The sequence below is a fragment of the Mauremys reevesii genome, linkage group 2 (genome assembly GCF_016161935.1).
Source record: "Mauremys reevesii isolate NIE-2019 linkage group 2, ASM1616193v1, whole genome shotgun sequence".
NCBI lineage: Eukaryota > Metazoa > Chordata > Testudines > Geoemydidae > Mauremys > Mauremys reevesii.
In genome coordinates, this window is record NC_052624.1 from 172,261,117 (window position 1) to 172,383,012 (window position 121,896).

General features: G+C 43.7%; 1 protein-coding gene and 1 long non-coding RNA gene across 2 annotated transcripts; one reads left to right on the forward strand and one right to left on the reverse strand.

The window, feature by feature from the left end:
• Positions 1 to 70,597: 70,597 nt before the first annotated feature.
• Positions 70,598 to 80,120, reverse strand: NRN1 (neuritin 1). The gene is made up of 3 exons (XM_039521801.1): positions 79,923 to 80,120; positions 75,249 to 75,393; positions 70,598 to 71,732 (listed from the first exon to the last, which is right to left on the reverse strand). The coding sequence occupies exons 1-3, from the start codon at positions 79,975 to 79,977 to the stop codon at positions 71,501 to 71,503; spliced, it is 432 nt and encodes a 143-aa protein (XP_039377735.1). The 5' UTR covers positions 79,978 to 80,120; the 3' UTR covers positions 70,598 to 71,500.
• Positions 80,121 to 83,799: 3,679 nt separating this feature from the next.
• LOC120398954 lies at positions 83,800 to 110,443 on the forward strand. The gene is made up of 3 exons (XR_005594846.1): positions 83,800 to 83,896; positions 101,030 to 101,175; positions 109,689 to 110,443. It is a non-coding gene; the product is annotated as an uncharacterized LOC120398954 (long non-coding RNA).
• The last annotated feature ends 11,453 nt before the right edge of the window (positions 110,444 to 121,896 follow it).

The window sequence follows — 121,896 nt, forward strand, 5'->3', positions numbered from 1 at the left end:
ACGCTGTTGTGCAAAATGGTCTACTTTGACAACAAAGAAAATCATTCACTAGTGACTGAAGACTACCATAGTGCCATTTGTATGATCTGGCATCAGTGGAGAGTGTAGCTTACCAAAAAAAAGAACTGACCCCTAACCTTGAAAATAGTTTTACTTTATTTCTTGATTGCTGTAACTAGTAAAAGGAACTGGACATCAGATCCCATAAACTTTATAATCACCAGAGATATACACGGACTGTGAGCTCTTACACCTGGTTTCTCCACATCTCCTGGACATCTTTTCTGTCTCCCTCTGGGTTTTCCCCCTCTCCCTTTTCCCAGTCATCTTCTTCCTACTTTTTTTCTTTCTGAAAACAATTATTATTAGTTATTATTTGTATTATCATAGGGGCTAGAAGCCCTAGTCATGGACTAGGACCTGTCCTGTTTAAACACAGAATAAAAGTCAGTCCCTGCCCCCAACAAGTTTATAGACTAAGTATAAGATAAGTGGATACAGGGATACAGACAGATGGGGGAGAACAAGGAAACAATAAGACAATATTGGTCAGCATGACAGGCTGCGCTCTCAGCAGACCAGCAGCTGAATGATTGTCAAGTTTTTGTTGGCCTCATGGCAAAGGATAGTTTTAAGGATCAGAGGGGTAGCCGTGTTAGTCTGGATCTGTAAAAAAGACAAAGAGTGGCATATACCTTATAACACAGTTTTTTTGCATGAGAGCTGAGCGTGGGTGAATACCCACTTCTTCAGTTTTAAGGAGGGATTTGAAGGAGAACAGTTAAATGGCTTTGTGGGGGGCTCCTCCCAAGCATGAAGGCAGCATGGGAGAAAGCACAACATTTGTTTGAAAATTTGATAGGTGGGTGATGGAGGCTGGTTTCATGGGCCAATTGGAGGCAAGAGTTGACCTTTTGATTCTGAATGAGAGATGATAAGTAGGGAGGAGTATGGGGTGAAAGGCCTTGAAAGTGAAAACAAGTAACTCATGTTTGATGGAACAGCGAAGAGGGAGCCAGTGAAGAGATGCAAAGAGAGGGTCACATAGCATGGATAATTACACAATGCATAAGTTGTCATATGCCATGGGTTCTCAGACTGGGGGTCGGGATCTGCAAGGGGATTGTCAGGGCAGAGGTCAGGAAGGTGCATTTCTCATGTTGCTCATTGGGAGGGGATTCCAGTTAGTTGGGAGCAAGATGTTAATACTAGGGCTGTCAAGTAATCACAGTTAACTCATGTGATTAACTCAAAAAAATTAATTGTGATTAAAAATATTAATCACAATTAATCACAGCTATGACAATAGAATACCGATTGAAATGTAATAAATATTTTTGGATGTTTTTCTACATTTTCAATATTGATTTAAATTACAACACAGAATACAAAGTGCACAGTGCTCACTTTATATTATTATTTATATTATAAATATTTGCACTGTAAAAATTATAAACAAAAGAAATAATATTTTTCAGTTCACCTCATACACATACTAAAGTGCAATGTCTTTATCGTGAAAGTGTAACTTACAAATGCAGATTTTTTTGGTTACATAACTGCACTCAAAAACAAAACAGTGTCAAACTTTAGTGCCTACAAGTCCACTCAGTCCTACTTCTTATTCTGCCAATCACTAAGACAAACAAATTTGTTTACATTGACGGGAGATACTGCTGCCTGCTTCTTATTTACAATGTCACCAGAAAGTTAGAACATTTGCATGGCACTTTTGTAGCCAGCGTTGCAAGCTATTTACATGCCAGATATGTTAAACATTCGTATGCCCCTTCATGTTCCGGCCACCATTCCAGAGGACATGCTTCCATGCTGATGATGCTAATTAAAAAAATAATGCGTCAATTACATTTGTGACTGTACTCCTTGGGGGTGAGGGCAGGTGTCTCCTGCTCTGTTTTACCCGCATTCTGCATATATTTCATGTTCCTTTTAAGAACACTTTTACAGCAGATTTGACCAAATGCAAAGAAGGTACTGATGTGAGACTTCTAAAAATAGCTATAGCACTCGACCAAGGTTTAAGAATCTGAAGCGCCGTCCAAAATCTGAGAGGGACGAGGTGTGAAGCATGCTTACAGAAGTCTTAAAAGAGCAACATTCTGATGCGGAAACTACAGAACCCAAACCATCAAAAAAGAAAATCAATCTTCTGTTGGTGGCATCTGACTCAGATGATGAAAATGAACATGTGTCAGCTCTCATTGCTTTGGATTGTTATCAAGCAAAACCCATCATCAGCATGGAAGCATGTCTTCTGGATGGTGGTTGAAGCATGAAGCAACATATGAATCTTTAGTGTATCTTCCAATGCCAGCTACAACAGTGCCATATGAACATCTGTTCTCACTTTCAGGTGACACTGTGGACAAGAAGCAGGCAGTTTTATCTCCTGCAAATTGTAACCAACCTTGTTTATCTGAGTGATTGGATGACCAAGAAGTAGGACTGAGTGAACTTGTAGGCTCTAAAATTTTACATTGTTTTATTTTTGAATGCAGTTATTTTTGTACATAATTCTACATTTGTACGTTCAACTTTCATGATGAAGAGATTGCACTAGAGTTCTTGTCTGAGGTGAATTGAAAAATACCATTTTTTTGTTTTTTTTACAGTGCAAATTATTGTAATAAAAATAAATATAAAATGAGCACTGTACACTTTGTATTCTGTGTTGTAACTGAAGTTAATTAATTTGAAAATGTAGTAAACATCCAAAAATATTTAAAATAAATGGTATTCTCTTGTTGTTTAACAGTGCGATTAATCGTGATTAATTTTTTTAATCGCTTGACAGCCCTAGTTAATACACCAAAGGCTGAGAACCACTAGGTTTTGGAACAAGAGTAACCATGATTTAAAAGGATACCATTTTCTAAAGTTGTGGTTCAAAATGCTTTAGTTAGCCAGACTTTTAGTTAGCAAACAGCTTTTGCATTGTTTGTGTGATTACTGTGGTATAAAGGAAAGTAATATGTACAGAGGCTACCCAGACAACAATAAGGAACTTTTATATTGCTGGAATGTTTGGCTGGTGTTATCAATGCAGATTGAATTTTGAAAGTTATGAACAGCTGTGTTACAATATGAGAAATATAATAAGATTTTCTGGTGAAAATATTTGAGTCCAGGCGTTCTCAGTAACTAGGACAATGCTGCTTTTAAACATTATGTTGTCTGCTGATCTGTATGCATTGTGGTGAATGGTTACAGCCTTCGCTCTGCAGATGCTGAACCTGGAAGCAGCTATAAAAAAGCACAAGGCCTAGAATGTTGTTCTTTTAATTTAGTTAATACCTAATTGTGCAGAAGAGCTATCTTATTAGAGAGATGGTTTTAAGGTGTGGATGCTGTCAGCATTCACTTGAGTGCCATGGGGAAAAAAAGGTTAAGACCAACAAGAGGGCGTAACAACAGCTGGGTACCTGGGCTGTGGGAATATTGGAAATCTTCCTGCTACTTTTGCTTTCTGCCTGTAGATTCACAGATTAAATTGAACGTTATAATTCGAACAGTTAAATCCCTAACTGGTGTTGGGTCTCATGTTTTCACTGAGCTGTTACCATCCTGCATACCATTTTGCCCTACTAGGTCTGAAAGAACAGGGCTGGCTACTAGTTCCAGAGGCACAAAAATGATACCCATATTTTTCCAATGGCTTTTGGGGTGCCCATTCTTGTTGACTCAGAAGCGTCATACATTTAGAACATTTGCTTAGCTTGTAAACTCTTTTGGGCAGAGGCTGTCTTTTTACGACATGTGTCTATAGCACATCGCATGATGGCGTCCTGATTCTTGGTTGGGAGCTCGGATTACAATGCAAATTAACAATAATTAATATGTGTATTAAGAAATATTTTTGTTTGTTAAAACATAGATTTTTTTTTTATTGCAGTGCAGGTAGTGCTAATCTAGCACCATAGAATGGTTGCAGCACAGACAGCAGCAGTGCAAACTTCCTGAGCTGAGGGAGTCACCTCTAGGGTCCAGAGGGTCATTTAGTCCCACACCCAATTCTACCTTTCACTTGTCAATCAAGACTTCCAGCAAAGACACCGGTTGTGAAGGTGGCTCTTATGCATGGCCACTGGAAACTGAACAGAGACTGCACATGTATTTCTAGTTGCATATTTAACAGCCATCTGCGGTTCAATATTGAGAGCTACCTAGAGAGGTGCTATACACTACCAACCCTCTGAGCCACTGAGTCCTCAGTCCTTGATATACGATTATACTTTATATATGTTTTATAAGGCACCATGTAATTGAAACGTACTGTTATTTTTTTGTCACATTTTATAGAGAAAAGAAGAAATTTCTCAGGGCAGGGACTGTCTTTGCTGGTGTCTTCTACAGCATCATGCACATCACAGGGAGTTAACTACTGATAATTAATTAATTAATTGATAAATAATATGAAGCAGACAGTACCCAGAAAGTGATTAACTTCTTCATGCTTATGGAAAAGTCCTATAAAATTTTATAGTGATTAAAGGCTCATTGACTACAATGGCAAAGCTCCCATTAACTTCAACAGTGCAGGTCTTAAATCCATAAGGTTCTACAGAAATGTATAATAAAAATCACTCTAAAAACCTGTAGAAATTCTAAACTTTTTATGGGTTCTATTTTTAACCATCCCATACAATTACACAGCAGGAATGGGTTAATTTTCTATTCAATTCTGAAGGATAGTCCAAACAAAGAAGAGACAAATTATGATAGAACTTTTCTATAGGCAGGCAATTTTTACCCTAGAGGAAGAAGAGCATAGAGCTTTCAGGCCATGAGTGTTGAAGTTGGCAAACACTTGTGTATCAGACTCTATCTCTTCAAAAATTAAGCCATACTTAGAACTCTTCTTTGAAGTAAGGTGGTTGGTGGAGAATTTCTCTGAATGTCTTTCAACCAGCTGCTGTTGCATGAATGCTGTCCAGCATGACAACATATAGTCGGCATTAGAAATATGTGATCACATTATGAATATAGCCAAAACACATATTGCTTTATAGATACCACTGCCAATAATAGATCTCTCACAAATGCTAATATGTAATAATGCATGCTATATCAAAGATATATTCTTTTAAAGTATCTCTAATTACACAATTAATCAAGTAAACTCGAGCCTTCTAATATTTAAAAGTGACTCAGAAAGAAAAAAAAAGTAGTGCCCTTTTTTACTTGTGTATGATGTATTAAAAACCCCTTGAATTTTTTAAAATGTTTTTTCTGCTTGATTTTTTACCTAAGAAACATCTGGACTATTAACTCCCTGTTTTGGCTGGAAGATTATTTGTATGGCATATAGATGTGAACTGCTGGTTTTCTCTGCCATTAGTTTTTTTAAAGGGACAAAAGTGTGGGATCCTTAATGAAAAATAGCCTTTCTCCTAAGTGTTTTGAGTTAAACAGGTGTGAGCAAAAATAAAAGAATTTTGAACTGTCTAAATGATAATCAGGTAGAATTTCCATGGTATTTTTGAGGTCAGAAACCTACTAGTTCTCCAATGCTTAAAAGGCAGCAGGGCTGTTAGCTAAATCCTGTTCCTTGCTACATTTTGTTTCTGAGGAATGAGCTCACTGCTGTAAATTCTGGACATCAAGTCTGTCAGGCATTTCTCATGAGATGTAAACACTTTTGTTATTTTTAAATAAAACAAGAGATGGCTCCAAAGTGACCATACCAGGTCAATGTTGTGCCCTATAATTGACATGTTTCTATATGACATAAATACATGTTATGTTCTATTGTTCCTCTCAGGCCATATCTACACAATGGGTGCTACAGTGAATAGCTATGGCACTGCTGTAACCCCACAGTGTAGATGCAGATTACAGCAACGGAAGGGGTTTTTCCATCTCTGTAGGAACTCCACCTCCCTGGGTGATGGCAGGTAGGTCGACGGAAGCATTCTTTCATCGACCTAGTTGTGTCTAAGCTGGGGTTAGGTCAGCATAGCTAAGGCACTCAGGGGTGTGGATCTTTCACAACCCTGAGTGCCGTAGCTATGTTGACCTAAGTTTTAAGTGTTTTGAGTTGTGTCAGCAACTCCTATGAGGCCTAACAAACTCACTGCTTTGAACACATTGCTGTCATAGGATTTTTCTGTAAAGAAGGTCGTGTGAGGTATCAAATGAAAGCTTATATTATACTGGTCATCATAAGTAAGGCTAAGATTTTATCACATATATTTTTAGAAAAAATCACAGACAGGTCACGGGCAATAAAGAAAAATTCACAGAAGCCTGTGACCTATCCATGACTTTTACTAAAAATATGCATGACAAAATGGGGAGCTGCAGGGTCCTCACACCATGCCTGGGGCCCCCAGCTGGGAGCTGCAGGTCATCCCTGCCACCCATGGCTCCCAGCTGCAGGGTGGCCCATGATGGCCAAGAGCTCCAGAGCACCCCGGCTGCCCACGGTGGCTCTAAGCTCCAGGGGTGTCCCAGCTGCCCATTGTGGCTCTGAGCTGAGTGATTGCTGGGAGCTCGGGGCCCTGCAGTTCCCAGCCACCACAGGTGATGGGGGAACCCTTCAGCTCCCAGGTGCTGCAGGCTCAAGTCACGGAAGTCTCTGGAAGTCACAGATTCCATGACCTCTGTGACAAAATCATAGCCCTAATCATAAGCATTGTGTGTGATGTATGTACAGGTGATCATTAAGAAGTTGTTTGTATGTACTAAAAATACATTTAAACCATGTAACCAGTCCGCGTTGATAAAGTAGTTTGTCCTAGACAAAGGAGTGTTGATTTACCTGCCTGCCTAGATCTCTGAGGTAAATCAAGCAGTGTAAAAGCCAAAACACATGTAAAACAACAGGAAAAGCCAGGTTGCCAGAGGGAAAGTGAAATCAGCATGGGAAGACACCAGAGGCTAAAACCACAGGGGTTTGGCATGTCTCTGGGGTCAAAACAATGAGTATGGGGAAAATATAAGGAGAAGCAAAAGAACATTTTGTTATCTATTTCACTGAGGAACACTCTTGGCAGAGGGGAGCAATTCATGTCCATTATGGATCCTGGGTTTGACTGAAAATCAGCAGGCTCTGCAGACAGACTGGAGGGTGAAGAAACTGCTTTAACCAAAGAAGTGAGGCCTGATAAAGTTACGATTAGTCTCTTAGAAGCATGTTTTTCTTTTGTAACCAATTCTGTTTCCACTATCCTTACTCAATATCACCTAAACCTCTGTTCTTTATTAATAAACTTATTCTTGCTTTTATTATAAATTCATCTCAGTGCTGAAATAGTAAGTAAAGTGTGATCCCTCAGCTGAACCTAATAGGCTAACATGCACACTGTTGCTTTGGAGACAGCGAGCTTGGTGATTTCTGTGAGTATCCAGTTGTGAGGCTGGATACGACAGGGGAACGCTCTTCAAGGTGGTTTGGTGATTGGGGTGCACATAAAGTTAACCTGCAAGGCAAAGTAAAGGCTGGCAGAGCTTCTGAGGAGATGGTTTGAGTGGCTAACAGACTGGAGTGACAGGGAGCTGATACCCAGTTTAGCACCAGCAAGTCTCTCTTGCTGAGTCATGGTGGGTAACAAGGTGACTCAATCATGGGTCTCCCAAGATAATGATATGGTGTATTCTCTTGGTCCACTGATTCACAGCTTGAGACTGCTGCAACACACCAGACCACATTACTGCTTAATAGAAATCCTGCTTCCCTCCCCTAGCCCAGCCACAGCACTTTGCTCCATCTCTGTCAGAAATGTATTAATGGACCAAATAAATAAATTCCCAAGGGTGCCCTAATGCTATTTTAATATGGCTTTTTAATTTTAAATTTCATTCTACCCAGTACGGTGTAAATTCTAAGTTTATAAAAATTCCCCTTTGCAGAATTATAATGCTAGCCAGGAAACAGCTCTCCTTGGAAATGCATTGTGGTACGTTTATCCAGGCTGAGAGAAATGGAAAATGTTTGAAAAGTTAAGCACATACACCACCGACAAGAACATTCAGAACAGTGATTCCAACTCCTGTCTGTTTAACATTCTCGACTGATGTTATAGCAGGGGTATTTAACGTGTATTTTAATGAACATATTTCCATTTGGCAAGTGAACATCAACACTCAATAGATGTTAATTACAATTATGTAAAGTGTGACCTTGTGAAGATTAATTGATGTTAGTGAAAGCTGAGCTTTCTTTCTTTCTCTTTTTTTTATTGTGACTTGCCTAAGTCCACAAAAGGATGCCGTAGCTTTTAAAGAAACTTTTAAAGGACAGCTCATTAAATGTCAGGTTTTCTCTAAGTCAGCATTTTACTTTTGTAAATAAAGAACTTGACCCTAGAAAGTGAGTTGTTTGAATAGTAAAATAAAAATAGGGTGGGATTTTTCAAAAGCACCAAAATGACTTAGGAGCACAAGTCCCATTGAAAGTCAAGAAGACTTGTGCTCCTAAGTCACTTACCTACCAGGATTGTCCAAGTTTGCCTGGCTAGCCTGCACCTTCACTGGTGCCGCAACGTCCATACTGCTATTTTCAGTGTGCTGCCTTGAGCAGAGCTAGTGCGTGTCTGACTATCTGTGCTGGGCTGGGCAGCTTGTTCTGAGCTGCATCATCAACTTTTATCCTGAGACCTTGTGACAGGATTCCTGGGGTGCATCCTGGAACCGCTGTGCCCCCTTACCTCTCCAGCCTGGGCTGTTTTCTCACACTGCTTTGCTAGTGACAAGCAGCAAACCCCTCCAGGCACTGCTATCACTCAGTACAACAGCATGTGGCACCCCACACCCAGCTAAATTGCATGAATGCTACCTGATCCACTCACAAATCACACAGAGGAAGGCACCAGCAAATCTCCCAAGCCACCAGCCTTGCACTCCCAGAACATACCGTCTTGCCCTGGTCAGAAGCCTGGCCAGTGTAAGTTTATTACCTGGTCCTCCTCTCCCTCAATATGGAGAGTACACAAACTAGCCTTTGTAAACTGAGCTGAGATTTCCCAAGCTCTTCAACAAAAATGCACTGTTTTATGTAAAATATAAAACAGATTTATTAACTATAGAAAGATAGATTTTAAGTGATTATAAGTGGCAGGCACAAAAGGTCAGAGATAGTTACCAAAGAAAATAGATAAGCACACAGTCTAAATCTTAAACCTTATTAGACTGGGCAGTATTTGGACAAGCACTAGATGGTACAGTTTTTAATACACCTCTACCCCGATATAACGTGACCCGATATAACATGAATTCGGATATAACGCGGTAAAGCAGTGCACGGGGGAGGGGGGGCTGGGCACTCCAGTGGATCAAAGCAAGTTCGATATAAGGCGGTTTCACCTATCATGCAGTAAGATTTTTTGGCTCCTGAGGACAGCGTTATATCGGGGTAGAGGTGTATATAGGCTTCCCCCTTAAGCCTGGGACCAGTCTCCTCAGTTCAAGTCTTTGTCTTTCCAGCATTCTTATTGCTTCCAGTGTATGTGGGGGAGGATAAGGGCCAAAGCATGATGCCACTGTCCCCCTTTTATAGCCTCAGTCCATGTGGCTAGAAAACAAATCCATTGTTTACAACTCCCCTGCTGATTAAGGGTCACTTAACACACTCCTGGGAGTGGATCACCACCCTTGTTGTCCCTGGGGAACCAGCAGTAGAGCCTCTCAAACCTACAACCTATTTCAGTAATAACCATATCGCAAAATCTTATAACTTCAGACACACTAACAAGATACACATTTGGACAGAACAATGGGTTTTAGCAGATCATGACTTTTCATATGATATCTTACATGGCATATGTTGTATGAAATATATCATAATTATACAACGGGGTGAATATATGGGGGTTTCAGGGTGTTGCTTTGAGGTACAGAGTTGCAAAGTCCCACAGACATACAGGAGGATCAGGGCTTTGCTGAGAGAATGTAAGGTGGTTCTGTTCTGTTCCTGTAATTTAAGATGAAAGCCTATCTAATTTAGCTTATAGCAAAGCATAAGATTAGGCAAGACTATGTATGCATGGAAAATGTCTGGTGTTTTAAAATCCTTTTTTTCCTCCAATACTTTGTTCCAACTACTAAATAAAAATGCTTTGTTTTAAGAAGGCTGTTGGTCAGTATCACTGGCCACAGCTTCTAGAATGGAGGAAATGCAGGTGTCTGAAATCCCAGAAGACCTGCTGGGTGACACACAGTTGCTGTACCTGGGTCCTAGTTTAGGAGTGGAAGAATCTCAAGAATCCGCCCTCAGGCAGGTATGGGCAAGAGGCTGAACAGATGAGCGGGTGCACCCAGAGATACCACAAAGGGGACAGAGGTGAAGCTAGCCCTGCAACTGAGAATTAGGCACTTAAATCAAAGTCCCATCATGCACCATTGAAGACGATGGGAGCAGGACTGGGGTGCGAGTGCACCAATTTTCAGAGGTGCTGCGCACCCACAGCTCCCAGCTATGTCAATGAGAGTTGTGCCTGGCTGATCAATACCTTTAACAATCAGTAGTCTGTTAAGCTCCTGATCTTGCAAACATGATTAACCACAAGCTTAGTCCTACGGAGTTCAGAGGGACTGCTCACCTATTTAAGGTTATTCTCATGTGCAAGAGTCTGCAGAATCGGGGTCTGGATTTGGATTTGTGCCTAATTTAAGCACCTATGTTTTAAATTATTTTTTCACCTATACATTTATTTTACCACTTTAAATTGTCTTTTGCTCCAGTGGTGTTGTAGCTTCAGTTCTTCTCTGCTGAGATCTTTGTTTAACTCTGTAGGGTCATGTGTCCCTCTAGGCCTGTGGTTCCCAAACTTTTTAATACTGTGGCTCCCTTAAAACTTGATGGCTCCATATAACCAAATACCACTTCTTTAACCAACTCAGGACACTAGCTTGAAGAGAGACTGTTTTATGCTTCTCTGTTTCCATCTGGGGCACATTGACTTGCTCTTCTGATACTTTTTAGGTTTCTCAGCTGCACTGTTGACAAAGGAAATAAAAATAACGTAAGAACAAAACGAAGCCAAAACAATTTAAGAACACTCCAGTGGGTTTATCTAATAATGTCCAACCTCAGAACAAAACATTGAAATAAATATTAGCGACAGGAACTAAAAGCAGGTGCAGTATTTCTCTTACACTACTTATAGGATAGCCGCTGTTATCGCTTCTGGAGCCTTCCAGTTTTCTAAACTAAGTGGAACAAGTCATCAAGCCCACCACCCCTACAGTCACAGGAAGCTCATAAAATGAGCTTTGCTCATCTGAATGGATGATCTTGTCCAATGCTTAATTCACCAAGAGTGAGACCCTCACTCCCACTCCTTTATGTGGTGTAAAAGGGCCAGAGTGATGTAAAAGAGGCCTGAAAACCCCCATGTCCACCCCAGGAAGTATTTCCTGGCAGACAGGTACTCATAGATTCCAAGGCCAGAGAGGACCGTCGTGATCATCCAGTCTGACCTCCTGTTTAGCACAGGCAAGAGAACTGCCCCAACATCATTCCTAGAGCTGATCTTAGAAAAACATCCAATCCTGATTTAAAACTTGTCAGTGATGGAAAATCCACCACAATCCTTGGTAAATTGTTCCAGTGGTTAATTACCCCCACATGTTAAAAATTTACGCTTTATTTTCAGTCTGATTTTGTCTAGCTTCAACTTCCGGCCAGTGGATCGTGTCATACCTTTCTCTGCTAGACTGAGGAGCCAATATTTGCTCCCCATGTTGGTACTTATAGAGTGTAATCAAGTCACTCCTTTGTTAAGCTAAATAGATCAAGCTCCTTGAGTCTATCACTGTACGGCATGTTGTGTCATCCTTGAACCTATGCCTCTTGAGCAGGGGCGGCTCTACAAAGTAGGCTGCCCCAAGCAGCACGGAGCGCTGCGCCGCCCTTCCCCAGTCCCGCGGCGGGTCCCCTCTTCCCGCGGCTCCGGCATCCTGGGGAGGGCGGCATTTGGCTCCGGTGGAGCTCCCGCCGGCATGCCTGCGGCAGGTCCACGGGTGACCGGGCGTCGCGTACCTGCCGCAGTCATGCCTGCGGTAGCTCACCCGTAGCCGCATGAAGACGGGACCCGCCGCAGGCATGACTGCGGCAGGTCCGCTCGTCCCGGGCTCCGGTGGACCTGCCGCCGGCATGCCGGCGGGAGTTCCACCGGAGCCAAATGCCGCCCTCCCCAGGATGCCGCCCCAAGCGGGCGCTTGGCCCGCTGGTGCCTAGAGCCACCCCTGCTCTTGAGGACTCCTTTCCAGGACCACATGTATTACTGGGGAGGTCAGCAGCACAGAATTTCAGTCCCAGTTCCATTATAATATTGTATGGAGGAAAAAATAATGATCCCATTGCTCAGGGCCTTATTATGTAGTGAGCAAAAATTCTGGGCTAAATACAGAATAAGGGCCAGGTTAATGGGACTATTCACTGTGTGTGAAGTTAAGCACTCTCCTAAATCTTTGTAGGATCAGGTCCTAATCATTAATATCTCAAGTATAGAGTCTTTTGCCATAAATTTGCTGCAGCACCAGATTTACCCTGTGCAAAAATTGTTCTGTTTTAGTTCACAGTGTCATGGGACCTATTCCCAGGCATTTGCTGGCCCATTAATTGTTTAAAAATACAACAGTCCAGCAGATAGGGCAGCAGTAGGAAATTATTTTAGACCTTATGAGTCTGAATCAGCAAAATGCGTTGGGTCAGACAATCTAAAGCTGTAATAAAATCCTTTCTTACATATATATATATATATAGATAGATAGATATATCAACTCACTATGTACAATTCTTCATACTTTTCTATGATCATTGCTATACTGTCTAAAGCAGGGGTGGGTAAAGTTTTTGGCTCAAAGGCCACATCTGGGTATGGAAATTGTATGGTGGGCCAGGAATGCTCATGAAATTGGGGTAGGGGTGTAGGAGGGGGTTAGGGCTGCGGCTGGGGATATGGGCTCCGGCGTGGGGCCAGAAATGAGGAGTTCAGGGTGTGGGACGGGACTCCAGGCTGGGAAAGGGAGGGTGGAGTGCGGGGAGAGGGAGTAAGGGCTCCGGCTGGGGATGTGGGCTCTTGAGTGGGGCTGGGGATGAGGGGTTTGGGGTTTAGGAGGGGGCTCTGGGCTGGGATCGAGGGGTTTGGAGGGCAGGAGGGGGATCAGGGCTGGGGTGGGAGTTGGGGCACAGGGGATTGAAGGATCCGGCTGGGGGTGCAGGCTCTTGGGTGGGGCTGGGGATGAAGAGTTTGGGGTGTAAGAGGGTGCTCCAGGCTAGGACTGAGGGGTTCAGAGGGTGGGAGGGGGATCAGGGCTGAGGCAGAGGGTTGGAGGCTGGAGGGGCTCAGGGGTGCAGGCTCCAGGTAGCATTTACCTCAAGCATCTCTTGGAAGCAGTGGCATGCCCCCCTCCGGCTCCTACACAGAAGCGCAACCAGGCGGCTTTGCACGCTGCCTTGTCTGCAGATGCCACCCCTGCAGCTCCCATTGGCCATGGTTCCTGGCCAATGAGAGCTGCGTGGGCAGCACTTGGGGTGGGGACAGTGTATGGAGTGGAGCCCCCTGGCTGCCCCTATGCATAGGAGCCAGAGGGGGGACATGCCACTGCTTCTGGGATCCGTGCAGAGCTGCCCCCAACCCTGCTCCCCGGCTGGAGTGCCAGAGCAGGGCAAGCCCCAGATCCCACTCTGCAGTGGGAGCTCGAGAGCTGGATTAAAATGGCTCTCGGGCCAGATGCGGCCCACGGGCCATAGTTTGCCCACCCCGGCTCTAAAGAAGGGGGCACAGAAATGGACCCACACCTCAGAGAAAAGAGAAATATGTAAGAAGCATTAAAAATGTACATAGATTTAGGGGGTTATTGTGTGGGGTTTTCATCCAGTGTATTCAGTACAGTGCTGCATTTCAGCAGACTGATCTAAAGTTCAGTATATCATATTGTAGCTCCAAAGGCTAACTTGAACATTTCCCCAAGGCAGAGTTTTCTTTTCCTCGGAATTCACACACCACCTGACAGAATACAGTTATCAAGAATGTGGAGACTCACTTATGATAGGATCATTCACTATCCTATACATCTTACAGGCTACACCTGGCAGGTTTAGAGAGGGAAGAGAGGGAATTCTGCATTACAGAATTTCCAGCCGAGTAATGGACTCAGGGGAGAGTCTTTTACAATCAAAGATGGGCCCAAACCAAAACCCCAGATCCAGACAAGCCTAATCTTGGTAGAAGCTCAGATTTGATCCAACATTTGCAGTTTGGACCTATCTCTAATTCTAACAGACTCCTGAATTTGAGGTCCTCTCTCACAAACTTGAAAATCGAATGATTAAAATAATTAATAATATTTTACATTTATATACAGCCTTTCAGTCAGGAAACTCCCTACCTGCATTACCCAACCAGTTAGGAATTGTCTTCCTGCCACTCCTGAAATACAGACACTGCAGAGGAATGTGCACAGAAAATGTGCAGTCCTGTGTAGCTGGACTGTATCCTTCAAAACAGTTCAGGAAAAGTGAGGATAAATATTCAATCCATTCTGAAAGCACTGGGAGACTCTAGAAAGACAGAGGGGAGCTTCCTCATTTTCTCCCCCTAGATTTTTTTTCATGGGAGTAGGCAATCTGTGCCTAGTTTTGGAGCCTTACACTTCAAACTCTCATTTGCTGATTTACCCAGAGATCATGAGACTTCTTGTATTAATTTAGATGGAATATATGGGCCAAAGATGTTAACATAACCCAGTCACTGTAGCCCAGGAATTCTTAAGCTAGAGGTCACAAACAAATACCAGGGGGTCAATGACCATCCTGCCCTTCCCATATTGCTAAATGGGAAGGAAGTGGTGTGAGTGAGATCCTGGCTACCTGGGTGGGAGGTCCTGGTATGAAAAATGTCAAGAACTGCTGCTCCGTCACTTTGTTTGTCACCATTCCCAATTCCCCAGCCCTTATCTGTAAATTATAACTTTTATACTGATCCTGCAAGCTACTAAGTACCACTGAAGACAATAGCCATAGCAGACTCTTGGTGCTACAGAAACAAATTATTCTTATTACTTATAATAAAACAAGGTGGGCCTGGTTTAAATTAATTAGGTTCAGCTTCTCCAGTATGATGGGTGGTCTGCAGTAGACACAGCAGTTGACTTTATACTTGTGTGCCGGAGCTGTTTTTTATTCTGTCTATATGCACACACATAACTCCTATTAGCAGTGCCTGAACTGGGACGGGAAGCTAGAGGGCAAAGTGATGACACTCTCCTTAGAAGTGGTGGCCTGACAACTTTTTCTCGGCTTCCTTTTTCCTTTCATCAGCTGAGAGCCATGAAAATGGTGGCATGGCACAGCCGCCTATTAGTACTCCAGCCCCAAATTCAAGCACTTGATGCTTATTAAGTTAGACCCCTTTTATTTTCTAACCAGAGATATGAAAAATATACAATATATCCATCATAAACATTTACAATATACCTGTCATAAGCATTTAAAATGCACTGCAGCATCACATTTTCCAGGTAGTACAATAGCATTCATTTTATTGTTTCTGTAGAAGTAAGCCTGGAAGTGAATGGTTTTTTATGGAGATTCTAGTCTTTTAAGAAAGTTGATTGATTCTATTCATCCTCCAACAGACTCCTCAGCAAAACAATTTCCCCTTAATTAAGCAATATGATGTAAATTACATGGTGAATGATTTAATAAGGGAGGAGACGTGCCAACCAACAGCAACAAAAATCTTTTAAGAATAGTGGCATGATTCTCCGGGAAAGAACAGGTAAGGGGAGAGTTCCTTACAACATGGTGTTAGCTGGCACTATGCTGCTGGAAGAGGCTTTTTGGGGGTGGGGGGAGGGGAGAGACTTAAAACAGAGGTCTTAACCAATTGAGACCATTAATAACCCCACTGTTATCAGGAATCAATATGTTAATTGGATGTGGTCAACATTTTTTTTTTTACGAAAATGACCTTTAAAAAAAATTATGGACTTTTTTATTTTTTCTTCTGAAATGGTCCTTTTATCTGTTAAAAAACTGGAAAATTTCCATGAGAATGTTTGAAAGAAAACCCTCCCCGCCAAAAAAAAATGTTTCTTTTTGATACTTTTGCAGAAAATATGAAGTCACGAGCACAAGCTGCAATTCACAAAAACCCCAAACCCATTCATTCTATTCATTATTTTGGAAATGGAAAGGTCCAAAATCTCTTTTCCTGGACAGAAGGATGTGTTCGCCTTTTCACCCATCAGTATGCTGACGACAGTGGGAGTTACATCCTCAAATAGAAGGTAAGTCTGATCAGGTAGAAAGTTTAAAATGTTTACAAAGCAACCTTTTTGTCTTGTAGTCAGTAAAATACTAATATATGATCCTTATCATTTTCATTCTCCATTAAAAACCTCAGGACATTTGAACAAAGTTATTTAAAACCATTTAGATTTCCTGTAAGCTCATGGCCAAAAATGCATCATGTTGTGGTGGAAAAATTAACCACGCGTTGTGTTTGGATCAGAACAGCCTGAGGCCCACTTTATTACAAGCATGCAGGGAGACACAGCCAGCCTAGCTGGTCTATCTAACTCATAGACTCATAGACTTTAAGGTCAGAAGGGACCATTATGATCATCTAGTCTGACCTCCTGCACAACGCAGGCCACAGAATCCCACCCATCCACTTCTATACCAAACCCCTAGCCTATGTCTGAGTTAATGAAGTCCCCAAATTGCGGTTTGAAGACCTCAAGCTGCAGAGAATCCTCCAGCAAGTGACCCGTGCCCCATGCTGCAGAGGAAGGCGAAAAACCTCCAGGGCCTCTGCCAATCTACCCTGGAGGAAAATTCCTTCCTGACCCCAAATATGGCGATCAGTTAAACCCTGAGCATGTGGGCAAGACTCACCAGACAGCACCCAGGAAAGAATTCTCTGTAGTAACTCAGATCCCAACCCATCTAACATCCCATCACAGACCACTGGGCATACTTACCTGCTGATAATCAAAGATCAATTGCCAAATTAATTGCCAAAATTAGGCTATCCCATCATACCATCCCCTCCATAAATTTATCAAGCTTAGTCTTAAAGCCAGATATGTCTTTTGCCCCCACTACTCCCCTTGGAAGGCTGTTCCAGAACTTCACTCCTCTAGTGGTTAGAAACCTTCGTCTAATTTCAAGTCTAAACTTCCTAGTGTCCAGTTTATATCCATTTGTTCTTGTGTCCACATTGTTACTAAGCTTAAATAATTCCTCTCCCTCCCTAATATTAATCCCTCTGATATATTTATAAAGAGCAATCATATCCCCCCTCAACCTTCTTTTGGTTAGGCTAAACAAGCCAAGCTCTTTCAGTCTCCTTTCATAAGACAGGTTTTCCATTCCTCGGATCATCCTAGTAGCCTGTCTCTGAACCTGTTCCAGTTTGAATTCATCCTTCTTAAACATGGGAGACCAGAACTGCACACAGTATTCCAGATGAGATCTCACCAGTGCCTTAGATAACGGTACTAACACCTCCTTATCTTTGCTGGAAATTCCTCGCCTGATGCATCCTAAAACCGCATTAGCTTTTTTAACGGCCATATCACATTGGCGGCTCATAGTCATCCTGTGATCAACCAATACTCCGAGGTCCTTCTCCTCCTCTGTTACTTCCAATTGATGTGTCCCCAATTTATAACTAAAATTCTTGTTATTAATCCCTAAATGCATGACCTTGCACTTTTCACTATTAAATTTCATTCTATTACTATTACTCCAGTTTACAAGGTCATCCAGATCTTCTTGTATGATATCCCGGTCCTTCTCTGTGTTAGCAATACCTCCCAGCTTTGTGTCATCTGCAAACTTTATTAGCACATTCCCGCTTTTTGTGCCAAGGTCAGTAATAAAAAGGTTAAATAAAATTGGTCCCAAAACTGATCCCTGAGGAACTCCACTAGTAACCTCCTTCCAGCCTGACAGTTCACCTTTCAGTATGACCTGTTGTAGTCTCCCCTTTAACCACTTCCTTATCCACCTTTCAATTTTCATATTTATCCCCATCTTTTCCAATTTAACTAATAATTCCCCATGTGGAACCGTGTCAAATGCCTTACTGAAATTGAGGTAAATTAGATCCACTGCATTTCCTTTGTCTAAAAAATCTGTTACTTTCTCAAAGAAGGAGATCAGGTTGGTTTGGCACGATCTACCTTTTGTGAAACCATGTTGTATTTTGTCCCAATTACCATTGACCTCAATGTCCTTAACTATCCTCTCCTTCAAATTTTTTTCCAAGACCTTACATACTACAGATGTCAAACTGACAGGCCTATAGTTACTCGGATCACTTTTTTTTCCTTTCTTAAAAATAGGAACTATGTTAGCAATTCTCCAGTCGTACGGTACAACCCGAGTTTACCGATTCATTAAAAATTCTTGCTAATGGGCTTGCAATTTCATGTGCCAGTTCCTTTAATATTCTTGGATGAAGATTATCTGGGCCCTCCGATTTAGTCCCATTAAGCTGTTCGAGTTTGGCTTCTACCTCGGATGTGGTAATATCTACCTTCATATCCTCATTCCCAATTGTCATCCTTCCATTATCCCTAAGCGCCTCATTATCCTTATTAAAGACCGAGGCAAAGTATTTATTTAGATATTGGGCCATCCCTAGATTATCTTTAACCTCCACTCCATCCTCAGTGTTTAGCGGTCCCACTTCTTCTTTCTTTGTTTTCTTCTTATTTATATGGCTATAGAACCTTTTACTATTGGTTTTAATTCCCTTTGCAAGGTCCAACTCTACATGGCTTTTAGCCTTTCTCACTTCATCCCTACATGTTCTGACCTCAATAAGGTAGCTTTCCTTGCTAATCCCGCCCATCTTCCACTCCCTGTAGGCTTTTTGCTTTTTCTTAATCACCTCTCTGAGATGCTTGCTCATCCAGCTTGGTCTACAACTCCTGCCTATGATTTCTTTCCCCTTTCTTGGGATGCAGGCTTCTGATAGTTTCTGCAACTTTCACTTGAAATAATTCCAGGCCTCCTCTGCCTTTAGATCCACAAGTTCTTTAGTCCAATCCACTTGCCTAACTAATTTCCTTAATTCTTTAAAGTTAGCCCTTTTGAAATAAAAAACCCTAGTCCCAGATGTGTTTTTGTTTATCCTTCCATCTAGTTTGAACTGAATTAACTCATGATCACTCGAACCAAGGTTGTCCCCTACAACCATTTCTTTTATGAGGTCCTCACTACTCACCAAAACCAAATCTAAAATGGCATCCCCCCCTTGTTGGCTCTTCAACTACTTGATGAAGAAATCCATCAGCTATCACATCCAGAAAAATCTGAGCCCTATTACTACTAGCACTTGTCCTCCAGTCTATATCTGGGAAGTTAAAGTCTCCCATGATCACACAATTCCCATTAGTGTTTACTTCATTAAAAACATTAAAGAGGTCTCTATCCATCTCCAAATCAGATCCAGGCGGTCTGTAGCACACCCCAAGCACTATCTCAGGGGAGGCTCTAGTAGCTTTCTTTCCCAATGTGATTTTTGCCCAGACAGACTCTGTGTTATCCATTCCATCCCTTCTTATTTCTTTACAGATAACCTCATCATTGATATACAATGCTACTCCACCACCTTTGCCTTTATTTCTGTCTTTCCTAAACAGCACATAGCCTTCAATACCTGTACTCCAGTCATGACTACTATTCCACCATGTTTCTGTTATCCCTATAATATCCGGTTTCACTTCCTGCACCAGTAGCTCTAGTTCCTCCATTTTGTTTCCTAGGCTCCTCGCATTAGTGTACAGACAGCTTAATTTTTGCCGTTTGGCTTCACTGACATTCTTTATCTAACAAAGGAACACAGAAGCTTATATAGCTTAAAACCACATTTAGTCAAACACACTTTTCATTCGTAATATCCTTTTAAACAGAAAAACAGCTCCTTATTAGGAATACAAAAGCAACAAGCTTGCCTGTTTATTATCAGGTTGTACTTTTGCGGTTAAGGCTTCTAGCGATTACAGTTACATTTCATTTCTCAAGACTGGCATTTTTCATTCTTTCTCTTCTCCTGCCCCTTGTACACAGTTATTTTAATTAAAGTTATCTTGGTCAAAGCTTGGGCCTACTCAATTTTCCCTTCCAATATTCATGACACATTCAATCTACCTTTGTCATTAGTTGGTACTGCCTTACCAACAAAAGTCCTTTTTAAAACACACACAATTTATATGCAAGACATGTTGCTTACATTAAGTAACACCTGCACTAGACTTCTGTTCTCATCTATGGGTATGTCTACACTACCAGAAAAAAAAATCTCTGACAAAAACCCCACAACAGCAAGTCTTAGAACCCAGGTTGGGGGGCTGACGCTATGGTGGTAAAAATAGCCATGTAGACAGTCCTGCTTTGGCTCTGAAACCCAGTGGGAGGCATGTGGTTCAGACCCTGAGCTCCAGCATGAAGGAGAATGTCCACACTGTTATTTTTAGCACCGAAGTGTGAGCCTGAGTCTGTAGACCCAGCTTCTGAGACTTGTCGCTGTGGGTTTTTTAAATTATTTTTGCAGTGCAGATGTACCTCAAATGTCCAAGAGACTTTCATCTCTAGTGGCAAAGAGACTAGAGGCTCTTCTTGTTTCATCCACACCTTTGTAACCTGTGCGCTAGACTACTGCTACAAACTCTACCTGGACTATCAGTGAAAGCTGGGAAGACGTTAACAGGATGGAGCCACTTGCTTAATGAGTGGGCTGAGCTACTGTGAGGCTTAATATATTTTATTTATTTTACAGTTTTATATTGACTTGTGAAATGGGGTGGAGGGGCGGTAAACATACCAAACATTTAACAAGGATACATTTTATTTCTGTACTGAAAGTTGAGAGACATATATTATATTCTCAGCTCTGCCACAGACCTCCTGTGTGATCTTGGGCAAGTAATTTAATCTCTGTGTCTGGGTTCCCAATCGTCTGCTTTGTATGTTGAATCCCTTTCTGCCACTATTTGTTCTTTTAGCCTATCTAGATTGTAGGTGCTCTTCAGAGCTGGGACTGGTTCAAATTCCATGTGTTTGTGCATATCTAGTGCAGTGGGGCCTGATCTCAGTTGTAGCCACTGTAATACAGATAATAATACAAATAATAATGACAATGAAGAGGTGAGACAAGTCAGCTTATTTATTGTATATTTGTACATCTGTAATCCTGTAGAGGCTTAGGGTGAAATCCTGGCCCCAATGAAGTCAGTAGGAGATTTGCAATTCAGCTAGGGCAGTATTTCACCCATAAACACCTTTAGTACCTTTACTCCCGTGAGTAGTCCTTCTGAGTTCAATAGTGTAGCTTATCTGAGTAAAATTATTTCCCTGCCTAATACTTGCAGGATTGGGCCCCATGTTATTATTGATTATGTGATTCCAAGCCTTTTATCTTTAAGATTTTATTTTAATTTTATGCTTGATTAGCACCCAGAGGCCTTAAAGCAGAGGGTATTGTAGCAATAAAGAATTGTTATTGCTGTTGAATTAGATTTGGTTGTCCTTCCAGTTAATAATAGCACATGTACAACCATAATTTCATCAATTATCTCTTCTTCTGCATTTATTTTTTCGAATAAGTGTTTTTTTCCCTAGTTCACTTCCCAGTAGGTTATCCTGCTACTTTATATACTGTACTAGGGGCCTTATCCTGCCAATATTACTCAGGCGAAACTACTACTGGACCAGCACATGAATAAACTTAAAGTGGGAACACAGGTAGCAGTTCTTCCAGCCAGGGGTGAAAGTAGAAATAGGGACTTACCAGTAAGGAGCTGGGTTGGGGCTGTTTCTAGCCTCTGGAAGGGGCGGGACCTTGGGCAGAAGGGGCGGGGGATCAGAGCCAGCCCCGGCCTGCCCTGTACCGGTAAGTGCCCTCCCTCTCCCCCACCGGGGTAGCAGTGGCAGCCAGGGGCTCCAGCAGCAGTTTAAAGGGCCCAGGTCTCGGCCGCCGCTACCGCCCTGGGCCCTTTAAACCGCTGCCAGAGCCCCTGGTTGCCACTGCTACCCCAGGGCTCTGGCAGCAGGGCTCTGGTGGCTATTTAAAGGGCCGGGGCCGTAGAGGCAGCGGGAATCCCGGGCCCTTTAAATAGCCCCAGAGCCCCGCCGCTACTCCAAGCCCTTTAAATAGTCCCCAGAGCCCTGGGGTAGCGGCGGCGGGACTCTGGTGGCTATTTAAAGGGCCCAGGGCAGTAGAGGCAGCAGGAGCCCCGGCCCTATAAATAATCCCCGGAGCCTTGCCGCTACTCCAGAGCTCTGGCAGCAGGGCTCTGGTGGCAATTTAAAGGACCTGGGGCTACCAGCAGCGAGCCCCAGGCCCTTTAAATTGCCGTCTGGGGAAGCTGGGCTGCCCCGGTACAGCGAACTGGCTCTTGCTGATACACCGTACCGGGGCGTACCATCTTACTTTCACCTCTGCTTCCAGCATAACCTCTGTAGTTTTGGGATGAGATTCGCTTTTGGTGAATGTTAAGATCGCCTGAATAAAATCTGCAGGATTGTGCCCTGTACCTGACTATGACCCAGGAACCTCATTGTGTCAACTGGCAGAGTGCTTAGAGTTAGATATATGCATAATAATTCACTAAAGAGTGAGAGCTCTACTTATAGCCAGTCATCATAATCACTGTGAAATGAATGTACAGGTAACATTTCAGGAGTTATATGTCTGTACTGAAAATTATGTTGTTAAGGGAGGTAACCAGGAGGTGAGCTGTCTTGGACAGGTTCCTTTCCAGCAAAGGGTAATAGATGTGTATCTCGCTGGCTGGTCATGAGTGCATCATGTGTCTCACAATGTAAATCTGTTTGCATATTGAGCCTGATGCTAATAAAAAGATTGCAAAACTGACAAGAGAGGAAACCAATAAGCAGGGTGTGTCCAGATTATGAAAAAGAACAAAGGACTGTCCTGGTATATCTAAGGCTACCAAGAGACACGTTGAATCTTTCACCAAGGAAGCAAGCTGACAGTGTGACCTGTCTCATAAATGGAAGATCACAGCCAAACCTGGCTGTAAAACACTGGAAGGATTTTCGGCGAGTATTGCTCTATTAGACAGAAAAGTATCTAGTTAAGTAAAGTCTAGGTATGGGTATTATTTTATATGTAGCCGTTTGTTTCCAACACTTCTACTTTCTATTGCTTGAATCTCTAATGAATAAAAAATAAACTTTTATTTGTTTTCACTATAAACATATCTCTGTGTAAAGCAGAGCAGTGACTAGAGGTGGGAGTGGTAAGCTGGGGTGTACTGCTTCTTTGGAAGCGGTGAATCTGTGAATCCATCAGTGTCCAGTGGAACAGGGACTGCACACTCTGGGAGCCACTTGGAGGGCTTGGGGTTGGAGTGTGCCTGCCGCTAACCTGGACAGAGAGCGTGGCCTGCTTAGGTCTAGAGGGGAGTGCTTGTGTTGCCTGTAGTTGGCAAGCACAGACAAGGCTTCCTCACACTAAGGGCAGGTGATAGCAAAGTCCCTCACACCCCTGGTTATCCCCTGGGGAAATGTGACAGGGATACACAAATTGGCTTTTTGTTGTCAACAGATTAGTTTCTGTCTGCTTACAGCTGACAATGTAGTAGCATTTTACACCCACATTGCCCACTAGTTTAAATAGCGGGAAAAGATGCTTGGCAATAGGACCCCTTGGGTGCCATATTCGTGATCCATTTTGGTCCCTGGTTACTGGGAATGCATAAGGAACCAGCATGAGGCTAATGAAGAAATTGCTCCTGCATGGTCTCTTTAGAAAAAAAGAAGATTTTATAGCTTTTTTTTTTCTTTGCATCTTTACTAAAAGATGCCCTTGGCGATGTCTGTAAAAAAAATACTGCTTTTATTATTAGTAGCATTACAGTAGCATTCAACTAATCATTTCTACTAAATGGTTACACACATTTATGTGTGTGTGTGTGTGAGAGAGAAATATGACACACATAAAATGTCCTGTCCAGAGCTGTATCCAATTAGTGTTTGAAGATTGTTAATAGATTCAGTTGTACTCTTTTTTGGTGCTCTGATTTCTTAGCTGAATTATTTTGCAATAGGATAAACCCACTAATTGTACACCTAAATGAAACCGAATGCTAACAAATTGAATAACTTTTATTCTACCTTGGATGATAATTTATTGCTGCAAATAAAAATCCTTAATTAAATTTGGCATAGCCAGGTCTGTTGATGCTATACATTAAACCGTTGAGCCACATGGCTTTAATGATTATTTTTCATTTCATAACAACGTTTTGATATTTTTAGATTAAATTGTGTTTACTAAGGACTGTAGAGCCAGTGAGTTATTTCAATTCTGGAGTTCTTTAGGATCCCACAGAGATTTTGAATAGAGTTTCTCTGAAGAAGTACTGTTTATTTATAATTCCTCATTAAATAATCGGAGATTGAAACCCATTGTTGTTGTCCTGGAAATTGATGCCTCCATTCAGGAGTATCCACACCAGAATCTGAAAAATGGAAGGAGAGTGAGGAGGACAGCAGTACATTTATCACTATCACTCAGAGTTTGGATCCTGATCAAGCTGAAAGTGGATTCTTTTTAAACGAAAAATAGCTACAGTGCTGTTATCACTCTCAGGGGAAAGTGAGCGCTGAGGGGCTCAGTTATGGCTCCCAAGAGGCTGAGCTGAGCTAAGGGAGAAGGCAGGGAAATGCTCCTTCTGCATTACTTCTGCAACAAAGGAAGCCAGTTTGTCTTCCAAGCTCAGCCATCGTGGTGATTAGGATGTATCAGGGCCATGGCCCCATTGTGACACCGTTAGGACACCCCTTTCTAGGATACTAGTTTTTGTACTGGCACTGTTGTGCTGAGGGGAGAGAAGTTTCCTTGTGCCCTCTCACCACTCTAGTATGCCCATCTTATAAATGTACCTTAAGGACGCAACATATCTAACCAGTAAAACCAAAGCAAGTGTCTTGAAAGGCCGTAAGTGTGTCTATGGAGTTATATTATTCTCTTGATATACACATGCCATTCCCACTAATTATAGGCTTGTTGCAGAAGAAAATATCCCAGGGTATGTTGTCATATGTAAGGACTGGAAACAGGAGTTGACTCCTTTAGCTGTTTATTTTGAAGAACAAATTTCTGCATTGTGATATCAAGATATAAATCTCATTCAGAGGAAGGACATGGCTCCTCCACAGACTTCCTGTGGGACCTTGGGAAAGTCACTTAATCAGTCTGTGCTTTAAGTGCTGCTGTAGCACAAATCTTTATTGTACAGTGACCCAAAGTGCACTGGGGGCCTTACAGTGCTGATCAATTTCGCATGGTCCTTGCTTTGAAGAACTTGCATTCTGATTTCACAGATGATGTAGTGAAGGAGCAACAAATGGGAGGAGGAGAGGCAGGGCCCCCCAGAAATAAGATCACATGGTTACCCAGCATAGATGTGTTTACAGTGTGCTTGACCAAACAAGCAAACATTCCTCATTTTTACATATAATAAATACATGTCTTGTAAAATGAAAATGTGTGGGTGGGCTTATTTCTTGTGAGTGTTGTGTCATGACACCGGAACATCTTTCTGTGTCTCATGTGGTCACTGGAAAATAGGTCTCCCTCAGAAAATTTCAATGAAAATGGAGGAGGGGGCAGTTTGTCAATTTTGCACAGAAAATTTTGACTTTTTAAAAGACATTTTTCACCAAAAAGAAATCAATTTTTTCTGCAGACAACAAACTCTGTGAAAGTTTCCGTTGAGTTCAAAACCCAATTTTCAGTCAAAGAAACAAAAAGTTTTGATGGAAATTTTTGACTAGCTGCAAATGCAGCCCCAGTGTGTCACAGGGTGACTGGCCCCTTTAGGAAGGAGTAGAAGGGTCCAGTGTAGGTGAGTCTCAGAGTTAGTCAGTAGCAGGTGAAAGCTGCCTGAGGTTAAAGGGCTGCAGGAGACCTGAAGGAGAGCAGTGACTGGTGACAAATTCTGAGGAAAGGTGTTAGGAGGACTGGCTAGAGCTGGGGTTCCCTGTGGAGTTTGGCTTGGGTGGAGGCCTCTCAGAACGAGGGGAAAAAATCAGCTTGCTCAATATAAGCTGGGCCCAGAAGCAAAGGGCTAACTCTGGGGGGAGGTGTAGTATGCCCTGTCAAAGAGGCCTAGGGAGTGTAACGCTGCAGGGAGTTCTTTGGCAGAAGAGCTGATGATGAGTGCTGCAGGAGGAGCCCAGGAACAAGGGCTTGGTGCCGGAGGGAGGTTCTCCTGAGTAGGGGCAGGACTCACAGGTGAGGAGTCCTGGTGAGTGGAACACTGAGGGGAGCCCTCTGGTGGGAGACCTGATTGGGGCTGCAGGAGATGAGTTGCAGGAGAGCAGGGTCTCAGGTAGATAGTCTTGAGAACGGGGGCCTGGAACTGCAGTTAAAGGACCTGGGGACAGAAAAGTTAATGACTCTCAGGTGGGTGACCACGGAATGGTGACCATTGAATGGGATTGGAGAGCTGCTGCACTGTATTCTTATTTTACTTTGGAAGGAATTTTTTTTACTGTGATGGATCTGGACTGTGGAACTTTCTATGAATAAAAAGGGGTTGAATTTGCCACTGACAGATAAAATATGCCTTTGCATGGGTGGAAGAAGGAGAAACTGAGGTAGGTCACACACGTGTTGCCAAAGTTAGCCACAGGAGGTGTTGAGGTTTCCTAATAACACAATGCAATGCTGCATCATAGTGACAACATATGGGTCCAGAAAGTTATTTTAGAGTCCTTTAAAATCTTGCAAGTTGATCTACAGTTCATGGTACCAAATATCAGAGGGGTAGCCGTGTTAGCCATACATCTGAAGAAGTGGGTTTTTTAACCCACGAAAGCATAAACCCAAATAAATGTTAGTCTTTAAGGTGCCACCAGACTCCTCATTGTTTTTACAGTTCATGAGTTCACCCTGTATAAAATGGGACAATGCAGGAATAATGTGGATTGGGGCCAACCAAGTTTTCCTCCCATTTCCCCCCAGGTATTAATAATACTTTGTGCACATTCGATCCTAGGAATTCAAAGAATTTAATGAACACTAATGAAGTCAGCCTCACAACCTCCCTCTGAAATAGGTAGGTAGGTATTATTATCCCTATTTTCTAACACAGTAAGAGACAAATTAGAACCCATGTTTTCTGACTCTCAGCCCAGTGTGCTTTACCATGAAGGCAAAGCTGCTACCCCTTCATACTTGTGAGTGCAGTACCTTTCTCTTTCTCATGCACTCCTGCTCTGATTCCTGTTTAAAGCTGTGTGACTAATTGATTTGTCAGGTCACTAACTGTTTTGAAAATGAAAAAGAAAAATCATTTTGGGTCAACCTGAAACAAAAATGTTTAATTTTTTTTTGAGAACTGATGTGGGGGGAGGGCGGGTAAGGAGGAGGGAAAATCTTTGTATGACCTGAAATGAAAAGTTTTGTTTCATTTTTGAGCTTTTAAAAGCCATTTATTTATTTTTTGAAAATGAATTTGAAATACATTTTGAAACAGTCATTTCAAATTGAAAAACTGAAACGTTTTGTTTAGATTTTTTCTATTTTTTTTCTTTTTTTGAACAAAAATGATGATGTGAATTCAACACAAATTCATGAAATGTTTCAGTTGACAGAATTCATTTTTAGTGAAAAAAAGCTTCTGACAAAAAATTTCACCCAGCTGTCTTCCTATTTTCATTCCTGTTCCTTCTCATTCACTCAGTTATTCACTCACACGTGTTCAGTCATTCACTATCAGTCACCATCTCATTTGCTTACCTCAGGAGAGCAGGAAGTGATGATTCAGCATTCAGGGCTAAGTGGTTCCTGTCAGTAGGCACAGCAGGACAGGAAGGCAGCTGTTCAGGTCTGTGGAACTCCTGCTAAGTGGCATTAAAGTTCTGCATGGTGTCTGACTGCCTGTATGTGGCCATGCATATACACTAGAGATGACAGGTGGCATCAATACCTGCCTAGCCTCTCTCTCATGTTTCACCCTGTCACTCTTCCAATATCCTTCACTCAGGTCCAGATCCTGCAAGATGCTGAGGGAATCTCAACTGTCTTTGAAGTTAATGAGCCTTGAAAGTGCTCAGTGCTCCCCAGGAGACACTCTGGAACTTGCAGGATCAGGTCCTCACTCAGTCATTCATGCCTGAGATGTTAGGAGGGTGTCTCGCTTCCAGGGTTGTCTCTCAAACTCTTTGGCTTCTCAGCTGTGAATACTGTAGTTGCCATTGCTGAAAGTACTGTAATCGTGAAAATGATGTTGAATAGAGTAGGTGAGGAGTAGAGACACATGTCCTGCAAAGGCAGGCTGCAAGGAAGACAGTTATTGAATTCTAATTCTGTTGTCCTGATTCACCTACAGTGGTACCATCTATCTATCTATCTATCTATCTATCTATCTATCTATCTATCTATCTATCTATCTATCTATCTATCTATCTATCTATCTATCTATCTATCTATCTCTGTGTGTTATGTGGGCTGCATCCACACAATATATATATCGGCTCTATGGCTCTGAGGATGTTACATGGGCTGCAGCTGTATGCTGATTGTTCTGCAAATGGCTCGCAGGTTGAGAACTACTGATTATATATATGCACATGCGGAATGTACAACATGTAGTTGCCCAACAAAGAAATATTGTATCCAGATTAATCCAACCAAATGGAACAATGTAACTAGTCAAAAAAGGTACAAGAAGCACCAAAGAAGCAAGGTAAAGAAACTTTTTTCAGTTTAGTTTAAAGGGCACTGTGTGAAACCATCAGATTTGTAAAAACTACATAGTGTGTAATTTATCATGTATCTGAGTCAAAATAATCAAGAATTTTGTATCAGCTGAGAGGAAAACCTCTGGCTTATAGATTTCCCACTGTAAGAAATCCTGCCCAGAAGGTATGGGAAGATAATTTTGTTTAGCCAAGAGGCAGTCTTACTATGGAAGCATATAAGAAATCACAAAAATCCCAAGAATTCTGCAGGTATTCTGCTGTGATACACTACACTTCATTTCCAGATCCTTCAAACACTTTTCTCTTCCATCACTTGTAGCTGTGAAGCAAAAATTTGGTTTGAAACACTCCTCTGTGTGTTTGGGGGAGGTGGGCCTGCTGGATTTTGGACAATTATCAGATGGATGAGTTTTATTTGCTGTAAAATAGTTGGTATTCATTGCTGATTACTGCTCTTGTTTCTAAACTCTTTTGACCCTGTATGCCCCCTTTACTTTTCCCTGGCTGACAGCTCCATTTTGTAGTCAGTCACGCTAAAATTCTTCATTTCATCCATTGGCCTCCACCTCCCCATCAATACCATAGGAAGCAGAAACCAAGGAATAGTTCAAAGCACTCTTCTTTGACCTCCAGAATAAAGCTATTAACCAAGAAAGGGCACAACACTTTCAGGCCAGGATTCTCTTTAGGGTATGTCTACAGTACCCGCCGGATCAGCTGGCAGTGATCGATCCAGCAGGGGGGCAATTTATCATGTCTAGTCTAGACACGATAAATTGATCCCCGAGTGCTCTTCCATAGACTCCTGTACTCCAGCTCGGCGCAGGTGAAGTTGACAGGAGAGCAGCAGCAGTCGACTCACTGCGGTGAAGACCCCACACTAAGTTGATCTAACTTAGTTGCGTAACTTAGATCGATCCCCCCTCCCAGTGTAGACCAGGCCTTAGTCTTTTTTCCTAACTGGCTGGTATCAGTCAGACATGGCCAAACGTGCTACTGTATAATAAGATGTTGGGGCTCTAAGAAAGTGTCACCCTTTGTCCAAAAGGAAATCTTAAATGTCTTATGGAGAATGGGTATAATTTTTTGTGTTTGTTTTGAAATGGGATATCTAATTACATTTGGCAGTAGGAAGGAGTTAAGAATAGGACTGAAGCCATAAGCTGGGCTGCCCAAGACAACAACTTGTTGTGAGCTTATTGCTTTGACATCCTCTCTCTCTCTCTTATTTTTTCAGACTACAACACATTGAATTTGATTGCTTTGGCCACTCTCACTCTTTGTTGCTGGCTCCTTGCCTAGCTTCTGGAATACACAGCCCTGCTTGTGTACGTGCCAAGTTCACGGTCACAGACCAGTGGAACTCACCAGTATCATCCACACGATGTGAAAATCTGTATCCTCTGCTAGGTAAGTGATGCCTGAAGAGGGCCTAATATGGAAAGACAGGACCACAAAATCCAAACGTGAGTTAAAGGAGCTTAGTTTTATCAAATCGGTATTAAAAGCCAACAAACATGGTAAATGCCTTATTTCTCCGCCATCCCCTACCCCCACCCCCAAAAAAACCCTAAAAGGAAAAGATTTCACATGAAGAAAAAGAGACCAACAAAAATCTCATGTTTCCAAAAATGATTGTTATAGGAAGTTTATATTGAAACATCACAGGGGCTCCCTCACTTACCATGCCTCGCTCTGGATTTTTAAAAAGCAGCCAGTGGACACCCAATGGGTGAGTGTCAGCTGCTCTCAGCCTGTTGACACCTGCTTCAGGCACTATTGGTTCAAGCTGTCCACAGGTATGTAAACTGATCTGATTTTCTTAATAGAGTTGATTCTGAAACCTAGAGTCATCCCTGCTCTTTCATTAATGATCATATTTACAGAATCCTCTAGCTAGTAGGGTTGTCCACCACTTTGTGAAGAGGTGAGTAGTGGGGCATGAGCAGCTGGGTACTTGCAAGGACTGATGAAGAGATAAAGGAGGAGTTCAAAATGTAAAGGAACCTCTGCCCCTCACCTCTGGGGGGGAGAATGGTCACAACCTCCTGACATCTGTTTGTGACACTCCCAGATGTCATGACCCTCCAGGCTGAGGACCCCTGTTCTAGGGGGGAAGCAAGTTTTGTTTAGAGATTAAATGTTTCTTTATATGATGGTCAGTTTTGAATGCCTTGATTTGTTTTCGGTGTGAAAGGGAGGGGGATGAATTTGATTCTATGTTTCTCAAGTTCTAGTCTAATGCCCTAATTACTGGGTTGTCCCACAACTGCTAACCTCTATCCTTTGACGGTTTTCATCTCTTGTTATGCTAGGTCTAATTTTAGGGCCAAATCCGTCTTATCCCCATAAGTAATGAATCAGTGGGACTACTGGCATAAAAGGAGCAAGCTTTGGCCCCAATTCCACAAGCTTTTGTGCATGTACTTGACTTTATGCACATGAATAGTCAGATGAATGTCAATGATGTAGTTGTATTGCTATCAATTGCTACTCATGCATGTAAACGTAAGCACATGAGCAAGGATTTGCAGGATCAGGGCTTTGATTGTAAAGTCCTTAGGGCAGGGATCTGCCATTTTTCATTTGTCTGTAAAACATAATGCAGAGCTATGGCACTGTATCAGTAATACATAATATGCATAATAATATTTTGTGTGTCCCTCCCCACAAAAGAAAAATGTGTTCCTGATCATTAAAACTCACTGAAATCTTCAATTACTGAAATAAATAGGTGATACAATGTAGGAGCTGAGAATCAGCAGGATTCTGTGTGGCTTCATTTTTCCATGTATGCACCTACAACAAATTGATTTGCTACAACCCAGTTCCAGACATCACCTTATTTCAAGTACAGTTACCTAGGAAACCACAGTATACTGCTGGGACAAGCTGCCCACTTCTGTTCCTGTTTAAGCTATTAAAACACATCAACTCTCTGTCCAAGAAGAGCAGCACACTGATTATTTCAGCTTCTAGCAATTTTATAATTTATTTTATATCGATACAGTCTAATTATATATATACCTGTGTGTATATACACACACACACACACACACAAATATGCCTATGGATAGCTATCTATATTATATAATATAGGTCAGGGGTCAGCAGCCTTTCAGAAGTGGTGTGCCGAGTCTTCATTTATTCACTCTAATTTAAGGTTTTGCGTGCCAGTAATACATTTAAATGTTTTTAGAAGGTCTCTTTCTAGAAGTCTAATATATAACTAAGCTATTGTTGTAAGTGAAGAAAATAAGGTTTTTAAAATGTTTAAGAAGCTTCATTTAAAATTAAATTAAAATGCAGAGCCCCCTGGACCAGTGGCCAGGACCCGGGCAGTGTGAGCGCCACTGAAAATCAGCTCACATGCTGCCTTTGGCACGCGTGCCATAGGTTGCCTACCCCTGATATAGGTTGCACCATTGACTCTGGGACTACTGATATTGTGTGTATACATATTTATTATATGTACACCCCTCCCACACACATGCACTAGCTCATATACCTATGTACATGTGTATATATACATATAGATAGGCATTGTGTGTGTATATACTCATGCGTGCAGTCAGTGAGACCACTCACACGAACTGCTACAACACACAAAGTCACGGCAGCAAGTAACTAACTGATCTTCTTAGCCTGTTGTTTGAAGAGTATTCTTCCAGGCCCCTCCTTCAGCTACCAGAAAGTGTTCAGAGTCAGTGGATGGACTTAATGCTTCCTTTTACAGAGAAGAGAGAATGAACGGACATGCCACAGATGGGAAGACAAACCCTGCAATGTAAATCTCTCAGACTATTTTGCTCTGCACTATAACTTGTGTTGCCACGTGCAGGTGTTGGCTGGACTTTTCTCCCTGTCTTTCAGCAACAAAAAATATTTTGATTTTTCAGCAGAAAAAAACAAAACAGAACAAAACAAAAGTCCAACCATTTATTTTGAGGAGATGGAAATAGGCTAAGAAGCTGCCCTCAGTCAACAAAGTGGGAGACCTCTAGCATGATGTGAAGTGATGCTTGTGGAGATAGCTCAATGTCTCCTCTGAAGATTACTTGTTGGAAAAGATCATAAGTATCTAATCCTTTTACACCCTAGTTAGAAGCCAAATAAGTATGTAGGCTAAAATGCAGGGAAATAGGAGCAGGACGGGAGTGAAATCTACTCCTATAATCCAGCTGCAGCCTGCAGAGCTGTAATGCAGCTCCCCTGCAGCTGGAATAATGGCTACAATTCCTCCGCACTTTCATAGGGTGTTGGGAGTCACTGCACCAGTATAAGCATGGATCCCACAGCTGTTCCCCTACCCTGACCTGCACCCATCACCAGGCTCTGTGCCGGCTTACGTAGGGCTAATTTGTAGACTCAGTCTGTGGCAGATATGGTGTGCAAAGAAACTCACAGTTGTGACTGATCCACTGTTGCCTACCTCTCCCCCAGCCCCAGGAAGCTGTCTAATGAGGCTTAAGGGGTGAAGAGAGTCTCATGTGGCCCTTTGCATCAAGGTGAATTTGACCCCAAATGAAAAATAAAAGGCACAGAATGGCAGTTAAGTGCTCTTAAAGCTGCAGCCGATTTTGACATTCTTACTCTCACAGCCTGCTCTTCGAATTGCACATCCACCAGGAATATTTACAATCACTGTGGAAGGTTTAATTGAGACATGATCTCGCTGCCTTGACTTAGTAATTTGCTGCCTGAAATGGCTCCTGGATGGTTACTAAGTTCTCACTGAGATGCCATTGTGAAGTACATCTGCCTTGCCAATTACATGTAACATCACATATTAATTGAATGTTTCTTTTTCTCTGCTTCAGCAGCTTCTTTAGCATATAAACGGGCAATTCCACCAGGTGGCATTCTCCTGTTTCATTTTATGTTATGGTAGGTCACTGGACAGCAGCAGGTGTTGAAAGATTTTTGTGTGTGCAATCAGCCCCACCCCCCACCATTGCTTTTTCAGGACATCACTTAAGCATGTACATAAGTTCTGTTGTGAATTTGGGCCTGATCCCACATAATGCTGAGCTCTCTCAACTCCTTCTGAGATGCACAGGAATGAGAACAATGAGGATCAGGACTTAAACACATGTATATTGTTTTGTCCACAAACAGTTGTCATGCAGCAAGTCACTGCCAAGAAAGCTGGATTTGTACGTGAAACACACAACATGGCAATAGCCCCGCCATTTTTTGTAAAGCTTTCACTAGATTGGCCCTTTTCATGTCCTGGGATGCAGTCCAGACCAGTGAAGGGTTGTGTCATCACCTGCCCAATAACCCTGCTGGGATAATGCTCTGCGGCTGCATCTTCCTTGTCTGGATGCTCCCAGCCAGCGTATGAGCATGCACAGGGTGTCTGTGTGACAAGCAACACTGGGCCAGCAACTCTGACTCCGGCAGCCTGGTTGTCATACCACAGCCATACTCTGGCCTCAGACTTGGTTACACCAGGCAAAATGACCCCAACACCCCCTACTCCAAAATTTGCAATGTCCAGCCCTCTCCTGGACCACTCAGAGGAATAAGGTTTGTTTGTGTCTCAAGAAACAACCTGAACAGCTTATCATTTTAGCTGGCCTTACCTATCACTTCAATTCAAACACAGCACTGGGTTGGTTTAGATTAAAAATGAAACAGGTTTATTAACCAAAGGAGATGGGATTTTAGATGAATTCAAGGATAAACGATGGAGTGAAATGGTTACATGCAAATAAAAGTGAAAAATGATTTCTAGAAACCAAAATGTAACAAAACTACAGTCTTGGGTCAAGGTAAGATTCTTATCACACTTCCTTCCAGCAAGAGGATTGACTACCCCTCTGGTCAGGATCTTCCACAAAGCCCAAAGTACTTTGTTTCTTTGTCTCCTTAGGTGAAAGATCACTTGGGGTTCTTTGCCCCCCTCCCTCATAGTCCAGTGAATCTTTGAAATGGATTCTTCTGAATGCTCAGAGTAAAGCGCATTCAAGCTGTGAGAAAGGAGACATGGAATCTGGTGGTGAAGGAAGTTCCATGCTAGTTTCTTCCCCCGCTGGTGTTTGCAAAAATAAAAACTGATCTGTTTCCTGCAATCTCCTCCCACCCTCTTCCCCCTGCCACGATGCTGAGTGGTTATCTCCTCCCTTTGTTGGCTCAATGGTTTTGTTTACCTTTTATGGAAATTGCATTCCCATTGTCTCTTAATGCACGTTGGAAATACCTTCATGGCGGCAGAACCATATTCCTTTGTCTAGGGTGGGGTAACTTCAGCCCTGTCTGGCAGGCACATTTTAAGAACATAATTCCCAGTATGTTTGTAATTTTGAATTTGTCCTCTATACGTACACCACGCAATAATACTAATGATCAGTGTATTATTAGATGTCTATTGATACCTTAACTGACACTTTTAGATACAGGCTATGACTGTAGTGAGTTGGTGTTGTACAATGACCTGAAACTCACTACCAGATGAGCCCCTTGCCCTCTTGCATTGGGATTCTGTTGAGGTCACAGCCCTATTATTCAATTCACATGGGGATTAAGCTGCATGGCTCCCATTAAAATTAATGAAAACCATGCAGCTAAATCTCAGAATCCCTTGCTGGAAAGTTATCCCTTTGAATCCTGGAGAAAGATACTTATGGGTGAGTCACTGAACTGCTACTTTAACTGCTCCAAATATTAGCTTCCCTTGCTGCCGTGTTGGCTTTCCTATGTGATGCAGAGTTCTGCCTGTACTGTGAATAGGGTAGTGGAGTTTGCAGTGCCACTCAGCTCTGGTGATACGTGAAACTATTCCTAGCCAGTAGTGCTGCTCATGCTGTCAGTGACTCAGACTACAGGCCCACATCAGTGGAGAAAAGTATAAATAAATACATATATGAAGTCATATGAATCATATAACATCTTTCATCTCAAAGGAGTTCCCAAATGTTTTAAACCAAAGCAAACCAATATGCAGGCTATATACATGCGTCCTTTCACTCATCACCTGTAGGATGAAACATGGCATTTTTTAACAGCTCACAGCAGTTTAGTACAGTGGTTCTCAAAGCCGGTCCGCCGCTTGTTCAGGGAAAGCCCCTGGTGGCAGGGAAACAAAAGCCCCTTTTGTTTACCTGCCGCGTCCGCAGGTTCAGCCGATCTCGGCTCCCACTGGCTGTGGTTTGCCGCTCCAGGCCGATGGGGGCTGCGGGAAGTGGCGCGGGCCGAGGGATGTGCTGGCCGCTCTTCCCACAGCCTCCATTGGCTTGGAGCGGTGAACCAAGGCCAGCGAGAGCCGCGATCAGCCGAACCTGCAGATGCGGCAGGTAAACAAACCGGCCCACCCTGCCAGGAGCTTTCCCTGAACAAGCGGCAGCCCTAGTTTGAAAACCTCTGCAATGCATTCCTCATTTGTTGGGACAAAGATTCATTCAAGCTGAGGGATTTTCTTTTATGAAGGATGTCCCTAGAAAGAATTGCTAAATCCTGGCTGTAGTAACTGCATCAATTCCTGGGACTAGTCAATGGAAATGGATGTAGCACACATTCAAATAGAATTTTCGAATGGCTCTGTGCATTGCTTTCCTGGCTAATAATACTTGGAAGGCTGTTTTGATTTTTCCATACATGTGTCTTGGAGGATAATATGTTTACTCTGATGGATTTCTCATTCAAAATATTGTAAGTGATTGAAAAAAGGGCCTTGGCAATAGCTAAACTTCTGACAGTTCTCTGAGATGTAAAAGCAACTGATGGCTGAGAGAAATATTGATGATAGCTGCATTTGTGCCTGTGCTACTCTGCTGCTTCAACATCGTTAAAGCTTGATTGCTTTTTTGGCACAATTATAAAATTAGTGGAGGAAGGGAAAGTGGTAGGTGTCAAACACTTATATTTCAGTAAAACATTTACTTCATTGATAAGTTGATCCAACACTGCTTTGATATGAACAGCGTCAAGTGGCTTGAAGACTGGTCAAAAGGAGTAACATCTTTGAATACGTTTGTTTTCTCGGTTGCTGACATTGTGTAGGTCACAAAAAAATAAAATAAAATGAAAACCCACCCTGCACATTGCCACATGTGGAAACCACTTTGTTCAAGGGTGGGATTTTTGAGCCTTTCCCCTTGAAATGAGCATAGAGTTTGGCTCCCTGAACTAATAGGTGTCTTGATTTCTGTGGGAACCCTTCATCTCTAAGCAGATCTCAGCATGAGTAAAAGTCCAAGCTCTTTAAACGGTGTATAATTACCTGTATTATAGGCAAAATTGATAGCACTGCATTTTTTCACCCTGTTTTCAGATGTTTATAACTTTACTAAACTTTGTTTGGTCTGAAATTTTCCATGCCAATGTCTTCCTCAAGCTGAATCCTTTCAGAAAGTGTCAGAAAAAATGGTTCAGCCATTTCTGATAGGAGATTAGAGGAAAATAGCATGTTTTGCCCCTGTTAAAAAATATTCTTACATCATTTAATTGAGAGGCTCTAGCCACTACATGCTTTGAAGGAGGGACCTGAAATTTGTTTTTTGATTTTTTTTTACATTAGGAAATTACATTGAAAAACTCTGTTAAAAGAACATTAAGGTTGAAAAGTGATGCTTGGGCAAGTCATTTAAACCAGACTTTTCCAGGTGGTCACTAATTGTGCATTCCTCATTTTCTGGGTGCCCAACATGAGACATCTGGGGCCAGATTTGCAGAAGTGCTGAGCGCTCACAGCAGCAAATGAAGTTGACTGGAGCTGGGCTTTGAACACAAGCATTAAGTACTCTGAAGAATCAGATCATACATGCCTCAAGTTGGAGATCCAAAATTATTGAAGATTTGACAGTTTGGCCTTAGTCTCTCTGTACCTCACTTCCTTATCTATAAAGTGGGAATAATAATCTCACCTATTCTCACAGGAGCATCGTGAAGCTAAATGTTTGTGAAGCACCCATACTCTAGTGATGAGTAGCATAGAAACACCCATGAAAAAGTTAATAATTTTGTGATCTGTACAGGATTTGAGTGATGTACATTAATTAAGGCCTAGGGCCTTATTTATTTTCATTCAAAGAAATGTTGATTAATGGCCCTTTCACTGAATGAGGAGGAGGTCCTGGGGAAAAAAATAGTATGTGATCATGTAATTAAACATTATTGTAATTACAGCTGGGTAAATAATGGATTTTTGGGTTTGGCAATTAAAAAAAAAAGTTTTGGGTTCACTCAAGAATGAAGTTATTTCAAATGTTTTGTTGAATCAAAGTTTTCTTTAAAAAATTGCTTTGGATTGAATGAAATGTTTCATTTTATCCCTACTTTGTCTGACGCAATGAATTTCATTTTAATTTTGAGCATTTTTAAAAATGTTTTAAAAAAATAAATAAATTCAAAGGAAATTTCTAAATGAAGTTTCATATCCAAAAGTTTCATTTTGAAAATGGTGAAACAAAACATTTTAATTTTTCAGATTTTTTTTAACCAAAATACCTTGGTGAAATCGACATTAATTCACAAAATGCTGTGGCATAGCTAAATCTGCCCTTTTTGCCTAAAAAAGTTTCAGTTAAATAATTTTGCACCCATTTCTAATCGGAATACATATATACAAGATAGCCAGATTAATTCTGACATCACCTAACATTTGAGCACTTGACTTTGTAATCTTAACTTTCTTTTAATGTAGGTTTATTGGTTTTAAAAATACCTAGGTGCATTGAGGCCTTCAAGAATGCTTAATCAAAATCACCATTTCACCTACCCTGCTGTTCCCTCCAAGATAATTAAAAGCTACTACAGGAGCAGGTAGAAAAATTAGCTAGCAGGTATACTGACCAAAATTAAGCGATGCATAGCATTAGTTATACTTTATAATATCTATCTGCATGTGCTGATGCCACTAAGTAGTTTGGGAATTTAATCATTAATAACTTTCTCATTCCTAAACCAGCACTTTTCAAATCCATGTCACATGCACTTGTCCTCACTGAAAATTAACTATACGGCATGTGTGAATTTTTAAAAGAAAGCTAGTTTTGAGGTTATAAGAGAGCAGAGGAAAAAGAAGAGAACAGTTTTTACAAAACAAAAACGTGCAGATTTTTCCTCAGCCTCATAATTCAAAACCCTCTTGCCAGATGTTTTTAAAGACTCTGCCCGTGTCTCCCCCCCTCCACTCCCAAACATTACCCCTGGATTGGGTCAGGGAGAATATTTCAAATCAGTAATTTGTTATATGACATTTTGCCTCATTTTCTGTTAATAATTTGTGAACTGTGAGTTGTTTGTGAGCAATTAATTATATTTGCAATTTGAGCTGTTTTGACTGGATACAGGCTACATGGTATATCTCTGTTCCTTGATTGTGTGAGGGTAGAACCAATTAGCAGGCCTTTGGTGTGAATCCTCACAATTACTAATTCCAAATTCAATTTCTGCAAATAGCCACAAATATTAATTTAACAATAATTGTTTCAGCAGACAATCTTGGGAGTAAACTTATACCCCAGAGTACATACAGAAAGTGAAATCCTCCCTTGTGCACCTCCTAAGTCCCTCTTAAACCCTATTTTAATGGATCATAGACCTTCTGCTGGCTCTCCACACAGGGATGAATTTCATTCAGAAAGCAAACACAAAAGGGATGAAATAGCAATCAGTACATTCATTTAAAAACAATCATTTGAATATTTGTGTAAGTTTGTTGCAGTATTTGTCTATCCATAGGCTGGATTAAAACTAAGCATTAGAATTTTCAGCCTGAATAAAGCTTCTTTATGCAAGTTTGTTACTATAATTCTGTAATGATATGATTTGTTGCAGTTACAAACTCTTCAGCTACCAGGATTTGTGCCACCAGGAAGTCAATCTCCTTTGCTGTCCACTAACATGATATAGCCAGGGCCGGTGCAACCTATTAGGTGACCTAGGTGGTCGCCTAGGACGCTAACATTTGGGGGACGGCGACCACGGTGGCTGGACCTTCCACTGCCTCTGTCAGGGGTGGCATTTCAGGGGCGGGACCTTCCGCCACCTCTGTTGGGGGCGGCATTTTGGGGGCGGGATCTTCTGCCACCTAGGGTGGCAAAAAAGCTGGTGGCGCTCCTGGATATAGCCACTCCTAAATTCTTAATGATGAAAAATCAAATTCATCAATACATACACAAATCCAGTTTATATAGGAGGGCAATTACCTTTTCATGGCAATTTGGGATTTGTACAATTTCTATTTGTGATTGTACACTTCAGTTTTTACAGATTCTGGGTTCAAGATTCAAGCTGCCTTTTGCCCATGAAAACCTATGTCCAGGGTCCTTGGATCAGAAGGTTGCTTCTGGTGCCTGGGAAGCAAGTTGAAGGTTTTGGAATTGAAGGGCTGGGATATATAACCCTGGTGGATTGCAGGATGGTGTTGGAGAACTCTCCACATCCAAGTCTGGTGACCTGGACTTGAGCTGCATCCACATTGGAAAATGCCTGTGCTCTGACTCACGTCTCAGAGAAACTCAGTCTCTGAACCATCCCACTAACAGGGTCTGCAGGCCTGAGTGAAGGTGGGGTGCTGGCCTAGGTCAGACTAATTTCTATATGGATGGAAGGGGGACTCAAGCTTAAACCTGATTTAGAGACCATGCTTAATGTGCTGTGTAGACATACCCCGAGGCAGTTGCTCAAAATGAGCTGACATCCAAAAGGGTGCCCTTTTTTACTGAAAAAAGTAGAATCATAGAATCATAGAATTCAAGATCAGAAGGGACCATTATGATCATCTAGTCTGACCTCCTGCAAGATGCAGGCCACATAAGCCGCTCCACCCACTCCTTTAGCAAGCGACCCCTGCCCCATGCTTCGGAGGAAGGCGAAAAACCTCCAGGGCCACTGCCAATCTTCCCTGGAGGAAAATTCCTTCCCGACCCCAAATATGGCGGTCAGCTGAACCCCGAGCATGCGGGCAAGACTCTCCAGCCATACCCTCTTGAAAAAGGTTATATCATATCATTGACCCATTGTACTATTTACCAGTGTGGCACTTAATTGACCTATTGACTAAGCCCGTTATCCTATCATACCATCTCCTCCATAAACTTATCTAGCTTAATCTTAAAGTCATGGAGGTCCTTCGCCCCCACTGTTTCCCTCGGTAGGCTGTTCCAGTATTGCACTCCCCTGATGGTTAGAAACCTTCATCTAATTTCAAGCTTGAATTTCCTGACTGACAATTTATATCCGTTTGTCCTCGTGTCCACATTAGCACTGAGCTGAAATAATTCCTCTCCTTCCCTGGTATTTATCCCTCTGATATATTTAAAGAGTGCAATCATATCTCCCCTTATCCTTCTTTTGGTTAAGGAAAACAAACCGAGCTCCTCAAGTCTCCTTTCATACGACAGGCCTTCCATTCCTCGGATCATTCTAGTGGCCCTTCTTTGTACCCGTTCCAGTTTGAATTCATCCTTCTTAAACATGGGAGACCAAAACTGCACACAATACTCCAAATGAGGTCTCACCAACGCCTTATATAACAGGACTAGCACCTTCTTATCCCTACTAGAAATACCTCGCCTAATGCATCCCAAGACCGCATTAGCTTTTTTAACGGCCACATCACATTGCCTACTCATAGTCATCCTACGATCAACCAGGACTCCTAGGTCCTTCTCCTCCTCCGTTACTTGCAACTGGTGCGTCCCCAGCTCATAACTAAAATTCTTGTTAGTCATCCCTAAATGCATAACCTTACACTTCTCACTATTGAATTTCATCCTGTTACTAATACTCCAGTTTACAAGGTCATCCAAATCTCCCTGGAGGATATCCCGATCCTTTTCCGAATTGGCAATACCTCCCAACTTGGTGTCATCCGCAAACTTTATCAGTCCACTCCTACTCTTGGTTCCCAGGTCAGCAATAAATAGATTGAATAAAATCGGACCCAAAACCGAACCTTGAGGAACTCCACTGGTAACCCCCCTCCAACCTGACAGTTCCCCCTTCAATACGACCCTCTGCAGTCTCCCCTTTAACCAGCTCCTTATCCACCTCTGGATTTTCATTTCGATCCCCATCTTTTCCAATTTAAGCAGTAATTCTTCATGCGGTACCGTATCAAACGCCTTACTGAAATCCAGATATATTAGATCCACCGCATTTCCCTTGTCTAAAAAAATCTGTTACTTTCTCAAAGAAGGAGATCAGGTTGGTTTGGCATGATCTACCTTTCGTAAATCCATGCTGTAATCTATCCCAGTTGCCATCGGCCTCATGCTCCGGAACCACTCTCTCTTTTAAGATTTTTTCCATGACTTTGCATACTACAGATGTTAAACTAACAGGCCTGTAGTTACCCGGGTCACTTTTTTTCCCCTTCTTGAATATAGGAACTACATTTGCTAATCTCCCCCGATTTACTTCCGTTAAGCTGTTCAAGTTTGGCTTCTACCTCAGATACCGTAATGTCTACCCCCATATCTTCATTCCCATCGGTCCCTCTATCACTATTCCTTAGCCCTTCATTAGCCTCATTAAAGACCGAGGCAAAATATTCGTTCAGATATTGTGCCATTCCAAGATTATCCCTAATCTCCACTCCGTTTAAAGTTTTAAGCGGTCCCACTTCTTCTTTCTTGGTTTTCTTCCTATTTATATGGCTAAAAAACCGTTTGCTATTGGTTTTAATCCCCTTCGCTAGGTCCATCTCCACCCGTCGCTTTGCCTTTCTCACTGCTTCCCTACACCCTCTGACCTCAATAAGGTAGGTTTCTTTGCTGATCCCTCCCATTTTCCACTCCTGGTACGCTTTCTGTTTTTTCTTAATGACCCCTCTAAGACGCTTGCTCATCCAGCTCGGTCTAAAACTGCTACCTACGAGCCGTTTTCCCCTTCTCGGGATACATGCCTCTGACAACTCCTGCAACTTCAACCTGAAGTAACCCCAGGCGTCATCTGCCTTTAGATCCCTAAATATGTTAGTCCAGTCCACTTCCCGAACTAGTCGCCTTAATTTAGTAAAGTTAGCCCTTTTGAAATCGTAAACCCTAGTCTCAGATGCACTATTGATTATCCTCCCATTTATTTTGAAACGAATTAGCTCATGATCACTCGAGCCAAGGTTGTCCCCTACAACAATTTCCTCAACAAGGTCCTCATTACTCACCAAAATCAAATCTAAAATGGCATCCCCCCTCGTCGGTTCAGCAACCACTTGATGAAGGAATTCATTAGCTATCACGTCTAGGAAAAGCTGAGCCCTATTATTATTACTAGCATTTGTTTCCCAATCTATATCCGGGAAGTTAAAGTCCCCCATGATCAAGCAGTTCCTATTAGTATTCACCTCCTTAAAAACATTAAAGAGCTCTCTATCTGTCTCCAAGCTAGATCCCGGCGGTCTATAGCACACCCCAATCACTATCCCGGGTGAGGCTCTGGTAGTTTTCTTCCCCAATGTGACCATTGCCCAGACAGACTCCGTATTATCCATTGCATTGCTAGTTATTTCATTACATTTCACCTCATTATTGATATACAATGCTACTCCCCCACCTTTACCTTTGCATCGGTCCTTCCTAAACAGCACATACCCTTCCATACCTGTACTCCAGTCATGGCTACCATTCCACCATGTTTCGGTTATTCCTACGATATCCGGTTTCAATTCTCGGACTGGTGGTCAGTTTTCTTTTTTTTGTTTTTAAACTGATTGTCAGTAAAAGTTTGCTGATGATTAGTACGCCAGCCAAAAATACACATCAGCCTTGGCTGGCAACCCAGCCTGAGACGTCTTTGCCTTATACATGAAAAGTATTAATGTATTTGCTTTAATACTCAGTTTAGTTTTTTTAAACCATACATGTTTGTGCCCAAGACATCATTTCTTCCTGATAGAAATTCAGCATCTCCTGAGTTAACATCATCCTTCCCTGCTCCTCCCTTGCTCTGGCAGGAGGAGGGCCAGTCATATGCTACTGGCAACAGATTACGCCCATAAACGTCACCCCCATAACCCTGCCCCTGCTCAGCTGTGCTGGTCAGTCTGTTGGGAAGTTGGAGCCAAGACCCTGTCCACTCCCTCTCCCTTTCCACCTACTCCTAGACCCAGGGATTAGGGAGGTGGCTATGCAGGGATATGGGCTGGGGTGCCTTGCTCCCACTTATGCTCCTTCACAGCCATGATCTGGCCCTAAACCATCTCCTTCTCCCATTTCTGAGACTTCCCATTCTCGCTCCATTTCCACTTGCTTCCCCCTTCTTCATATTTTGCCACCTTCCTCTGGCTGATACTGCTTTTTCCATTGTAGAAATATACCTCTTGTGAGCCCACATTATGCTGCGTGTACGAGCCTGCTGCTAACGCTTGGCAGTCACTTCACGGTGAGAGCTGTAGGGAACCTCCATCGCTGTGCAGCCATCTGAACCTCATTTTAAGGATCCCCAAGGCCCTTGCAAGGCTTGTTTCTTATTAGCCCCATTTCTCTCTCTCTTGTGGCTGATTTTGAAGATAAAGGAAGTGGAGCCTATTTAAAATTCACATGTTACTGTCTGGGACACAAAGTCTAGTGTGTAGTAACACAAATATTTCTTTGTCACACTCTCAAACAACAAGAATTCGTTTTACTTTACACCAACGCGATAAGCAGAGCTGAACTAAATTTTAACATGTGGCGGAGGGTAGACATCTGTTACATTAAAGAAGTCATATGTGGGTCTAGGATATTTTACTAAAAAGATTAGCAGTGCTGTTTCTGGCATCACACATTACCCTGATGTTCATGCTGTGGAAGTGCATCTTGTTCCCAGTGTAGCTGCTCCACCTACCACTGTAACATGAGCGCAGAGCAACAGCCCTACAACAGTGGGGGAAACAGTAACTGTCACAGAAATCTTTCCAGAATTTCTGTTTGCAGTGTCAGTCCCAGGATATTAGCGAGACAAGGTGGGTGAGGTAATATCTTTTATTGGACCAACTAATCTTGATGAGGAGAAATGGGGCTCCTTCACCAACATTAGCTGGTACAATAAAAGATATTAACTCACTCACCTTGTCTCTCAGAATTTCTGTGGCATTGGGGGTGTATTTGGAAGCTGTGCGTGCACTTGAATGTCTTGTAACACAGTATCCGGAAATGGAATATAAATGGCACCTGAACTCATCTGCCTGGCAGCCACATGCCACACAGACCACTTTCTACAGTGGAGGGATAGAGTGTCTTTGTCATCTTCTACTCTCCAGCAACCCAAGAGAGAAGATGGCAAAGTTCTAAAGATCAGGGACCATATTATGTCATCACATTTTAAACAGAATGATTAAAAACTAAATCTTATTAGAGCCACACGCAAAAAAACAGGATTAAAAAATAGTGGCACAATGTGGCCCCTGATATGCTTCTCATCCATCAGGTCTGATTGTTTGTGGGCAATACACTTTGCTCCTATTTCCTCAGCATTGAAAACCCCCTGAGAAGTATAATATTGACTTGATTAATTGGACTTGTCCCTTTTCCCTCCTTGTCAGTTGGCCCGGATCAGCTAACTTGTTTGGCCTGACCAACATAATTGGGCCTATAGCAAGGTGTTTTTCAAACGGTGGGTCGTGACTTAGTACTGGGTCATGGCACCTAAGGCACTGGGTGGCCTTGCTCTGCTCAGGCCATTAAAAGTCCCATCAGTGGTGCTGCCCGGCTAAGGCAGGCTAGTGCCTTCTTTTTCTGACACCATGCTACGCCCCAGAAGCGGTCAGCAGCGTGTCTGGCGTCTAGGCAGGGGGGGCACAGGGCTCTGCACTCTGCCCCTGCCCCGAGCAATGGCTCTGCACTCCCATTGGCCGGTTGCGGGTGGGGGGCGGTGCCTGCGGGTGAGAGTTGTGTGAAGCCTCTTGCGCACCTCCATCTAGGAGCTGGACCTGTTGCTGGCCGCTTCTGGGGCACAGTGTGGTCCATGGTGCCAGGACAAGTGGGAAGCCTGCGTCTGCACCCTGGCTGCACCGCTGACCAGGAGCTGCCAGAGGTAAGTCCGCGCCTTAACCCCTGTGCCCCAATCCCCTGTCCCAGCCCTGAGCTCTCCCCAAAGCCAGAGCCCCTCCTGCACCCCAAACCCCTCATTCCCAGCCCCACCCCAGAGCCTTGACCCCCACCCTCCTCCCCCTGCCCAGAGCCCCCTCCCACACCCAGAACCCCTCATTCCTGGCCCAACCCGCAGCCCTCACCCCCGCACCCTAACCCTGTGCCCCAGCCCTGTGCCCCTCCCACACCCCAAGCCCCTCATCCCCAGCTCCGTTGGGTTGCGGGCAACAAAAATTTTCTTACACCGGGTCTCCAGAAAAGAAGTTTGAAAACCACTGCTATAGCATGTTCATGAAGTGTTTGTAGTGAGTGTTCTTTTAAATATTCAGTATTTGGAATTCGGTGATTGAATTATAAGAATGGTCACCTAAGTTACATTGTGTGGTTTCAGTTCCCTGGTTGGGTATCCTGACTTTTTTAAGCAGCAGTAGTGCCTGATGAAATAATTGGGGCATTGAATCTCTCAGAGTGAGTGTGTGAACTGTAACTGTGGGTGTTCATTAAAGATTTCAGGCTACATAATAAGCATGGAGATAGTTGAAGGAGAAATCTTTGGCAGCACAATATCCCTCTGGGATGAGAAAACAGTGAAAGGACATAAGGAAGTTCGTTACCTGGGAACATAGAATGTACCATGCAGAATTACACTTAGGCCTGGTCTACACTAGAAAAATAGGTCAAAGGAAGGTGCCTTAAGTTGACCTGTTAATGTACATGTCTACAATACCGGGTCCTTTACGCTGACCTAAGTCTCCTCTAATGTCGACTTCTATCATCCACCTCTGTGAGAGGCGTAGTGCTTAATTCAATTTTCATGGGTCAACTGCAAGGTAGTGCAGATGCAGCATTGTGTAATTCGACTTAATTGGCCTCCAGGTGGTGTCCCACAATGCTCATCTGTGACCGCTCTGGAGATCATTCTCAACTCTGCTGCACTGCAGCCAGGTACACAGGTAAACAGCCCCTCCCCTGCTAAAGCCCCAGGAATTTTTGATTTCCCATTTCCTGTTTGATCAGCATTGGGAACATGCCAGCTTGAGCACAGCTGATCATGGAGACTACATGCCCCAAATGCGCTCCAGCCTGGTCTGCACAGGATGGAGGTGGTGGATCTCATCACTGTGTGGGCAGAAGAATCTGTGAAGGCAGACCTCTGATCCAGCAGAAGAAACACTGACATCTATGCAAAGATTGCTCGTGGAATGGAGGAAAAGGGCTACACGAGGGGGACACAGCAGTGCTGCGTGAAAATAAAAGAACTTTGCCAAGCATACCAGAAGGCAAGGGAGGAGAACAGTCATTCTGGTGCTGAGCCCCACACATGCCAGTTCTACAACAAGCTGCATGCGGTTCTTGGGGGGTGACCCTACCAGCACCCCTACAAGCAATGTGGACACCTCACAGGTATGTGAGTCTAGGGACAAGGAGGACGATATGGTGGATGAGAAAGAGGAGGAGGAGGAGGAGAATGGGAGACAGGTGAGCGGTGGATCCATTCTCCCCGAGAGCCAGGAAATATTCTTAACCCTGGAGCCCTGTGGGTCACAGGATAACATGGTGGTCAACCGTGATGCCAGGGAAGGCACCTCTGGTGAGTATATAGTTACACTGAAAGTCCAGTTAAACTTTAGCAGAGACACACATTCGGTGGTATTGCATGTTTACTGTGAAGAAAAAACTAGGTGCTGTGGTTCTCTGTTTGCAAAAGGCTGCTCCAGCGATGCAGAGGGTGGCCCCTGGAAAAGAGTGTTTATGTGGACTGGGCTAGCCTGGGAATCCTCCATGGATATCTCTAGGAACTTTCATGGAGGTACTCTGCAATCCTTTGCCAGACCGTTTCTGGGCAGGGCAGTCTTATTTCTTCCACCATGGTAGGACACTTTCCTATGCAACTCCTGAATTAATTCTGCTGGCATCATTGTGGTACACAGCATAACTGCACAAGGATTGGGTCTATACCCAGACGCTTGCAGCATCTCCTCCCTTTCCACCTCTGTTACCCTCAGGAGACTGATATCACATAGGGTCGCCTAGGGGAAACAGGGAATGTTCTCATTAAAAGTGCTTTTACAAGAAAAAAAAGGGCATATAGACCCACCCAACCCCCTCACTTTCTGGATCGCCAAACCATGCGGCTGCTAATGTGCCTTTTCTGTGCTCAGCATGGGTTGGCAAGTAGTTTAAAGTAGCTGATAGGGACCTGGGACATTAGAGATTCTGCAATTTGGGAGTGAAAACTTCCCCCCCCCCACAAACCCCGTTTGTAAACAACTTCCTGTGGTGCTATGGGGAAGGGCCATTGTTCGATTAGCTACCTCTGCTCCTGACATGAGCCTGCCATAAACGACATTAAAAGTCGAGGTCGAATTAGATAAAATTGACTTAATTTTGTAGTGTAGACAAGCCCTTAGAGTGGAAAGGTATTTTTGAACATGACTCATCCCTCAAAAAACAGCTATAGCAATTCACATTTATATACAGTAACTTCTCACTTAACATTGTAGTTATGTTCCTGAAAAATTCAACTTTAAGCAAAACGATGTTAAGTGAATCCAATTTCCCCATAAGAATTAATGTAAATGAGGGGGTTAGGTTCCAGGGAAATTTTTTTCACCAGACAAAAGACATTATGTGTGTATGTATATATATACACACACACACACATATATATACACACACAGTATAAGTTTTAAACAAACAATTTAATACTGGTACACAGTGATGATGATTGTGAAGCTTGGTTGAGGTGGAGGAGTCAGAGGGTGGGATATTTCCCTTACTGCTAAATGATGAACTAGCAATTGGCTGAGCCCTCAAGGGTTAACTCTCTCTCTACTCAAGGCAGCAGGAATGGAGGGAGATATGCACATTTCCCTTAAGTACACTGCCTTGTTAATTAGATCAGCTTGCTGAGAGGGCAGCTGTGGTCTTGAGCCCTGGTGTGTCCCCCCTGCTCTATGGAAGATGGGGTAAGCGGGGTGCAGGAGCAGGAGGGAGGGGGACACCCTGACATTAGCCCCCCCTCTTCCTTCTCTTCCCCCCCTCCCCACCCCGCACAGCAAGCAGGAGTCCCAGGGAGCAGCTCCAAGGCAGAGGACAGGAGCAGCACATGGCAGTGCGGGGAGGGACACAGCTGAACTGCAGGCAGCTGCTGCACAGGGAACTTAGGGGAGCAGGGAGCTGATAGGGGGAGCTGATGGGGGGCTGCCGGTCCACCCTGGTTCCAAGCCCCCACCAGCTAGCTGCAACAGGCTGCTCTTCCTGCAAGCACTAGACACAGAATGTTAAAAGGGAGCATAGCAGAACTTTAAACAAGCATGTTCCCTAATTGATCAGCAACATAACAATATAACAACTAAACAACGTTAACCTGGACGACTTTAAGTGAGGAGTTACTGTAATGTAAAGAAAGCAAACAGCAGTCCATGTGTGAACAAAAAAGATGCAGAGGGGAACAAATTACTGCAACAAACTCCCTGGCTCCCTTGAAACTGTGGCATTGGCACATTTTCCTTATCCTAGTCCTCAAGGGAGGAAGGCCAAAAAAAAAAAAGGCAGTGGAGGCCAAAAAGCTATGGGGATTCACGTCCAGAGATTCTGGCCAGTATCTGCCACTTAGTTCTCCACTGCAGCACACCCTAGCCACTGCAGAACCAGTAGCCATGTTGCTGGTGGCTTCTCTGTTCTGTGACTGTGAAAGGAGGACAGAGAAAGAGACAGAGAGAGAATAGCAATGACTTATGTTGTGGACGCATTAATTGTGTGACTTCTCTGTGGTTTTGAGGGGTGCTGATTGCTTAGTGGAGATCCTGCCCCTCTGCCAGCCTACTTCTTCCATGTGGCCTGAGCCACACAGATATTTTGCAGAGGGCTCCTTTCCTCTTCCCAATGGCCACTCCCCCCCCCCAAAGCTTTCTCTGGATATTTGCTCCTCTGTATGGTGCAGGTTTGAAAGTGTGAGGGATGGAAAGTAGAAATAAAGGACATGGGGCCCAGCCGGAGTTACTTCATTGTTTGTGTGACAAAGTTCCTCCTCTACCTTGGTGGGTCCTGCGCTTATTGGCGGATTTGCTCACCTCAGTGATCTTCCCCTCTGGTGGAACCCACAGTCTGGGTCAACTCCTCCTGTGTTTGACCAGGAGTTGGGAGATTTGGGGGGAACCCGGGCCCACCCTCTACTCCGGGTTCCAGACCAGGGCCCTGTGGATTGCAGCTGTCTATAGTGCCTCCTGTAACAGCTGCATGACAGCTACAACTCCCTGGGCTACTTCCCCATGGCCTCCTCCCAACACCTTCTTTATCCTCACCACAGGACCTTCCTCCTGGTGTCTGATAATGCTTGTATTCCTCAATCGTCCAGCAGTACACTCTTTCACTCTCAGCTCCTTGCACCTCTTGCTCCCAGCTCCTCACACACGAATCTCACTGACTAACTGGGAGGCTTTTAACTAGTTCGAGCCAGCCCTTGATTGGCGTCAGGTGGCCCAATCAATGTAGCTATCTCCACTGCCTTCTAGAAAGATCTTAATTGGCCCCAGGTGTCTTGATTAACCTGGAGCAACTGCCATTTGGTTACCATGGTACTAGGGATTTGTTTAGCCTGGGGCTAACATACCTGTTTCTTACTACTTTACTGTAGCCTTCTGGCCTTGCCCCATCACACTTGTGGGTAGCCTGTCTTCAATCTCACTGATGGATCTATAACCTGGTAATCGCTCTTTCTCATTCATTAATCTGAATGATATCTACTGTAGACATACACATGCACATTTATAGCTATCTCTGCATATCACACAAACACATAGAGCACTGGGCTGTTTATATTACTGGGCCCTTCGTTTGTCCCTTTTGGTCTCCTTTCACTTTTCCCCCTTTAAAATGCAATGTTCCTGTAGAAACTGATGCCAGTAGGATGGCGCAGAGCTTTACAACAATCCATCTATAGAAACAATGATGTAAACAGGTGTTTTCCCCAACCTCCTCCCACAAATACAATCTACACAGTATATAAACCCCCAATGTACCCCTTGCCTTTGGTTTCATTAACAAAATTAATAAATAATTCGGCACAAACAGTCTCCCCTGGTTTGACTGTGCGGAAGGTTCCTCCCTTAGGAATGCTCAGCCCACACCTTAAATCCTGTTTCCCACAGTGAGCCACTCCCATATATGTAAGCTAGGGTAATGAGTGTCCTACCTCAGGGCTTGTCTACACTTGAAGGTTAATGAAGATGGAGATAGGATGTGAATTTAAAGTGCAATTGCTATTTCTGAATAATTCCATGGAGGGACACTCTTATTTTGGATATGAGTGTCTACATATGGAGTCAGTCAGGAAGAACTCTGTGTCACTGACGCTCAGTGAATCAGCAGAAGCCACATAACCTTTTCTCAAAAGGATCAACTCCTGCTGATAGCAGTAGGGTATTTCGGGCAAATAATGGCAACATATTACAAATGGTTTGAAATTTACAGATTAAGAACATAAGAATGGACATACTGGCTCAGACCAAAGGTCCATCTATCCCAGTATCCTGTCTTCCGACCAGGGACAGCTCCAGGCACCAGCTCAGCAAGCAGGTGCTTGGGCCAGCCAAGGGGAAGGGGCGGCATGTCGGGCTCTTCGGCGGCAATTCAACGGTGGGTCCCTCGGTCCCTCTCGGAGGGAAGGACCTGCCGCCGAATTGCTGCCGAAGAAGAAAGTGGTGCGGTGGAGCTGCTGCCGATTGCGATTGCGGCTTTCTTTATTTTCTGCCACTTGGAGTGGCAAAAACTCTAGGGCCGACCCTGCTTCCAACAGCGGTCAATGTCAGGTGCCCCAGAGGGAATGAACAGAACAGGCAATCACCAAGTGATCCATCCCCTGTCACCCATTCCCAGCCTCTGGCAAACAGAGGTTAGGGACAACATCCATGCCCATCTTGGCTAATAGCCATTGATGGACCTATCCACCATGAATTTATCTAGTTCTTTTTTCAACCCTGTTGTAGTCTTGGCCTTCGCAACATCCACTGGCAAAGAGTTACACAGGTTGAATGTGCGTTGTGTGAAGAAATACTTCCTTTTGTTCGTTTAAACCAGCTGCCTCTTAATTTCATTTGGTGACTCCTAGTTCTTGTGTTATGAGATGGAGTAAATAACACTTCCTTATTTACTTTCTCCACACCAGGCATGATTTTATAGACCTCAATCATATTCCACCTTTGTTGTCTCTTTTCCAAGCTGAAAAGGCCCTTTCTAATCTTTCCTCATATGGAAGCCGTGCCATACCCGTAATAATTTTTGTTGCCCTTTTCTGTACCTTTTCCAATTCCAATATATCTTTTTTGAGATGGGGCGCAATATTCAAGATGTGGGTATACCATGGGTTTATATAGAGGCAATATGATATTTTCAGTCATACACCTCTACCTCGATATAATGCTGTCCTTGGGAGCCAAAAAATCTTACCGCGTTATAGGTGAAACCGTGTTATATTGAACTTGATCCACCAGAGTGCGCAGCCCCGCCCCCCCGGAGCACTGCTTTCCCGTGTTATATCCAAATTCGTGTTATATCAGGTGGTGTTATATCGAGGTAGCGGTGTATTATTCTTAATGATTCCGAACATTCTTTTTGCTTTTTTTTTGACTGCCACTGCACATTGAGTGGATGTTTTTAGAGAACTATCTACAATGACTCCAAGATCTCTCTCTTGAGTGGTAACAGCTAATTTAGACCCCATCATTTTATATGTATAGTTGAAGTTATGTTTTCCAATGTGCATTACTTTGCAATTATCAATGGTAAATTTCATCTGCATCTGACGAAGTGGGTATTCACCCACGAAAGCTCATGCTCCAATACTTCTGTTAGTCTATAAGGTGCCACAGGACTCTTTGTTGCCATCTGCCATTTTGTTGCCCAGTCACTCAGTTTTGTGAGATCCTTTTGTAGCTCTTCGCAGTCTGCTTTGGACTTAACTATCTTGAGTAGTTTTATGTCATCTGCAAATTTTGCCACCTCACTGTATACCCCTTTTTTCCAGATAATTTATGAATATGTTGAATAGCACTGGTCCCAGTACAGACCTGGGGAGACACCACGATTAACCTCTCTTCATTCTGAAAACTGACCATTTATTCCCCTATCTTTTTTTGAATTTCTGCCATGATTTGAGAAATGTTAAGTAATGGTTATGATGATCAGATTATTGGTAAAAATATATTTGTACCACACCAGTGCTGGATAACATCTAGAAATAAATCCTAGTATGTTTTGAGAGAAAGTCAGCAAATTAAAATGTATCTGACATACCACTTCTGCTGCAAATGAAAAGATGAAAACAAAAAGCTAGTTCAGACTTGTCCATAATCTCACGTGACCAGTAATTATATTGCTGCTTGTCCAAGTTGTTAGGCAACATAGATACAAAAGAACACCTATCAGGTTGGAAATCCTCATCTTATTTATTTTTTGGTTTCTTAAATGATATGCAGGATAAAATTCCCTTATTCTGCAATTACCACCAATAAATGCACATATTCAACAATCCATCCAGGAGTGTCCTTCATTTCATAGCCTCACACTTGACTGGCAAAGCAGTTTGCCTCTTTTGATTTTTGTCTACTCATAACGCATCAAAGGGTAGTACTTATGATTCACAGATGCATTTGAGCATGGCACTCTTAGAAAAGAATAGAATTTGGCTTTTCTATAACTGTCATGCTCTAGGTATATCCCAAAGCAGTTAAAAATAATGGGTATCTTAACAAGGAAAGAAGTGAGCAGAAATAGGTCTCTGATCTTTTGTTCAAACACTGCAAGAAAAATGTCTCACCAGGTTTAGTAGTGACTATTTTACACTCGATCCTATCAGCTGGCTTAATGAAAGACAAAGCAAGCTCCTCTGTCTACTAAGCAGTTATGTCCACATTTGGCTGAAGTTGCAAAGGAGAGATAACTACCAACAGGAGTCTGGCTAGGACAATAGCTAATGAAGAGCAACAGGTTTTTTAGAATACAGCTACCTGCTGCCTGAAAAATCAAATAATATTTGATATAACTAAGCATATCTTCATATCAAAGAGAAGGGAAATGTACATCAGTGTTTATTCATCTTCACAACATTTGGAAAGAGCATTAAAGCCCCAGTTCTTCCTCCCAGAATGGTCTAATATAATATCCCACAGGTTTTTTTCCCTGTGCAGTCAATACACTCTTACACTCATTCTGCTTCAAAAATAGCCATGCGTTCTCCACAAATCTAAACATCGCCATATTTTGAAAAAATTCAGAGGTGCGTGAGGTTCTGTGGCCTGCAAGATGCAGGAGGTCAGACTAGAGGATCACAATGGTCCCTTCTGACCTTGAACACTATGAGTCTGGGTCTAAAATTTGCAGTTAACTTCTATCTGCACAATGGGCCAACCCCAGAATGATCACTATTAACTTATGTTCAGAATTTATTCCCCACAGGTGTATTTCTCTGGTGTTATAGCCTGACATACACTACCATACGGTTGTATTTTTATGATCCTAAGTACTTTCGTTCACACTACTTGCCTAAACAGGTGGCTCTTGAGACTGACTCTATTTTGGGACAGTATCATAGCACAGGGCCACCCGGGTGGGGTGGGGGGCAAGTGGGGCAATTTGCCCCAGGCTCTGGGCCCCACAGGGGCCCCCACAAGAGTTTTTTGGGGTCCCTGGAGCGGGGTCCTTCACTTGCTCTGGGGGCCCCAGAACCGGAGCTTCTTCCGCTCCGGGTCTTTGGCGGTAATTTGGCGGTGGGGGGTCCTTCCGCCCCAGGACCCGCCGCCGAAGAGCTGGGTCTTTGTCAGTAATTCGGCAGCAGGGACCCCCACCACGAGTCTTCAGGGTACTTCGGTGGCGGGTCCTGGAGTGGAAGGACCCCACCACCACCGAATTACCGCTGAAGAGAGGGCCCCCTGCTGCCGAGGACCCCAGGCCCCCTGAATCCTCTGGGCAGCCCTGTCATAGCAATGGCACTGAAATGTGCTACAGAAATGGTTGCCAGGTGCTTAAATAACTAAATGATGCCACATTTCAGCGTTCCACAGAGTGGACCCAAGGACTTTATTCTCTGAATGTCCAATATATAGTGTGGCTAAATCAATTTTGCCCACAGCTTCAGTGGGTGAGTTGCTGAATCAACATTTAAAACCAAATTCTGTTTACACTGGTGTAACCCCTTTGGGGTTTAGAGATCATGACCACTTTAAATCTTTTTCCTAGGGGGGAGGGGGAGAGTGAGGAAAAAAAGAGGGAAACTCCAGGGGGTGGCTCTGGAGCTCAGAGGGAGGGAGAGGCAGCAGCCCGCAGGCCCTTGCAAATGAAGCAGCAGAGAACCTGCCTGAGGCCTGGGAAGGACAGGGTGGCCGATCAGGGACAGCCCAGGACAGGAGCCAGGAGGAGCCTGGAGCCAGGGAAGGACAGGCCGGAGCTGGACCCAGTATCACGGCTGCCCAGAGCTGCATGGGGCTGTGAGCACTGGGGCTTGTGACTCTGCATTGGGAGGTGGTTGCTCTGTGTGGCTTTGCAGAGAGCGGCAGAAGAGGGCACCGGAGGGGTCTGTTGGGGGAGAGTTCACTGGCGCCGAAGATGACCAGGAGCACCCAAGACTCATCACTAGACTGGAACTTTGCTCAGGACTCCTGAACTCTGTGTGCAGACACATTGCTTAGTGTCTGCCCTTCTAGACTGTGCTACCACTGGGCCCATGGGGCCTTGGCTTGGATGCAGCCCTGTTTTACTGCTCCCCCTATATTTCCCCTTGTTGTTTTTCTCCTCTCATCCCTCTGTAAATTAATACCTCCCTTTTTTATATCCATTGTACTTTCCTGTGGGTGGGTGTGTTCACTCTGGGGGGTTTGGAACAGGTGCCCCTGGGGTGGAAGGGATTTCTCCTGCTGCATTCCTGTGCCCCCTTTGTCTTGGCCAAAGCTGCCTGCAGAGCAGACTCCATCTTGGCCAGGAGGGCGCTAAAGTTACACTGGAAATTGTGGCCGATCTCTGTATGCCACTAGATGGCTTTACCGTACAGTGGATGGAAACATTCTGCATAAGCAATTGCCCTTCTCTTGTGTTCCCTCACACATGGGTTTCTGAAGCAGTTACCATAAGTAATCTGAGAAATATAGGATTAAGATTATATACCTGTCAGAGGTGAAAATACTACAGCTACACAGCACTGTAATCGTCTCTTTGTGGATTCCCAAGTCCTGCAGGAAGCGTTGCCAGGCTGCAGGATGGCCCCAAGTGCTGGATTTTTACATTGGGATCTTTGAGTCAACTGAAAATTGTTTTATAAACACATGTACCTGAGTGTAATTTACAAATCAAAAGGAGATAGAAGAAGGGAACTTTTGGGAGAGGAGCCTGATTGTCAAGGGATTGGAGACTGTTCTGGTGCAGCACGAAGCCAAGAAGGAACTCACCCTTCACTTAGAATGGGGAAGGCACTGCCTCCTCTGTCATTCCACAGCGTCTAGCTGCCATGTAGAGTAGTCAGGGGTCAGATCCTTGCATCCCATTTTAAGGGAGGGAGTGGTTGTGCAGCTGGCAGACAGGGCCAGTTTTTCTCTGGTGATGCCCTCATTTCTGCAGAATTTGAGCTTTCATTTTAAAAAAATGAAAATCCTAAAGCCTCATTTGAGATAAACTTTGCAATAAGCCCTTAATGCAGGGCTGTTGGTAGAATCAATGAGTCTGATTCTCCCCTGTGATATGTGGCTCCTTTTCTGTAAAGCCAGTGGATCCAGCCAGCTGGGGATTCACTGGAGGTAGAGGAGTCCCCATGTTATGCCAGCTCTCTGTTTCACTTCCTTCTTGGCTTCTACTGTGGGAACTGTGGCCATGAGAAAGGAGGATGGTGTGCCACTCTGCTCTTGCAATCCCCAACTGGCATAATGTCCCCTTGGGGCCCCAGCCAGACATTGTAGTTCAGAATTGACCTTAGGCTGCTCTAAACTATATCAGAGACCAGCCTCAGGATTGGCTTCTTTGGTGCACACCCTCTGCCCCATGGCTGTGCCTAGGATATATTGGCTACAGCTGAGAATTTAGCGCAATAAGTCTGAGAAGTGTACATCTCTCCCATTCATGTCAGTGGGGTGTGGACTCTGAAGCCTAACCATGGTAAGTTAAATGACAACATTAACTATTTCAGTACTGATCATGTCAGCTGAAATGTCCAGCTGTCCCGATTTTTTGAGCAGTGTCTGGCTTGTGGGCAGAATACTATTTTTTTTCATCATTCCATCCCCTACTTAATGTTCATAGTATCCTCAAAACAGGCACACACATATTTAGTTTGTACAAATCTTTGCTCCAATCCATGATAAAAATCTGCTGACTCTTCACTGGCCACGTAGCATTTAGACATTTATCTCAAGCCTCCAATGTGAATAATGAACGACTCAAGGGACATATTTGTTATTGTTCAAAGAACTTTTACTTAAGTAAACTCTATTATCTGTTCATATACCAGTAATATCATTGGCAACTAATTTGAGAACATTTATATTCATAAGTAATAATTCTGCTTCTGCCCCACTTAAAGTTGGAGAAATCTGGTTAAATTTGATAGGTAACCCTGGGGCTATAGCCAAGTTGGTTAGACCTGGGTCCCACATTATATCCGCTTCAACTCTTAGGGCTTGTCTTCACTACTGGGGTAAGTCGACCTAAGTTACACTACTCCAACTATGCGAATAACGTAACTGGAGTCAAGGTAGCTTAGGTCGATTTACCCCGGCATCTTCACTGTGCTGCATTGATGGGAGGCGCTCTCCAGTCGACTTTTCTTATGCTTCTTGGAGAGCTGAAGTACCGGGGTCGACTGGAGAGCACTCTGCCATCAATTTAGCGAAATGAAGACCTGCTAAATTGGCCCCTGTTGCGTCAATTGCAGCAGCGACTGTAGTGAAAACAAGCCCTTAGACAGTGCATGGCACAATGGGTGCCTCGGTGCTGCTACTGCAATACAAATACATTTATAATAATTAATCATGGAACATAGAAATGATTGTGAAGGCAACTACCTTAACAATATAACTCCTAATACTGTGAAAGCTTATTTGAAAATGCCACAACCATTTCTGATTCATGGCCTGATTTTGTTTTCCTTGTGAACATTAAAGTTCCTATAGACATGATTGTTGCCCTCCAGGGAGTTTGAGTCTGCAAGGAATGCAGGTCTGAGCCCTCAGTGAGGAAAATATTTGCCTTTTGCTTTGAAGTGGGACTCTGAAAGGAAGTTCTGGACATTATTTTTTTTAAATGAAAGTGCTCAGAGTTCACAATAAAATCTGAACAGCCCCATCAACTGAAATGATTGACCTGTCCTGAAACCTGTTACCTTTCTTCCTTACTTTGCCATTGTGCATTCCACGGTGTCTCTCATACCTGGCTGATTTCTAGTCACTTTTTATTATAAAGGAAACTCAGCCATCTTTCACTTAGTGCTCTGCTTTTCAGATGGTCCTGGCTATTAAAGCTGACCAGATACATTGTAACATCCAGGTTGTGGTGAATCCAAACATATTATGTAAAAACAACAGGAAAAAATAAATATTGACCTTGTAATTCAGTAGAGGGAAATACAAGTGGCTGGTTTACTTGCTGCATGCCATTCATTATTTTATATCTAGCTGTCACCTCCCATTATTCATCTCTATACATTAAACAATTGTCCTATACTTCGCAATCTCTCCTCACATGGAAGTCCCTCACTGGAATTTTGTCTGAGTACAGACGTTAGGATAGAACTTCAGCTGTGGAGAATGTAAACATAATCAGAGGGAAATTACTCTCTTCATTCCTGCACATGACAGTCTTATGCCTTTAAATGGGATGGTGAGTTTTCCTGTATAATTTTTGGTACTATTAATAACTGTAGGAATCTTTTTTTCTTTAGGTTACTCTTATTTTATTAATATGGAATTATTTTGACTCCTCAGTGAAGGGTCTTTTTCTGTTATTTTTTTGCTTTTCCTCCACTACAGTATTTCTGTGGAAGCCCTTAACTCCTTGATCTTCACTCCAAACAAGTGCACATGATAAAAAGGACTTGATTTTCGATACATCAGAAACCAGAGGCTCTCTGCAAAAAAATGGGTGTGCAATTGTGAGCTTAATTTCTGCCCACAGTTACTGTGCTACATCATCAGCTGGTGTAAATTGAGCTGCACCATTTATACCATGTGGGGATTGGGTCTACTCAGTCTGAGTATATGAATGGCCAGATGCCTAATTGGTCAATTGTACATCCAAGTATGAGATTTGCATGCACAGTCAGGGTTTGTCTACCCAAGAACATTAAGCCAATTTAACTTAAGGTACAGGTTTTAAACCAATTTAGTTAAACAGGTGCAAAAGGCTGTGTTGGACACTCTTATTTCAGTTTAAACCAGGCTAATTTTGGTTTACTTGAAATCCTTTAGGAGCAGCTTTAAAGCTAAACTGATAGAAACCTCTCTACAACCAAACTGCGAGTATCTATGTGGGGGTTTATACCAGTTTAATTAAACCATTGCAAGTTTGTGTGTAGACAATGCCTCAGCATCTGCTCACAGAAATTAGGCATTCAGTTACCCATAAATTTCTGTACATGTCTCTGAGCTTCTGATACTTTGAAAATCAAGTCCCAAGCATCCTAAAAATGAAACAGTAAAATCAAGCAGCTTTTGAATTGATCCTGCATTCCTTGTACACCCAGCGTTTCAAGGCAGTGAACGTTTTGGCCCTCTTTTTCTTATCTGCAATATGCATTAATTTAATGGGGGGAAAGGATGAGTGAAGAATAAATGACAGTAATTGTATCAGGTGTAAAAGTACAATTAGTGACATTACATTATTGATACTAACTAGCAGTTTTAAATAATATCTACTATAATACTTTTGACAGTAGTAAACATTATGAGATATAAAATAACACAGGAAGGCAAATATTGAACTTGTAAAGCAGTGGTATTAAAATCACTAAAGTTTGCTTAAGGGATTTTATAATATAAAATTAAAGAGCAGAGAGTTTTGAGAAACACCGAGGACCAAAAGAGCCCCAATGCAGCCATGAATACATTGTTGGGTATTCAAGTACATACCAACTCTTCTAAAAATACACCACAGTAGTACACAAAGTAATAGCTTCAAGCTCTACTGTAGCACTATCATAAACCGTAGCAGGCATTACTGGAGAATCCATATGGGGGAGAGTGGTGACACATGCAGCACTGTTCTCAGTGAATTCCTGGGGTCCCTACTAACTTTTGTGTGAGGGCTTGCTATCTTCTAGGAATTGTTTTTCTCAGCAAGCTTTGTGGGGCAGGCTCTCTAAACTGGGCAGAGCCCAGGCTCTGCAGCCTTAAAGTGGCCATTTTGTAACAGGTAATTCCATCTTTCTCTCTGCCAACTGGTAAATTAACCCCTGCCCCAGTTTTCCAATTCTTGTTCCTGAAGTGATGGCACCGTAGTATATTTCAATAAGAGAAATGAGTTTAATGCCCTTTCTATATAGCAAAATTAGAGCTAGTTACTAGTTCTCACAAATGGATGTGTCCACTGTCACCTCTGTGCTCATGGAGAGAGCCCTTGATTTAACTGGGACTCTATGTGGGTGCTGACTCCATTTGCAGCATCTAGACCAGCTGCAGGGTCTAGCTGTGAATTGGTGTAGCTCCACTGTAGTCAAGAGTCAATGTACACCACCTGAAGCATTTTTGCTCTGGTTTCTTAGGCTTTGTCTACATTACACTTACTACTTATCTTTCGGCATGCGTTAATGCAATTGTAAATTGTAGCATGGATAAGGAACAAACATAGGGTGAATCCAGTGCATGGGCTGGTCCTTGGCTATTCTTGCTGTAACTGCTTAACAAAATGAATTGTTCAGCTGTCTAAGGACCCCGAACAATGGCTTCCTTGTTAACACTAGAAGTAGAGACATTGTTATGCACGTGAGAGAGATTGCAATCCCACATTAAGTTGATGTATCACTGTGGGCTAGAGATTGTATGCAACTCCAGGAAGGGAGGGTTGCCATGACTGCTCCAGGAACCAAAAAGAAAGTGTGTCTGTGTGTGTATGAGAGAGAGAGAGAGATTAAGGTGAATCCCTTATGTTATAAGCACCTCCAGAGAGGTACCACCCCTTAGAGAGGCTTGTATCTAGTGGTTCAGACTGGGTTTTCAGAGAACAGACAGACAAAGGAAAGGCTTTTGGCACTAAAAAGGCTGTGTTTGAACTGACCCAGAGCCATCTTTCTAATCCAGCAAATGGACAAGACCTTCTTTCCAAGGGGGTCCCAACCCTCAGAGAAGGGCACATGAGTGATGCCTGGTATGTTCTTATGTTTTCTCTGTGGTACCTGTACTGTAAGAATTAACATGCTTGCTTAGAAAGAGCTGGGTGGTAACTGCTGGCCATACACTGATCATAGCATCTCCAAGAGAAAGGAAAGTACAGGTATTGGCCTTTTGGCAAACTGGCTTGCTGGGAATATCACAGTGCAGATAGCTGTGCAGCCTTAAAAACCCAGATCACAAGAGAGTTGGACAAAGGTTCCTGCCCAGAGACAGTTGCTGGCTGGAGACCTGACTGAGAACTCCTGGAGTGGACTGCAGGGGTGTATGTGGAAGAATACAGGTGTAGTTACCCTGAAACTGTGACCATGCACCCAAGCCACCGGCTTTAAATATTTAATATCAGGCACCCTGATCCCTATTTAGATACCTAAATGAGTGGCTGGATTTTTAGAAATTCTGAGCACTTGCAACTCCTACTGAAGTCAGCAACAGCAGTGGATACTCAGCACTTCTTAAAATCAGGTCACTCTAATAGGTGTCTAAATGTGACTTTATGTGTCTAGTGTAAGGCACCCAAGTTTGAAAAAACAATTGACCCCAGCTGAAATGAAGAAAGGAAACAGGCATACCAGTTATGTTTCTGCACTGTGTAATATTGGTGCATGTCTTCTTTTTTCCCCTTTCCAAGTCACTGAATTGGCTGGAGACAGCACAAATCACTGGCACTTTAAAAAATAAAGTAACCTTTGATACACAACCAAGTAAAGAGCTCACCAATAGTGAAATGAAATTTCTGAAGATGGATTGAGTCTCTGTAAGAACATGCCACAATATGTCTCTTGTAAGCAAATCAATAACATAAGGTGAAATTGGCCCCTGAGCTGAAGGCCAGCACCACACCTATGTCTCACTTAATTTCAAAATAAGACTTTGGTGAGATACAAATGGTATATGGCCCTTGTGCTGGTCTTCTGCACAGGGGTGAATAGCATTCAAATTGCCTTGTATTGTTTTCTGTTTTGTACCAAGTAGGATTAAAAAACTCTATGAAGAGGCATTCTTCACCTTTTGTTTCTTGGTGCCCCTTCAGCATCAGAAAGAAACTGGAGTTCAAGTCTTGAAGCAGAATTAACAATAATAACTATATCTAGCTTCTTAAATAGGGCTTTTCATCCATAGATCTCAAAGTACTTTACAAAAGAGATAAGTACCATCATCCCCATTTCACAGATGGGGAAATTGAGCACGGGAGCTGAAGTCAAAAATGGAACAAGAATCATCCTTCTACCATTGCCCTGCTACCTGGTAAGGAAATTGAGGAACATAAGCATCAATGAAAAGCAGAATTTGCTTTGCATTATTTGCAACCAGGACACTGTCTGGTAAGTTAGATCCTAAAATTAAGTTTTGTTAAAGAAACAAAAGTTTTACAAAACTCATGATTCATAGACATATATTCATGACTAAATCTTTTTTCAGCTAAATCTAACCTAGCTTGGGGTGGGGTGGGGTGTTGGAATGGGAGAATTGTTATTGTTTTGCTTAAACATTCCCTTGCAGTGCAGCAGCTAGTGCAGGAGAACCAACAAATGAAGCTGACCTAAAGCCACAGTGCAATGGACTACTAGACTCTTTTTAGTGGCCAATCTGAATGAAGTGCAAAAAGAGTATAAATACAGAAAAGTCAATTCTATTTTTTTTCACTTTTAATAATCTCAGGGGTTACTAATATCACAGATGAGGACAGGTGTTGTATTATAAACATACGTGATATGACGATGCCCTTTTAAGAAAAAAAATGTGGTGGGGCTAGATATTGTACCTACCAGATGTGGAAGAAAAGCCTGTTGGTGGATACTATACTGAAGAGATGGTTCAAGGACAGTTAACTGTGATGAAAAAATGACTGCCAAGGTTAGTGTCTGTCTTTGTGGTGGTGGTGGCGGTGCTTAGCCCTGCCTAGCAGAGTGGTGACTTTGCATATCCAACATTTTCCAAAGTGTTCTGAGCTTGATATTGCTGAAGGACTGTCACTTCTCCTCACATGCTGATTCTACGTCAGAGTCTCTCATTTCCTGGCAAGAAACCCGTCCTGATGAATACAAAATTGACCTTCATTACATAAGTAAGTGCCTCTTTGTACATTTTTCATGTTACCTAATGGAGCGGTAACATAACTTATGAGGGAATTAAATCCTAGAGATCAAATATCACAGAAAAGGTACAAAGGACCGACAGACATTTAAAACATTGAGGTTCCTGATCCTGGAGTCTTTGCTTGGGTAAAATTCCCACACCTCAAATTCTAAATGCTTACATAGGCAAAACTCACATTGGCTTCATGGGAAGTTTTGCCTGAGGAAGGGCTTGGTAAGGACATAAGGATTTGCCCCTTAATCGCTGCAGCGGTTCTGAGTCCCTTTCTGCCTCAAGAGACAGCACCTGTGGGCAGTAATCTCTATTGTCTGATGCAGCAGGCAGTCAATCTTCTCAAATTAATAGTCTCAGATTGACATCAGAAACTGTTGACAATGACTTCCCTTATCTTGCTTTTGTCTCAGGAGGAGGCACAGACCCTTATCATTTAAATAAAACACTTTTTAACAACATTCTCTGTATCACAATGGAGGTGAAATTCATCCCAGTGTGTCCAGCCCATACAAAGGCCCTATGCACCACTTATTAAATGCTTCACGTGGATGCACGGGGCCTTGTGTGGGCCTTCTGCTTTGGTGGGTAAAATTAATTCCTGTGCAGAATGGACGAGATACCTATGCAGCACTTATGTCTCACTTAGCACCTCCCAATAGAATTTCATTGGGTTGAGTGGTGTGTAGGCCTCTGCACAGGGGTGAATTTCACCCTGAGGTAAATTTTGCTCTGAATGAACAACTCCAACTACCTTTTCTTTATTAGGCTTCAGGGAATTGAAGGATGTCTACCAATTTAGTAGAGCAACCACTATCCAACAGTTAAAACATATTCCATTTTTGTCTTGCTGACATACTCCCTTTGCTTTGCTGTTCCCTCACTCTCTCTGCCAGCTGTCTGGCTGTTATAGTGATCTGGAGTGGTCCATTTTATCCATTCATGCCATGCAAATGAGTTCTTCTATTTTCCAAAACAAAATATTGAGTATGAAATGTCCCAGACATTAAAAATCTGTCCAATAAGTGATATATCCAGGTGATGATTCAGGCAGCTGGTATTAGTCTAAGTAATTTATCATCAGGGTGACAACATGCTGATGACATAATATTAATACAACACCAGACCAATTGATTCAGATGCCAATGATGCACTTTTCAATCTAAGTCCTGTGAATTAGAACTTCTGAAACCTGGTACATTCCCAATGCATTCAACAGATGGAAAACAGGCAATCTGTCCATTGGAGCAGTGAGGGTAGAAAATACAAGTTGACATAGAAATGTTTCACAACTTATCCCCTGCTCAGTGCCTTGGTACTTGTTCTTTAGTATCCTGGTTTGGGGACTGTTATGGGTCTATTTCTAATGCTGCTTGTCTCTAAGCAAGGATGTAAACAGGCTTTAGCTTCATTAGGGCGCACCTGTATCTCTCTCCGTCTCACATAGACACACACATGCCGTCTTGTAATTTTATTGGGTCAGATAACACTGCAAATCATGATGTTACAGGTTTTTTATTCAATCATGTTGTAATATCATAGCCACAAAATCTGGTGTCTTACACATGGTTTACAAGACAGGTCACTGAAGTACTCTATTTTCAGGTGTAGGGCTGTATCCCTACAAGGTGGAATTCATCCCTGTACAGAGGTGCAGCACAAGGCCCATGCACCACTGAAGTCCCAGAGCTTAAGTGGGATTTCAGTGGGAGCATCGGTCCTGTGTAGGCCCTCTGCACAGGACGGAATTGCACACATCATAACTGTTGGTTTGTTTCCCTTGGTTGCCTCCTTTTTTTTTCCAGCGCAGATACATGTCAATCACACTCTGTCATCAGAGGCTTACTTCCTGTTAAGCCAAAGGCACCAGCTGAGCAGGAGAAGGACACCTGACCCAAGATAATACAGCACTGCTTGCTGGAAAACCACTCCAAGGGCCAGGTGTGACCATCACTCAGGTGGTCACTGACTCCAGCTGAGGTGCTTATGGCACACTCAGTTACCAAACCCTGATGGCGAAACATAGCCCACTTCCTCACCTCAAATTGCTCTGGATTCGTATAGTGTAAATAGACTGGGTTACCCAAGACTAATGACTCCTCATCCCCATCAAAATGTGTTTTCACCCTACACCTCACTGGGAAGAAGACGACAACTTGATGCCTCCTGGTGCTATTACCTCTAGAGTGTCCCTACACAGGCCTCTCCCCAGCCTCCTGCAAGCTGTGCTTAATTTGTAATGAAAGAGGTGCTGGGGCTCTCAAGCAATTAGGTGCTCGGGCTCAAGCAATTTTTTGACTTTCATAACTGACATGGCAAGTCAAGAGATGCTGGAGCTATGAACTGCCAAGCCTAGAGGTGCCAGGGCTCAGCCCTAGCAAGCCCTGGCACAAAATAAGCACTGCCTGCAAATAGGAAGAGCAGCTAAAGCAGGAGAGCTGCAGATAACAAGGGAGAAAAGGAAGAGCCAGAGGCAAAAAGAGGTTGCATATTTGGAAAGCTTGGCTGGACTCATCACTGTTTTACTCCAGCTTTACACCTTTGTAGCTCCATTAAAACTCGAGACTTTATATTAACATAAGACTGGAGTAACACGGTAGTGAATCAGGCCCTTTAACTTAAAATCTTCAGTTCCCTTCAGTGGGGACCTCTAGGCCCCACTGGCATACAAATAATAATATGAATTAATTAGTAAATACAGGCCTGATTTTGCCACTCCTACTCAGGCTGCTTAGTACCTTCCTCTGCTTGTAGCGCCACTGATTTCACTAGGGCTGCTCTCAGAGCACGACAACAGTTCATTGGTTTAAACAGGGCTAAGTGGGAAGTAAGGTAAGTAAGAGGGGGCACAATCCAGACCTTAATTATTAATAATACTGTGTACATACAGGTTAATGTACCCTACACTCAGACGCCTTGCATTCAAATGTTGTTGATGATTACCTGGTCTGTTCATTCTCTCTGAAGCACCTGGCATTGGCTACTGTCAGAAGACAGGATTCTGGTCTAGAATGGACCTTTGGTCTGACCCAGCATGGCCATTCTTATGTTCTAATTCTGAGGAATGGACATATACCACATTTCCCTATTCGTTCCCCATGTGCTAGCAATGTTTTGCAATGTTGCACATCCATCTTTCTCTCTGTCTTTGCATCATGCGACCAGGCTTTGTTGCCGACCAGTAAAAAATTATGCTCATTTCACTGCACGGGATTTGAAGTGGAGCAGATGGAGAGGTAACCAATGCATTTTTTAACTTGGCTCAATCTTCCATCTTTCAAAGGCGATCCGAGGCAAATCTGAATAGGAAGCAATGTGCGGCCTTCACTTCCAGTGCTCAGGTGGCTGGTTAAAAGGCAGACGTTGGCAAGGATTATTCAGTGAGAGCAGCCTGTTACTAAATACGAGTTTATCCAGAATTCATAAGGAAGGAGACAAGCGTCAGTGAGTCTCAGGGGACAGCAGCCTGCAGGTCTGATGTTGCTCACAGACTGAACTAGGACAAGGATTAGGACCTGCAGATCTGCTCTGACAATGAAAATAGTGGCCCCAGCTTCTGCTAACTTCTTTTACCTTCCAATTTAACAAAGAAGGGCACTTGTTGGGTTATTTCTGTCCCTTTCAGTTTTGAATGAGCATTTGAACGCCTTTGTTAAATTTTCCACCTCCTGTTTGCCTAGGGGCTGGAAACTGGTGTGAGGTTTCTGGAGAATTGGACACCTGCAGCTTTGAAAACAATCTGCTTATTGGGAAGTGGGACCAGTGCAGCAGAGAGCATGGCTTGTTTCTTCTTGGCCTCTCCTGTCTTCTCTTTTTATCACTTCTATTCTCATAAACATAAAGCTTTCCCGAGCTGGTGGACACAGTAAGTTTGTGGTGGACACAAACAACCCTGGTTTGCTTAGTCCTTTTCACCAGGTTTGGGTCAGTTATTTTCCTGTGCTATTTGGACACAGCTGAGGAGAAAAACTCTGGAAACACATGTCAGTATAGTCATTTCTGGATTAAAAATCAAAGAGAAAATAGAAGAATAACATCCAGGAGGTTCAAGACCCTTTACACTTTCATAACCTTAAACACTGAGAAGGCTTTAGTCCTGCCACTATAATTTGAGACTATATTGTGCTGTTTGAAGCTCCATAGAGCAGGGTTTTGATTAGCAATCAGTAATTAAATGAAGCCAGAGATCATTTGTTAACACATTATGTAAAATATTTATATTTTAAAGTGTCAAATAAATTCAGTTCTCACCTCCTAATTTTTAGTTTGTTCTGTAAGAAACTAACAAATATTTGTGGAGCAAAAGACTGGTGCAAATGCAGGTGCTACAGCAATACAAATAATAAATAGCTACAATAAGAATATTAAGAGATTGAAATCCAGTTCTGCAGTTCCTCCCCTATCTTCAAGACAGTTACAGAGATGGAAGCTTAAGTATTTCTCTCTATAACAAGGCCTGCTGCTAGTTCATTTACAAACTCCTTGACTCCTCATTTACTCACCTTAACTGACATCAGCTATGTCTAGTACAGTAATTCCCAGCTACATCCCTGGAAAATCAGAGGGGGAGTTCCTCATTTTGCACCTGGACTTTTCTTTACTTTTAAGTGGAAAACAAATGAAACCGTCTAGACTGTGAAGTTACAGGCTGATCTTGCTCCCACTGAAATCAGTGTCAAAAACTCCCAGTGGCTTCAGCAGGGGGAAGATCCCATTTTGAAAGAATAGTTACATGGTCATTAAAATCCATTCCTTATTCTATGCTACTTCGGTGGATGCCTTTGGTGGTTCTTTATTAGCTTATTTTGCAGTCTCCTCTCTCTGATTTGGGTTGTTGTTTCTTCTCTCTGTCAGAAGGTTGTGTGGGTGGCTTATACATTTATAGAAAAGAAAGCTGGGTAAGTCATTATTTATAACCCGCTTGCTTTGTATAAAAAATAAATATAGGCGATGCAATTTAGATTTATGTATAACATATGCATCCTTGTTCATCTTATTGCCTGGAATTACCCTGTCATTAGACAGTGATTTCTGAAAGCAGGCGTTTGTCAATTAGAAAGGCACATCTGCATGCTGGTGCATTTGGAATAACACCGGAATGGGAGATTTCCCGTGAGATTTTGCTTCTATTGAACGAATCCTTTCCCTTCTAAAATTCTAAGAAGATTGATATTAAAATCGAAACAATTTGCAATACCCCAGGAGGAAAAAAATTCAAATAAAATAACCCAGCATCCTAGTCTCTCACTGGCTCACTAATCACTAACTTCAAAAACCATGCTTATTATTTCACCAGCCCTCTGTCTGCTGTTTCGTCGCCATATAGAACTACTTTGTGTATTTGCTAAATATAGAGAGATGATTTATTATTCATTCATTCTAATTCGAAAATCTCTTGAACGCACTACTGAGATGGAAACCGGTCCCCCTTACCAAAGAGTTTGAGATTTCTTTATATAGTTAAGCCACTATTGTTTAAAAAAATCTGGAAATATAAAGAAATAAGTAGCCATTTTAATCCAGATTCAATTTGTATTTCTGTAATAGAATGGCACATCTTTGGCGTTTGGTCCTGCAGTCCTTATACAGGCAAAATCTCTCTCTCTCTCTCTCTCTCTCTCTCTCAATGGAATCCAATCTATTTATTTCAGTGGAAGTTTTATCGAGTAAGAACTACAGGATTGGGGATTTAAAACTAGAATCACATGACCAGATCCTGCTTAGGATAGAAAGTCAGTGGGTTTGCTACAGCTAACAGGATTTGACCGCATGTAAAGTCAGAGGGATTTAGCTCCTGACGGAAATGGATTTAACTACTAGCAGTAAAAAAAAGACCCATCCTCCTTACAGGGGCAAAATTTCAGTGGGAGTTTGGCCCGAAGAAGGACCCGATTTCACTCCCACTGCAATCAATGAGAGTTTTGCTGTTCGCTTCAGTGGGAACTCTAGCGGGTGCTAAAGCAGTGCAGGGTTTGCCTGAACTCTCCCATTTCCTTCCCCCCTCTCTTGCAGCTGTCAGTTTGTGCTAAAAAAAAATAGCAACGTGTGATGTCATGATTATTTTTAATAGCGATCTACATTTTGATCAACTGGGAAAAGCCATTCGCAGAAAGCCCACGGTTCCCTGGCAGTGCCAATGTGGGAAAGAATGGAAGGGAACAGTGGAAAAATGCCCACGAAATGAGACTGAGCTTTGCATAGATTGGTGTTTTCCTCTCTCTCCCCCCCATCCCCCATAATGTATTTTATCATTAAAAATCAACATCGCTTCCAGTGCTAAAGGCGGCTGGCTCCAGTTCTGGGGCCCATTTGTTGCTGGGATTCAATACGTTTGGGAAATGCAGATTGGATTGCAACCCACTGTTTGATTTATGAACTGTTACGTTTGCTATTGCTTACCCATTACATTTCAGACTTTACAGACCTTTGGGGAGAGAGAGAGAGAATAATGATATATTGGAGAAGGGGGATTATTACATTCCCCTCCCGCACCAGAATAAATAATATGTATGACTAGAATTGCAGAATCAAAATTAAACTCTGACCCCCTCCTCCCCTTCCCCTCAGCTTCCTCCCTCTCAGCAGGACTCTAGTCTTATAGGTAGAAAGGATGTGTTTACTCCTTGATGTTTACCTCTCCATAAAGGCATCAAAATCCTATAAATAGACAAGGTTATAGCAGTTTCTGCTGCTAAATCAATAGGGCCCAGTCTCCTGGCTATTTCAGCTGAGCTGTCTTATTAATTATGAAAGGACTCATCTGATCTCAGGCAGCAGCTTTCTGTCCCTCCTTTGCAGCATCTTAATGGTGGTTGCGTTCTCTCCCTTCCATAGCTATAAACGGTCCCCTTTTCAGCAAAATAGGTTTATTTTTTTTAAAGAAATCACTAAATACGCATGTAAAGAATATAGCTGTAAATCGTCTGCCTATAACGCCGCCAGCAATTGCTGTGCCAGCAAAACCCGCGCATGTGAAGAGGGGAAGGATAACCGGGGTGGATTTTTGACAAACTGCTGCAAATGCAAAAGTGCTAGAGCTGGGAGCCCGTCCTGCATTGCCCTGGCACCCAGGGTTCCCACTGAAATCTGGCACTCATTCTAGCTGGCTTGGGCTGGTTCCCTCTGTCAGCAGTCACAGCAGATGAGCCCCACGGTTTAGAAAAGGAGTATTGTGTCCTTTTTTAGGGGAGAGTTTTATAGCATGAGTTTTTAAGGGCTATGTTAATTAGTTTAGCAATTCTATATTTCTTTGCACCAAGATGACGATGTTAATTAATTTAGCAGCTCTGCATTTAGCGGTATTACATTAAAAGCCTGTCCAGTTAAATAGATATATACCATGCATATTTTACAAATAAAACGACACCCTCATTTCAAACAATAATTTTTATTTTATACTTCTTTCTATACTTGTAGCAAATTTTTTTTGCTGAATTGGCTTTATAATAAACTCTTTTTAAATTACATCTTTTCTTTTAAAATCAAGGTTCTTTTTTGTCAAAATCAATATGCTGTATTTTTAGGTTTACATTTAAGCCCCCTTTTTGTGATCTATACTGTTGGATATTCAGGTATTTTACTGTATGTGTAACATCTAAAACAAGAGAGGAGGAGGGAAATTAAAGGCAGTGAACTCGGAAAGATGCTTTGACAACACCAAGTAAAGCTAAACTCTCAGCAATCTTAGCAGCATTCAATCCTTCAGTCATTAGATACAATCTCTTTCCTGCCTTCCTTTTTTTTTTAACTGTCCATTTCTTTCTTTTTTTCCCCTCGAGGAAAAAACATTTTTTTTTGCAGTGGAATGACCAAAAAACAAGCGACTGTGGAGGAAAGATGATAGATTGTGAGTTATTCACCATATGCTTCACACGTGGATATCAATCTTGGATTCATTTCCAGTGCCTTTTTTCTCAACTCATCGTTTTCGTTCATATTATAAGAGGAGCCCATCTTTTGTTGTTGTTGTTGTTGTTATTATTATTATTTATTAAGATTATTAATATTAGGTGGCCCAAAGCCGTTCCTGAGATTCTTTTGCACAAAGGGCTCGGGTTTGCTATTTTTATTTGAAGAGACACTAAAGCTGAGGTCCGATTTTGGCTGTTTGTTGCTCATTGTTTGGTAACATTTGGCAAATAAAACACAAAATAAAGAGAGAACGTTTCCACAATCCTATATGGATGTTTCATCATCACAGATAATCACAACGGTCCCCAAAAAACGGATGGACACTTCCGCTATAAATCCAGTATATGGAGAGTGTGTGGGGGGGTGGGTATGTGTGTTCTACCAGGAGAGACCTCCTAGAAGGAGAACCAGGTCGCTAACGCTGCCGAGAGAGCCAGCAGGAGCAGGGGGAAGGCAGGGAGGAGTAAGGAAGGAGCTGACCCGTTGCTTCCTCCGCATAGTTCAAATAAGCTGCCTTGAAAATCGAGGTTTTTGGATTCCTTTTTCAGTTTTTCCCAAAGATCTGTCGCGCCTTCCTGGCAATCCGTGAGGGCTGTGAGGGTGCAGGAATGGAAATCATCCCAGTACCTGGGGAAGGAACAAACACAGGGGACAAGCGCCAGGTCACTCGCTGCACAAGAGGGCCCAACAACATACCAGCCCCACGCCGGATTCCCTCCACCCGCACGCTCCCCTTCCAGCCCCGCTCCTGATTCCGCCCCTCCCAGCAGCTTCAAAGGTGTGTAGCGATGACGGGTGCCTTGATGTTTGGGTGCCCAACCCCCCAGTTATACAAATCAGGCCCCCTTCAAGAAGTTTCCCCCTTTGGGCGCTGCAAAATGGAGGCACCTAAAATCAATAGTGGCTTTTTGAAAACCTTGGCCCTTGTTGCCTTCAGAATTGCAACCTTAGAAGCAGCAGCCCCGCGCACAAGCGGCTCGTTTTGCAGTGAGGCTCTGCTCCTACTCCCAGTTAAAACCAGTGGGTGTGGGGCCGTTGATTTCTATGAGAGCAGGATCAAGCCTTCAGGCAACAGCTCTGTTTCAGGATTTCCTCCAGCGTGACTGCGATCTCAATTCCGCCCAGTCCCAACCGCCCACTAAGCAGGTGGCTTGCTTCCCTTCTGAACGAGCAAGGAGGCTGCACCCGGCTTATTTTGTATTTACTCGGTAACGTTCTGTTTTAGGCTTTTGCAAGGAGTCAGAAATCGAAATCTCTGCCTTTGAAGGGAGAGCGGCTGGGGTCCAGCGCATAGCTCCATAATTCATCGGCGGGGGCAGGAGGTGTGCCTTTTGCATGCACAGAATAGATGGACATCTTCGGGGGGGGGGGGGGAATAGCCACAAAAAGCAAGGGGCCTGTTATTAACCTCTCTTAACTGTCGGACTTTATTAAGGAGCGTGTTTCTCAGCTGTAATGATTATGATGAGGTTTATTTATTGCCTAGCATGATTATTGTTGGAGAGTGTTCTTTCTTTTTGATGCTGACGAACTGTATTATTGTGCGGTGAGCTTTGATTTTACTCTTCCAGAGCGATGGAATCGGCCAAAGTTTAAATATGCTAAAGCAAAGTTCCGTCACAGAAAAGCACCGCGTTCGCTGGTGATCCCGTCTAGAAAAACCTTCCACCCACTTCAGAGGGCTTTAGATCGAGCCTTCACTGCACAGCAAACCAGCCGCCTCTCTGCAGACTGGCTCTGGAGCAGGCGCCAGGTCAGTGATTCTGAAATGACAGGGAAAGTATGCCTGGAATTTCAGAATCCTGACCTGATTCCACTGGAGACAAAGGGGAAGTCTGTCCAGTGATTTAAGTGAGCCCAGGATCCTACCGTGTTTAGACTAAGAAATGACTCAGCCCCTTGGAAAATTTTCCAATATTCCTGCACTGCTTTCCCATTTTCTCACTCAAACCAAAATCAGATTTCGAGGCTAAATCTAAACTCCAAGCAGGATTGTCTCATTTCAGAGGAGACTGGCAGATCTCTGTGTAGTGGTCTCGGTTATCTAAAATCAGTGTGGCCTCTGTGATTGTTCTCTGGTCTGTTTGGTTTTTTTCCAGGCAGGCGCTCGGTTTTCGGTAATTTTTTAAAGCAGTCCTGCAGACTCTAATTTATGAGCACTCTACACTGGTTGTAGACTCCAGTGTTTGCTACATTTGTAATAAATAATGAGATATTGAGATGCCAAGAAGGCTGAGAGTGTGCCTCTCCTGCAGTATTTCTGCTATAATTGCATCTCCCAAAGGAAAATTAAATCTTCCCTGATCTTCTTTCAATGCACATACTGGCACAGAGAAAGGGGGAGATAAACCTTTACAGAAATCAGGAGCAGGCCGGTGGCACTGGACAAGAAGCTAACTCCTGAACAGGACAAAGACTTCCCATTAGAACGCTACGGCCCTTTATATATTTATTCTACATGCAGCACAGCAGGTACATCGCAGCTGGCCACTAAAGCCACGTACCGGCATTGTAGACGCTGCAGATAGCAACCTACTGTCGCTCAGAAATATATAGACAGAAAGAGAAGCCACAGGGGTTTCACAACATTGTCTTTTGGGTTAACATGTCTTGGATTTTAAAAAAAATGTTTCCGTTTAATGTACATTGTTTTCTGACTCCTTTATTTAATGTTTCAAGAAAGACTTTACACGCCAATGACACCGCATTGGCTTCTAAATATGGCTATTTTGCCGGATATTTCAGGATTATGCAGGAAAACAGCAATTAGGAAAATCCTATAAACGGATTTCTTTTTTTATTAAATTAAAATGCAAACGGTGCGTTACTATCGTCAAACAAAGAACCCTTTAATGGACATTAGCATTAGCTCTTCTCCTCCTAGTCTCACCAACAACCTTCATGTGTCCCCAGTAAAGAGTCAGCAATGGGAGACAACGCCTTTTTAATGTGGGCGAAATAAATCAAGATTCACATTTCCTTACGCAATGGACCCCTACCCAGGGGCTAGTGTGGAGTCTAAGCAAAACTCTGCAATGACTTCAATGGAAACTTGTGCTTAAGAACTCCCTGCCCGGTCTGGCCTAGTGTTCCTTCCACAAGGACTGAAAGTTTGGCAGCGAAACCATCCCCGTGTCTCAGCCTGCAGAGCTCATTTCAGTGCCAGTCCCTCTTCAGACACGAGTATTTCTTCTACAAGCCCAAATCATTATTCACCCCTTATTAAGCAATCATGTGATTAACTCTAAAAATGAAACTAGATAGATCTGAAGGATCGTGGAGAAATCACTCTCTCTAATACGGCAGCAAGGTGTCATTTATTATTATTATTTCTCTGTATATTCGATTGCGTTGTTGTCATCTTAATTTATTTGGTTTAATTCCGGGGGCAGATTCTGATCTCTTTACTCGTGTTGCTTAGCAGTTGACTTAAAAAACAGTCCCACATTTCTAGAGTAAGGACATCAGAACGCGACCCGCAAGAAATAAAGAATCAGGGGAGTCAACGAAGAACAAACGTAGCCCTAGAATTTCGCTGCTTAGGTGGTTTGCAGAAACGATCCTGTTTTAGGCAATTCGTTAGCAACAAAAGCGGCCTTTAAGAAGAGCCAGTACCAGCCAAACGTTGCCAACCCCGTGCTGGATTTCCGACCTCCATTTTTATCAGCACCGGCACCACCCATGTCAATGACTATTTGCATTGACAACGCTGGATGTCACACTTGGGGGGCCTTGAACAGATCAACTGGGAAGGAACCATCGGCGTTACAAAAAAATGCAGAGGGCAAGAAAAAGGGAAGCGAAGCCGAAATAATACACAGTCAGCTGGGAAACGAACGGAATGGCCCAGCTAGAGCGCAGGTTAAATCTTTCCTCGCAGTACATTTTTGCTCTGACTGGCGCTTCAGACTGCGGGGAAATAAGGACGGAGGTCAGGCCAACTCAGGGCAGGGACAACTGAAAATAGGGCAGCGCCTTGCAGCGCCGTAAAACCACTTTCTTTTTACGCAGAGAGGCACACGCACAGCAGCCATCAGAGCGGGATTTTCAGGCCGGCCAGTGATATTTTCTTTTCAAATAACCACCCCGAATGTAACCCCGGCGATCCGGGACGAGGAATAACAACGAAAGAGGAAGACCTACGAGCAGATCGTTTGGAGATTTCTCTTGTCGTCCAGGTCCTGCGGGTAGTTGGCCATGTTATCGCCCAGCCTGAGCAAACAGTCCGAGAAGCCCCTAAAGACCGCATCGCACTTCCCCGCTGCTTTCACCGCCTGCACCAGGTACGCTGGGGAACAGATCAGCACCACATCAGCCCGGACAGATCCCAACACAGTAACACTGTACAGCACCCAACCCCCACATGTCTGTGAGCTACATTCAACCCCTCCCCAACCTCCCCTCCCCACCATCATACACGAGGAATCAAAGTCGTGACCGTGACAGGAAGATCTGCCATTCTTGTGCACCCACCAGGTTGCAAACCGCCTTGCTTCCTTCTCAGCACACAAAGCCACCTTTCCTGTTTGGGCACTTTCACCAGCAGACGGGATTAATTTTGAATGAGGGCAAGTGTGCTGAGAACAACAGGGTTAGAGTCAAAGGCATTCAGGGAGGGGGTTTGTGCCTTTGATTTGTGGGTGTGCGCGCGTCATTTCTTATTCCATCTCTCGCGCTCCCGTTGGATGTTTGAATCTAGTTTGCAGCAGCGATGCCCGCTACAGTCCGGATTACCGTTAGGTTGTTTATTAAACGCAATTTTCAATTTAATTCTTTCCTTTCCCGGGAAGCGTTTTATTGTTCTAACATTCTGCTTCCGAACGTTTATACACACACGGACACTCTTGTTAAGGGCACTTCATTATTTCAGTGTCAATTGGGTAAATAGCTGCGGAAAATGAAACCTCTCTGAGAGGAAAACATTCACAAAACACGCAAAGGGCTACGGCTCACATATATTTCTCCCTCCGATGTGCAACAGCGTGGGGTGGGAACGAAAAGTGTGTGGGTTGCAGTCGCTAGTAAGATAAATGAATTCTTCCACGGTTAAAGTCTTTTCCTGGTTATATGTCCCATGTTGCACCTTTCGGATTTTGCTATTCACTGGCACACACTGAGATGCTCCCACTGTTTGAAAAAAAAAAAGAAAATGCCCTCCTGTGTAATCCGCCGATGGAGTGAGTGCTAGAGTCACAGACTAGGGTGTGTGTGTGTGTGTGAAATTACTTCTCACCTATGTCGTAGTTTTGCAGCTAGATTGGTGCCAGAGAGACGCCTGTGGTTTATATGTCAGACTGTGTGTCTCTGGACATGTCCATAGCCAGATGGATCGACGTGGAGACACAAGAGCATCATTTACCTCACTTCACCTCAGCTCCTCTATGTACCACTCTGCCTAGAGGGCTAGAAGTTTCTGAAAACTGTCTAGCTACAGCTGAATCCATCAACCAGGCGCTCTGTCTCTAGCCACACACAAAACTGACCCTGCTGGGAAGAAGGTGCTCCCTCTCGATCTCTTCCCCTTGCAATGAAATCCACACAGTGCTGAGGGATAGAGTGGATTTTCATGCAAGGGGAAGCCAGTCTGTCTTGCTGGGAAGATTTTTTGTAAATACCTTTAAAATGATGTTAGCTCTAAAATCCCTCCCAGACACACTAGCCTCTCTCTCCTGGTGCAGTGGTGCTGAGGGAAGTAGGGGTGTCACTGTGGTTTGGTCTCTCTCTCTCTCTCGCTTTCTGCTTGCCTGCATGGTCAGGACTCGCTCAATTGATTTGTCTGTTTGAAAAAACACTACCACCAGATACAATTTCTGGCTGACTGGCTGGGATTCGCTAGCATACGGGCTATTTATCCCTATCAATCCCGCTGCAAATGAAAGGGAATTAGAGGCTTGTTGGTTTAATTGATCACTGGCTTGATCCTGAACAACAGAGCTCAGGGCTCTCAGCTGCTCCCTCTCCCCCCCCCATGCAGTGCATTTTAGCCACCTACAGTAATCGGGTTAAGGGAGTTGCCATTTTCACATGCTGCTTTCAGGGGTCTGCCCCAAGCGCTGGGGGCACACACTGGGTTGGGAGCCTGGGATTGCAACCGTAAGAAACTCTACCCTAGAGATTCCCCTGGGGAGCGTGGCTGCTTATTTTTAAGGCGCTCAAATTACCAAGTAAACGGCTGGCTCCAAAGGGCTCCGTTTCAACTCAGAAACCCCGTCACCCCTCCCCGTTTGATTCATCATTAACCTGATTTAGTAACCACACCCCTCACCACCACCGCCCACCCGCACGTCAAAACACGCGGGGAGGGGCGGGGGGTGCAGACATTGGCTACGGTACAAAACATGCAAACAAATAGCAGAGCCGAGAACATCCCGAGAGAGAGAGAGAGAGAGAGAGAAAGTCCTATAAAAGCCATCGCGATTAATGCTCAGGCAAGCGAACGAGGAGGGTGAAAACGCCACTTCCCAGCGGAAAAATGCTACAAGTCACTCTTAAAAATACAGGCTCCCAAATGATCTGCCCCATGAATCGACTCCTCCCGGGCGCCAAGATGCGATGGCAACAATAATCATTCGTAAGTGCCATTGTCCTGCCTGCGGGCTCGGCAGGAGAGGCCTGCTTGCAGCACACGCGGGCGCGTGAGCGAAATGACGTACAGCTAATTGCGGTGTTAGCATGCTGGCGCTGTCCGCGGCTTGGGGGGCCACTGTGCTGTAAGAAACGAGGCAGGGTTTCTCCCGAGTTACACAACAATGGGGTGGCTCTTGAACTAGGTCGTTTGAAAGAGAAAGGGGACAGTTCAGCCCGTCTGCAACGCATAAGGGCGAAAGGATCCATCCATCATTGATCCTTTTTTTTGGCATTCCTTAATTTTGCTGCTTATTCTCCACATTTAACACGCTCTTTAGCGCCGTCTACTCCCCGCATCATCTGTCTTTCTGTCTCACCTTCCTTCCAAGCTCCTGCAACCCCCGCTTCCCTCCCTCAGCCACCTTTCTTGTCAAAATGTCAGTGGGTTCGGGGAGCTTCCGGCCATTCATAAGGACCAAGGCATTGGTGCAAAGATGGACACACATTTGTGGGGCACCAAACTAATGCGACAAACTTCCATTTCATACGAACCCTTTAGTAATTCACCAGAAGAGGTAAATACACGTCTACACTGGATGTGGCATTTATTCTCTTTACAAAACAGAGGTGGCACCTCATTTCAAAACAGTAATAAATACTTCGGAGTAAAATAAAACCAAACTGCTCTCCGAAGAGACTATAAGATCCGAAAATGCATCCCTTTCCTCACTACCCCCAAAATATCTACACTTTAATAATATTTGAGGTCTGCAGCACTGGTTTTAGCTGAACTTTCGAAATTCCTGCACGCTTTCGAACGATATAGTGCACATAAAGTGCCAAAAACATGTAAAATTCAGGGCGAATAAATGCCTCTCTTGGTAAAATTTCCTATCCTCACATCCTCCTCCAATCTCCAAATAAACAAATAAATACATTAAAAAAGATGTAGTTTTTAGAAGGCCATGTGTCCTGAAAAGCGTTCAGCATCCTTTGAAATTATTCTGATTGTTTGAAATAATGACATGAATTTTGAGGTTTGCAAATTCTAGCCACATTTTCCCGAGTTCAATGTTTCGTCTCAAGGGTTTCCTCCCCCCCTCCCCATCGATGCGAAATTTATTTTCATCGCGTTTTGCCTTTTCTCCACGGTCCCCCCGCCCCAATGCTGCAGAGATCGGCTAGCGAGGAAAGCGACAGAGCAAAATGATTTTAAGCAGCAAATCTGAGCATTTTTATTATGACAGAATTCCTTTGCAGAAAATCTTTTCAAGGGTTTCTCTTGTAATCTGCCAATGTATCGATATGTTTTAATTATTTTCTAATCCAAGATCATTTTTGTATAATGCTAGGGAATTTCTTTTTGATTTTTTTTGGTTATTAGTTCCTTGTGCAGAATGAAAGTAGTTGCTTTAACTTTAAAGCTGTTTTAATATTTGTAACTGTGAAAATATTTTAGTCGGAAATATTGAACAAAATTTATCTAATAAGCAAACAAACCTAGCAACAACAAAATCCCAAACAGCAAGAAGAAATACACAAACACGTATATATATACACACACACACACAAACCAGGGTGGAGGGAAACCTGTGCTATTTTAAGTAACTCTCAAAGAAGAGGCATTTTGCACCTGTGCTTTAGTGTTTACACAAAATTAATGCTCAGGCAATAAGATTTAGATTTTGTTTTTGTTTACTTTCACGGCAGCTGGGAGAGCCCTAACATCCCAAAAGACAGCATTGCGACCCCTTTGCACATCCCTGGTTGCCTGCAAATAAACTTTCCAGTTAGACCTCTCTCTAGCCATTTTGTTCCATTTCTCATCCCTCTCTGCCCCTCTAGGGAAGAAATAAACGTCCTAGCATTGGAACCACTGAATTGTCGATGGCATATATCTAGAAAGAAATACGCATGTAATCGTTCCCGGGGAGGAGGGAAGGAAAAGGAAAGCAACCTAACCATTAACGAGCATTTCATCCGTCTGGTTTGCAATAAGGAAGAGCAAAGGTGGTTCAAGAGGAATAAGAATTCGTTCCCTTTCCTGCGGAAAAGCTGTTCTTTCAGCACCTGGCATCCTGAATAAACACGAAAATGCCATTAAAAAGAGCGGGCGAGGAGAGTGCACAGCCTGGTCCCTTCGCCACGAATCATGCCAATCATTTCAGGTTATTTAGACATCCCGTTTCTGCATGCATCAAATGGGGTTTGGTGCAGACAACCTGAGACACAATTTGGCGGTCCACTTACCTATCTGTACAGCAAGGATCAGAGAAATATATCTGCCGTTCAACTTAAGTCCCATCCTACATTTAGTAAAACCATTTGCGACTGCAGATCTTTAAATAGTTACTTTGGAAAACGTGGGGGAAAGCTGAAAAACAGGCATTGCCAACAAGTTCCCAGCAGCGGAGACTTTGCAGACGAGGGGGAGATGGAGAAAGAGGGAGAAGGGAGAGCTGGGAATGGTTCACTCCATTAGCAGGGGGCGGAGGAAGTACAGCCTCACGCCCACCACCAGCCCTGACGTGGGGGAATGACACTGACGGATTCTTTTTTTTAATGTGCACCTTGGAAGGAGAAACGCCATTTATAGGCATCCCAGCCTGGATTTAGCCCGCTCTCTGCCATTAATCGCCACGAAATCTCCTCCCCCAGGTGAAATTCCCCCGGGCTGCTGGTGTGACCCCGCAGGACTTTAGGGGAGCCCTGGATTCTCCACGCGCCTGCAACAGCGCCGACAACAAACCAAAGCCCCCCCAGAAGGAGCCGGCCCGCGAGGAACTCAACTCCTGCCATCTTTAGTAACACGTCCCCATGGCCAAACGCTGCAGCAAGCGCCCGACAAGCAGGGCAGCTGCTGCTAAGCCTGGCGTGTGCGTGTCTCCCCCCCCCCCCCTCCATCTCTCCCCCACTAAACAGCTGCGTCCAGCTTCCCGCCGCACACTCTGTGTGTGTGACACGCACCGACCTCTAGCTGCGAGCCTCGCGGGCTTGTCCTCACCCTGCAGGGCTGGCCGGCTCCTCCAGCGCAACAGGCGACAGCGTGGGGGCCAAAGCTGGGCCTTGAACAGGCTGCCAGCAGGCTGGCCTGGCTCTTTTGTGCTGAGCCTAAGCTAAGTCAGAACAAATAGCCCTGGTATACAAACAGCCCCAAATCGCTTGCATTGCTCTGCCCAGGGCATTGTTTTCACTTAGGCATTGCTGAGGAGTGGGCTGCAAAATTGCCGCGCTCTTCCCCCCCCCCCCTCTTTTTATTTTGGAATAATCACTCCACATGATTTTAACGCGCTCTCCAGCCCTCTGGGTTTTTTTTTTTAACGTATTATGAAATACCTGCCCCTTGTGCTGCCTGAATCGATGCCGCTGCATTGCTGCTTTGTTACATAATGGACGGGGCTGCTACTGGCAAAGAGATCGGGAAAGGAGAAGTAGTTAGACCCCAGCATTAAATCTGATCTCTGTCCAGGACAGTTGGGGCTTTCTGGGGATGCAGGCTGCTAGCACAAAGCGTCCAATATTATTTTAGCTGGGAGGGGCATGACGTGTGTTTCCTCTTTTTATCCAGGAGATGCAAAAATAATACTTTCAAAGGCATGCAAATCCAATGAGGGAGGTGTTTGCAAACAGCGAACCTGTCTATCCATCGATCCCTCTCTCCTGCAGAGCAACAGGAGCGGCTAGTGAGAGATCTAGCCATCGATTTGTTACCAGGTGGGGATATTGAAGGGGCCCGAAAGGCTGTGGGGAGGTTTGCAGAGCTCCAGGAGACAGAAGGGAGGGGGGGAAAGTAGGAGTATATTCTACTGTGGAAGAGTCTCTCTCCCTCCCTGCGTGGGTGGGGATAGCACTGAAGAAACCCCCCTCCTCGCCTTCCCCCTCTCTGCAGCAGCGGGGGTGGGAGACTGGCTTTTGCTGGGTCTGTCCGGGTTGGCCCCTGCAGTGAGGAGTGGGCGGAGGATTCAGGAGTCTCCCCCCATCCCTCCCCTATCACGTCACCTGGATGCGGATGGGAGGGGCTGCTGAGCTGGTTAATCTCTGCCAGGCTGCCTGCCCTGAATTCTAAGGGAGACCAGGGCCTGCCTGCCAGATCTGCCTTTTTCTTTCCTACTGTGTGTATTAGGGCGGTGGCTGGGGCCTCAGGCAGATCAGAGCAAGGGGCTGCACAAACAGAAGTGGATGCTGCGGGTCCTGTTCTGACCAGCTCTTTATTCCATCTTCAGGGGGCTGGGGCTTTCCTGTCAGGCAGAGAGATGCCCCCACCAGACAATAAGGCAAACCAGTGCCCTTGCAGTGCCATCCTTTCCTCCCCATCCCACCCTCTCCTGGGGCCCTGTATACAGTGCTGCCCTCACCACCCCAGGTGTGAGGCTCAAGGCAGGAGGCCAAGGGAGAGGGCACATTTGGTGGGAATCTGTCAGCACCCCTGCCTAGGCAAGGGTTTGAGCCCTGGCTCAGCTCAGTAGAGCGTCCATGTTGCTATCTTGGCTAACATACTGAGGACTGAACCCAGGAGCTGAAAACACCAAGCTCCACAGCTTGACCTAAAAAGCCCCTTGGTGGACTAGGCCCAAAATGGGGTATGTATAACACACACTTGATCCTGGGGGATTACACAGGTATCTTCCCCTAAGGGAGAGGGGGACCTGCTGCCAGCACTGGGGTAGGCTACATAGGTACCTGCCTAGGGCATTTAATTGTTAGGTGATGCTCCCACCTGGCCACCTTCCCACCAGCTGGGGCAGCTTCTCTAGGGGGAGTGTTTCCCTTTTAAATGTGGCCTACTTACCCTCAGGTAGCAGTAGCACTAGGGTGCCAAAAGAGCTAGTGCTGGCTCTGGCTAATGCAAACTGAAAGCCTGTGTCTGCTGAGGGAGAAAACACAAGCAGCTCATCGAGATGTTCTGCTGCATTGCGCCTTGTGTAGCCACACTGAACACAGCGGCCCTAACGGTTTCACTTGCTTGTAGTTACCAGCTCCCACCTAGCTTCTCCCCACCACAAAGTAGCCACTCAGGTGCTACACCACAAAATTACCAACCCCTTGTCATGTCTTCCTACTACCCCTTCACTCAGGGGTTCTCTGCTCAGTGTCCCCTTCTGGGTCCCTAGTTTTGGCCCTTTGCCCCCCACACCTGTTCCCTTTATTGCCTTTGTTGTCCCCCAAACTTGGTTGGGTTCTGGGTTCAGTAGCTCCTCCCTAGGCTGGGGGAGGGGCTTTTAGTAGTGGGCGAGCTAGTGCCCGCCCACATCCCGGCACTCAAAAGGACCCCTCCACTCACCTCCTCTTCCCACAGATTAGCCACTCCTTCACCACCATAATTACTACCCCTCAGTCAGATCCAGCCACCACAAAATTACTGCCCCCAAATCAGCTCCTCCCACCCCTGTTTCAGCAGCCAGTTGCAGGCTGGCTGATATAGGCAATGTGAGGGCTGCTGTTGATTTTGAATCCCCCTGCTCCTAATGAGTAAATATAATTAAGCAGTTTTACTCTAGCAGCAGTGAGTGCTGCACAGTGCAGTTCCTTATACCAGCAATTCCCGAGAAGCATCATTTTAAAAAGAACCGCCCTTCACTTCCCCATGGCCTTAATGGAAGAGGACTAAGCAATACGCTTAGAAATAAGTAAGAGGGTGGGAGGCATGACAGTCTACAAGGGTCTGAAGGTCACCAAGAAGGGAGAGGGATTATTTAGGGTTAAGTGAGTCAGTACAACTAGGAGCAATTACGTGAAATCAAGAGTAAGATACAAAAACTCTTGATGGTGAGATCTGTTAATACAATAATGCTAACATGCAATTAACCCATTGCCCTTATACAACACCTTTTTATCCATAGACCTCAAACTGATTAACAGAGGTAGATAAGCAGCATTACCCCTACTTTCCAGATAGGGACACTGTAGGGTAAAGTGTCTTTTGTCAGGTTCCAAAGTGATTTCATGGCAGAATTAAGGATAGAATCAGGTCTCTAGACTGCTGGGGAAATCTGAAGTCCCTACATCACAGGTATACTCTCAAGATTTTAAATAATCTCTCAAGGGAAGTGGTAGAAATTCCCTCCAGTAATGATATTTGAATCTAAACTGGATTTAAGGCAAAAAAGCTAATACAGTATCTGGCATTCAAATATTGTGGTAATGGATGCTCAAGAAATACTGCCAACAGAGATAGATATACCATAAGGTAGAATTCTGCCATTGTTCCTGCAAAGATCAGTCAGGTAGGTCTTTTGTATCTTTGATTTAGTGCATTAGCAGCAAATAAAAGGGGATGGATGGATGGGCTGTAGGCTCATGGTGCTTGAATGGAAACATTGTATATGCTGGTCAGCCTGCAGCTGGGCTGCTTGTATTTTGGTCAGTGTGTAAAAGCACCCTTGGAAAAGCACCAGGATTGAAGGGAAGTGACAAGTTCAAGAGTACAAGGACTGAGAGAGCTGCAGCAGGAGGAACTTTCATTTTCACTCCCATGCCATACTGATAAAGGTTTGTGGTTGTTGGGTTGTTTTTTTTTATCATACTTGTATCTCCTACTTTTTCCCAAGGGTAAACAAGGTCTAGCTGCAGGTTAGGGCTTAGCTAGTATGAAGTGGCTTGTCTTGAACTTACTTTTGTCCATAGCACATGTAAAACTTGCTTTGAAAATGACTATATGACAATTTCCAACATGCAAATCAAACAGATTGTAGAGTTCTGATTTGTTTAAAATTTCAGATCCATGTTTAACAGTTCAGAGCTATCTGCACCTCTGACAAACTGGGTCAAAAATCTCTTGAGAGCAGGCTTTTCTGTGAGATATCTGGCATTTCTGTTTCTGGAACACAAGAGCAGTGGGTTTCGTGGTGTTCCAGCTAGAAATTATCCTAAACAAAACCACCTCTGGATAGCTTTGAATTTTGGGGAAGTTCAGTTGTATCTGAATATTCTGTTTGCACTCTATCATTATAATGGACGAAACTGCAGCTCCAGACCCTTCCAAATATAGATTGAGATCTGAACTTCATGGCTCAGGCCATTTCTAATTCCAGTGCTTCCAGTTCTGGTTGGAACCTGGAAGTGTGAGGCCATGTGAACATTTACCAAAAAAAAAAAGCACAATCAAACAGTGTTTGAAGACTTCTGAATTTCAGATTCTAAAAATGGTCAAAGATCGAAGCAAGGGTATTCTGATTGTATCCAGTCCAGATCATTCATCCAGCATTAGGGGTAGAAGCAGAGAAATTGCCCAGTGCCCCACACCACAGGGGGCCCTGCAAAACTAAGTTGCTTGGGCTTCGGCTTCAGCCCCAGGCGGCAGGACTCGGACTTCAGCTTTTTGACCTGGGTCCCAGTGAGTCTAATGCCAGCCCTACTCTCTGGTTTATTGTGATGGACCCCCTCAAACCTGCTTGTGGCCCCCCATGGGGCTCCAGACCCCTGGTTGTGACTGAATCACTGTCTTAGGACATTTTCATTATCAACAACTCTTTCCAGTGTTTCTCAGGGTAAAGATCTTTTCAGCATTTCTTTCTGCCCATTGCAATGACAAAATCTGGCCCTAGAAGAAGACTAGAACAAACAGGAATAGGTACCACGATTCTGACATCTTACACAAATTGCTCTGTGAGTGGGACCAATGCTCATGAAGGGGGAAGAAGCTGTATCCCGTAAAGTGGTTTAGTAGTACACCTCTACCCCGATATAACGTGAGCCGATATAACACGAATTTGGCTATAACACAGTAAAGCAGTGCTCTTGGGGGGAGGGGGGAAGGGGAGTGCTGTGCACTCCGGTGGATCAAAGCAAGTTCAATATAATGCGGTTTCACCTATAACGTGGTAAGATTTTTTGGCTCCTGAGAACAGCGTTATATTGGGGTAGAGGTGTAGTTGCAGTCCCTCTGCATGCTGTGGAGGTCAAAGAGGAATTCTGCTTTCCATTGTTCCTTGTGTAGCCCTGTTTCTGACGTGCCATAGAGGTATGATTTTAGTTATAAGCTGGGGACGCACCAGTTGGAAGTAACGGAGGAGGAGAAGGGAGGAGGGAGGAGGGTTGATCGGAGGGATGGATGATGGATGGTAATGTGTGTGATGTGTTAAAAAAAAAAGCTAATCTTGGTCTGATGCAATTAGGGCGAGGTATTTAGGGTAGGGGAGGAGCTAGCTAGTCCCAATATATATAGTAGTGGTGAGACATTTGATTATTTGTTTGTGTTTGTTTTGTTTTTTTGGTAAGAAGGATGAATTCATGAACTGAAACACAAAGAAGGAAAGGCCAGAATGATGAGGAAAATGAGAATGGAATGTGAGAGGAAGGAGACTTGAGGAGAGTTGTTTTTTTTTTTTAAAAGAAGGAAAAGAAAGAGGAGAGATGATTGCACTCTTTAAATATAATAATATATAAATAGGGAGGGGGGAGGAGGAATTTATTTCAAGTGCTAGCTCAGTGACGAGGAGGACGGGATAATATGTCAGTCAGGTCATTCAAAGAAGAAATTGCTTGAAATTAGGGGTTTAACCAACAGGGAGTGCAATAAATACTGGAACAGCCGGGGAGAAAGAGGGAAGGAAAAGGACCACACGACTTTAAGATTTAAGAGATAAGTTTATGGGAGAGAGTATGAGATAGGATAACGGGCTTAGTCAATAGGTCATTAAGTGCCACACTGGTAAATAGTACAATGGGTCAAAAATATTTTGATTTTTTTTTTCCAGAGAGAGTGGCTGATGGTCCTGCCCCGCATGCTCGCAGCCAGTGACCGCCATATTTGGGGGAGGAAAGGAATTCCAGGGAAGATTGATTGTGGGTGGCCCTGTTTTTCGCCTTCCCTCCATGGGGGGGGGGGGGCTTGGCTAAAAGGAGTGGGTGGATCGGCTTATGTGGCCTGCATCTAGCAGGAGGTCAGACTAGATGATCATAATGGTCCCTTCTGATCTTGAATTCTATGATTCTATGATTCTATGATTCTATGATCTAGCCCTTAGACTGGAAGCTCCTCAGGTCAGGAATCCATCTTTATCTCTGTTACAAAAAGCTACGCTTGTTGACAACTCTAACTGAATGAAATACTATTACTAATTGCATTCTGTACTGGATTACACAGTCTAGAAAGGACATATCTGTTGACAGCAAACCATAGATAGTGAGGCTCATAACCTCCAGCTAGTTCTGTTGTTAGAGGAAGATGGCTAGAGACAGAAAATACAAACCAATATTGATGCCCAGTTGAAATTACCCCAATCCATTGTGAGATCCTGAAGACTTTATTTAAGTAGAAAATGAGCATGAACACACTGAAAATCTGGCAGGTGGGGTTTAAGGAACACTTTCTAGATTGAGGGTGCAGTGGAATTCTCTGGTCACATATTTTAAGATTTATGTTACTGGCCAATCTTCAGAAAGTTAATTGAAAGTCCTCGTTAACCACAGATCTAGTTTTATGCTTGGATGTGTATGACTTGTATTGAACAGGAGTCAGGCAGGCATGTGCATCTGAGGGAAGAATTTGACCCTAATCTACATTAAAGTTATGTCACATTATGAAATTGCTTTGTGTGTGTATACACTGTAAACCATACAAATGCAAATAATTGTTAGCCAAATTAATTCTTATGAATGTAAACTGTTGTGGTGATTTAAAATGCAAAGCTGGGGAAGGCAGTGGGGAACTGAGGACCAAGAGTAGAATATAGAGTATTGGGATAGTTTTACAGAATGTTTTTAAAAGATAAGGATATTGGATATGTTTTTTTTGCAAAATAGTTGATCTAATGATCTAATTTAAGTTTACTAAGTGAGTGAAATAATGAAATCTTTATTCTCTATTCCTGGGATGATCAAAGGGATAAAGATCTGAAGGACAAGATCCTCAAAGGTATTTAGGCACCTTATTTCCATTGAAATAAACTAGTTCAATGAGAGTTAGGTACCTTTGAGGAGCTGGGCCTGAGCACCTAACTCCATTAGGCTCCTTGGGAAAGCTCAGTCTACATGTATGTTTGTACTTTTTGAAATGTCTTTTGAAAAGAAATGTTGACTTACAAAATCTCATTTGACTACCATACAATTTTTGCCAGCCATGGTTGTAAGGAAAACAATGTCTCTCTTAAAAATATGATAATTTATAGCCAATCAGCAATCCTCGTTGATACATGTGGAAAACAGAAAATTCCAAGCAGGGATTGTTAATTTTGTTATCTGAATGATGTTGCTTCTCACCAGCTCAGCCACTTCTTAATACAGTGTTGTAAAGAGAGTATTGATGAGCCCAACCGAGCTCAGAAATGAAATGTGAGCCCACAGTGTTCCATCCAGATGGATTATACACTCACTTCCATTATGTTTGGCACAGAAGATATTGTTTCAGGTGCCCATGGACATTGCTAGGAGTGGACTGGTTTCAGAAAAGCTGTCCAGGGGCGGCTCCAGGCCCCAGCACACCAAGCGCGTGCTTGGGGCGGCATGCTGCGGGGGGCGCTCTGCTGGTCGCTGGGAGGGCGGCAGGCAGGCAGCCTTCGGCGGCATGCCTGCGGAGGGTCCGCTGGTCCCACGGCTCTGGTGGACCTCCCGGAGCCGTGGGACCGGCGACCGGCAGAGCGCCCTCCGTGGCATGCCGCCGTGCTTGGGGCGGTGAAATGTCTAGAGCCACCCCTGAAGCTGTCCCATTGGAAAACTGTCTCTGTCATCCTAGATGGGTATTTTCTTTCAAGGGATGTATGCCATGGATGAGAATATAAAGGATCTATGGATGAGGTGAACCCCAGTGCTTTCATCACAGACCTGAATGGCATAGGTGGGGCTGGGAAAGAACTGACATCCTAAACTAGATATTTTGGTTTAGTCAGCCAAATGCAGGTAGGGTATAGGATACGGAAATTTGGTGAGTTGAACACATCCTGCCTCAGTTTGACATCCTTCTGCCATTCTGAATAGATCTTGTGGGCTAGCTATAGATCTCAATCACTTGAGTGTAACTCTGGGGTAGCTCCAATGGAGTTACTTCAGATTTATGCTAGAGTAACTGAGGTCAGACTCTGGCCCACAATGACATTTCCATTACAGGAGCTAGTTGCACAAGGTCTGTAACTGCACTATATATCAATAACAATCCCACACAGGGCTTGCTGCTGCTTCCACTGAGGTCAATGGCCAAACTCTTATTGACTGCAGTGGGAACAGGGATCCCTTAGTGGATTAGTATTCGGTTTCATTTATTTATTTTATTGATTTGAAGACTGTCTATTGCCATAGCAGCTATTGGCCTTCAGTTAAAATAGGAATTCAGCAACTGAAATTCCATTCTGAGTTTTCTTTACAACAGTCAATATGATTCCTTCTAGAAACACATGAAAATAACCAGCTTTATCTGATGCCAGCTGTCATGAAAACCTACACTTATGCTCTTCTAAATTTTAATTTTTCACTTCATCAGCCCTCAGTAACAACCAAAGTTACAAAGGAACTTCAGAGCTGGGGGGAAAAAAATCCATGTGTTAATTAGTTATGTGTAGTTTGAGGAGAGCACAGGCAATTTAGATTCACATGTGTGCATCTCAAAGAACTTAAATGAGATAGACATTGCCAGAAAAGTGCTAAATCTAGGGAGGAAAAATATATAAGGTAAAATTTTGCCCTGCACTGCACTAATGCACATCTTGAAAGAGACGAGTAAATGGTCTGCAGTGTGTGATGCTCTCTAGAATTATCTTCTCTGGGAATTGATATGGAAGAGCACTAATAACCTGATTTTCAGAGGTGTTGAGTTCAGTAGCAGCTGCCATTGGCTTCAGACATGTGTAGAAAGATAGAACTCATAAAGAGACATATCTAGGTCCCAATTAAGTAAATGGAAAGCCTCTCATTGACTTGAATAGGAGTTGGATGAAACTCCAAGTGAGTGTGGTTTGACCAAAAGTGGACATTCCTTCAAAATTGTAAAGATCCTTCTTTGTTACTCTAACAAAAATGATCATTGTTCAGAAACTGTATTTGGGTAAGTTATTCTATGTTTGATGTGGAACAACGACTGGACTAAATGCAGTTGTGTAGGCAAAAAGTAGCAGCATACTGTGCTACTTGTTCAGTGACGCAGTACTAAAGGTGCATGACTCAACAGTCCAGAAAGGAAGGTCATCTGTGTAAGAGAGGGTAGCTGTTGATCACCATCACCTTGTATTCTCTCTCTCAGCTAGATATTCCATGGAGTCAGTCATGCACACATTTACTAATCATGCACATGTCAAAATATTTTCTCTCTCTCCAGCATCTCTCTATCCTTGTTTCTGGCTAACCGAGAGTTTCTGAAACATCATAGTGAAAACATGGCAGCTGCTGCTTAGCAGGTTGCAATTAGAAATGTCAAGAACACTTCTGTGGGATTATACCCTTCTTTTTCCTAGATGGGTATGACCTCTAAATAGTCAGACGGCCTCTTTGGGGACTTGCCCCTAGAATCTTGCCCCATGGAGTGAATTAGTGTGGTAATGCTATGAGGGGATGAACATAGACATGGGTGGAAGGGGGCTGTGAGATTTTTGTTTAATTTTGTGCATTTAATCACTTCCAAGAGCTAATGCACGCACAAAGATCATGGCTGCCTTCACCAAGGGCATTAATGATCTTTCCACAGGTTAAAAAAAAATCTCTTGGTGTCTTTGAGACCACTGATCATTCTCTTGTCTTCTGATTTTGTAATAAACTGTGACCACATACACCTTTAAACATCATGTGCATCATTTGGGTTTGAGTCCTGGGACCTGCCACAGTGAACCCTAAGCCCCTCCACACTTGAGCTCAGTAAAATCTGCCTTAGCTGTGAGAAAGTAGAAGGATCTTGTAGTTGCTGGGGCCAGCCATTAGTGGGAAATGTGATCACAGGCCCTAAGGGTATTACTCTGAAATGTGCAGAGCACCCCTAGGATGTGCTGTCATAGGAGTTGAGAGTGCTCCTCACCTGAGAGGAGCATTCCACACCTTCCAGGACTAACCAGCCAATCAAACAGCTAGATGTGGAAAATAAACGTCGACATGAACAATTTGTTCCCTTGAGCTTTCCTTCCTAGGCACACTGGGGCCTGATCCAAAGCTGACTGGAGAGTCAATGAGAATCATTCTATCAACTTCAATGGGCTCTGAATCAGGCCATTTAGCTGCTAAGACCAAAGGGTCAAAAAACCAAAATATGTATTGCAGCTATTTTTCAGGGAGACACCAAGGAGAGAGAACTTTTTACTGAAGGGTAAAAAAAAGACATCAGTAATTTTGACACCTAAATAAACTGACTCATTTTGAAAGCTGCCCTAAGTCCCCTCCCCCTCACTCTGACATCCTCACCTGAAGCCCAGTGATTTATGACAGCATATTTCATTGGTTGCTATAAGGAATCTTTTTCGGAGCAAACTGCCATCCCCTGCCAGAGAGTGGCTTGGGCAGGTCCAGACGGAGGGAGGCAAGCTGCTAAAAGGTAGTGATTGCAGCACTGATCTCTTGCAGGCTCTGCAGTGTGAGGAGGTGGTTCTGCATCACAATGAACTTAATTGAACGAGAAATGCCATTGATTTTCTTTTCAACCCTCCCCATTGCTCACAGCAAGTGCTCAGCACCCTCTGCTCATGCCAACCAGCAAAGTTGCACAGTGGGCAGAGAAAGGAGATTTTTGTTTTTGCTACAATTATGGGTGAAAACACAATGTAAGTTCTCTGGGCTTGGCGCTATCAGTCTGGAAAAGCATTGCCTGTAGAATAACAGCTTCAGGAGAGCGAGGAAGCAGGTTATGTGAGAAATCCTAGCTTACTTTACACTCCTCTGGTCATGAAGTGAAATTGTGCTCAGCTTTACCTGTTTGTTGAAAGTTGTGAAATGACACAATTACCAAACTATTGAAGGGCTCCTAAAAGGTCATTCTGTACCTAGACAGATAAAGGTGCATAAACTGCCTCAAGTCTTTAGGGAACAGGAAAGGAAAACAGTCCATACTTTGATAATTGAATCATTGTCCTTTTTTTGCTTTGTTAGGAAGGTATGTTAACACAATTGCACATTTGAACAGCTAGTGATTTTCTATAGAACTTGTTAGACGCACCACAGAATATAATTATGCTGTTGCTGTTATGTGTAACAATATAGCAAGTATTGGGGTTTTTTTGGTTAATTTTGTCCTCCAGTGAAACTTTGTTGTTTTTTTAATTATAATTTAGGGAGAACATTGGGATATTCTTGCAAATCCATCCCAGAGAGCTTTACAAAATCAAAACTCCCAACCCCAACACAAAAAGAACAGGAATACTTGTGGCACCTTAGAGACTAAGAAGTTTATTTGAGCATAAGCTTTAGGTTCTTTGCAAAGCACAGCTTGTCTTGTTTCTTATGTCACAGACTGTAAGGGTATGTCTACACTACGGTATTATTCCGATTTTACAAAATTCAGTTTTTGGCAACAGATTGTATAAAGTCGAGTGCATGCATCCACACTAAGCACATTAATTCGGTGGTGTGTGTCCATAGTACTGAGGCTGGCTATCATCAACTTCTGGAGCATTGCACTGTGGGTAGCTATCCCATAGCTATCCCATAGTTCCCACAGTCTCCCCCGCCCATTGGAATTCTGGGTTGAGATCCCAATGCCTGATGGAGCAAAAAACATTGTCATGGATGGTTCTGGTTACATGTCATCAGGCCCCCCTCTCTCTCCCTCCCTCCGTGAAATCAACAGCAGACAGTCATTTCGCGACTTTTTTCCTGGGTTACCTGTGCAGATGCCATACCACGGCAATCATGGAGCCCGCTCAGGTCACCATCACCGTACATCTCCTGGGTGCTGGCACACGTGGGACTGCATTGCTACACAGCAGCAGCTCATTGCCTTTTGGCAGCAGACGGTGCATTACACCTGGTAGCCATCGTCATCATACTCCTGGATGCTCTTTTAGCCGACCTCGGTGAGGTCAGTCCCTGACTGACATGGGGGTGACTCAGCCAGGTCATTCCCATCTTCTGCTGAGCATCCAGGAGATGACAATGGCTAGCAGTCGTAATGCAGCATCTTCTGCTGAGCACCCAGGAGATGACGATGGCTAGTAGTCGTACTGCACTGTCTGCTGCCAGCCTAAGATGTAAAAGATAGATGGAGTGGATCAAAACAAGAAATTGACCCAATTTGTTTTGTATTCATTTGCTCCCCTCTCCCTCCGTGAAATCCCAGCCTGCTAAACCCAGGGTTTTGAGTTCAATCCTTGAGGGGGGCCATTCTGTGTAACAGTTGTTTGGGTTTCTCCTTGATGCAAAGCCACCCCCTTTGTTGATTTTAATTTCCTGTAAGCCATGTCGTCAGTCACCCCTCCCTCCATCAGAGCAACGGCAGACAATCGTTTCACACCTTTTTTCAGTGCAGACACCATACCACTGCAAGTATGGAGCCCGCTCATCTCAATGCAGCAGTCATCAACATTGTAAACACCTCACGCATTATCATGCAGTTTATGCAGAACCAGAACCTGAAAAACCAGCCAAGGAGGAGTCGATGGCAGTGCAGTGACGAGAGCAAAGAGGACATGGACACAGAATTCTCTCAAAGCGCGGGCCCCGGTGCTTTGGAGATCATGGTGTTAATGGGGCAGGTTCATGCTGTGGACCGCCGATTCTGGGCCCGGGAAACAAGCACAAACTGGTGGGACTGCATAGTGTTGCAGATGTGCGATGATTCCCAGTGGCTGCAAAACTTTTGCATGCGTAAGGGTACTTTCATGGAACTTTGTGACTTGCTTTCCCCTGCTTTGAAGCTCCAGAATACCAAGATGAGAGCAGCCCTCACAGTTGAGAAGCGAGTGGCGATAGCCCTGTGGAAGCTTGCAACACCAGACAGCTACCGGTCAGTCGGGAATCAATTTGGAGTGGCCAAATCTACTGTGGGGGCTGCTGTGATGCAAGTAGCCAAAGCAATCACTGAGCTGCTGCTACCAAAGGTAGTGACTCTGGGAAATGTGCAGGTCATAGTGGATGGCTTTGCTGCAATAGGATTCCCTAACTGTGGTGGGGCGATAGATGAAACCCATATTCCTATCTTGGCACCGCAAGGGGTACTTTTCAATGTTGCTGCAAGCACTGGTGGATCACAAGGGATGTTTCACCAACATCAACATGAGATGGCTGGGAAGGGTTCATGACGCTCGCGTCTTCAGGAACACTAGTATGTTTAAACGGCTGCAGCAAGGGATTTACTTCCCAGATCAGAAAATAACAGTTGGAGATGTTGACATTCCTATAGTTATCCTGGGGGACCCAGCCTACCCCTTAATGCCATGGCTCATAAAGCCATAAACAGGCAGCCTGGACAGTAGTCAGGAGCTGTTCAACTATAGGCTGAGCAAGTGCAGAATGGTGGTAGAATGTGCATTTGGACATTTAAAGGGTCGCTGGAGCACTTTACTGACTTGCTCAGACCTCAGCCAAACCAATATTCCCATTGTTATTGCTGCTTGCTGTGTGCTTCACAATCTCTGTGAGAGTAAGGGGGAGACGTTTATGGCAGGGTGGGAGGTTGAGGCAAATCGTCTGGCCGCTGATTACGCGCAGCCAGACACCAGGGCGATTAGAAGAGCATACCAGGAAGCGGTGCGCATCAGAGAAGCTTTGAAAACCAGTTTCATGACTGGCCAGGCTATGGTGTGACAGTTGTGTTTGTTTCTCCTTGATGAAAACCCGCCCCCTTGGTTGACTCATTCCCTGTAAGCCACCCGCCCTCCCCCCTTCGATCACGGCTTGCTTGCAAAGGAAATAAAGTCACTATCGTTTAAAAACCAGGTACTCTTTATTAATTGATTATAAAAATAGGGAGAGAACTGACAAGGTAGCCTGGGTGGGGCATGGGAGGAGGGAACAAAAAGGTCACTTCAAAACTTGTTGAATGACAGCCTTCTGGTACTTGGGCTGTCCACTGGGGTGGAGTGGCAGGGTGCACGGAGCCTCCCCCCGCATTCTTGGGCGTCTGGGTGAGGAGGCTATGGAACTTGGGGAGGGTGGTTAAACAGGGACTGCAGCGGCACTCAGTGATCCTGCTGCTGTTCCTGAAGCTCCACCAGATGCCAGAGCACGTCCGTTTGATCCCGCAGTAGCCCCAGCGTTGCTTCATGTCTCCTCTGATCTTCCTGCCGCCACCTCTCATCTCAATCGTCCCTCCTGTCCTCACATTCATTGGCCGCTTTCCTGTACTGTGATAATGTGTCCTTCCACACATTCAGATGAACTCTTTCATTGCGGGTCGACTGCATGATCTCAGAGAACATTTCATTGCGCATGCGTTTTTTTTCGCTGCCTTATCTGAGATAGCCTTTGGGACGGAGGAGGGAGCCTTGAAAAATTTGCAGCTGCGGGAGGGAAAAAAGGGAGAGAAATATTTAAAAAGATTCATTTTACAGAACAAGGGGTATACTCTTTCACGGTGAACAACACTATTCACATTACATAGCACATGTGATTTCGGTACAAGGTCATTTTTTGCATCTTATATTGAGCGCCTGTGGCTTTGGTGTTAGAGATCACAGATGCAGGGCCGAGCAACAGAATTCAGCTTGCAGGCGGCCATGGTAAGCCATAGTCTTTCGGCTTCTGCAACCTTCATAAAAGCAGTGCTCTCCTTTCCCATACCAAGCAAAGCCCATTGAGTGCTGCGGTTTTCGTGTTAACGTGCAGCAGCAGAAAGCAAACTAACCTCCCCCATCCAATTCTCTGGGATGATCGCTCCCCTCACTATGTGGCTGGTAGCAGGGTAGATCCCTCCTAGCCAAACACGAACAGCTCACCGCCCTGGCTTGGCTAACTGTGGGGAGGATTTCTTTTCAGCCACGGGCAAACAGCCCAGTAGGAACGGCCACCTCTGAATGTCCCCTTAATAAATTCCCGTATTTCAGCCAGGTTACCATGAACGATATCACTCTCCTGAGGATAACACAGAGAGATAAAGAACGGATGTTGCTTGAATGCCAGCAAACACCGGGACCATAGGCTGCCAGGCTTTGTCATGCAATGATACCAGATTACTTGCTACTAGCAGTGCGTGGTAAAGTATCCTACCATGGAGGACAGAATAAGGCTGCTCTCCCCAGAAACCTTCTGCAAAGGCTTTTGGAGTACCTCCAGGAGAGCTTCATGGAGATGTCCCTGGAGGATTTCCGCTCCATCCCCAGACATATTAACAGACTTTTCCAGTAACTGTACTGGCCGCGAATGCATCCCAAGTCCTCAGGGAAAATTAATCATTAAAAAAATGCTTGCTTTTAAACCATGTATTATATATACAAAGGTACACTCACCAGAGGTCCCTTCTACAGCTTCATGGTCCGGGATACCGCCTTGGGAGGGTTGGGAGGGTATTTCAGTCAGGGTGAGAAAAAGATCCTGGCTGTTGGGGAGAATGGTGTGCTGTGTGCTCTCCTCAAGGTCGTCATCACCCTCCTCCTCATCTTCCCCATCTGCAAAATCCTCAGGCATGGCTGAGAGTACCCCCTCCTCGGAATCCACGGTCAGGGGTGGGGTAGTGGTGGCGGCCCCCCCGTAGAATTCCCTGCAGCTCCACATAGAAGCAGCACGTCTGCTGCTTTGCCCTGGAGCATCCATTTGATTCTTTGGTTTTCTGGTACGCTTGTCTGAGCTCTTTAACTTTCACGTGGCACTGTGTTGAGTCCCTGTTGTGGCCTCTCTCCATCATGCCTTTGGAGACTTTTTCAAATGTATTGGCATTTTGTCTTTTGGAACGTAGTTCTGATAGCACGGAATTGTCTCCCCATACAGCAATCAGATCCAGTACCTCCCATACGGTCCATGCTGGAGCTCTTTTTCAATTCTCGGACTGCATGGTCACCTGTGCTGATGAGCTCGACTGGCCAAACAGGAAATGAGATTCAAAAGTCCCCAGGGCTTTTCCTGTACACCTGGCCAGTGCATCTGAGTTTAAAGTGCTGTCCAGAGCGGGCACAATGGTGCATTGTGGGATAGCTCCCGGCGGCCAATACCGTTGAATTGCATCCACACTAACCCTAATTCGAACCGGTGATATCGATTTCAGCGCTAATCCCCTCGTCGGGAAGGAGTACAGAAATAGATTTTAAGAGCCCTTTATGTCAAAGTAAATGGCTTCGTTGTGTTAACGCTGCTAAATTCGACCTAAACTCTTAGTGTAGACCAGGCCTAAGATGCTTGTAGCAGTGACTATGAGCAGAGTTCTCAGTGTAAAGGGGCCATAAAGCTGATCTACCCAATCTCTTGAGGATTCCCCTCTGTAAACAAAAGGAATGTCCAGGTGGTGTGGAATTCCTCATCAACCCACTCCCAGCATTAGCACAGAGAGAGAGTTCCTCTGTGCTGGCTCTGTTGATCCCTGGCTGCTAAAACAGCCTTGTAGAGCTATGGGCAGTTGGGTGCAATTCAGAGCACCCTTACTACTGGGGTTGGGCCTTGGGCTCAAGATTTGGCCTGTGCTGCAGAGTTTGGGAAACATACATTTCTCTCCAGTTGATGTTTTCTTGTCATCTGAGAAGTAGTCAAGTAGATAAAGAGCACATATCTACTGTCATAGAATTTTGTCATTGACTTCAGTGGGAGCCGGATCTGGTTCATATATAGTAAATCTAATTCATGAACATCGCACAGATACTGTAAGCAGTATCTCCTGTTGTAATGCTGTATGTTTGTATAGCCATGTTGCTATGATGCATGCACTCTATGTAAGGGGGGAAATGCACTGAAGACTTGTTATTTAAAATGGATGGTGAGCTTTATGTCTGGTTGTATTTCAAACAGACTTTCAGCTAATGGACTTGTCATTAAAGAGTTGAAATTCAAGTAAATGGTAATATTATTGCCGGCATTTCTATGAAGATACACAGACCTGGCTTGAACACTTTATGTAAACCTTTCATACTGTTTTTCTGGTGACTGTCCACATTTGGAAAACATTTACAAAAAATCAGATCTGAAGTTTACATAGTGTCAACATGAGCTGTTTGATAATTGATCCTAACTGAACCTGAATGCTTAATAATTCTGCTATTCAAATAAGAGAAAACATGATTAGTGATGACAATACATTTGAAAACTCTTTCTGAAGCTTTAATCTGATGATTGCCAGAAGTACATTTCAGTTTCCTAAGGGTGAAATTTACAAGTGTACAGGCTACCAACATTATTTAAATAGGACTGGAATTTCCCACTCTGAATTCAGGGGCAGAGTGTTGGGTATTTGCTCAAACAGGCAGCCATTCACTATAGGAGCAGCCATGATTCTCTGTGTACCTCATGTTCTGAGGGGTTTATTAAGGTCATCAGATCTACGTTGTTTGCAGTCAGTTCCCTGGCCACATCCCACAGCTCAGATCCCTCGGCCCCAGGGAGAAAGCTGCTTTGAGGCTGAGGTCCAAGGCATGCAGGAGGCTAGCGTTCCGATACATGGTGAGCTACATTCAACCAGAATACATTGGCTGCTTTGTCTCACTCTGACAACGCAAGGAACTGGAATCCTGGCTTTGTGGATGCTCAGCATCATAGGAATTTTTCTGGCAAGAAATAAAATGAACAGATCTTCTTTCCTGACCCATCATGTGACAGGGGTAGTATCCCTCTGAATTTTCCTACAAGCTATTGGTATTGCTGAGATATCAGAGAGAGTAAAACCATCTTCATAACTACAGTCCCCACAGTCATTTCACTGCATATTGGCCATTCTGCAGCAGTGGATTTGACTCTGAGTGGGAGTCACTCTGTTGACTTCTCTGCAGGTGGATTGGACCCTAATTTGGAGGTTTTCAAAGACACAAATGGGAGCTGAGTCTAATTCCTATTGACTTTCAATGGCAGTGGGGTGCTAAACTCCCATTTGTGCCTTTGAAACTCTCCCCCTACCTGCATAAACTGACTTTGCTTTTATTGTAACTAATATGTTTTCTATTGTTAATGTTTTCAGTATTTTCAATATGGTCTGTAACGATTTTATGAAGGGATAGAACCACCTTGCATATCTCAAAAGCCAGATCAGTATTCAGATATAACAGAACTAAAAGAGTTAACAGTTTCCACTCTACCGCTTGTAAAAGAAGCTCTCAGTGACATCACCAATAGTGTCTACAAGTCTAGCAGTTTGACAGTCTTGAAATGAAATAAAGTGAAATGGTGAGGCAGAGAGCTTAAAAATAAAAATGTCCAATATGTTATGGAACCTCTAGTGTTTCCATAGTGAAATTTGCAACTAGTTTTCCATTGTAAGCCCAAATTTTCTAACTTTCTGAAAAGAAGTTGCTTTTCCTCTGCAATTTCTCAATTATTTTCTCTTGCCAGAAGAGGATTTTTGTGTGTGGAAAGTCTGATGTTAATTATAAAAGGAGTCTCGGAGATAATTCTAAAAATGAGAAAGGTGTTTTGGGTTGGGGTTTTTTTTGTTTGTTTGTTTTTTTAGCATCTTATCTCAAAATTGGATAGATGTAGAAACTTGGGATATGATTATTCAGCTTTCCTTAACAAAAACTTCTTCACCTTGATTGTTTTTATCAGGGATATTGGTTAATTGTTAGAGTCATGTGTTATGGGAGAGGCTGAGGGAACTGGGCTTATTTAGTCTGCAGAAGAGAAGAGTGAGGGGGGAATTTGATAGCAGCCTTCAACTATCTGAAGAGAGGTTCCAAAGAGGATGGAGCTAGGCTGTTCTCAGTGGCGGCAGATGTCAGAACAAGGACCAATGGTCTCAAGTTGCAGTGGGGGTGGTCTAGATTGGATATTAGGAAAAACTTTTTCACTAGGATGGTGGTGAAGCACTGGAATGGGTTATCTAGGGAGGTGGTGGAATCTCCATCCTTAGAGGTTTTTAAGACCCAGCTTGACAAAGCCCTGTCTGGGATGATTTAGTTGGTGTAGGTCCTGCTTTGAGAAGGGGGTTGGACTAGATGATCTCCTGAGGTCTCTTCCAACCCTAATCTCCTATGATTTGAACTTTTAGAAACTCTCTCTGCTCTGGACAGAGCTTTTAATCTGTTGGAAGTTTACATAATTACTGACATCCATTTTAAAAATAACAGTTCTAACTGTGATAGGGTGCTATCTCTTTAAGGGAAGAGCACACTGGGAAACCCTCACCAGACTATAAGATAAAAGAGGACAAATGAAAAAGTAGTATTGGGCAAGTCCTGGTGAAGAAAAGACATGCAGGACTCTTAAGACCTATTAACAGAACCAATTTTAGAAGTATAGCTGATTTCTTTTTTTTTTTGTATGTATGTTTCTCTTTTTGCTAATTAACTCTAGATCAGTATGTATATGGCCACCGTCAGCATAATATCTGAATGCCTTGTAGTTATTAATGGATTTTATCCTCACAACATCCATTTGAAGCAGAGACATACTAGCTCCATTTTACCAATATGGAACTGAGGCACAGAGAGATTATGTGATTTACCCAAGGTCACACAGGAAGTCTGAATTGAACTCAGATTTCTTGAGTCCCAGTCTAGTGCCCTTCCCACTTGACCATCCTTTCTACTTTGTATTTGGCTTCATTTGTATCTGTATTCCTTGAGCCCTTGCACCTCTTAGGCTAGAGGATCCAGAAGAGCATGTATCACATTGGACCTCTTTGTTACAACGCTATTGTTACCCCTTTTGACTCAAATGGTTAGCCAAACGTTGGGGTCTTGTGAGTTGTTTCCATTAGAAGGAGAAATTGATCATGGAGTCAGGTACTGTTGTAATGCAATGCTGTTTATTACAAAGGAAGTACATAAAGTTCTGTTTCCCTGAACCCCAGAGGAATCCAACAGTAGGAGACAATGCTCCTGCTCACAGTTCCAAGCCTCTTTCCAGCCAGGGAATTTTTTGGGTAAAATGCTATCTCTGCTTTCCCCCAGGACTGTGTTTTCAGTGCTTTTCTTGATGTCTGCTTGGCTTTTTTGGCTGCTTTTCTTTGCCGGTTCTCTAGTTGCTTCTGAGTGCTTCTGTTCGCAGACATATTCATCTCCGTCAAACAATACCCGTGAAACCCCTGCGCCCACATAGCTCAGTTTCTGACCCCACTTGCATGTGGCTGTGTTTTGGGTGGTGACTCCTATTGCTTCATCTGTCACTCCAAAAAGGAACTTAACTGTTTCTTACATTACCCTAAATGAAGAGCATCTATTTGACCACCAGCTTCAGTACTAACTCGTAACAGTGTCCTCTAATTGCTAAGCCTGAACATTTAGTCGGGTTTTTTCACTATCATGGGCTATTAGAAGATCTTCTTCAATCCTCTTCACAGTTGTGCTCCCTCCTGTGACAGCTGCTAGCCATCTGAGCTTCCATCTCCTGTTCCTCCTTGTCTCTGCTGACACCACCACAGATACACATCTACTTGTCTTCCATAGGGACACCTGGCAGCTCCATCTGTTCATCACTCTAGGGACTGCTCTCTGATTCCTCCTCTTTGATTCAGTAACTGCCCCATCAGTACTGCTAAAAGGAATCATCTTCCATTCAGAGATCTCAAAGCACTTCAAGGGCAATCAGTAAGGTAAGTACCAGCGTTCATTTCCTTGTAGGGAAGGTCAAGCAATTAAAGTAGTAAGCACTGAAATGTACATAAAAATGATGATGAACTTACTGTAGATACACAGATTTAAAAGAGAGCAATCTAGAAACAGTTGCATGAATATAACAGAAGATTCTGAGGCTATGATATTACTTAGTGCAAGTGACACATACACACACAAAATACAAGTATCAGAGGGGTAGCCGTGTTAGTCTGGTTCTGTAGAAGCAGCAAAGAATCCTGTGGCACCACAGGATTCTTTGCTACACAAAATACAAAATCTCTTGTATATTCTATCTAGGTCCTTGAATGCAGATGACTGTCTGGAATCACTAGGCAAAGTACTCTTAGTATTATTAGCCTGAAATTGCTTCCTGAGAAAGTGATTGAACTTAAAAAGTCAGAGTGGAGAATTCCACTGAGGAGTTACAGAGCTGATGAGGGATGTAAAACCATTCATTACTCCTTGGGTCTGAGGAAAATTAGGCAGAAGTAGAGAGTTTATGTTGAACCACATTCTGAACATTTGAGGCACTAAGAGAAATTTGTACCAAATAGATAGTTAACACACTGAGCCTTACTTAAAGGGGAAGAAAATTGTGTAAACACCTAGGATTCCAATGGTATTTCTTAAGGAGAAATTCAGAGTAGGAACAGCCAGATAAGTTAGAGTAAAAACAAGTCTGAGAAGAGAGGAAATGCACCTTCATGATCCTTGGCTTCTTAGGGGCTGGTTTGGTCCCTGATGCAAATTAGCTGTTCTAAATTGGTCTCCAATCCCTGCAGGCTGTTCTGGCAACTGTGGTTAGAAAATGTAATGTTTGTAGGTGAAAGTGAAGGGAGGGTCTGTGACAGTTAGGGATACCCAGGCCTGTCAGTCACCTTGTTACTCTTCTGCTGCCACGAGGGAATCTTGCTTGTGGTAGCTAAATGTTAGCTCCCTGCCACCACCAGCTTGTCAGCTACTTAAGCAATCTCCTTCAGGTTATGCCAGCCCTGCCCTGGCCTTGCAGGTTAGCAATAGGGGCACTTCAGTCCCTGAGACCCCTTGAAATGTTCCCCTGTGATATCCAGAACCAGACAATGGCTGCTCAGAGAAACCCTAGATCCTCTGCTCCCAAAGGAGCAGTGTACCCCAGTTTTATCTTAAATCACTGCTTCTGCATAACATACAGTACTTGGGAGCACTTGTAATAAAACAAAAGAAGTTTTAGTTAAGAAAGAATGGAAGTTCCACTAGAAACAAGAGAATGATGGGAACAGATAGTTACAATACAAAATAAAATAATTAAATGTGAACTAGGCCTATAGTTATTAATAGTTACCTTTTCCTAGCTAATAAAGTAGGTTTCCCCTCCAAAGTTCAGTCTGTTGTAGAGCTGGCTGGCTTCATAGAAACCAGGATCCAATCTTTCATGACATCCCTGCTCAACAAAATGTCTCCTCAGTTAATGGATACAGAGCATCTGTCTCCACTGTGTAATATACTGAATCTGTCTTTTGTCTTTATTCCCAGACAGGGCAATCCCCTGTCTGTTATATCATTCTTTTTTACTTCCAAGTGGGTTCAGTGTTTATAGTTTATCTTTCATGGTTTTCCATTGACTTTTCTGGGTTGTTGCAACAGTGGACAACTGAGTAATACATTATGTAATCGGCTAGCTAGGGACGGGTGACAACTCCCTCCCACTTGAATGGGCCATCACTCAGACATATAATTCCCTGGTGATTCACTTTCACTCCAAGACCATTAGGGTGTAATTTAATATAGTTACATTATTCCTTAAATATTACCAGTACACACATCTCACAATGATTGAGTACTGATAAGTTACAAGCTTTCAGTAGTGAGCTCACATGCTACCTTCCATGAATAAATACCATGGAAGTGGTGTATTAGATGTAGTGAGTTTGTCAGGTCTGAGACAGGAGTTGCTTGTAAAGAACAGTGAACCCTTTGTCTGTCAGCACCAATGGACCTCTGTGTCACAGAGTCATTAAAAAAAGATGTAGCCTGAGCTAAATTTTGCCTGTTAATGCACATGCACAAGCCTAAGATGTTAATAAAACCCTTGTTTACTGTTACAAGACTATAGTTAAGTGTAGTGCAATATTTCATATCAAGTTATCACTGGCTTGCTCCCATTGTAATAGCCATCGTTACAAAGCTTTAGGATGTCTTTCAGGATCAGGAAGAAGGCCAAATGATCTTGGGGGATCCTGGGGTTCTAGGAAATGTCACCCATGATGGTAAAGCTTGCTCTTTCCAGTCCATCCAAACTCTTTCAGTGACCTTCAGATAAACAGTGTCCAGTGTGGCAGCCTCATCCCGTGAACACAAACCAATTTACCAAAGCATATTTTGGTGATTTCAGTTATAAATGTTTGCTCCTGTTTCTCAGGTCTTTGAGCTTATTGTCGTGTCAATCTGTGATTTCAGCAGGAGCCTTGAACAACTTAGAGTACAGGCCTCTCCACAACAGTGTGTACACACACACACACACACACACACACACACACACAGCTCCCACTGAAGCCAGTATGAGCCACTTGTGAACATTAAGAGTGGTTTAAACACAAAGTTGCACCAGTTTAACTATGAGATGCAACTCCAGCCATGGAGTAACTTTCTAATTCTTCTATCAAATGCTCCATAATTGTGGGATCTATCTAACTGATGTTGAGCTTGTCGGTATTGAGTTTCCCAATAGTCCCAATAGTCGTGGGCCTCTTCCCTCCAGGCCTGTTTTAGACAGTAAAACAAATCAAGTTTACACATTCATTTTAAAGTGAATGTAATTGGATTGCAAGTGAATTTAGGCTTTTGCAGAGTAGCACACTGAGAACTCAGGAGACTGAAGTGCTCTATTCCCACAGTTGGGATGGTTCAAGCAGCTACAGCACAAGCTTTCCAGCATTGTCCCCCCTGGCTTGCCCCACAACGTGCCTCAGCTATCCGCTCCCCTTTTATGGAGGTGGATTACCTACATGGATGGGAGAATCCCTCCCATCGGCTTAGGCAGTGTCTACACTGAAGCTGAGCCGCTGGAGCGTTTTAAGTGTAGGCAGGCCCTTTCAGTCACTTCTGTCCTGGGCTGGATTTGAACCAGTGAGAACTGAAAAGCTGTGAATCCCATCACTGATGCCCTGAGATGTTCAGTCCATCCATTCCAGGACAGGCAGGGACGGTGTCCCTAGCCTCTGTTTGCCAGAAGCTAGGAATGGGCGATAGCAGATAGATCACTTGGTGATTACCTGTTCTGTTCATTCCCTCTGGGGCACCTGGCATTGGTCACTGTTGGAAGACAGGATACTGGGCTAGATGGACCGTTGGTCTGACCCAGTATGGCCGTTCTTATGTTCACTTCCAGGGAAATCACTGAGGTAACAAAAATGTTATTGCCTTGAAACAACACCAGCCCCAGGACAAAATCCCAACATCTCCCTGTAGCTTTAAATTTGGGACCAGTTAACATTCCTAGTGGAGCTCTGCAATCCAAGGGGATGTGGCCATGGTCCTGCCTCCATTGTGGCTGCCTGTGTCTTGCTGTGGGACAGCATTTTGTACCTTTCTGCACACTCCTCCCCAGAGCTCCCTGTAGACAGGCTTCCTCAGGGTACTTCCATTTGGCTGCTACATCTCTGCACTCCTCAGAGGAGCTGCATGGCATCAATTTGCTCTTTGTTCTCCTGTCCAAATGCGCTTTTAATCTAATAAAGAGACTACTTCTGGGATTACAAACCATAAAATGTGGCAATTTTTTTTCCTCCTGACATTCTATAACATTGCCCTTCACTCTAGCTGCCAAAAGCCAGCATCTGCTTCTCTCATTCCCCTGCCGTTTCCTGGGTATGCTGAAGGAGGCCCTGCTTTCTGATTACCTTCCCCCTCTCCTGCACCTGCCTATTCCTTCTTCCATATTACTGCCCTTGCTCCATTTTACAAAGCCTGACTTAGAAAGGGATGGGAGAATTAACTCTTTCTTGCTGGTACTATTTGCACACTAGCTGAGTTGGTGGGATTATGTCATAAGTAGTCCGCATCCTCCTCGTCTTTATTCTCCTTCCCCCCCTCCCCATCCTCTTTTCCTTTCATTCTCCAACACTTCTTCCTTTCCCGTTTCACCTCTTCCCTTCATCTTTCTCCTTCTCACCCTCTTCCCTTTTTAAAGGCTTATATCTTCTGCAGTCAGCACCCACAGCCGTTCAAGGATGACATGGTCCCACACACCTGGCCAGGTTTGTCAGTGACACACTTCCAGCAGAAGGCAGTGGTTGGCAGGACATCCCTGAAGTCTCTGCACACCACTAAAGTAGTGCATCGGGAACAGCTCAAAGGTTGCAGCGCGGATTGTTTTGCATCCCCTTATTTTCACTGAGCTGGCTCTCATCATCCAGTTCTGCGGCACCTCAACATTTACCCGCACCTCCTAGCTCTTCACTCCTCCATAACATCCTCTGGGATACACAGCCAGCACGTAACTGCAGCCCCTTCCCTGTGGTAACTAGCACATCTGCTAAACATAGCCGGTCATATTAACCGAGCCCAAATGGCCCCTGGGGCCTCAAGCAAACCCTTCCCACAACATCCATAAACTGAATTTACTGCAATAAACTGCCAATGAAAAGCATAATCTCAAAGGAGCTAGGAATGTTAACTCTCAGTTTCTCCTCAATTCGAGACCGCAGCTAGTTTCTCCTTCTACGCAGTGTGTAATATCCTGGCTTGCAGGCAGTCCCCTTGCAATCAATGGCACTATATGAGAGACAAAGAACTGTTATTCACTGTGAGTATAGTGGCAGGATCTGGCCGTAAGGCTTCTATTTAGCACTAAAACTGATGTTCAGAATCTTTGGCCTCTAAGTAGACAGCTACGTGATGCAGCTGTAATTAGGCCTCTGAGTACTGAATGTTGACACGACTTCCTATCAGTTAAACTGGAAGAACCATTCATTTTGGCTGTAAGTATCTTGACTTTTAAGAAATCCAGTTTAATTATTGAATCTGGGTGAAATTCAGCCCAATTGAGAAATGAATTGTTATCATCACCCTGATGGGCTGACTAAACTCCTTTCTCCTTAATGAGTTCTGTGATTGACTGATTTTATTTATTTTGTGTGTGTGTGGTACTTGATGGTTGGTTACAAAGCAATTTTTCTTTACCTTAATTCTATCCATATAGAATCCTATTTGTTGACAGCACTCCTCTCATTAACTACCAGTATCAGTGCCAGTGGTGCATCTAATTCATTTGAAGTGAACTTCACCTCTAAATGATGTGATATTACGAGAATTTGGATAATTAGCTAGACTTATTTTAGTCAAAGAAAGTAGCCTTTGAGCAGGAAAGAGAAGCTTTAATCTCAATCATCCATTCCCCCCTACCCCCATCCCCTTTTAAATACATACCCAGCCTCCTAAATGCAACTTTTCTATGTATGGGAAACCCAGAATAAAACAGTTTCATTGAGCAAAACCACTCCTCCAAACATCCGCCATGAGGACACTATGGCTAGAATAGCTGAGAAGATTAGGGCAAACCTGAGCCTACATATACCAGATCTCTTTGACCACCCAAGAGCATGCTTGCTGTCAAGACAGCCACTGTGGCCCTCTTGCCCTGCCAAGATTTTTCTGTGACGTCGATGTGCCAAGAAGAATATTCTGCAGCTAATGCCAGAACCCAGTCTCTTTTAACAGACCTGACTATGCATGTACCCAGCTTTGATTTGTTCATGGGGCCTTCTGAACTGATTTCAAGTGGGCCAAGATCAATGCGCAGCCACCCTTCACACCTGGGGCCAATGAGAGGATCCCATGTGTGGCTGGGGCCAAAGACAGATGTCACACATCACTGACCACCACTGCCCTCTGACCAGATTGCTGGTGGTCTGAGGGCTCTGCACTTCGCTGACAAGGCCACCACAAACTGGCTTGGCAAGTTCCACATCCAATAAGAAGACTGAACCTCAAAGCACTGTAGGACAGATAGATTAACATTAGCAGGACAAATAGATTGCTTTTTCCTGCTTAAATTGGGGGTGTCCTATATTGGCAGCTATGCATGAGATCTGGCCACTTGCCTGAGCTGCTTAGAGCTGGTTGCAAATTTTCAAATTAAAAAATGTGATTTTTGAAACTTACACATATTGTTTTTAGATTTTATGTTTGGAAAATATTTCTAATTTTGTTTTAAAAATCATAATACTTTCCCTTGACCAGCTCTAAACCTGCTGTTTTGGCTCCAAAAACTCTAATTTCAATCTGCAATCGAACGTGCTGTAATGCAATTTACAACTACCCAACAGCAAATGCAGTGCCAGATCCTCAGCTGCTGTAAACTGGTACAGTTCCATTGAAATCAATGGAGCTATGCCTTGTCACGCTAACTGACTAGATGGCTGATTTGTCTCTTAGCACCTGATTCCACTCCCACTGAAGTCAATAGAAACTATCATGGACCTTGGTGGGAGCTAGATCAGACCATTAGATAGCAGCATACAACACTGAAATTATTGTCATTTTTGTAATGCCCTACCCAAGAAACATAATGATGGAAATGTTCTTGGCTAAAATCCAATAATCAGAGCTGGTGATTTTAGATAACCGTAATTTCTCCAACCTGACCAACTCTATAAAAAAATTAATTTCTTTTAACACGATAGCTACTAATACTAAGCATCATTATTAGTTTCCAAATGCCAGACACTTGACCAGGGGGAAATCTAATAAAACTGAATGATGATCTTTGATGGGAGGAGAGGGGTGAAAGCTCAGCTTTAAAATTTGTCCTTTCCTCTACTCAGCAGCCCACACTGAATGAATGTAAAACATTCCATGACTCGCACTCAACAGAAAGAGGGAAATGACTTGTGCCAATGAGTCACCCGAGGCAAACGTCACTATCCGATAAATAAAGCAATTTATTTTTGGGAGGCAAAGTGCCTTTTAACTGGTAGGATCTGCACTACAGCTGCATGTTTCCAATTGTGTGGCTCCCTGGAGGGAATGTATTCTAAGAACACCAGTTACTGGTACATAACCTAGTTCTCTTGTGCTTCAGATCACATGCTCTTTTTACCAGCTCCTCTGTCACAATAAAGCAGGAAAATCACAGGATGTGCACATACTTATAAAGCTGTTCTCCTGTGATTCTGACCCGAGGATTCCAACCGAAGTCCTTGGATTGCTCAGTTATGGATTTACGATGCCCTCAACCAGTCCTACAGATAAACACAGGAGAGAGGGGTTGTTGTTAATAAGAGGTCCTGAATTAGAAACCTTGTGATATGCTGCTAGCTCAGAAAGTACATCGCAACCTTGTCAGCCCGTTAATAAACTTCAGTCACAGTGCTGACCTGCTGACAGGCTCGACAAGCTGCAGATGTCTTGCAGCTTTTGAATGAGGATTGGATGGAATGGAATTTGCCTACAGAGCAGGCAATCTCCTTCAGGGCAGATGAAATTATTATTATTGCCTTCGCACCTACAGGCCCCAGTCATGGACCAGGGCCCCAATGTGCTAAGTGGTGTACAACCAGAGAACAAAAATATATTTCCCTGCCCCGAAGAGTTTACAATCTAAGCATAAGGCAAGAGACACCAGGTGGATGCAGACAGATGGGGGAGTACAAGGAAATGAGACAATATTGGTCAGCATGATAGTCTGTGGTCTCAGTACACACAAGCAGCCTAACCACAGTCAAGGTGTTTGTTGGCATCCTGGTAGAGGAGAGTTTTAAGGGGGAATTGAAAGAGGACAATGAGGTGGCTTTGCAGATGCTTATGGGATGTTCTTCCCATGTAGGAAGAAGCAGGAGGGTGCTTGCCTGAAATTATAAAGTGCCAAGATTATTTTATATTGAAATGTTAATTTAGCCTTAAAAATGTATATGTAAAACTATGTACAAATAATAACACCTATTTGTTAAAGTAGGTATAACCTGCGGTGGTTGCACAAAAGGTATGAACCATCCTAGCTAAGAGGCACTGATTTCATTCTAGCCTTCATGCAGAAACACCTATTTTGGGCAACCCAGACATAGAAATTGGGAACAAACCTGTAATTTGGAAGGATTAGCTGAGCAGAGGTGGCATCTGGATTTCCGAATTAGTCAATGGTGAGGGCTTTGTCCCTCTTCTACTGCAGAGTGGCAGCATTTACAACTAAGGGTATGTCTACACTGCAGTTAAAACCCCATGCTAGCCCGTGCCCACTGACTCAGGCTTGCAGGGCTCAGGCTGCAGGGATATTTAATTGCAGGTAGACTTCTGGGCTAGGGCTGCAAGCCTGATCTCTGAGACCTACTCACCCGACAGGATCCTAGAGCCCATGGTTCAGCCCTCGCCTGGAAGTCTACACTGCAATTAAACAGCCCCTTAGCCCGAACCCCGTGAGCCTGTGTCAGCTGGCATGGACCAGCTGCAGGTATCTGATTGAAGTGTAGACATACTCTGACCCTTGTTAACATATCGGCTTGGTCTGGACATCTAGGACTGCCAGAGGATCCAGAACTTCTGGGCGTTTTAGGACCATTTTATGAACTCTCCAGGTCCGTGTCCGCTCTGTATGTTTTGTTAGTGAAGAGGAACTCCATTAGTCTGGCATTCTTTGTGAAAGTTTGGGAAGGGGATGATCACAGCCCTTAACAGAATCCCAGAGAATATTGCATCATGTTAAAAATGTCTCTGCTCAATCCTCTGATGTCTGTTTGGTGTCGTAATAAAGAAAAAAGGGACCCTGATGCATATGCCATGGGACTATCCAACAGTAGGCAGCTTTGGAGAGAGGTGGACATGAGAGTTACTATGGTGTTTGACTTCTGCAGCCAAACCTCTGCTGAAAATTATATTTTAGGATACTTACCTGTGAAATTCATTTTAACTCCACCCCAAGACTGTAGTTCTTGAGGGCTGCAGTGTTCATTAAAGTGCATGATTTTACAAAGATGGAAGAGTAAGCTTATATCTAGAATAGAGCAGTGGTATTCATAGTTAGAAGCCAACTATGTAGAGCATACAAGTGTAGAGATCAGTTGTATGAATTTGAAGATATTTATACTGTATTTCTATATACTGTTGGATAGATCTAATACTGCCCCACTCCTTTTCCCTTTGCCCTGGTCCCCTCCTTCTGTTTTCTCCCTATTCATGTACATCTTCCATTTCATTACTGCAACACCCACCCTAACGTGTTTTGTCTATGCACTGTTGTCTTGTATTTATCTAACTGTGACGAGATCCCCTGATGCATACAGTATTTGGAAACATACGCAAGATATGTCTTTTTCCTGTTTGTACGTTTTATTGCCTGTTTCTTTATAAAAATCAATAAAATAATCACCAAAAATGCACAACCTAAGGCATTGGATTCTGGCCTGATTTATATCAGCTTTTCACCATTAAACTCCATAGACTTAACTGAAATTACTCCTGCTTTACACTGGTGTAAGAAAAAGGATCAAGCTCATTGTTTGTTTTTTTAATTTTTTTGTTTACATTCCAATGGAACAGTAAACACTGTGCATGGGGGGGAAAAAAGACGTTGCTAATGATGTGGCATGAGAGTAGCCGTTGTTTGACGATGACATCACATTGGTATCTGAATTTTACAGACCAGTGTAAAACTAAAAATGTTTTAATAGAAACATTCTAACATGACATTATAAAACCAACATGCCACAGTGTGATGCAAAGAAATCTGATTTTTGCAGTTCCACTGACAAATCATTTGTGCTCTGCTCCCATGTTTTTGTATCGCCAAGGATTATATCCTCATGCTACATAGCTGCTGTCAAGGCTGATTCCCCACTCTGGCACTTCGAGTGCAGAAGTGGGGGGCCCGCAAGGATTCTAAAAATTATACCGGCCACTCCAGGCTGGTATTAAACTCCCAAGGTTACAGCTTCTCTCTGACCTTGGATGGGTAGCTGCTGCCACCACCCAAGTGCAAAAACCCCTTGGGACCCAGGAAGATACACTTGGGAATTCCTCCCTGTGGAAGGAGCTGAGAAAGAAAACAAAGGAAATCAGCTGTTGCCACCAGCTAATTAAACAACGTGCACAAACGTCTTAGGACACAAAAACCCAATCCTGTTCTTAACAAAGGTAAATTTTATTAAAAACAAAAAGAAAGAAAATACATCTGGAACTTAGGCTATTGCTAGACTTAAAAAAGGCAAATATAATAATTAAGCATCAAGAATGGTTTTCTTGAGGCCCAGCTTCATGGTTGCAAGCAAAACAAAAGCATTTGGGGGTTAGCACAGAGGAGTCCACAAGCCTAAAAGAAAAAAGCCTAATCGCATCTTCCTAGACATTTGCTGATCTACGTACATATCTGGGGTTTTCACTAAGTAGTTTCTAGGTATGAGCTGATGATTTTTCATACCTGGCTTAAAGTTTTTTACAGCATAGTCCCAGCCCTGTCCCTGCTCTCCAGGAGAACAACTACAGACAGAGAGAAAGTATTTTCCCCCAATTTTAAAAAGTTCTAGCCCTTCCATTGGCTCTTTTGGTCAGGTGCCCACTCCATTCCTTTTACCTATGGGCTTTTTTAACCCTTTACATGTAAAGCAAGTAGAGAACAGTTACTAACAGGAATTTTGTAGCTAACTTGCTGGCTGGGTGTCCATAAAAGGCCGCTACTCCCGCTTCATTTATCACAGCTGCTTAGCTATTATTACTATTATCTTTAATTCAAAGTCTTCTCTTGTTTTAATATAAACAGCTTCACTATATGAGTAATCTTCTGTTACACAGGAGTTTTATAGCAAGCATCTTTAAAATACATTTGTTTTGTCTGGCATTATGGGTCTGGTCCAATGACTATTGAAGTCAATGCAAACCTTATGTTGCCTAATTAAAGAGATGCATAAGGTAGCCAAAAATCTAAGCTTTGGAGAAACATTTGTTTTACAAACTGTAACATTAACATTTTAATATTCATGTTCTAAATGAAAAGGTTTTGGTTAAGTTTAAACGTTCCCCTTCAGAGTTAGACAACTCCAAGATCACATCACTGCACTAGTGCATGAGAACTGTAATGTGAACATGCTCAGAAACAAAAGTGAAGCTTCAGAGTAGCAGCCATGTTAGTCTGTATCCGCAAAAAGAACAGGAGTACTTGTGGCACCTTAGAGACTAACAAATTTATTTGAGCATAAGCTTTCGTGGACTACAGCCCACTTCTTTGGATGCATGGAATGGAACATATATTGAGGAGATATATATACACATACAGAGAGCATGAAAAGGTGGGAGTTGTCTTACCAACTCTGAGAGTGAAGCTGACATTTCTTTAAAATGGTGAAATGCATGAACAGTGATAAGCAAATTAGATTGTTAAAGGGTCAGATTCTTAGCTGAGATTAATTTGGTTTCAGTGGGGTTCTGCTGACACACCAGCTGAGAATCTACCTCTTAAAATTTTCTCAGCAGTAATAAGGTCTTAGGTTGGCAACACAAGAAAGTGATTTTTTTTAAAAGAAATATTAACCTGACAGTGGCCCTTTAAACACATGATTCATAATCACAAGTGAGTGTCAGCTTCCCTTCCCATCCATGTCTTGAGGACAAATTCTTTGCTTCACAAAATTTTGGCAAATGCCTTTCTCCTTGGTATTACAAACGCTGTCTAATGGATGGGGGCACTGCAGGTGATTCTATTTGTTATGAATGAATACTGCTTTGTTTGTTTCTATTCAGGAAGTTTGGTGCACTTTCTCTGTCTATGAGTAAGAAGGCTCCATTCCTGCATCAGGATCTGCATTTCAATGGGACCTGCTTGGGTCTGCTATAGTGATCCAGACATAGGATAGGGACTTATATATGTGAAAAGCAGCAATAGTCCAGTTACTCCTTCTCTGCCCCCTACTGGCCATACCCTCACAAAGCACACACTATCGTGTTTCAGTGATACGGTTTTGTCAGGTTTTTATTTGACTCAAATCACTGCTGCAGTGTTAATACAAGCTTTTGTTCCAGCCTATTGTATATCGATTCTTGTAATTATGCCCTTTCCCAAACTACATTACACACAATTATTGCTGGTTTAAAATGCCATTACACTGTATGTGTCCTGGTATCGGGAAAATAAATAAAGGAAACTCATTCTGGAGAGCGGCCTGTACTTCCAGGAAGACCTTTTATGGATTAGAAAGCCTGGCAGCATTTGTATTTTCTCATGTCACTGGTTAGCCTCTGAGGGGATCATTCTGAACATCATGCCAAATACTTACTCACCTCAGCTACTCCTGTCCTGGATAACTCAGATTTTAAAGAGCAATGTGTAGCAGGAGTCCAATGTTCTAATCCCATTCTTCGTTCATTGACTGGATTTATACACTGAACTCTTAGACCTTGTTTTGAAAAGGGAGGGTGAAATCCTGGCCCTACTGAAGTCAATGGGAGTTTTGCCATTGATTTCAATGGGGCCAGGATTTCACCCAGTGTGGGAGACAAGAGAAATGTTCCTCCATAGGAGCTAAATGTGTGCTTTCCTTGTAGATATGGGAGAGTTGTCCTAGATTTTTTTTTCCAGGTTAATTGGCTGTAATTTGTTTGATCAAATGCTTGTTTAACCCAGTTTGCCTGGAACCCAAGTGCAGTTTTTAGGATCCAATTCTGCAGTTCTTACTCAGCCTGGGGGAAACTCCCCCTCTGCAAAGGGCCAGTGTGTGGCTTAAACCCTTGAGTTCAGTGAATGTAAGCAAGTGCCTATGCCTTGTGTTGGCCTTCTGCACATGGGTGAATTTCACCCTCTTTACTCAGGTAAAACTCCCATAGACTTCAATGGTATTTCAGGCTGTACTTTCCCCAGCTTCATTCTGATCCATCAGGTGTATAGCAAAGTCACACCCCAGTAAGCATAACATTTTCATATGAACATGGCACCTAGAGTTTAAGATCTTGATTCAGCCAGGTCCTTAAGCACGGGCATCACACTAAGAATGTGCTTCATCCTATTGAAATGTATGGAACTACTTCCTGGCTAAAGTTAAGCAGGTGCTTAAGTGCCTGGCTGAATCAGGGCCTAGCTGCATATAAGGATCAGTGTAGCACTGTCCTCTGTAATGCAATGTGAAGTTCTTCCCTGTGCTAAATGGCTGGACTAGGTCCAGCAGACTGATTCTATGTGCCGTGAATGAGTCTCCATTGTCCATCCCTCTTAGTTTCGCACTAGTTACTTTCTACCTTTTGGTCTGATCCTGTGAGGTGCTGAACACCAGCAGCTCCCACTGACCTCTTGGGATCAGGCCCTTTGTTCCTAGCATCTGCAATGTCAAATCTGTCTGGTATCTGACTTGCTAGACAGGGGCCCTGGGGGAGCACAGTTTGCATCACTGATAGTTCCCGCTGAGGAGGAGAGAAAGCAAAGGAGAAACGGGCCTGGAGTGTTCAGCTGGACTGAGCCTCATGGTTTAAAAATAAGCCCCCTCCCCCCCCTCGCCCCCAGTTATCAATCTAGTCTTGCCAATAGTGAAGATCATCCTGAAACTTCACAGCATCCTGTGCATATTATCAAGCAGTAAGAATAAAATTCACCCCTTTGCAGAGAGCCAGCACAAGTCCATTGCACTACCTCCTCCTGGGGGCATTCTGTGTCAGAAAATTAAAAATTCGATGCACGTTTTAAAATTCTGCAAATTTTATTTGGCAAAATAACACTACATAATCATGCCAGTTCCATTCATTTTTGTAATTTATTTCAAAATACCTGTCAGCAAATAGGTATTATATATGGAGATATACCTATCTCATAGAGCTGGAAGGGACCCTGAAAGGTCATCAAGTCCAGCCCCCTGCCTTCACTAGCAGGACCAAGTACTGATTTTGCCCTAACTCCCTAGGTGGCCCCTTAAGGATTGAACTCACAATTCTGGGTTTAGCAGGCTAATGCTCAAACCACTGAGCTGTGTCTGTAACAATACAAACCCACAAAAATTCCCCCAGGAGTAGAGAGATAGAGAAACCTCTATGACAACCCAGTTCATAGACTCATAGACTTTAAGGCCAGAAAGGACCATCATGATCATCTAGTCTGACCTCCTGCACATTGCAGGCCACAGAACCTCACCCCCTGTACTAGACCTCTAAACTCTGACTGAGCTACTGAAGTCCTCAAATCATGATATAAAGTCTTCATGTTGCAGAGAATCCACCATTTACACTTCTTTAAACCTGCAAGTGACCTGTGCCTTTTGCAGAAGAAGGAAAAGTGCCCTCCCCACCCCCCTCAGGTCTCCACCAATCTGACCCATGGGAAAATTCCTTCCTGACCACAAATATGGTGATCAGTTAGACCTTGAGCATGTGGGCAAGACCCACCAGCAAGACACTTGGAAAAGAACTCTCTGTAGTAACTCAGAGCCCTCCCCATCTAGTGTCCCATCTCCAGCCATTGGGGATATTTGCTACTAGCAGTCCCATGTCAGTTATATGCTACTGCAGGCAGTTTCATCACACCATCCTGTCCATAAATTTATCAAGCTTGGTCTTGAAGCCAGTTAGCTTTTTTGCCCCCACTGCTCCCCCTGAAAGCCTGCTCCAGAACTTCACTCCTCTGGTGGTTAGAAACCTTTGTCTAATTTCAAGCCTAAACTTGCTGATGGCCAGTTTATAGCCATTTGTTCTGGTGTCAATGTTGGCACAACTTAAATAACTTCCTGTTTCTCTGCCCCCTTTCTTCCCCCCAGAGCCCAGCTGGGGGGGGCAGACACCCACAACCCCTCCCCCAAGGGCCCACCTGCAGAGCCCCCCTGCCAATACACCCAAACACCCTGCCCCCCCCTTGCCCAGACACCTGTCCTCCTCCTCCCCACCCTGAGCCCAGGGATCCAGAGATAGAAACAACCTAATGCTTGGTCCCAGGCTTGCACAGTTTCCTGCACATCACTGTCTCCTTCCCTCAGGGCATGCTGGGACCTCCAGCTGCCAGGAACCCTCCAGCTCCCATCTCCCGCCCCCGCCCCAAGCAGTGTCTTCTATGTGCGAGCTGGGCTCTGCTGAGTCCAGTGGCACCTAGTGGTGGCTAGCAACACTGCAGCCCATTTCTATGGGAGAAAGGAAATTCTGCGTGCACAATATTAATTTCTGCAAAATTTTGCATTGTGCAGTGGCACAGAATTTCCCCAGGAGTAACTACCCCAGTCTCACTGATATTCATCTGTTGGGTCTGTTCTCTGATTGGCTGGCTGCTGTATCCAACCAATGACAGCACACTTTTCAAACTGGCATGTATAACTCAACATTTGCACGATTGTTGGCTGGTTTTTCGATCTGTAATTCACCTTCAATGAATATTTATGCTTATAATGGGCTTAAAAGTTGGATCTAAAGCCCATCATGTCCAGGGAGACTTTCCATTGACTTCAATGGCCTTTGGATCAGGCCCTTGTTGATTATTCATGCTAGCACAGATCATTCACCAGAATATTCAATTAAATGAAAAAAGGGGTGCAAACCCATAAGAAGCAAATGCATAAACAATTTTGAATGAATATTCATATATCTTTTGCTGTATTCTTCCAGCACTAGTGCTTTCTACAGTAGCCGCTACTATAGTAGTGGTAGAAGAGATTTCTGCATGCAAATAAACCATGTTGCAAATTCATTAGTGTAACTGCTGCTCGGTTGCTAGCTGAGATGCTGGGTCTGATTTAGGGCATTGTGACACTTAGCAACAAACTCAGCTTTACTGAGCAGGTGGCTGAGCCAAAATAGTACAGGAGTTAGCAGTTAACTGAAATAATAACAAGCAAATAGCAGTCAGAATAGTCTTCTTTATCTATTTGTTAAAGCAGCCCCGGGGAAGATCACCTGTGAACCAGGTACTCCCACATGACATCAGATCAAAATACACTCAATCCAGATATCTTCCTCTGCACAGACAGGAAAGTGCTCTCGTGTTAAGATGATCTCGGAGTTTGACAAATAGACGAGTTACCTGTGGCACTGGAGAACTCATTTGGGTGTCTTGCCTGTTCAGTGGCTTTTTAACAAGTCAATCCTCAAGTCCCACAGAAGCACTTGAGCCTCAGGCTGCCTACCACATCTGTTGTACTTGGTCTGCCCTCACTTTAAGGGCTATAGTGTTGTGCTATTCTTGTGGTGCAGGTTTTTTGACTGACTGGGAGGCAGTGGCCTGGTTCTTAGGTTGGTCTGTGGGAGCATTTGTACCCACAACAAAAAAACTTCAAAAACAGACTCCAAAGAGACACTGCTGAACTCGAATTAATATGCAAATTAGATACAATTAACTCTGGCCTAAACAGAGACTGGGAATGGTTGGGTCATTACACTAATTGAATCTATTTCCCTACATTAAGTTCTCCTCACACCTTCTATGGGTCATCTTAATTATCACTTCAAAAGGTTTTTTTTCCTCCTGCTGATGATAGCTCATCTCAATTGATTAGACTTTTCCTGTTGGTATGCATACTTCCACCTTTTCATGTTCTCTGTATGTATAAATATCTCCTGTCTGTGTGTTCCATTCTATGCATCCGAAGAAGTGAGCTGTAGCTCACGAAAGCTCATGCTAAAATAAATTTGTTAGTCTCTAAGGTGCCACAAGTTCTCCTGTTCTTTGTACCCACTCTGTTATTCTGGGGGCCTCATTTCCCTCCTTCCCATTCACACAGATGAAATTCACCCCTGTGCAGAGGGGCAGATAAGGGATGGGTTAAGAAAAAATCACCCCACTTTTGAGGGATTAAGTGATATACAGTCATTGTGCTTGTCCCCGGCCTAACAATGAATATTAGCTAGGCATAGTAACTTCTGCACCCCAGCACAAAACATGTGGCAGAGAGCGGACAGCCTGAAGCTACCGTAGTGCTGCAAAATGCCCCAAAATGTCACAGCCTTTACGTTCTCCCCAGGGGAAGATCGTGCCGCTCCTGCTAGAAAATGATGACCTGATGTGTTCGAGTACAAGAGAACTAGATTCAAGCAGTAGCAGAGCCAGCATCTAATAACAAAGTTAAGCATTTTTGGTGCTATATATTCAGTTGTACGCTGTCTTTGTTACTTGCTGTTTTGTTTACAGTATTGGTTTCTGGGCTAAAGGTTAGAGGGGAATCAGAAGGTCGGGATTCAAATCTCTGCTATTCAATTATGTGGCCTTGAGTAAGCAACTTTTCTGTGCATCTGCAAAATGTGGATAGTAATACATACTTGTCATGAAGATTAGCACTTGTGAGACTTAAAATATGTCTGTGAAGCACATCGGGATAACTGGCTGAAAGCTTAGTGATCATACAAAAGTGAGGGGGGGTTGGTGCAGTAGCTAATACTGTTGCCTATGGGTGCTAGGAGCAGTTATGCTGGTGATCTATATCCTTGGTGGTGAATTCTGACGGCCATGGAGATCCCCGGTGCAAAGCCTGTGTACCTGGCCTTTGTACTAGGCTCCAGGGTTAGGACAAATTTTTCATCCATGACTGGTGATTTTTGGGCACCCAACTTGAGCCACCTGAAAGGGGCCTGATTTTCCAAGGGCAGGTGCTCCGCACTGTCTGAGAATCAGGACTTTTTTTAAAGGGGTCTCAAGTTGGGCATCCAAAATCACCAGCCACATTTGAAAATGTTGACCCTTTGTGTTTACAAAGTGCTGCATAAGTGCTGAGCATCATTATTATTTCCACAACAAATCAATTGTGATAACTCAGAGGATTATGATTTCAAGTAGGGAACAACAGCAGGAGCAGAGGAACACTTACCCATGCCATTACCCATTATCAGTATATCATGAAGAAGGCAAATATAGAAGACATGACACGGGTGAATAGTCTGCTTTGGTTATTTTAAGTTTTCCATAAGATGTAAGCAAGTCTTTAAACTCAGTCAGGCATCCACATCACATCCACCAGGGCAGGGAATTCAACAAACGAGCAGAGAATCCAAAGGGCCAAGTCCCAGCTGATGAGATGATTCACATCATGCAAGGAATATTCAAGTGTTCCATTGAAGCTGAGCACAGAGATCAAGCAGGGACACAGGCAGAAGCAGCACTCCTAAGAAAGCAGGAAGAAGGCTGCACAAAGTCTCCTATCGGTGTTATGGATAATGGACCAAATTTGACCCTGCTGTAAGTGGGGATAGCATAATTTTGCTTACATCAGTGCTGCATTTGGCCACTGCGAGCTATTCATTTGTATGGCTTTTTAGCGGCAGCACTTTTCATTTTCAAAGTGCAATAAAAACATTGCAGTTAACCCTCACAACACCTATGTGAGGAAAGTGGGTATTATTCTCCCCAGAGTACAGAGGAGGGAGGGGAGGTAAGTGAGGCATACAGCAATTAAAGCCTATATTTTCAAAAGTGGCCTCTGATTTTGTGTGCTTCTGTTTTTGTGGCCCTCAAACAGAGACATCTTAAAGTGGCCTAAACTTACGAGGGCAGGTACGCAACACTCCCTGAAACTGATGCTCATTTCAGGTATCTCAAGATGGCTATCCAAAAATTGAAGCACGAGAAATTTAATTATATGGGTTACACTAGTGCCTGGAGTCCTCAAGCAAGTCTGGGCCTGCATTGTGCTAGGTACTGTACTAACATCAAGCTCCAAAAAGCTTACAATCTAAAGCGATAAGACAAGGGGAAAAGAGGCACAGAGAGGTGAAGTGACTTGCCTGAGGTCACACAGCAGGGCAGAGGAAGAGCAGGAAATAGAACCCAGTTCTCCTGTGTCCTTGAGTAGTGTCTGCTGCACCAGGATGACTCCAATTAATGGCTAATGGCTGAAAATGTCTAACTAAACACCTTACTAAAGGCCATAACGGGTACGTTTAGACTGCAAAGAAAAAACCTGTGGCTCCAAGTCTCAGAGCCCACATCAATTGACTTGGGCTCGTGGGGTTTGGCTTGCTGGGCTTAAAATAGCAGTGTAGATGTTCCCAAATCTCCAGAAGAACGTATAGATTAATATTCAGAATCCATGATACTGGATCTCACTACACATCTCGTTTATTTCGATGTTGAAAACTTGTCTATGTATTGATATTTCAAAATCAATGTTAATTTCAAAGAAAATCAATCTGTAAAACTTGAGAATCAGTACACTGAAAAACTGAGTGTAGTAGAGAGAGCCTGGAGCACTGGGCCTGATGCAATATCTGAGGACTGAACCAGAGGCTGTGAACCAAAGTCAAGCCACATAGTCAAGCAGATGCTGACAAGTTTATTGTCCAGTACATGAACTTGGCAAAGTTGTTGCTAGTGTACTAGACACTAGATATTTACGTAAATATATTCCAGCTAGTACAGATAACTTGAATGCAGACTTGTTCAAGGTAAATCCTGAGTTAACAGCATCTATTTGGCCCCTCTATTTACATCTGTCTGGGAAAGGGAAAAAGTGCCAGATGAATGGACCAGTGGGGTTACAGTGAAGATACCCAGAGGTGAAAGTAAGCTGGTCCGGTCCGGTCCGGCATACCAGCAAGAGCCTGTACGCCGTGCCAGACCGCATCGGCTTCTGCAGCAGGGATTTAAAGGGCTCTGCAGGGAGCCCCGAGCCCTTTAAATCCCGGCACGAAGCTCCAGCGGCCGGTCTGGGGCCAGCATTTAAAGCGCTCCTCCGAGCTTCCCGGCGTGGCGGGGAGCCCGGAGGAGCCCTTTAAATCCCGGCCCTGGCCAGCTCCGGCTGAGCCCTTTAAAATGCCCGGTGGAGCCCTTTAAATGCCAGCCCCGGCCCACAGCTCCTCATCGGCTTCTGTGGTGGGGATTTAAAGGGCTCTGCGGGGAGCCCCGAGCCCTTTAAATCCCGGCCCGCACTTCCAGCGGCCGGGCCGTGGTGGGGAGCCCGGAGGAGCCCTTTAAATCCCGCCCACAGCTTTGGCAGCCGGGCTGGGGCCAGCATTTAAAGGGCTCGGAGCTCCACGGTGGCTGGAGGCTCGGGCCCTTTAGTTCGCCCCGCGGGCTACCAGCCACCTCTGAGGCTGGGAGCCCCCTGCGTGATTTAAAGGCCCTGGGACTCCCAGCCACAGCTGGTGCCCCAGGGCCTTTAAATCTTGAGGCCCCGCCTCTTCCGGTTGAGGCCACGCCTCTTCCAGATGAGGCCACCCCCCCGGACTCCGGCCGTACCAGTAAGTCCTGTGAGTTACTTTCACCCCTGAAGATACCAAAGAAAGGAACTCTCAGCGATTGTAATAACTGGCATGGTATCACACTTTTATCTGTGCCAAGCCAAGTATTGTGTAAGATCATAGTCCAGCATATATCAGAGGCAGTTGGTAGCATTCTCAGAAAAGAGCAAGTTGGTTTTAGGAAAGGGTGTGGATGCACAGACCAGATTTTCACTCTACAAAACGTAATAGAACAATGCTCAGAATGGCAAAGGCAACTCTACATAAACTTCATAGACTTTGAGAAGGCTTTTGATAGCATTCACAGGACCAGTCTATGGTGCATTCTGCGGGCACATGGAATCCCCCTCTGTAGACTCAACATCATCAAAAGCTTCTATTCCAACTTTACATGCAGTGTCGATCACAGTGAGCTCAGTTTTGAAGTCAAAACAGTATGTCAGGGTTATGTCATGTCTGCAATCCTCTTCAACATTGCTATCGACTGGATAATGCAGGGTACAACAGAAGACATGCCAAGAGGCATTAAATGGGCACCCTTCTCATCCCTTGAAAACATAGACTTTGCAGATGATCTTCATCTCCTATCACATACCCAACACCACATACAA

Excerpts from the sequence above, each read along its gene's own strand:
- NRN1 (XM_039521801.1), bottom strand. The coding sequence starts at position 79,977 with ATGGGACTTAAGTTGAACGGCAGATATATTTCTCTGATCCTTGCTGTA. Across the intron at positions 75,394-79,922 it reads GATCCTTGCTGTACAGATAG|CGTACCTGGTGCAGGCGGTG; the intron begins GTAAGTGGACCG and ends TCTGTTCCCCAG. Across the intron at positions 71,733-75,248 it reads AATCTCCAAACGATCTGCTC|GTACTGGGATGATTTCCATT; the intron begins GTAGGTCTTCCT and ends TTCCTTCCCCAG.